Here is a 112603-nt window from a genome sequence, read left to right as displayed (position 1 = left end):
ATCAGTCGATGCTCCTGTGTACAAGGAGAGTTTGGAGGGGCTATGATGCTGTAATTAACATTTTTGGCCACCAGTGCTCAGTGAGAGGGGCCTGGAAAGGCTGTCCTGCCAGAGCCCCTCTGCAGATGCAAGGGTTTGTATCAAACCAAAGTGCTAGCAGGGGAGATGCCAGGGCAGGCAGATGACATTCACCTTGAGGCAGAGCAACTGAGCTGCTCACTGTGCATTCATTTCTCCCTTCAAGCTGCCTCAAGCACAGCAAACAGGAGTGTGCCTGGGTACCCAGCCTGGGCTCAGGCTGGGCAAGGCAGCACAGATGCTGAATGTGTGTGTAGGACCCTCTTTGGTGAAGGAGAAGCTTCTAAAGACAAAGATGGTGTACCATGGAGGCACAGCTCCAGACTTGGCCTTCTCTGTGTTTCTGTCTGTCTCAGCAGAAGCTTTGGTCAGCTCAGCTGGGCTTAGTGGGAGTTGTGTCCTTTGGAAGCTCCGTGAGTCACCATGGCTGGCACCCTCCTGGGCAGCACATGGCAGGTGAAGCAATATTTCATATCTTTGTCATCTGAGCAGAAGTTGCCTCATCCTTGGTAAGCCAGCAAAGGCCAAACTGGCTGTGATGGTTTGGATAAGTAACTTCCAAGCAGCAGTGTGTGAAGGCTGCAGGGATGCTGCTCTGTTCTGGCTGGCCTGTAGAGCCCTGGGACGTGGGAGTATGGCCTCCAGGTGCCAGGGGTTCATTGATGGCACTAACACCCCTCAGAGCAGAGCAGATCCTCACTCCACCTCCCCACACTCTGCCTGGCAGCAGCTGCCACAGCTTGGGGCTCAGGAGGGCTGCATCTCATCCCTTGAATTCCTTGGATACCTTTCAGCAGGTCCTGGCTTCCTTGGCTTTGGGCAGCTCTTGGGTTGACTCAGGCTTTTCCTGCTGTGCCCAGCTCATGGTAAGCATTCTTGTCTGGAGGGGAATGTGTTGTCACTTGGGTCTGGGCTCTGTGGATGGGAGCAGGCAGAACGCTGTGGGAGGCATGACTCAGGTGCATGTGACAGCAGAAGTGTCAGAGAACAGAAGGGATGGAGGCGAGCTGTGAGGATGGCTCCTCCTCTGGGCCCTGGGCTCACTGCCAGGCAGTGGCAGAGGGCAAGGTCAGTGAAGTTAGGGAGAGGAGCCCATTGCAGGCACATTGCCTCATGTTTAGGCTGGGAGCACTGGAACAAGGTCAGAGAAGCTGGAATGGCAGGAGCAGTTGGCAGCTTGGGCCTGGCTCTGTACACAGGCAGTGGCTCACATCTGCAGGTGTTTTCTTACAGCCCATGGTGACATGGCCTTTGGCAGTCCCTGGTCAAGGATGTCCCTCTGGGGCAGGAATAGACAAAGCATTGATAACCTGTGTCTTGGCTCCCTGCAGTGCCACATGGTGCTAGCCATTCTCCTGCTCTCCTTTCATGCCCTGAGCTGTGAGGGCTCTGTATCCAGGGGTTTTATGTGCTGGCCTTGGGCACCTGAGGGAAGAGGTCCATCCTCTTACCCAGACTTCTGCTCTAGGGTGAGCTGTCTCCAGGAGGGGCAGTGTGTGGGGTTAGTGTAGCACTCAAGTGCTTAGCCATGGGGACACCCATGCCTGAGCTCCCTGCTCTGCACGGGGTGGGTGCTCTGGCATACACCCTGTCCACAGAGGGCCTTTGGGGGACCCCTCTGCCATATACAGGGGGACCAGAAGTCCTGCTGGGACTGAAGCTTTGCCTTTCTGAACCCCAGGCATGGGGCCAGTGAATCAGCCAGCAGCAGGACAGCCCAGCAGGCAGCTCTAGCTGGGTCCGGCCACCTCAGCCTCATGGGCATGAGTGGCTTCCTCCCACCCACATGGTGATGCCCTTTGGCACTTCCCTCTCCAGCAAAGCCCTTCCCGTGCTCCTGGTGTCACAGGCACAGTGATCATGAGGAGGGACAGCGAGGGAAGGGCATTCCTGCAGGAAATGCTGTTCCTCCATGGGCACAGATATTCTCTGTGCAGTTTGGGAGCTGGGTCCGGCTTCTGCTCTCGTCTCTTTTCCCAAACCCAAGGACAACACTCCTGGGGTGCAGAGCTGCAGAGTTGGCAGGGATACAGGGGAGAAGGGGGAGCATAAAGCTGAGCTGGTGGGGTAGAAGCTGGTGGTATGAAGGTGTCCTCTCCAACACCTCTTGGGCCCCTAGAAGCCCACAGGATCTTCAGGGACGTGTGGGCACTGACCATGGCAGAGTGATCTGCTGTTGGTATCCCAGGACAAAGAGAGCATGTTGGAACAGGTTCCACAGAATCACAGAGCTGGAAGGAACCCTCAAGGATCATCAAAGCACAACTCCTGGCCCTGCACAGGACACCCCAAGAATCATAGCAAGTGCCTGAGAGCATTGTCCAAACACTTCTGAAACTCTGGCAGGCATGACCACTTCCATGGAGAGCCTGTTCCAATCCCCAACCACTCTCTGGGTGAAGAACCTTCTCCTAATATCCAACCCAAGCCTTGCTGGACACAGCTTCTTGCTGTTCCCTCAGGTTCTATTGCTGATCACCAGAGAGAAGAGATTGGTGCTTCCCCTTGTGAGGAAGCTGTAGACTGCTATGAGGTCTCCCCTCAGTCTCCTTCTCCAGGCTGATCAAGCACAGTGACCTCCCTGCTCCTCACATGGCTTCACCTCCAGGCCCTTCCCCATCCTCCTTTGGACACGAACAGGACCCTGGGGTGGTGCTGGGCAGGGTTGGTGACGCTGGCACTGGTGCCATCCCCGGATGTGCTGCCCAGGGCACTTCAGTGGCAGGTGCTGCTGGTATGTGGTGACTGCTGGAGAAACCTGTCCCAGCACACCCCACTCGATCAATCACCTTCCCTGAATGCTGCTGGTCAGGCTGATGCTCCCTGCCTGAGGAGCTGAGGTCAATTCATTCCCCAGGGACCTGTCAATAGTGTCAGTTGTCAGAGAGAGGTCATGTTTTTATCAGGCCTTGCTAATCCCTATTTTCTCTCCACCTTTTTCCCCTGCCCGTGCATCCGTCAGCGAGGTGTTCATCAGGGATTTGATTGCTGCAGGACAAAGGGCAGCTTTCCCAATGTTCATCAGAGCACTGCTGTGTGAGCCGTGGCTCCAGCCATGGTGGCCTGGGCACCTCAGAAGTGCTGCTTGGAGCAGGACAGGCTGTCCTGGACCTGGCCCATGCTCACTTTGCCAGCAGTGCTGAATGTTGACCTCCAGCAGCCTCTGCATGGGCTGGCTGGGGTGTGCAGGCTCTGCCCAGGTCTCCCTGCACAGTCCCCTGAGCTCTCAGGTCCATGGTTCAGCTCAGGAGAGAGCAGAGCAGGGTATTAACAAGGAGGACATCCCAAGGTGGGTACCAGCACAGCTGGGAGCCATGTGGGTCAGCCAGGCTGGTTTCCCTGGAGCCAAAAGAACTGAAGCCAACCAGTCCTTGGAGCCTCACTTTTGTCCAAGTTGGAGGTTTCCCCAGAAACTTCTAACAGGGTTTTCTGTCTGAGAGACAGAAACAGAAGGTTTTGCTTCCTTCCTTTGTCCCTGAGCACTTTTTTGACTACCACAAGCCCCTGCTTCCCCTTGAGGGCTCTTCTTGTCCCCTGCCCTGTCTTGGCAGGGCTGCTCTGAGGCCAGCAAGGAGACAGAGCAACGTGGAGGGGTTCCAGGGGAGGGGGAAGCTGTGTGGGCAGGGCAGGGTGCTCCAGTCAGGGCTGTGTGGAGAGATTGCTGTCCTTCTGCAGCAGCATGGTAAATCAGGCCTTGTTGGTGACTCAGGGGCTGCTTGTTGTGACTGTGTCAGGTCCCAGTGCCAGCAGGTGCAATGTGCAGATGGTGCTGGTGCAGTCACCGTGCCAAGGGCAGCGAGGGCACACACGTGCAGTGCCTGGGCATGGCACCTGCCAGCTGTGAATCCTCTGCACCCCCTTCCTGTCACAGCCTCCTGCTGAAGGGTGGGATGTGAAGACAGAGAGGGGCAGGAGGACATGCTGATCCTTCCCATAGTGATGGAGCAGCTTGGCAGCGTGTGGGTGTGCTGGGAGTGTGCTGTGAGCAGGGCACTGGTGTTAGCTGAGTGGCCTCAAAAGCCAGGGACTGCCTTGCACAGCCCCACGCGGCAGAGAGGGCACGTGCCTGATGGAATGGGATGTGTGTGCTCAAGGAGATTTGTATTTTGAAACACAGCAGGGTAGAACCTTGCCTTGATCATAGGGGCCAGGGTTAATTATAGTGTGAAGTGGAGATGGGTACAATCAGCTGGCATCTCAGGGAGGCTGGATGGAACAGCTGCATCCCTGAAGGTGCTAGGTATGAGTTAGGGTTGGAGGCATGGACACACCCTTATTTTTACCCACTGGATTTCTTTGTCATCTTCTGTGCTGTTCAAACCAGGACTAATAGCCAGAGCTGTTTTCCTGGCTGTGCCATGCATGGGGTTTCCATGGTACTCTGTAGGTGCCAGTGCTAGCATGGGACAGAATCCCTTGATGTGTAGGAAAGCCCAGGTGAATCCCAAAAGTCTTTGACACCAATGGGAAAATGTCAGGCCCCAGCATCTGCCACCATTTGGTGAATAGGAACAGAAATCCAGGAATTTCAGCACAATATTATTATAAGGCAGAACTTGTATGAAGTCCCACTTTGCTCACACTGCAGTAATCTGTCCTGAGCTTTGTAATTAGTGCCTGTGCAGTTCAGCTTAGTGCAAGCTTTCCTAAACCCAGCCTTAAGCTACTCTTATAAGCTCTTATAAGCTCTTATGGATGGAACAGAGCTGCCCAGGAAGCCTGGGGCTCTTCCCAGCCAGCTAACCCACCTGACACAGTACAACTCACCTGGCCTGCTCCTGGTTTCAAAAACCGTGCTCGGAAAGTTCTGTTATAACTGGTTTTAGGACATATTTTTAAATACCTTTTTTGTTCTGGCTTGGACAGGGCCTCCTCCTACAGGTGCTCTGCCAGAGGAATGCTGAAGGGTCAGGCTTGGGGCAGTTGTGGCTCCTGCTCCCGTGGACAGCCCCGGAATGGTTTCCGGAGCGTGTGCCTGCTCACCCAGGTATCATTTGACTCACAGATATAAACAAAAATCTCACTGCTGAGGTCAGCAGGGCAACCTCTCAAATTGCTGTGCAGCTCTGGGTCACGTCACGAGTTTTCCTGCCAGGTTAATTTGTTCCATGGGCTGGATTTCCTCCTTCAGCGGATGGATGTAGGAGGGAGCTTCCCTCAGCCTGGGCACCTGGGCCAACCTGTGTGGTGGAGCTGCTGCAGAGGCGCTGCCACTGATTGCTGCGGCTCCTGCCCAGCTGTGTGGCCTCCTGCCACCCCAACCACAAGCTGTGCCAGGCAAGTGGCAGTGCTGAGCACACCTCTCACTCACACCCTCACCCATCCCCTTGGCAGCTGCAGAAGCATTGCCTTCAGGAGCCCTGGCTGCTGCTGGCAGCAGGCATGGCACTGTGGAGCCCAGGAATGTGGGGACAGGTTCCACCAGCCTCTCTCTGTCTGTGACCTCTGTAGGCACAGTGCCTCGCAGAATCCAGCGTGGGACTACAAACACCACCTGCCTCCTGAGGCTTTGGTCTCTCTCAGCAGGATGTGCTGCTGGCACCCAAGGCCATGGCACCAAAAGCCACATGAGCTGAGGCCACAGATTCTGGGAAGAGCTCCAGCACATACCAGGAGCATGCAAAGATCAACCTCAGCCTGTAGCTCACCTTGCTCACCTCTGGGCCAAATAAGAAGGAAGATGATGTGTCCCATCCTTGTGATGCTAGGGATCTTTCAGGTTTTGACCCTAAGTTTTCTGGCACGTGTCCTTTCAGACTGGCAGGAGTGCCTGGCAGGCTGGAGGCTTGGTTTGCCCTGCAGGGGAAAATGGGGTGACAGGGACCTCATGCAGCTCAACACAGTGAAGGGCAGAGTCCTGCTGAGGGCAGGAACAGCCCCCATACCAGTATGTGCTGGGCCACCCAGCTGGAGGGGAGCTTGGCAGAGAAAGCCATGAGGGTGCTGGCAGGGAACAGGCTGGGTAGGAGCCAGGAACACACCTTGGCAGGGAAGAAGGTGGATGGTGTCCTGGGTGCATTAGCTGAGGGCTGATAGCAGGCACAGGGAGGATCTTTCCCCTCAGCGCTGCATGAGCCACACCTGGAGTGCTGCACGCAGTGTGGGGCTGGCCGGCAGCAGGAGAAACCCTGGAGAGCTTCCAGTGGGGGTCACTGCCATGGAAAAGACACTGGAGCATCTCTCCTGCGAGGCAAGGCCGGGCGCGCTGGGGCTTGTGCCGCCTGGAGGAGGCTCGGCGGGTCGCGGGCAGGCCAGCACGGCTCTCTGGCCCCAGCAGGAAGCGTTTTCATCGCCAGGAGCTGTGAGGAGCCGCAGCCCCGAGCGCCCGGGTGTCCGGGCCGGGCGGTGCCGCGCGGGGGAGCTGCGCCCCCGCCAGCGGGACGGGCGGGAAGGACCGGCCGAGCTCGGGCACCCCGGGGCTCCAGCTCCGGCACCCCGGGGATTCAACTCTGGGCATCCTGGGGTTCCAGCTCCGGTATCCCGGGGATCCAGCTCCGGCATGCCGCGGGAGCCCGCCCGCCCCCGGGAGCCGCCCCCAGGGCGCCCGGCAGCCTCAGGTGTCCCCAAAGGCAGGATGTGCCGCCTGTGCCGTCCATCTGTCCCGCCGATCTCAGCACTCTCTGGCATCACAAGGAACGGCCCCTGCATCCCGGAGCCACCGCCACACCCCTGGCCTGGCCTGACCCACGGTGTCCCCCTGCTGCAGGGCCCCCTCGCAGGGGCCCAGACAAGCACAGAGAGGCGAGGCACCAAGGACATGCTTTGCTTTCAGGGGGCAGGTTTTTGCACTCACAGCTCCAGGCACAGACATACTCATTGCCTGTTCTGAGACTTAAATTCCCTTTTACCCAGACCTGGTGGTGTTTGTTCTTGTTGCACTTTGAAGAGCACTGTCTACCTGCATCCTTGGGCAGCCCTGGCTTTGCTTGAGCCCAATAACAGAATGGAGTGAGCTATGAGGATACTGGGGCCTCCTGCTTTCATCAAAGTTTGGGCCAGTTTCCATCAGCAAGACAGAAAAGCCAGAACCACACCTTCTTGCTCTGCTGTCCTCTGCAATCTGTGGATTTGTCTTGTTTTTTTTTCTTGAAGGAAGAATATTCAGACTCTAGAGATGACTGCTCTGAACCCAAAGTGCCTGTCAGTTTCTCTCCTTGCCCCCAAAGGACAGGATTAAATCCATCTTTAACCCAAACTAAATACCACCATAAGAAATGCTTTCTTCCCCTTAGAAAGAAAAGAAATCAGCAAGGTATGTCAGTAATGTGAAATCTTTCCTTTTGGTTTTGAAATACCGTGGTTGATTTGTTTTCCTTATGTTTTTCCAGCCTTTGAAAGCAATCATTATGAAAGGCCTCCACAGTTTTAGGTGCTGTTTGCTGTAGCAGCTCTCTGGGCTGGTGTCACTGCCAGCCCTGGCAGTGCCATGACTGCACGGGGGTCTGGTGCTCTGGGCCAGCTGGGCACGGGCTGGGGAAGCGCTGGCCTGGCAGCCCCAGGAGAGCCTGTGCTGACAGATGGGGTAGCTGTCCTCAGGGAAGTTGAGCCATGGAAACAGAGGCGAAGGAGCCTGTGCTCAAGGGACCTATTATGCCTGAGAGAGGCTGGTCGGGGGAGGCTTTTAGAGATGCCTTTGCCTCCCACTGCTCTCCAGTTGCCAAAGGTTGATTGTCCTTCTCCTCCCAGCCTCCCTGGTTGCTTCCCCTCCTGCTCTGTTCTGCTCAGCCCTGCTACAGAGACCCACACGGCCCTGCCCCCTTCTCCGCAGGCTTCCCTTCCCAGGGAGGCCAGAGGAAAGGGAGGCACAGCGCCATCCCACACGAATCCTGAGGTCAGCATCGTCTGCCATCCCCTTGCCACAGCCGCTTCCTCTCTCACACGAGATGTTTTCTTTGTGTCTGGCAGCTCCATTCCTGCGGAGCTACCATGGGAGAGAGGGGTGGAATGGAGGAGCTGGAGTCCCCCTAGGGAGGGTGCCTGGTCCCAGGGCTGCAGACACCAGATTTGGGGTGATTTTGAGTCACGTGTGCATTTGGGACTGAGGGCGCTTGGCTTGTGCATAGCCTTGCTTCAGCAAGAGCTTACACGGCCTCTTGTGCCACTTGCTGTGCGTGTGACTTCTGCCCGTGACCTGTGGGCATGTTTGGAGGAAATGTGAGTCTGTGCCATGCCTGGGCCATGGTGCTGGCCTGCGTTGGTGCCTTTGTAAGGGCACCTCGGGTTCCCTTCTGTGTCGGCGAGGCCCAGCCATTGTCACGGCAGTGCAGAGATGCTGTGCCCGTGCGCTCCCCGGGAACAGCGTGTCCAGAACATTTCCGTTTGGCAGGAGGTGCACAAGGATACAGGACTGCCAGAGCACAGCCGCTTCCTGAGGGCGTCAGCCTGAATTCCAGTGAGCGCACAGAGGTCCGCACTCATGGCTGGAAGCCTTTCTTGGAACATGTTGCTTGTGTGACCCCAGTGTGGGCAGTGCGACTGAGAGCCGTGGTGTGCCGTGCCGTGCCATCGGGACAATTTCCCTGCCATCCAAAGGATGGAGGGTGAGAGCCAGGCTGTTCCTGGAGCTGGAAAAGGAGCCAGACAGGCCGTAAGGATGGCTCTCCGTCCGCCCCAGCTCCCTGGCACACGGCAGGGATGGGATGCTCAGGCTCGCCGGGTGCCGACCGGCAGCGCAGGCCCTTTGAGAAGGCGGGTGGCGGCTCCCCGAGCAGCCCCGCGTGCCGGGGCTCCCCGCAGCCTGCTCCGGGCGGGCGATGCCCGAGTGCCCCCGCGGAGCCCGAGCAGAGGCTGGGGCTGCGGGGAGCCCCCGCCGCAGGTGGGAAGCGCCGCCAGGGGCTCGGGCGCGCCCGGGGCTCGTCCCGCCGCCGAAGGGGAAAGGACCGGGAGAGGAACGGAGGGAGGAGCGGAGGGTGGGAGGTCGGACCGGGAGGGAGGGAAGGAGGAGGAGCGGGGCGGGAGTCCGGGCCGGCCCCGCCCGCCCCGCCGCTCCGCACCTGAGCGAGCAGCGGCGGCTCCGCGCCGGCCCCGGCCCCGGCCCCGGCCCCTGCGACGCCCGCCCATGGCTCGGCCGCTGCCGCTGCTGCTCTGCCTGGCCGCGCTGGGCGCCGGCTGCCGGGCAGGGACCCAGCCCGCCGGCACGGCCGGGCCCTCCGCCGAGCCGCTGCAGGACGAGGCGGACAACCAGGAGAACATCCTCTCGCAGGTACCGCGGGGACTGCGGCACCGCGGCGCGGGGCTGGGCACGGCCGGGCGGGGCTGTGCGCGCCCTGCGGGGCGCTGGCTGGTGCTGCGTGCTGTGGGTGCTCGGCAGAGCTGGGTGCTCCTGAGTGTGGACTTCTCGGCAGTGCTGGGTAATACTGTGCACACTCTGAGTGATGCTGGGTGTGCGCTGTCGGTGGAGCTGAGTGATGCTGCGCACATCCTGGGTGATGCTGGGTGTACATTCTCGGTGGAGCTCAGTGATGCTGTGCACTGGAGGAAGTTCATCACGGAGGGCACAGTGAAATCACTGAAGCCCATCAGGGAGCACTTCACAGACTCCATCCTATCATTTCTCCGGGGGGACTCAGAAAAAGGGAAACTCATTGAGAGAAGAATTGGTGGGGCCTCTTTGTGCGCCGAGGGGAGGGATCCGGGCTCTTTCCCTGCCAGTGGGATGCGGTGGAGGTTTCTGTTAGATTTGGCTGATCAGGCAGTGTGTTATTATCTGCCCTCGGAAATGGCTAACGCAGAGACTATTGCAAATGTACCGCCAAAGTTATTTTTGTGCTTGGGCTTCCAGAAGCGCTGTCTGCAAATCTCTGTAAAGGAAATTCCTGGCATTGTATAGGGCTAATCAGAAGTACTGCTTCACCACCAGGTTACGCTGCTTATAGGGTGGCTTTCAGTCACTCTTCCAATGTACCCTTGCCGTGTTGGCCTGTGTAAAACAGTCTTGCTCTAGGTAGCAGGTGGCTTATTGGGTCTTTTGCACACAGAGCATTAAAAGAAAGCAGAAAAATTAAAAACTCTTGTATTTCAAATTTTTTTCAAAGTGGCATTCTGCACACAGTACAATAAAAAATACAAAAAAAACCCTCCCAAACAAACAAACAAACAAACAAAAACAACTGAAAGAAGCCAGTTTTTATTCCCCTTGTCGGTAGCGATTAGCTCTGTGCTCTCTAGAAAGCTCCTTGGCTTGGCAGATTCTGGAAGAGCTGGCCAGTTTCCTTGAGATTCAGGGTATCCAGAGTGTCCTTGTTTGGACCTTGAGCTCTAGGCCGTGCTTGTCCCTGGGTGTGCAGAGGACAGGAAGTTTCTCACTGCTGGTGACCTGTGCTCAGCTGCTAGGTGACTACGACAAGGTGAAGGCGGTGTCCGAAGGCTCCGACTGCCGCTGCAAATGCCTGGTCAGACCCCTGGGCCGTGGCGCCTGCCAAAGGATTAACGAGGGCGCCTTCAGAGCCGAGGATTTTTACACGGTGGAAACCATCACGTCAGGACCCAGCTGCAAGTGTGCGTGCGTGGCCCCCCCCTCAGCTCTCAACCCTTGCGAGGGCGACTTCAGGCTGAAGAAGCTGCGGGAGGCAGAAAGCAGCGACCTGAAGGTAGGAGAGCAGCTTCAGCTCCTGACTCTTTGGGGACAAGGTCATCTTATGAAGACTTTTTTTTTGCTGAGCTTTTTCTGAAAAAAACCTCTATTTCCTAACATTTTTCTTAAACCTTCTCCTAGTTATATTTATATCTGCATGCTTGATATAGAAAGCAAGCTCAGCTTAAGGGATTGAGTCGAGCAGCTGCAGTGGATGATTCACTTGATTCATCCTGTGCTGCCTGGGGTCCACTGTGGCTTTCTGTGCTGAGAGCCCAGTAGGGACTGGGCTGCTCCCTGCCCTCTGTCCAGCTCCAAATGTCCCTGGAGGACAGCTCTGCTCTCCTCAGCAGCTGCCAGATCTTTTTTCTGTTGCAGACAGGGACTCCCAGGGACCCACGCAAAAAAGCTCATTTGGCTTCCATGGGCCGAAAGCTGCTGATGCGTCATCGTGAGGGTGTGATGCACAGCTGGGTGATGGCAGGATGGATTTGTTGTTTTAAATGCTGACACTTCTCTACTATTTAGTATTTTATCTCTCTAGTAATATATACTTCTTTTCCAAAAGTGACAGTGTTTGTTTTAAGTACTCCTGTAGTACTTTTACTGGATTCTTCCTTTTGCTGTTGTAGCAGCTGGCAGCAGACCCTGCTGGTTTTCCAGTTTGCTTCCTGTGCCACTGGCTTGGTCCAGTCCCGATGAGTCCCTGGAGTGGCAGGTTGAGTGCTGGTGGCACTGGTGCCCCTAAATCCCTCTCGGGTAGGAAGGGGGGTGGTGTGCAAGGTGCCGTGGGGCAGCTGCTATTGAGGCCACCACGATGGGCTTGTTCTAATTAATTTGGAGCTTGAGGATGTGTTTCATCTTGCCCAACTGCAGACAGTTAGCAGCTTCTTGTCCAAGCTCCCCTGCAGCTAGGGAAGATAAACAGGCACAGGCAAACAATCCATCATTCCAAGGAAGGATGACTCCCAGTCTGGAGTTGTTTGATGGTCCCTCTCTGGGGAAAAGCCAGGAGGTCCCACATGGCCTTAGATGGGAGTCTGAGCTCTCTGCGGTTAGGGAGGGGACACCCCCGAGGCGACAGAGCCACCCCTGTGGTCCCTTGCGGGGAAGCAGGCAGAGCTCCAGCTCCCTCCTCATCCTCCTCCAGGAGGAGCAGAACTCCTGGCTCTCCCTTGGCTCCGGCAGCTCTTCCCACCGGGTGCTGCTCGCAGCCAGCTGTGGTGTGAAAGGCTGTCTGTCTGTCTGTCCTCTAGGAACTGGCCCCGGCTCCCCTGCTCCTTTCGCAAGGGCTGGCGGCCAGCAGCTGCACAAAGTTTATCCAAACACACACACATGGGGGTGTTCTGTGCTGCCAGCGTCCAGCCCAGGAGCTGGGCAACAGGATTGCCTTCCCTCCAAGCACAGAGCCCCTCCTGGGGTTGGGATCACTGGGAACAGCCCCTTCTTGTAGGACAGGCTGGGAAGAAGGAGAGGACACAGCTCCAGTTGTTAATCTACTCATGAGGAGCAGCTCCCACAACTCATCAGTGAGTGAACCCCACAGCTCTAGCAGCCCCAAAGGGTTTTACTCTCTTTGCTGGTCCAACAAGCGTTGCTCTTTCCCGGCCCAGCAGCAGGAAGGGCACAGGGTCATTTGTATGTTTTGTTTTACCAGACTTTCTTATGATCTGACACAAGAGCCTTGGGTACTCCATGTGTGGGAGAGCTGTGGGAAGGTCCCTCCCTTGGGTGGGCTGGAGGATGAGTCCCTGAGGGAATGATGAGAAAGAGAGAGAAATCCAGGCAGCAGGAACACAGCCCAGGGCAACCAAACTCAGTTGAATGCCTGCACTGGGCTTTCCAGCTGAAGGTTTCAGTCCCATCTGTGCCTTTAGTAAGGTCCAATGAGAATTCATGGACCATCAGACCAGTGGGAGCCAAAGTCCACAGTGGGTGAAGGGAGGGAAGCAGAGAGTTGATAGGAACATCAGTGTGGTCTTTGGGGGAAGGTCAGTGTTGGCAGGGAGGAGCTTTATCTCAGATCTATGTCTGTGAAATGGCAGCATGCTGCCTGCAGGCACAGCGTGAGTTTTGGGGGTCTTGGTGCAGAGTCAGTGCAAGGAGGCTGTGCTCAGGATCATTTGCAAGGAGGTTAATGCAGTCTGCAACCTTTGTGCATTGATGGAAATTCTCCAGCCTGGAGGGAAAGTGGTTGTCTCCAGTGGCTGTCTGGCAGGCAGTGTGCATTGTATCGGTCGTCTCCATCCAGCTCTCAGTGGAAAGTGGATGCACAGCCATAAAACAGCTCTTGTCTTTTAATGCTGTCATTTTATCTGGCCCAAAAAATCTTTCCTTTGCTGTCAGCTCCACAGGGAGGTTGCAGAGGCTGGGGTGGAAACTCCAAGTGCTGCCAGCAGTGCTGCCTGTGATTCTCCCATGTTTATGAAGCTCTGCTGACCAGTTTGTAGCTGCTGGGAGAAAATGTCACTGCCCTGTAGTTAATTCCTATGCACTGAAAATCCTGCTCAGCCATTGGGGTTGTAGAATCCACAGCACCACGCTGGACATGTGGGGACACATGGGGACATGTGGGACCAGGAGGAGGTGGCCCAGGAACCCTTCCCACCAGCCATAGCGTGCTCAGCACTGTCCTCTGTGGCGCAGCACCAGAAACTGGACAAAATGCAGAACACGGGCTCTGCTGTCCAGATCCCCAGGGGTGACCAAGGGCTGATGCTGGGCAGGACACAGGCACAGGGGTGACTTAAATAAAGGGTGTCTGTGAAATGGGTGACTGCAAGAGAGAGCAGCATCCCTGTGATAAAATTTTTCTTCAGAATGGCAACTGTTGCCAGGCTGGCACTGAATTTCTATTTCTTCACTCTTGCAATTTGAGAGTATTTTAAAACTTTTTAACAAGTTTCTTCTTGTTCCAGGAAAAAGAGCACAGGATGGCATGAACTCAAGAGTCTGATCTCAAACTGAGCTGCCTTTTCCTTGTTGCCTCTTTTGCTGGCAGTCACATCACTGGTGGACTACTTAAGCCTTTGGGCTTGTGGGAGAGCCTGCCTAGAACTGGCAAAGAGAGCAGCAATTTACCTTGCTCTGCTACTAATCCCCAGCACCCAAAATGTGCTCCTGAAGCCCTGAGGCTCTGTGGAGATGGCGAGTGTCACTCTGCATGCCATGTTCTGACCGGGCAGCAGTGCAGCAGGGCTGTGTAAGGGAAACCTTGCCTTTTAATCCAAATTCTTGCACTCAGGTGGAGTGCACTTGACTTTTTGGCTGAAGAAGCTACACGGGGTATGTTACAGCAAGTGCTGCTGCCTGACTGTTCTCCCCTTGCCTTGCAGCTCTCCTCCATTGTTGAGATGCTGGAAAGTGCTTTTTATGGCTTAGACCTTCTGAAGCTGCACTCAGTCACGACCAAGCTGGTGGGTCGGGTGGAGAAGCTCGAGGAGGTGAGTCCTGCTCTCCTTCAATGGCCTTGCCCTCAGTGGGACTGACCTCCAGCCAAGTTCCTGCTACCTTTGGTGCATTCAGAGCCACGCTGCCTGGGAAGAAATGCTAATTAACTATTTGGCTGAAACTAAACCAGACCAGACTTGGATGTCTGAACCAGACCTGATCACAGGCAGTGCTCAGTGCATCCCCACCCCACCAGCCTTGCCTGACCCTCTCCAGCTCCCACAGTCCCTCAGGGTTTAGACTGGGAGCGGGATCCCAGCTGTGGCCTCAGCAGGAGCAGCATCTCCTTTGGGTCAGAAGGCCTTGCTGTTAAGTTTTTCCTCTTCTCAGTTTTACTTGCATGCTGGTGTGATGGTTGCTCTCAACCAGGAGCTTTTGTGCTGTTTGATGTGGGGGTGAGAGGTTCAAGGCTGGTGCTGGGGTACACTCAGCAGGACTGTGGGGAGCCAAGGAGCTCACATTCCTGAAGGACCAAGTTACGTCTTGGCCTGTGTTAAAACAGAGCAGAACCCTCAACCTTCCATTTAATTTTAGAGCAGACTTCCAGTGAAATAATTTTCACTTCCATACAGTTTAATATTTCTTTGGCTAGCACAGCGTAGGGTTTGCAGTTTAAGCTGTGCTCGGCTGTGTAGGAACAGGTTGCCAGATTAAATAGTGGAGTTTTCTCCCGTGGTCCGTATCTGGGACGGTAATTCCACATTCTTGTCGGAGTGGAGCAGTCCTGTTTGTCTCCAGCCAGGAGCTGAGAGGCAATGATTTATAAAGCCAAAATTCCACTTGCAAAGTGTTTCGGGAAGGCACGGCGTGCTCCGTCCTGGGGTCAGGAAGGAGACTGCTGAGGGGGGCACACTTGCCTGGGGGGCTTTGAGTTTCCAAGCATGGAAATTGACCCAAAAGGGGTTTTGAGGTCTGAAAATAACAAAGCACCAATGTTCCCCTTCGCAATCCCACCCTCTTCCTGTGGTTTAGTGCGTTCTTCAGTCATTACTTGGGTTTGCCAAGGGATTGTTTCAGGTGGTGTTATCACTGAACTCTGCTCCAGTATCAAAGTGGCCCTGCCTACCAGCTGGTTTCTGCAGGGGGTTCAGAGCCAGCAGTGCTGGTGGCACACTGGGCACGTGGGGTGACCTCTGCAGCCTGGTCACTCCGCTCACAGCCTGTCACAGGGAGGCAGATGGGCAGAAAGCTCCGTAGAGCTGAAGGAGTTTGGCCTGGGATGGAGTTGTAGAGGTGTAGGAGCAGGGAATTCACAGGGGTCTCAAATTTCCCAGAAGTGAGGCTGCAGGATCATGTAAAAGCAGCTGAAGCTGCCTGCAGGCACTTGGACAGGATGGAGAAAGGCAGGAGAGGCCTTGGTTAGAAGGAGATTGCCCAGTGCTTGGGGCAGAGCTGAGCTGATGCAGACAGCAGGTGTGAAATGCCTCCTGCTGCTGGCTTAGCACGGGAATTCCTGTTGGGAGGATGTGGAGGAGGATCACACCCTGCACTGGCCTGGGCTCTGACAGCAGGACAGCTGAGATGCTGAACTGGAGCCTGGCATGGCTTCAGAGCATCGCCCTCCCAGGCGGGTGTGCTTTTGGCAGCTGCTGTCCTGCACAGCAGCTGAGCAGCCTCAGCAGCATCACAGGCCAGCTTTGGTGCTGCCTCTCTGCGCAGGGGGAGGCAGATTTCAACCTTGAGCAGGTCACAAGCCAAACATGACACAGGAGAAGCGATAAGGGCACAAGGCCTTGGAATCAGTCATCCTCTCCAAAGCAGGATGGTGTCGAGAGCTGCTCCTGCACTGCTCCTGGGAGAGCATCATGAGATGCCCTGCTCCTCTGCTTACTGCAGCAAAATGCTTGCTGGAGAGTCCCTGTGTCATTGGACTCAGCCTAAAATATCCTGGTAAATCGGTGACTCATGATTCTTGGGTAAAGACTGGGAATTCAGATACCCGTGGAAGGGGCTGGGGGTTAACCCTCTGGTTTTGCAGAGCTTGGAAGGTTTCATGAGTTCTGTGCAGTACAACAAGGTATTTTAGACCAATGGTGTTGGTAGAGGGAAGGAACTTCCAATTCTTGGTCCATGGAGTGCCTTCTCTAGTGAGGCAGCTCCTCTGCTTTGTTTGCAGCTCACAGCTGTCGCATCAGCTGGCAATTTTGAGGTCACAGATGGAGGTCACGGTGGGTTTAGGAGAAATTAATGATGGAACAGATTGAAAATGAAGGATCAGGGTAACCACCCCCAGTGTCTGTGCTAAAGTGCTTTGACTGATGTGCCACCTATCCAAAGCAGTTGCTGTTTGAGGTGTAGAAGCCCAAGGAGTGATGAGCAGAGACTGCAACAATCCCTTGGGTATGGGGTGTGTCTGTGGCTGGGGGACTGAGAAGAGTGAAGGGCTTTGCCTGCTGGGTGAGTTGCAACCAGCCCCAGCTCTGTCCCTGTCACAGGACAGCTCTCTGAGGGTCACTGGCTCTTGTCCTGTTCCTAGATTCTCAGATTCTATGGGAGCAGAGGGTATTGGGGAGCAGCAGTCCCTGAGTGCAGGCACTGTGTGGCCAGGCCAGGAAAGTGGGATTAATAAATGCAAGATGAACTTGCTGCCACAGGTAAAGGGCACCAGGCTGACTTAAGGTGTTTCAGCTTGTCTTTTCCTCTTCCTTTTGTGAGCTGGTGAATGTGGCTGAGGGTGGGGGTTGAAGAGCCTCAAGGCCACTCTCCCACTCCATGGGAACCTGCAGCAAAGAGTGGATCTGGGATATGTACACCAGGGAGGGGGTTCCTGGATCCCACTGGGGTCATGGGCATCTTCTTAGCAGCTGAAGTGCCTAGCCTCATGGAGAATCCCCAGCTCTGAGCCCAGGATGGCAGCACAGAGCTGCAGAGCTGTGGTTTGGGGGCCACAGAACACCCCTTGTCATTCAAGTGTCCTCTCCTGCTTTCCTAGGGCATGTCCAGGAACTTGACGCAGGAAGGCCAGCGGGCAGGAGCCAGCGGGGAGGAGGGTCTGCAGGATCCCCCTGGCAGGGAAAACTGCTCCAGGCTCCTCACCAACAGCCTGGCCGACATTGAGAGCTCTCTGCAGCGGGACGCGGAGGCTGCCTACGCTCACTCGGAGGTACAGCTCGGTGTCACTGCTGCTGCCCGCGTAGCCCTGGGGTGGCTGCTGCCCCGGGGCGATTTTCTCCTCACTGGAGTGACCCCGTTCATGTGCCTCTGACTCCAAGCCGTGTGCCTCGGCACAGCCCAGCTGCTGCTGGGATGGGATGTAGGTGGAAGCATGGGGAGCTTGCTCCCTCGGCCTCCCCCCTTCCCACGGGGTTGTTGGTTTTCGAGGTCAGCGGTGGCTGAGCTGCTTGGAAAACGTGATGTCATTGTGGGGCCGGCTGGGAAGCGCTGGGAAACAGAGCCTTTGATTAGCAGGGCTTGGGGCTCGGTGGAGGGACAGCCTGTCGCCTGCCTCCCCTCCCTCCCAGCCAGGCAATTACCCCTCCACCACCAGCCCCTGTGCCTGGCGGGCTCTGGGCAGGGGCTTGGGCATCCCCTGGTTCTGGCACCCAGCACCAGACTGTGGGGTCCCCATAAGTCTGCCCAGCATGGGGACATCCTTTGCCTGGGGCAGCAGTTTCGGTGCAGCCCCAGAGAGATATGAGCGGGGTGTTTGGGGAAAAGGTCTGACCAGGGTGTTCTGAAGTTCTTGCTGCTTCAGTGGGACTATCTAGGATGGCCCATGCTCCTCTGATCCCTGCTGGGCAGCTCCTGGAGTGTCCTGCCCTCACCCCAGTGTCCCTCTGCAGGACAATAGGAGGTGTCTGGCAGGGAGGAACAGTTAGTGCATAATTTCCAGCTCAAGCAGGGGTGCTCAGCTCCTGAGGATGGCAAGAGCCTGTACTTGCCCTCCATCCCTGCTCTGCAGATCCTGTGTGGGGATGGGCTCCCCAAGCCCCTGGGGACAGTGCTGGGCTCCCACATGTGCACTGTGTGTCAGCAGGGAGGGAAATGGCACCAACTGTGCTGTGCCAGCACTCCCTGCCCCAAGGAGAGCCGTGCCCAGGCAGGGGTGTCCGGCTGTGCTCCCAGCCCCACTCCCCTGCTCCCCACACCATGAGCTGAGCAGCTGCTGCCTGCTGGAGAGGAGCCAGCCCCAGCCAGGCAGGGGAGCAGAGCATGGGGCTTTTATTACCCTGAGTGACCTCATTTCCCAATATTCCCCTTTTCTCACTGCTAATTGCAGCAGGGCCCATCTTGTCAGCCAAATGGGCACTGCTTCAACCCTCAGGCTGGCTTTTCGATTTTCTTTAATGAGATGAAATTCTTCAGACCTGAGCTGCGGCAGCTGGTCCCTGCCCTGGGGGGATTCCTGGTCCCTGCCTCGGGAGGTTCCTGCTCCTGCTGGGAAGGTGCCTTCAGCCTCTGTGCCCTGTGAAAGCTCAGTGTACATTGCACACTCTGCAGATCAGCTGCTGGAACCAGCCCCTGGCATTCCAGGGAGTGACCCTACTTCTCCTGCCTGTCCTGCACCCCACAGCGTGTCTTATGGAGCCCTGAGTCCCAGAACTGCAGGGTGGCACCAAGGATATGCAGGAGCAGTGCTGGTCTGAAGGGCTTCCTATGGCAAAATGGACTGAGGGAGGCCCTGAGGAAGGAGGGAGCTCAAATCCTTCTGCCCAGAATGGGGCTGTGCAGCCTGACCTGCCCTTTCACCAAAACATGGCATTTCTAGCCTATCTGCTAACAACCTCCTGTGTCTCTTCCAGGGAAAATATGAAGAAAGATTCCTGAAGGATGAAACCATCTCCCAGCAGATCAACTCTGTGGAATCCCTCCCGGAGCTGCACCTCTCTCTGGAGGAGAAGAAGCCTGAGCAGCTCTTGCAGAGGAAGCTGCGGGTGAGGAGCCGGCCTCCTTCCAAGCCCACCATTGTCCGAGGGGTCACCTACTACAAAGCCCAGTCCAGCGAGTCAGAGAATGACATCGAGGAGCAACGTGAGTTGGGTATGCAGCCATGGTGGGATGGTGGCTGCATCCTGCAGCAAAGCCAGTGCCTCATCCCCTGGGAATGTGGGGGCAAAGTGTGTGGGGAGCAGCAGGGGGATGTGAGACAGCTGGTACCTCACTGCTGTGCAGTCTTTGAGCTGTGCATGCGGGGCAGTGTAGCATTGTTATTCCATGGAAAATCTCTGATAGCCAAGGAAATAGCTCACTTCTTTGGTTCAAAACATCCAGCATCAACACCTTTCCAGAAGTAAATGGAGGTTTATTCAATATGCTTGCTTTTCAAACACGCCTGCCTGATGGCATCCCAGGAGGATTGTGCAGTGTTTGCTGTGGTGGAAGGCAGTTCAGGGCTCATGGCCCAAGCTGGGAGCAGGGGATGAACCCTCATGGACCGGTGGGGCAGGCAGCACGGGCAGGGCAGAAGGGCAGGTGCCCTCGCTGTGCAGACTGGCTCAGCAAGGACATCCAGCCCTGCCCTGCAGGGGTTTGTGAGCTCCTGGAGATGAGGAGGATCAAAGGGTGCCCGTGCTGGCTGGGGAATCCCAGTGATCCCTGTGCCCTGGCTGAGGCTCCTGCTTTGGATCCTGGGTTAGGTGAGTGGGATCTGGTTTGGAATGCAGCTGGGTCTCCATCCTGCCCATTCTCTGGGAGGTGGCAGGGCAGAATTGATTTCTGTCACCTCCCGCTCTGCTTGGCCCGAGGTGGTGGATGTCACTGTGATGGGGCTTCACTCACCTCCTGACATGGGCACTGTCAGCCTCCAGAGGGGACACGGAGAGGGAACACAGGTGGATTTAGTACCAGCCAGCCTGCAGCAGTGCCCAGGGAGCCAGTTGGAGGGGCCTGGCCCCCCTGGCTGCAGGGCTGACACCTGTGCCTGTGTTTGGCAGCGGACGAGCTCTTCAGCGGGGACAACACGGTGGATCTGCTGATAGAGGACCAGCTCCTGAGGCCCAGCAGCAGGGCAGGCGAGCCCATGAGAAAGCCCTCCCCAGTGGGGTGGCCGCCCACCCCTGGCATAGCTCCCACCACTCTGCCAGCTGCGGGCACTGCTGTGACATCCACGGTGCCGCTGTCCCCTGCCACGCCAGACGCCACCACCATGAGCTGGCTGATCCCTGCCCCAGAGTCCATGACTGCCCTGACAGGGCTGGCGGAGGAGGGGACCCCACAGCTCCCGGGCATGGCCAGCACAGTGATGGCCACAGCCACAGAGAACTTGCTCGTGGCCACCCCCACTGGAGGCTGGAGTGACATGGAGCCCAGCCCAGGAGCTTGGGTCGAGGCAAACACCCCTGCAACACTGGTCAGCCCAGCCATCCCTGCCACACCAAAGGAAGGCCTGGAGGAGGAGGACATCAGGAACATCATTGGTGAGTTCCTGCAGGTGCTGTGCCCATCCAGCTTTGTGAGGGGGGGCTGGCTTGTGCCAACAGCCCGTCCTAATAAGCACAGCACACCTGGATTCAGTCACAGATGGGAGGTGTCATGGACATGGCAGCTGGACAGCACTTCACTGGGGTGCCAGGTTTAATTATTAACTCTGGAACCTACTGTAGTTTCCTCCCACCTTTAGGGGCTGGATTGGGCAGAACAAAAAGCGACGGGACCTCAGATAGTCAGCAGCCTCAGCTGGAGCAGGGACATGGCTGAGGCTGTGGGGAGATGTTTGTGGGATCTGGCCAGTCCTGCTGGGCCTCACAAAGCTGCACCAGAGCCAAGGTGGCAGGGGGTTCCTGCTGGGTGAGCAAGGGGCTTGCGGGGGGGTGATGCCTTCAGGGAGAGCATGGCCACCCTGCCTCTGGCCTCACAAGCCTTTCCTTGCCCATGCAGGGCGCTGCAAGGACACGCTGTCCACCATCTCAGGGCCCACCACCCAGAACACCTACGGGCGCAATGAGGGAGCCTGGATGAAGGACCCCCTGGCCCAGGAGGAGCGGATCTATGTCACCAATTACTACTATGGAAACACACTGGTGGAGTTCAGGAACCTTGACAATTTCAAGCAAGGTGGGTTTGCACCATCTCTGATACCATGCTAGCCACCACTGAGCTGATCCAAGCAGCATCCCTGTTCCTGGGGATGCTGCATCGTGGAGGGATGATCTGCCTAGGGACCTTCCACTCTTGGGTGCTGACACCCGGTGTGCAGGGTACAGAGCATGGGACAGCTCAGGCTGTGGCTGGTGGCCAGGGAGGGAGTGTAGGCAGAGCTGTGGGCAGAGGTGCTGCTGGCATGGCCACTCACCCCACAGCAAAGGGAGGTCTCAGCAGCCAGGTGTGTCTGCCCTGCAGGTCGCTGGAGCAACTCCTACAAGCTCCCATACAGCTGGATTGGGACAGGGCACGTTGTCTACAACGGTTCCTTCTACTACAACCGGGCCTTCACACGCAACATCATCAAGTACGACCTGAAGCAGCGCTACGTGGCCGCCTGGGCCATGCTGCACGACGTGGCCTACGAGGAGTCCACCCCGTGGCGGTGGCGAGGCCACTCTGACGTGGACTTTGCCGTGGACGAGAACGGCCTGTGGGTCATCTACCCAGCCATCAGCTACGAGGGCTTCAACCAGGAGGTGATCGTGCTGAGCAAGCTGAACGCGGCCGACCTCAGCACCCAGAAGGAGACCACGTGGCGGACGGGGCTGCGCAAGAACTTCTATGGGAACTGCTTTGTCATCTGTGGGGTCCTGTATGCAGTCGACAGCTACAACAAGAGGAACGCCAACATCTCCTATGCCTTTGACACGCACACCAACACGCAGATCATCCCCAGGCTGCTCTTTGAGAACGAGTACGCCTACACCACGCAGATAGACTATAACCCCAAGGACCGCCTGCTCTATGCCTGGGACAATGGCCACCAAGTCACCTACCACGTCATCTTTGCCTACTGAGACCCCCCCACCACAGTGGGGCACTGCAAGCCAGGGGCCACCAGCACCTTTTATTATTATTTTTATTGTTATTATTGTTATTTTGTACAAATTGAAGAGTAAATGATGGGTTTTGTTTCAAGCTGGTTTTTTATGGTGGATTGTAGATCAATCCCCAGGCCAGAAGCACTCCCTTTGTCTTTGCTGTATCCTTGCTTCTGATTTTCCTTCCCAGGGGAAGGAGGTCCTCCTTTGGAAGGGCAGGCCTGGCTCTCCTACCCAGGGAAGAGGAGGTGGCCCAGACACCGTCCTCCTGAGGATGTTTTTAGCTGGAGATGATCAGCAATACACCCTGAACCAGTGCAAAGCTGCATGCACCAGGTCCCAGCAGGATGCTGCTGCCTGCCAGTCCTGGTGGAGGACCTGCATGTCCCATGGGAATGTCCCATCTCTCAGGACCATCTTCCCAGCTGACGGCCAGCAGGCCCCTTGGAGATCCTGCTGTACAACGGGGCTGCGAGCACAGCTCCAGCAGCCCCTGGTGCTGGTACTTATGTCGAGGACTGTCCCCTCCAGCCGGGGCTCTGCTCTCTGCAGGCCGCTCTGGGGGGCTGGACGCACCCCGAGCCCTCACTCATGCCTGGAGGGAGCTGGCGGCAGGAGGGGGATGCTGTAAATATGTGTAGATGGCTTTTGTTTGTTCATCTTGTAACCCAAATAGTTCCCCTTGGCATTTGCTGGTGTGGTGAACGCTCTGCTCAGCTGGGCACTGGGCTGCCTGGGCAGGGGCTGGCAGGGCCCTCACTGTGCCACTCAACCTCCTACATTCCCTCTCATGCCCATGCCAGTCCTGGACCAGGACTACCAGGATCCCCTCAGAGAGACACAGCCCTTGCCCTCCTGCCCATCAGCATCTTGTATTTACCTGCTGTCAGTAATAAAGGATCCAGTACCTTTGCAGCTGTTCGGGGCTTTCTTTGACTCTGGTTCACCCTCTGGGTGCATGACAATGCACAGGGGTGTTTTGGGTGGGTTTTGGTTGGTTTGGGGAGAGCCAGTTTACACACCAGATGGGGACAAACTCCAGAGGGCTTTAGGCTGCTTGGGACTGGTACTGGGGCAGGGTGCCATGCCACTTCCAGCCCTCATGGGCTCCTCTGGCAGGGTCTGGGTGAGCAGCTTGTGTAGGGTACCTGCTCTCCAGCAGCAGGAGGAGGAGAAGGTAGATGTGCCATGGGCACTGCCAACACAGTGCCAAGCAGAGCCACACTGCACAGCCCAAGAGATGGCAGACCAGGGCAGGCGTTCCAGTAGTTTGCCTAAGGAAAACGGTATTAACAAGTACAATAATGAAGTTATTAGTAATAAATAAAAGAAGGATTTTACTGCCTTCAGTACTAGGGACAGAGAGGACAGAATTACACAGCATGAGAGATGCTCTCCACCACCAGAGCCCAGGGCTGCTGACTGAGGACGTGGTGCTGCAGCAGTCCCGAGCCCCCACCCCCACCAGCAGCCCTTCCCAAGGTTGTGCCAAGCTCAGCCACCACCCCAGTCCCCTCCCCAGCTCCCTGGCAGCAAATGCCCCCAGAGCAGCCAGCAGCCCCTACCCATGGCTGCGGGGGAGCCGTGTGCCTCTGGCTGGGGCACCGCTGGGGTTTTTATTTCTGACTATTGTGAGCTGGCCCACAGTCAGGTGGGGCCAGGCCAGGAAAATGAACTGGTGTGAGCAGCGCAGCCAAGCCCAGCTCCCTCCCAGCAGCGCGAACGCTGCGAGGATGGGGCCTGCGCTGCCGGGGACGTGGCAAAGGGCACAGCTTCCCCAAGGTGCTGCAAGGCACATACTTCACAGGGGTGTATTGCCCCTCATCCTCCTCCTCACTGCCCCTGGAGCTGTCTTGCTGCGGGATCAACCTGTATTTCCTAACAGCCACACACATACATTATTAATAATAATAATAATAATTAATAATTCATAATCCCATGTGAGCCAGTTAGCGCTCAAACCATGAAGGAAAGGCAGCTGGCTGTCAAACTGAAGCTCATCATCCTCTTCGCAAACTGCACAAGGGAGAAAAAAATAATGTAACAACATGCTGAAGTCATTATGCAAGGCTGATGCTCTGCTGGCAGCTCATCCCAGCTGAGCTCCAGTGTGCTGGAGCTCCTGGGCCCAGCTCTGGCCTGGGGCTCGGCTGACAGACTAGGAACAGTGAACAGAGCTCCACTCTGCAATGGCAGCAGTTGGCTGTGGCCAGTGTTTGGGGCCAATGGAAGCCTCCCCCGCTGCCCAGCGAGTGGCTGGCTGTGCTGGTGAGGCAGACAGGGCTGTGTGGTGCTGAGTGTGTGTGACACATGTGTGGCTTCAGGAGAAGGTGCTGTGGCTCCGTCCCATGGAACTGAAGCATCCCCAGCAAGGCTAGTGCTGCTCCAAGGGCAGTTGTTAGCAGTGAAAAGTATTAAATAGCACACACAAAAAACCCACGCAAACAAAAACCAGGAAAAAAAAACCCCCAAAACTCCAAAAACCCAAACTTTACAAATGCATCTGCTGCATGAAATCACTTCCTTTGGGGCAAGCCTTCAGCCGTGCAGCCACGTGGGCTGGGGAAGGCAGCACCAGGATCCTGGAGAGCCAGGCCGGTGCAGGGTGGGCAGTGCCTCATCGGGCAGCCCAGCCCCAGGGCAGTGGGGTTGTTCTGCTTGTAGTGCTTTAGTGGTGAGTGAGGGGCCCCAGCACCCTCTTGAGGGGCTGGGCTGGGCTGCTCCACCACACTGCTGCATCCCAGGGCTTCCTGCTGAGGGAGGCTGCATAGGCAGGATTTGGGAGGGAACGATGAGGAGCGGGGCTGTCTGGTCAGGCCCAGCACCTGAAGCTGGGAGCTGGACTTCTCCTGCTGCCCAAGCACCCTGCAGGGAGAGCGGCCTCATCCCAAGTGTGGGTGTCTGCTCTCTTGTCTCTGGCTCATCAGCCGACCTCTGGCAGCCTAACAGGGACAGAAATGAAAACCAACCCACAATTCTGGACAGCGCATAAGTAGCAGGGATGGCCCATGTCCCCCACGTCGTGTGGGGCTCCCAGGACTGTCCCTGGCGAGGAGCCAGCTGAGCTGCGTTATCCCTGGGCAGGATGCGGCCATTGGGTGAGGTCAGGCACAGGAATGGGCTAAAGGGGGCTGTCCCTGCTGTGCCCACATGCCAGGAGCCCCAGGACCTGCCAGGGAAGGGGCTCAGGCTGGTGGCAGGACCTGCTGCATGCCGGTGCTCCCCTGTGCGCTGTCACAAGAGCTACTGCAGGGATTTGACAATGGCCCTCAGGGCATGGGGCGTCTCTGGGACGGAGGGGGAGGAGCTGTAGAAGGTGTCAGTGTGATTTCTGCGCTGCTCTCGGAGGTAGGGAGGGACAGATGAACTTTTGATGTGGAGGATCCTGGTGTCCATCACTTCGCAGTCAATCTGCATCATCACCTCGTAGTCCTGCCCATTGATCACATTCTCTGCAAAAGTAAGGTTAAAAAAAAAACAGGTCAGAGTTAGCCCTGCAAGCTAGGGATCCAACAGCACTAAAAGCAGAGCTTTCTGGACCCCTTTTTGTCTGGAGCAGGAGCTGCAGAGGGGGAACTCCCTTTCTGCAGCTGCACACATGGAGCTCCCTCTCACACAGCAGAGCCCCAGACTGCTTGTGACACCTCAAAGAGCCCAGACCACACTTAGCATGTGCAGTCACACCTAGAAATTAATGTCTTTTATTTCCCCTTCTTCCTCTGCACATCATTACTGATGGAGTTTGCACTGTGTAACATTCATTACAGAACTGTTGTACTTGAGCCACTAAAGTATGGGAGTAATTGAAAATAGGTTTATTTAAGAAAGCTGAATGTTTCACTTTCTGTAACCCTCTTGACACTGGGGACCTTGAGAAATTTCTTCACCAGTTTATTAACAAAAAACCCTAAAATGTGATCTCTCAAAAGAATTAACTGTGCCTCATTCCCATGCTGACCTGGCTGATGTACTTGACTGATGTGGTGACACTGGGCAATACCACTCCCCTGACAGAGCCCTGGGCACAGGAAGACCTTGAGCAGCACACAGGACCCCAGTGTGGCCCCCAGCCTGGGACATCTGCTGCCACAGGAGCTGCTGGGCTTACAGGCTGTGCACATGGCTAGCATCTGCTGCCTGGATTTAAAGGTGGGAGATTATTCCCTGCACAGACAGTGTGCCCAGGAATGCAAGAGCTGAGATTGGATTTCCAGGCAAGACCAATCCTTTCAGAGCCAGAAGACTGCCATTTGGCTGGGTTTCCTTTCTGTGCTCAGGAGGATGGAAGATCACCTAATGGAAAGCGTATGGACTGGAGGAATGCAATATACATTACTAATTTTTTACTGTTTTCCTGAATTAACTCTGACTCTGGATGACAGCTGAGGACCGTGGCCGGACCCTGTTGTACCCCACACCACCTGCAGAAGCCATTAGATCAACCATGTCTGGTACAGTAATGAAAGGCAGGAGCAAGCCCTTGCTAAGGGGGCTGAGAGCCTGCAAGGGAAATCAAAGCTTGCACCTGCAAGGAATGAAATGGAAAAAGCTCTGTATGTGCCACCAAGAGACTGAGGCCAGGAGCAGCTGTGCAAGTCTCTGTGCCACTGACCCAAATCCCTGACAAGCACCTCACCCTTCCTGGATGCTGCACTGCTGATAAAGCCCTGCTATGACATGCAGGTGCCATGTCCCCAGCTGGGACCCTTTCAGAGGCCATTCCTCCAGGTCACCCCTTCTCTCTGCCTTTGGAGGTGCTCTTGGCTCCCACCCACAGGCTCAGGACCAGTCAGCAGAGGGAGCTGGGCTGCTGGTGCCACTCAGGAGAGGGGGCTGGGAAGGGGAGCAGAGGGGCACAAGGGGAAGCTGAAGGGCACAGAGCCTGGAGCCAGCAAATGGGCACAGATGGGCTCCCTGTGACACAGCAAGCTGGAAACAACTCCTCACCTCTCATGCTGTAGTTGGATGGAACCCCAGCTATGGGAGAAACAGTGCTCCAAAGCCACAAGTGGGTGAGGTGGGATGGGATGGTGGCCAGGGCCACAGGAAAACATCTTGATAGTGCAGTGAGCTTCCCTGACTATTGGCAGCCAGCATAGAGGGCTATCATTAAGTTCTGGGCATTGCACAAGACAGAGGAGAACAGCAATCCCAAGGGCTGCCCAGGCAAGGCAGGGAGCTGTGCTGTGTGGGTGGCACTGGGGAACCAGCCCAGGCCATTCTGACCAGCTGGGATCCCGATCCAGCTGTGCTGACACAGCTCCCTCCCAACAAAATGTGCCAGGATTAAGTAAGCCAGAGCTATGCTACCCCATGGCAGGAGGAGCTGTGTCTTCTGAGTCCACCACAGCGGCGAGAGCTGGGATGAATCACTCCCATGATGAGCTTCTCTGGCCAGGAGGCACACAGGGGATGCACACACCCCCCCACAGACATTCACAAAATACCCAAATCCTGCCCTCGGCCTGTGAGTTAGCCCAGGAGTTAAAGGCAGGTTTGAAATCAACATCTGATTCTTTCCCTTTTTGGGGTGAAGGCATTGAACTGCTGCAGAAAACCTCTGCAAAGGCTTTCATCTCACAGGGGTGAGGGCAGCAGTGGGAATGGCTCGATGCCCACTACAGGCATTTCCAGCAGCCTTTCTCATTACCCTTAGCTCCAAACAGACACAGAAGAGGAGGTGGGATGTTCCTCAGACACCACAGTAACTGCTTGGTGCTGCTGCCAGGCACCTGGACCAGCTTCATTCTAAGGAGGGGTCTGAAAGCAGTGGCAGCCCCAGAACACCCAGCCCACCCCAGCTCAGGGAGGGGCTGATGCTCTCTGAATGCCCATGTGATGGTCCCAGCAGAACAACAGGCGAACGTGACCTGAGTACAGCTGGCACAAGCCCCTGTTTGGGAAAACTAGCTCACTGTCATTGCAAAAAATGATTCCACACAGCTCAGTCCTGAGCTCAACGCCATTAAACTGCTTCATGATCTGGATGAGGAATAAACAGCATACTTAGAAGATTTCTGGAAGATGCTAAACTGGAGAGATTCCAATGACCTTGGAGTGGCTAGATTGGACGAGACTGCAATTCTGATAAAAGAGAGAAGCTGTCCAAAATTTTCAGAATGCATTTCAACCACAGCCAGAGCTGGAAAATGGGTAAAAATGGGGCCAGGCAGAAGTACTACAGAAAAACCTTGAGGACTGCAGAGGATCACTGTGGATAAGCCAGCAGAATGACAGGATTAGAAACAACAGCTCGACTGCAAGAGAAACAACTTTGACCAAGTTTCTAATGATAATGAAATGCAAGCCCTGAATGAAAGTACCCTGGGGACATGAGAGGATCTTCATGATGAAGAGTTTTTAAGGAAAGGCTAGAGGAGCAGCTGCCTATCAAGCCCTTGGGTACCAGAGCTCCACAGACACTTGCATTCACTCCTGGTCCTCTGGCCCTGCCCCTCTGTAAGCTGCAAGTTCCCACTCCTGACCAGAGCTGTGGTCAGCCCCTTCCTCAAACACCGCACCTCGAGTTGTGGGTTCTCCACTGGACTCCATCGTCTGATCTGATTCCCAGAACAAGCTAACGATTTTGCCTGGTGATTCCTGTGTCAGATCATTCAAAAACAGCCTTGTCATGCTTTCTCTCCTTCCCCTCCCATGCAGTACCAACATCTGGAGGCACCAGAGGGGCAGAGGGTGGGTTTCCAGAGGGGCCGTGCCCAGCACTGAGCTCAGCAGGTGCCTGTGGCTGATTCCTGGAGGGGTCAGCATGTGTAACCAGAGCTCAGACCAGCCTACACTGCCCTGCTGAGCACACAGCCACCAGCCCTCCCAGCAAGGCACAGGTAGCAGGGTGTCTGTGAAGCAGAAGTGGCAGCCCCAGGCTGCTGCCTGCTGCTCAGGTGCTGGCTGGAAGGTCAGCACTGCCAGTGTGCGTTACGCAGGGCTGCCCAAGGGCAACGCTGACACACAGTGATCTTCACTGTCCTGAATTACTAATGACTGATATTTTGTGGGATTATGTAAATGAAAACAGATCTCCTGTAAAGGAGAGATAGATTAATAATAGATTAATAGAGAGATAGATCAATAAATAGATTTACTGCTCCTCTTTGAAGTTCAGAACATACAGTTTTTCACACAGTGCAGACTCAGGCTAAACAAGCTATCCTTGCTGGGCCAAGAGCGTGTGCTGCAGTTAATTATTTGTTAACAGCTTTAAAAGCCATGCTTCAGATGACTGACTATTTCAAATTAATAGCAAAGGTAATTGTGCCAAGCGTTGCAGCTCTGACTGCACTTTCCCAAAGAGCCTTACTGGCTCTTGCAGGCTGTACCAAACTCCCAGCATGAGCTTGGTCTAGGGAACAGAAACCTAAATCCCAGTGCTGCTCTCTCTCTAAAAATAATCATGTTGCAAGATCCAACAGATGAAAGCTGAAGTCTGCAGTCCAAACCAAAACCAAATAGGGCTGAGGGCATTAACTACTGCTAAAAAATATTGAGGATGATAGAAGATTGTCTTCATATTTGAAGCACTATATTTTTAAAACTGTATTACTGAAAAGGCCATAAAACCAAAATCCTCCTTCTTCCCTCAGTAGCACTGACATCCATCAGTCAGTTGGCTGTTCAAATGTCTGTGAGATTGAGCACCTACTTCTATGGGAGATACTCTCTCAGAGAAAGGAAGAAGACAGGCAGAGGGCTTAAAAGGCAGGCAATGAAACTTTTGTTCTGCAGTTAGTAAGAACAAATGGTGATGTCTGCTCTTTCCACAGACTTCAACTTCACACATATTATCAGGCTGTTTGGCCCTATGGACACATCTGTCTGAAAGAAGATGTAATTCTAGATAATTTATCCTTTCCTACTTACATCTTCCCCAAAAAGCTTTGCTGCAGCAAATGTTCACTGTGAAAACTGGTGTCTGCAGAGAAACTGAAACAGAGCTCCCCTGAAAGGCCACCTGAGCTTGCTGGACTGTTTCAAACACCATGGAAAGGTTTTACAGCTTTCTGAAGGTGCACTCATGCCATATGTACATTTATAGAGCCTTATTCTACCAGAACTATAAATTTTACTTTGCTCTAGGCAATATCACAGTGTATTACCAAAAAAATACTCAGTGGGACCAATACTCTATCATTCAGTGAGGTCCTCAGTCCTCAGACCCTCGTCTAAGGCCCCAGCTGCCTTTGAAGCAGATAACCCATGTGCCAGTACCTACTGGCTGCTTTCTGAGTAGGTGACTTTAAATGGTCAGAACCTGCCTGGCTCTGTATCTGCTGTGCTCACTGAACACACATTTAAGGTGCTGTCAGCCACACAGATCTGGACTACATGTCCTTACTCCTGCTAAGGTACATGGAGGGCAATCACTTACCCCGTCCTTATTTAACTACCTGTCTTTGTCAATAAGGAGAGAGAATCATGCCCTCCTTGTGTGGGGGGTGGGGAGCAGAAGGTGACTTTGCTATCCATGGAACCAGTTTAACTGATGTCAAAATAGGAGCCAGTGAATCACCCCTGTGTAAGGTGATCCAAACCCACCCAACTCTATTAAAGCCATGTTCGCTGAACAGCTACTCACACTCTGTACTTTCCACAATTCCTTCTAAAGAGGGAATTACCAGTCTGTGTCAGCATTAATCTACACTTGGAGCCTCTTCTACAGCCCATCTCTCACAGCAGCAGAAACCAGGGCAGCTTTCAAAGAGCCACTAACATGCTCCAGCACCTGGGAGCTTTGTGCGAGCTGCACCAAGCTGACAATGATAAAGTTTAGCTTTAGGAATGATTTAGCATCTAATTATCCAAATAGTTTTTATTGTAACCTGCCCAATCCAGAGCTTATGTTTAGGGTAGCAGGGCTCAGAAAGTATGAGCCTCAGGAGTTGAAGGCACCAGCTGCACTCTGCTGCACTGCCTGCTGAAGGGCTGCAGCTGTCCCCACACATAACTCACAGGGCTCTCTCTACATTGTCACTGCAGCAATCTTCCATCTCATCTCCGTTGAGAAGCCCTGACTGTCCTACCAGCACATCTGGACAATGTTTCCATCTGAAGGGTTGGTATACACTACCAAATAAGTATATAAATGAAGCAGTATTACAGACTAAAAATACGTTCACTGCAACCACGCAGCAGGATTGCTAAAACATTTACAGATTGGATTGTTGGACAGGATTGAGGCAAGGGAGAAAGTTATAGTGTGACCCAAATAACTTCCCTTTTTAAAAGCCAATTTCCACTTGGAACTACTCCCAAACAGAGCAGTTGCAGTGGTCTCACCTCTGTGAACTCAGCTGTCCTCAGTCCTGGGCACAGACTAAGTGAGATCCTGGCATTTCAGTCTCCAGGTCTCTTACCTCCTCTCCAACTGTGAGCCAGGCATCTCTAGGAGTACAGAAACACTGGATCCACACCATCAAACTCACCCTGACAAGCCATGAGCTGACAGCAGGAGACAGGGTCTCTCTCTTCATGCCCAATCCATTGGAGCAGTGGTGTCAGGGGTCATCCAAGGGAGATATGCACAGGCACGAGAGGTAAGCAAGAAAACCAGAGGAAACAAGCTCTCAGTGGCCTCTGAAGTAAATAACGGAGCCACCAGTGAGTCTGGCACTGCTGTGGGTGAGGAGCATCACCTGCCCTTAGCTTATACCACTGTGTGGTTTCTGGAAGAGGCCAGCAGCACCTGTGAGCAATGTGGTCAGTGGCCAATCTGGGCCAGCTGGTGCTTTCTAGTACCTGCTCTAGACTGGGAAGTCTCAGGGAGAGGGAAGGAAAGTTGGCTCTTCCCACGGACCGTGTCCCACTGGAGTGCCCACCTCCCTTTTCAATCTTTCATACTGCATCACTTTCTCTAAGAGAAAGAACATGAGCTACTGAGGAGATGGCCCAGTGGGGACTCAGTGTGATTGCTATCGTTTTGGAGAGGGAGCCAATGGTCACCTCAGGAAGAGAAGATCAGATTCATCAGTGTTGACCCTCGCAGGCACTTGATTTAAAATTCCCTCAGATGGAGTATTTCTCAGAAAAAGAGAGACATTTTTGACAGCTCTGGCTGTGTATATGTGTGTTGTTGGCAGGGTAGCATTGCTGCAGGATGACCCTATTTAAAATCTAACCATCTGTGACAATGCTAATGACAAAAAGCAAAAACCCAAAGAGAAAACAAAGACATGGGTAAGGAGTTCTGCTGCACAGGAAACTCTAGGGAGTGAAGAAAGAGGCTAGAGGAAGAGCAATGCTCTTAGTCAGAACTATCCCATGCCCACTTGGGAGGCACTAAAAGGATAAACAAACTTCCCACACTGCCTGCAAATCCAGACCTATCCACTTTACAAGACATTAAACTGCACACAGGAGAGTAGCCTAGAAAGGCATTCCAGTAAAGGCTTCTTTCAAGAACTAGGGCTGGAGGGCTTGTCCCAGGACCAGGGCACTGTTCCCTCTGAGTGCAGCAGGGACTGAGAGCCATGGCATCTCCCCAGCACAGACCTGTGTATGAAACTACTGGTAACAACCCCTTCACTGCAAAATGAGACCATCTGTTTCCACCTTTTAGAGGGACACTAATCTGTGAGTGAGCCTTCCCTCTTGTCCCACAAAAGCTTGCTTCCTTTCAGCAGTCTCAAAGAATCATATTTTCCCAAGGTTTCTGAACACTCTGTATGTTGCTGTGCTGAAGGGAGCACCCTTATCCTCACTCACTCTCCCTCTGGGGCCTCCAATGGAGCACTAAGGTAGGGCTTTCCTCTGCAGGAGCTGTGCTTTCTTCCCAATCTGTTGCATGTACCAGGACACACTCAACTCTCACAGATTCTGTCAAGTGGTGCAAAACTGAGACTTTGGTTGAAGTAATTTTTTAAAAGTTTGCCTTATTTGTCACCTGCCTGATATTTATACAGCCTCAGTGGTTAATACCAGCACAAGAACACTTTACTCCTTCCTTCAGCAGTGCTGATTTCCACTTTAAGTACTCCTTAACACCTTGGTCCTCCACAGGCACTAGAGACTTCCTGGCAAGCCTCCTCTCAAAAATATTTTTACTATTTCTTTTACACCTCAGGCATGATGTTGCTCAGTATCTTTTTCTGGCTTAACTTCTTATGGTTTGACATTTAGTCTGCCAGAAATTATCCTCTTTTTTTTTCCTATTCTCTCATTTGGCTACAATGTCCATTGTTTAAAAGATACCTTCTTACTTCTATGGATTGACTTTAATGCGTTACTTAAGCCCATCGTATTTTTTTAGTCTTCTTTTGAAGATTTTTGCAATGAGCTTTTAATCTTTAATCAATCTTCATTTGTCAGCATTTTAACCCCACTAGTTTTTCCTTTAATGTTTTTCCATTTTATTTAGCCCCTACCTTTGAACTGTGGCATTTCAAGTTGCAGGCACTTATTGATAAAATTAATTTAACTACTGGACTAAATTTTTATTTTCAAGAGGTAACATCATGTTTGCATTGACATAGACCTTGCGTATCACCCAGTATCACTTGTATCCTGGTGTTAAAGTGTGTCACTGATTTAAGACTGCAGGCCAGTGAGAGCCTGTATTCCCTTACAGTTGAAATGTCTTTATAGCTTGGACGGTATCCAAAGAGTGAGCCGAATTTTCCACCTGTCTAACTTGAGTACATAAAGTTACCTCATTTATTTAGATACTGCAATCAGCTCTTGCTTGTAGAAGAGTATTTTTAACACCATCTTCTGTCTGTGTGGGGCGAGCACTCTCCTGCCCATGAGCTTCTGTGACTCAGTGCATGTGTCAGGCACCGATGAAAGCACTGCAGAGCCTGAGTGAACGCAGCGTGCTCATAAAGAGACATGGCCCTTGCAAACATTTCTGTCTCCCAGCTACAGCAACAGGAGATTTACAGCTTTCATGTGCAAGTCCTGCTCTGATACAGGGGTGCCTCCTTTCCCATGGAGAGGGGCAGCTGGGGCTGGCAGTCATTTCTTCATCTACATTCACCCAGAAGGTGTTTGTGCTAGGCGTGGATATAGCACAGCCTGCTCCTCTGGAGCTGCTACAGACTCAGGCAGGATGGAGGGAGATGATTTACTTTATGAAGTAGGGAATGAGCAAAAATGTCCTTCAGGAACTCAGGATGTGTTTTTCAAATAGTTTCCAAGGCCAGAAGACGCCCAGGAAGAACATCAGGAAACACCAGGGGTGAGGTGGGCTGTATCAAGAGGTGAGGGAAGTGCAGCCTGGAGGACAGACCCAGGATCTGAGGAGCAGGGAAAAGCCTCCCAGCCCTGCTGGCAGGAGTCTCCTTAGAGACTAACCCAAACATTCCAACAGGCTCTCTCAGACTGTTTTCACCAGTCTCTAGGTTTACTCCAGTGATGTTCTCAAGACAGAACTCATAAATGTGAACCTCCTCTACCAGTTCTGTTGCAGCTTTTCATGTTTTTACAGGGTGAGCTCATTATGGGTAATTATGCTTCAGATCACTGCAGAAATAGAGAGTTACCAGAGTTGGCCTACGTATCACAAACATAAAACTGTTTGCCACCTATAATTTCACACCAAGAGGAATTATATAATCTTGAATTTACAACATTTGAAGATACATTAAGGCAGATTGGCTGGGCTGGAGGCTAGAATTACAACATCCGGCACATAGCATAACATAGCCATGATGGCAACAGTAACCTCACAGATTGGGGTGAAAGTTCCCTCTTTGCTTTGCAGCATAGCTCTCAGCACAGTGGTCTCTGTGAGCCTTGGAAGAGCACACGCCCACAGCAGCACCAGCATGCAGAGCTAACAAACATCCAGGAGACACACACATGCTCATTTCAAACCAACTCTGCAACCCCACACTGGCATCCGTGCTGCCAGCCTATGGCACAGGCTTCTTTTTAATTATACTTTGTGTATTTTACAGAAGTGTATCATTCCTATGGAAAAAAAAATCTGCTGTAACAACTCAACACTGGCATTGGAAATACTAAATACGAAGTCCAATTAATTTATGACTAATTCTCTGCCCCCTTGGCAGACGGTGTGTTCCCAGCACAAAGCCATCTGCAGCAGTACCCTGTCTGCACAGAGAGCACCAGGCACGCTGGGGCTTGGCCTGCTCTAGCAAAACCCATGAGATACTCTTTTCTGTATTAATTAAGGGGCAAAAGGCACTGAAGATCCTCTGAAATAACCTTCCTGTTCTTTTGAATGCATAAAAATAGATTACTCATTTAGTAATTTAGGTAAACAACTTGTTATGAAAATTCATTAGGGAATAAGCCTTCATGATTTCATTTCTTGTTCGTTTCCTGTCTAAATAAATAAACATGAACTCAAGTGACACAGATTCCATTACTTTTGCGCACAGATTCTTGAATGATTTCTTTCTTACTTTTTAAAATAATTTAATCTCCTCCCTTCTGTCAAAGACAACGTATTAACAAACATGGCTGGGGAGAGCAAAGCCTTTCAAAGGTAACAGTTGAAAACTTTTATTTAGGATTTAATCTAGGCAATGATCAATTCTGATTCAAAGAAATGTAGGAAAGTTTGAGGAATATTTTGTTTTGACAAACTGCACTTCTACGTGACTTTGAGAACAGAAACACGAATAGCAGCATCTTACAAGATTATTAAAATCTGTTGTTAAAATTTCTTGTTAAACAATGTTCTGCCATCATTCCAATCCTGACCTCTGCAGCACAGCTTTACAAGAGCACGGGAGCAGAGGTACATCTCTGACATTGGAAAATCCTCCTAATTACAGGAGAACCACAGTAATGGTGCTGGCCCATGGCTGCACACAGGACACTGCAGGCTCTCCCTCTGTCCCAGCCGAGGCTCAGGAATCAGCTGCTGCAGTGAGGTCTAATCACACCTCTGACTCTTCCTTCCTCTGACTTCACCAAATGACTTCTATTCCTCAACTGGCAGCTCAAGAAGCAAAAGAATGGCAGTTACAAAATGACTGGAATGATAGCATTGGAGACATTCTTAGATGTATTTCCCTACATCCTGTTTAGAGAACTTGATGGACTCCCAGGTGACTTTCCTGAAAAACCTTAGCAGTCACCCTTCTTTCATCTCACATCTAGGTTCTAATCCCACATACACAACTTCCAGAGTCTTCTGGTCACACACTACATCTTGTAAGGCTGTGCTGAGTTCTCAGCACCTTCTGTTAAATGCAGATAAAAAGCAGAAACACTGAGGGAAATATCTCTATATCTCATGCTTGTGCAGCCAAGAGATGTGTCCCCTATACCTGGGAGAGTGGCACGAGCTTCCCAGCCTGGTGCCAAGGACAGCAGCTGTGAGAGGGAGCCATGGGCACCATGACTTGGCTTTTAGGCACAGGGAGAACAATGAGGGACAACAGCTATGGATAGCAGGGACCATCACCCTCCTGGAAACTGCTCTGGAGCTATCCAAAGCAAGAAAGAGGCTTCCCAAAATGTCAAGCAGTAACCTTCAGGGAAGGCAGCTGCTGTTCGGTCAGATACATGCTATTTTAGACCTTCCTCAATGACTGACTGCGAATTCTGTTTCTTGCTCTGAAAAAAGGAAACACATCTTTTGTTTGCTTGACCCTGAAAGGCAGAGGAAGTTGAAGACTTTATTTATTCAACCCTAAGACATGGGAACTTACAGACCATTGTCACTTCCCAAAGAGCTTTTGTTTTTATTTTCCTCCTCAGCCTGTGTGGGTTCTGTTTGCCTTGCAGATTTTTCATAGACAGTTTGCTACCAGCCTGGGACATCTGTGACTTGCTTGCACATGGTTGGCAGTTGAAAGGAGGTTTTTTGTAGCTGCAATGCAAATAATTATGCTGCCTGATGGCAGAAATCGCTCCAGTTTTGATCAAAAAGCCTTACCACTAGATTTATTTTCCACCTTTTTAATTAGAACGTATATTATTTCAGAGCACTTTTGAAGTCTGTTACCTCAGTATGATGATGGATGGCAAGAAGGAAAGCTGATGGAACTGCTCATGAATCAGAAATTGGCTAACACAACAGAGCACATGGACTTTGCTGAAGTCAGCATTCCATTCCATTTCTGCCTTTGGGAGATTATTTTGCTGTTGGATTTCATGACAAAAAGCAACCCTTAGGAGAAGAGGGCTCCTTAAGAAGGTTAAGGAGGGTCAGGTTATCGAGGGTCACACAAACAGCTATCTCAAAGGCAGACTGAAGACAAGCCCCACTGGGCTTCATCAGACTAAGGACCTATCCAGAATATTTATAAAAAATTCAAAACTCTCTCTGTCATGGCTGCTAATTCCAAGAAAATGAGCCTTAGATTTCACCAGGGGCTTTCTCATCAGGTTTCTCACTTTTGTTTTCGCCTAGAGTGCAGACACCAACCCCCAGTTTAAAGAAAGTGAATGATGGAAAAACTTTCACATATAGGGAACTGTTTTGCACAGGGATCCTAAGAAGAAAAAAGGCCTTTTTAGTCTCTGTGTTGCTGCTAAGGAGAGGACACACCTGTACAGACACTTAGAGCTGCTCCTACCTAGAGCAAGTGCAAGCTGTGAGAGTCCCTCACCTAATCCCAGGGAGAGAACTGCATTCCTGAAAGGGGCTTCTTGGGCCAAACATCAAAGTGGCTCTCTGGCACTGCCTGTCCTCACTCCTGTGTGCTGCACAGAGCAGCAGTCCTGCTGGGCTGTGCTGGGCTGCAGAGCTGCAGGCATGCTCCAGACACAGAAGGCTTGTGCTCAGGGTGGGCAGAGTGGCTCAGCTACACTGTTCTCTATAGGTTACTTGGATCCAAAGATCCACGTTGCAACATGCTGCAGTTAAATAAATAGAGGGCTAATGGCAGATGGTTTCACTTAAACTTCAAGAAAGGCACCGCCTATATGTCAATTTGGAATTGGTGTAATGAGCCAACAACATTCTGAATTAAAATAAAAGCAAATTTAGGAATGAAACCTACTGGAGACTTAACTGGTCTCAAGTGCATAGTTAGATTTCTAAAATAATAGCTGCAATCCAGCATAACAAACATGACTTGCTTGAAAACAAAAGCCTGAGTTTAACTGTAGATTGCAGTTAGTTTTCATTCCCATGAGAAACTGCAAGATATTTCTTCTTGGAGTAACTTCTCAGGAAGGCACACCAATGGTGCCTCCAAAACCACACAGAGTGGGACTAGGACTCCCCAGTTCTGCATATTTCCTTCCAGGTTTACCAATGCTGAGGCCCTTAGGTACCATCAGGCAGATTTTCTGTGAGTACTGCATGTGGTCACTGGGCAGAGGCAGGTCAGAATTGGGCATGGCTGGCTGCAGGGGCCAAGGGCAGAGCTGTACCATGGGACAGCAGCCAGCAGGGACATGGCACAAGGGCAAAGGACTGCTAGAGCATCTGGGGAGGCAGAAAAGGAAGAGTGCCAGCAAGCACTGACTGTGAACTGGGGGATGGCCTAGCAAGCTTGGAAAGGGGCTATGACCAGGGAGGAAGAAGGAAAAGGGAGCAGGAGGCGGAGGATTACCATGTAACAATGTATAACAAGTTCCTGTACTTAGAAAAAATTAAACTTACACATATTTAACATATCTTAACACACTAAACATATTTAAATTGGCAAATATGTTTCTGTGCACCCGGACAGTGAGGATCTGGTTCTATCCTAATGCTCTCTGAGGGGCGTGGGTGATTCAGGCTGTGAGAAGAAGCACATGGCACGTTACAAGGTAATGGCTGTTTTTACTCTTTTCCAGCATAGAGCAACTGAATACTTGAAAGCAAGTTTTCACCTGGAAAATTAATAACATACTGCTATTGCCTTGTACAAAATCGACAAGATCTCCTTTTAAACTTTGATCTTACTGACTGCACACACGTGCACGTTCACATCAATTACAAGATTGTCTCTTGACATTTTGTCACTACCTCACAGCACAAGGACTGCCACCTTCCTCCCAGAAAACTCTTCAAGCTGTAACCTTGACTCTGCTTTGTACACTTATGGAAACTGCCAGATTAGTCTTGCAGAGCCATGTAGGACAGCAGTGGACAACTCATTCCACTCTGTACTCATTGTCCATACCTGTTCTCTGTCCCTGCAGCCAGTGTGGGAATGGCTCAAGCCAGCTAAAGGCAGTCTCTAGTGGGCCTCAGAAGGCACCAGAACAATCTAAGTGTGACCAGAAAAGGGTGACTGTCTGCTGGGAAAAGACTGTCCAAGTAGTTCAAAGGGTTGGTTCTCAACTGCCCTGTCAGGTATTTCATCTTTGGAAACAGTGTCATGGGTAAACTTTAGTACACAATGCAAATGATCACAAGCAAGTGATGAAGTTCTGAAAAAACTTCAAAACAAAGACCCCTTCATTTTATTCCTGTCATCTCCTCTGCCAGGGTTGCGGCAGTGAAAAAGAAGGGCAAGAAAGTGGCAGTAGAAAAGGTTTCCCCTCTTGCACAGAGATCTGGCTGAGGCACCAGGTAACAGGGGACAAGTTCTTACACTGCAAGTTTTGCCAATTTCTCCAAAGGAGACTCGTCCTTTTCCAGCAGCCAACTCTCTGCAGGTGCACAAAGAATTAAGGTGGGCTTAAAAGAACAGCAGACAGCTGGGAGGAAAGCTCTGCTGTCAGCTAAGTCCCAGATGCTTGTGCAGATCAACTCCAGTCCCCACAGAGGCAGAAAAGGGTGGAGAAGCAATTTTCTCAAAGGACAGAAATGGGTTCTTCTCCAGACAGAACATTTTAGGGAATCATTTCCTATGGTTATCAATAGTCAAACTGAAAATCAAGCCAAGTTACCTACTGGCTCTTGTTTGTCTTGTAACTTTTTTCCCAACACCTGGCTGGGTGTCACAGAGGAACCCATGTTTGATGCTGTTGTTTACTTAATGCTATTCTTGTGTCTCATCTGTTTCGACATCTCTGCCCAAATCCCTGGACATTTTTTTTATTTCCTGGATTATACTGATGTTCCAAAGAAAAAATCCCAAAGAACTGATGAAAATATAATTTCACAATGTTTCATTATTTATGGATAAGATTTGTCACTGGATTCTGATGCGTATTTTCCAAATTATATTTACTCCAGCAAATGAAAAGTTATTTCAAGTAAAAACAGGACTCAGTAAAATGTTACGAAGAAATAATTTGTAATTTAGAAATAGTGTTTGTACTTCAGTGATAAAGTGCCCACTCGCATGCGGGCAGGTCAGCCAGAAAAGGATTTTTGTAACAGACATAAAAAGGGAGTTTCAGGCAGATAAATGCCAAAAATAATTTTGATACATCTAATAAAAATTCCCCTAGGATAGCTGTACAGATTATCACACTCGGCTGTACTGCATGGGAAAGTGCAATTATTAAAATGCTGAAAGCCTGAACTGATTCTTTTTTTCTTAGTTTATGGAAATTCGCATCAGCAGATAATGTTTTCAGCATGCTGGGATTTAACAATAACATTTGGGCTTATGATTCACATGTACTGTAAAAGACAGATGTTTTAAAAAAGCATTATGTGCACAGTTGTTCAAAAAGTAAAGTTTACACTGCTCCAGGTTTCTCAATGCCTTTGATGAATGTGGCAGTGACCCTGTGTCCCAAGGCATGTCCCACCCTGGCAATTCCTCACCATCTGAATTCATGATATATTTGAGTAGGTCATGTCCTGTCTCTCGTGTGGGACTGAAATGCTGACCCAGAACATTTCTGTGCACTAATAAGCCCGTGCCCCAGCGCAAAGCTGTTTTCTCTGCTGTCCTGCAGCACCGTAACATGATGATTATTAATCCTGACCAGGCAGTGCTGAGAGGTCCTACTCACACTGAGTGTTGTATAACAGCGTGGTAAACAGCTGAGGAGGGCCAGGGAAGGCAGTCAGCATCCTAATAAACCAGCAAGGCCAAGGAATTTGCCCTGCTAAGCAAGCGTGGGAGGAACCCAAACGAGGAGATGAGGACAGTCTCCATGGGCTCTGTGAGCCATCAAGTTAGAGAGGTTAAATCCCATTCATGTAACCCTTAATCAGCTGGGTACAAATCACCAGGACTGGATGGCACCCTCCCCGTCCTTGAAGGAGCCACAATGCACAACTGCTGGCCAAGTCCCCACCTCTCCTCAAAGTCTGGGTGACCAAGCATGGGAGATTTGCCAGTACTCCAGCTCCAGCAGGGACCCTGGCAACTAAACCCCAGTAATGATCAGTTTGACTTCTTTTGCAAAGCTGTAATGACAGACATTTGGCCTAAGTTTGCTTTTCATGTATGAGTCAGTCACATCTCTTTGAAACTGTTCTCTTATCGTTCCCTTACTTCTTTTGCACTTACCATTGATGTTTACAGCTGGCAGCACTATAGACATCTTTGGTCTCCTGGTCTTGTTATGTGTGGTGGCTGGCAGTAGCAGGTGGTCCTGGAAAACAGCAGAAAAGATGTGTTAAATCTACTCTCAAAGCAGAGAGCTGGGAAAATGACTTTCCATTCTCTCTTACTGGCATTCCACACTGTACTGTTTACAACAGCTCAGAAAATTCATATTGTTGAGGGAGTCTTCCAAAAGTCACAGCAATTGCTCATGCTGTGTAACCAAGAAGAAATCCCTACTGCATGCAGCAAATATGAAAAAGCCTTGATCATGTTGAAAGAGATGCAAACTACTATTAAGCCCTCATTCAACAGAGTGCTTATGTATATGATTAAAGTAATTTAACTTGACTTCAATGATATTTAAACATATGTTTAAGGACCTTGCTGAATTGAAGCTTTTACTTGCACAGCTGTTTACTTTCTATATAAGTCATCTTGCTCTGTGAAGCTCTACACCACATGCCTTGTGCAGCAGGACTGCACTGCTCAGAGCTGGACTGGGGTGTGAAACACAAGCTCTGCTGACAACACCTTCCAGGGAAGTTGGATGGTGAAGCTGTGCTTTAGTATCTGATCTTTCCTGGGCGCTGCTGTAAGGCAGCAGAAACTGCCCTGGCTCTGACAGTGGAAGCTGCCTCTGCAGGAAACAGACCTGCCCTGGATACAGACCTGGCCTGCAGGGAGAAACACAGCCTTTCTCCAGGGCTCTTGTGCTGTTGCTGAACTCAAGCTGCTCAACTTGCAGCCTGGAAAAATATGGTTCTTCCCTTATCAATCCCTTAAAAGCTGTGGTCCAGGCATCTCCCATATTATTAAGCCAGTTCGATGCTCTCCTTTCATGCTTTCCCATACAAACATCTCATACTTTTGGGCAAGGTTATCTTTTTGGCAAACTGAATTAGACTTCCTTCAGGATACATTAATTTATTAATGTCAGGGTAACTGTAATTTTGCCATTTTAAAATATAAACACTACAGTGTTATATGCAAGATTTTCGGAACTGAGTTACACACAAAGTTAGGTGTCAAATATGTCAAGATATTCTGTAGATACATTGCAGAAATATCACTATCTTTCTCTTTTTTTCCCATCAAAAATTTCCCTCCCCCAAAACACTAAATGACTGACCATGAGAAGAAAACATTACTTAAATAAATGTCTGCAAAAAACATCTTGGTAACCAAAACTATAAAACCACTCTGGTATAATTCTCAGATCACGTATGTAATTCCCATTTCACTTTTGAACCACTTAAGATTAAGAAAACATTCACTAAGACAATGAACCTTACATAAAAACTCTTCTTGAAATCCAATGTTCCCAAAGGAACAGGCCTAAGATAAGATGTCCATTAAATTACATTTTGTAACAATGCCCTTGCCACAATTTGATGACTATTTTTAGCAGACTTAAAAAAATGCTTATACTGTTTGATTTTTTCATTTTTCAATGCTTCTGAGAGTCCATCACTACCTACCAAACCACAAGTACTGCACAGATGATCACCTGAGAGTCATTACAAATAGCAACTGCTTTTTGCTAACCTATCTGAAGACTGGTGCATTAATCTATGCTGCCTTATAATGGCACCTTTATTTACTGTGTGTATAAATTGTATTGAGAGCTACCACAAGGATTTTACAGTTGCATTCAAACCTGTTTTGGAGTTGCTGCATAACCTCCCAGTGATTCAACAGCAACTCTGGAGAAAACAGACAAACAAAAAGCTCTAAACCCAGACTGCCAACAGGAGCTAATGTGCAAGATGCACCCATTGTCTGGAAGCTGCCCATCTACAAAGAGACATTTTATAAATCTGGAATTGGTGAAATGTATCCATCTCTCAAATCATCTTTATCTTTCATAGGCATTTTGCACCAGTGCAAACTTGCAAGTTACCTAACTACCCTCATTCTTCACTGAAGTCAAAGGGTATGCTGTAGAATATCAAATATTCTGACCTTAGTTAGCCACCCACAGCATTCTAAAGCCCAGAAGTCTTCAAGCAGTCCAAACCTTTTATTTGAAAGCAAAACAAAATTAATTCTATGCCACAGAAATGAGTGTACAGATTAGTGATTTGGAAGATATCAGACATTTAGAAGCACTGTTTGAATGCATTTCTAAAATATCATGTGCCATTCTGAAGGATGCTGAATTGCATCCCAGAAGGGGCTGTCACACTCATCCCTAATATTAAACAGTAGACAAAAAACCCCCAAAACAAACCTAAATTAAAATATTGTTTGTGATGTTAACACATGGTATAAAACTGAAAATTAATAAAAGCAAAATTTGCAAGTCAGCATCTGGCTCAGGAGCATGAGTGTCAACCAGAGGCAGAATAAATCAGAACTATTACCCAACAACAGACGGCTTTGGCTTGGAGCAGGAGCTGCACTTAGACGACAGTTTAAACAGACTAAGCAGACCTGAGACTGCTGGCAGAATGACTGGAAAAATATCAGCCTGGAAAGAATATTTCAAATGAGATCCTTGCTTCAGCATTCTCATTTTTCTTTTGATCATCTCTGCAGTTCTGTGATACAGATGGACAGATAGATACAGATACAGATACTAAAAATCCAGCCACGAACACATTACCTTAATTCAGTTAAGTCTCAACAACACATGGGACTGCAATAAGGATTCTGAGGTTTCTTGTGTATCAGATCAGTGTTATCAGGGCTCCAGCAGGGATAAAGCTTTTGAGCTTCATGTATCTCTAACCCTACAGCCAAATGGCAATGGAAATCCTGTCCCACTGTGCTAGAACATTCCAAAAATACTGCTGCTCCTGCAGCTTCAGCCTCAGTCTATGATATGTGGTTTGGTACCCAAAGTCGCTCCTACCTAGATGCATGAAAATATGGAGACGTTTTAGGTTTCATTTTCTTTTTTTGTTAAAAAATTGGTTTTAACTCTCATAGTTTTAAGGATGTAAACAAACCATCATCACTGCATACCATGAAGATTCATTAAACAGAGGAAAAAAATGCTAGGCATGGGTTTTTTTGATTTAATTTTGTTTCTTAAACTACCATCACCTCTAATCCGGACTCTTGGCTTTTAAATTAACAGAACTGGCAACAGTGCTTGTTTTGGCTTTTGCAATGCATATCCCATCAGCCACAGCACCTCCCAGGGAGCAGTCCTGCACCTCCTCCATTCCTGCTTCATTGTGAGACAGAAACACACAGGAATTAACCCTTGCAGTATGCCCACGACAGAGGAAAATATTCCAGGGACTGTTTGGAGAAGTGGGGCAGCCATTTCAGGGAAGCTCACGTGACACAGGACACAAAGGAGAGGACTTCCAGCCCCACAAGGCGCTGCACTCTCAGCATGAGCTGTCCTTCCTCCTGTCCCAGGGGTTTCTCTCTGTCAAATCAATTCCCCTAGATTTTTCTTACCTTCTTAGTGGTTGTGCTTAGGTATGGATAAGTATTTTTCAAAAGGCTTTTCTGAGGTCTTAATTAAGGACTCTTGATTGAGATGTGCTTTGTTAGAGCACATTTAGCACATCTGCCTGTGTGAACACTGCTGGTCATGCTGCTGCCGAGGCTCGGGCCCCTCTGGGGGGCTTGTGGACCATGTACCCTGCAAAGTACAGATGTGATCCATATGGGAGCCAAGGCTCCAGGACGCAGCCTCCGCCCCACTTCCCACAAAGACTTTGTCAAGATGTCCCAGTGAGCCCTGCTCTTCATTAAGAGCTTCATCTCTGACAAACCTTTTGCAAAAACAAAGTGACATTTGTTGCTTTACAGCAATAAAAGCTCAGAGGAGACTGGATTAAAATACCAAAGGAAAACTTTAATGTGCTTTCTGGTAATTTGCCTTGATTTACCATGGCCTTGGAGACCTGCTCTGTGCTAGAATGTTGCAACAAAGGCAGTTGACAGAGTAGAGGGGGCAAGAGGAGCCAGGCCTGCCAAAGGGCACTCTGTCACTCTGTCCAGCAGCTTCCCAAGGCTTCTTACAGCGAACAAACACTGGAGCTGGACATTTTTCATCTCCATTTATGACTAAGAAATCTCCCAGGGAATTGTGTGCCTCAACCTCTTCCAGCTTGAATCTTCCTGCTGTGATTCCAGGACCACATTACAGCTGCTGCCGACCCAGGCTGAGCTGATGCCTCAGGTTTTAGCTTTTATATTTTTCATATTCTGTGCTGCTTTAGTGTGTAGTTCTGAGCTTCCTCTCTTCACAGAGTAGCTAGACAAAACAATTCCTTCCCTAGCTTGGGACCAAGGAGAACCACCCAAATCTCAGGCCCAAGAGCACAAACAACATAGACTGAAGAGAGAAAAACAAGAAGGAGGGGACTGCTAACCGTAAAGCTGGAATTGGACAATGAACTGCAAGATGCAAATGGAGCAGAACTGATCAAAGTGAGAGACCCCATGACTGTTTGTGCATTTTGTGACCATTTTCGTTCATCTTGGGTGCAGCCCTGGCTGGGCTCTTGTGCTGCCCAAGGTGGATCCATTGAGGCCTTTAATAAATCCCTGCTTTATTGTTTAACTCTGTCCAGCCTCTGTTCCGGCTCAGCCTTCACAAGGCATCAGAGGAGCTCTCCACATCCCATGGAGGGGCTGTTTTTCTTTAATGGCACAACTTTTGGCAGTTTTCAACACCTCCTGACAGCTTAAAACCATATCTGTTCACTATCTGACCACACCTAGTGAGTGACAGAAAACAAGTGCTTTTCTGATCATACCAAAATTGTGCATCAAATCCATGCACTGTCTTTTGACCCTATTTTTTCTGAACATCTCAGAGATTATGAGTCTGACATGACACTGGACCCTCTTTACAGGTATGCTTTTGACAGTACAAAGAATGTGCAACAAAAATATGCTCTCCCAGGCCCAATACTGCACGCCACTTCAGAGACTGATTCATAGTACCAACACTCCAAGGAGCTAGACTTCTTAAACCCCTGGGTTGGCAGAGCCCCTGAGCCAGCTTTTTTTTCCCCACAAACTACAGATTTGACACTTCTTTAAAATTTCAGGATCATTTTTTCCAGCTTTTTGCTGTTACCAGAGATGTGATGTGTCTGTCCTGTTCTCCTACACAGGCCAATGACCTGGCCCTGAGCAGCATCCCAGCCTTTGGCACACAATTCCTGGCCAAGAAATGGTACCTGAGAACTCCATTCTCAGAAATGCAGGGCTGGATGTCAGCAGCTCTCCAAACATGGAAGGAGGCTTCCCCAGGGAAGAGAACTCACCAATGTGCACTCAGAGCCAAGAGGCTCATCCTCATCTACCCCAGCAGCTCCCAACAGTGCAAAGCACAGAGCAGGATGTAAATGGGAGTCAGGCCTTGGCATTTCTGGTTTCCTCATGCATTTCAAAAAGGACATGTATGAAAGTTTAGAAACTTGTAGAGGAAATGGCTGTATATTTTCATTATTGATTCATTTGGGAGATGGCAACCATCCAGTGCCCTGAGGTTACACCATGCTGGATGCAGCACTGGTCCATCTGAATATGCCAGAAGTTCCTGAAACACTGTCTTCACCGTCAGTGGATGTTAAACTGGGCAGAAATGCAGAGGGGAAAGTGCCTAAGGAAACATTTCTGACCCTGAAATCTGAAAAGCATAGGGATGTTTTTGAGAATAGAAAAGAAAAAAAAAAAAAAAAAGAAAGAGAGGAAACCAATTAAAACCTCTGCACAAACTGTGACTCATAGCCACCACTCTAGCTCATCATACCATAATTTAGTAAAGCTGGCTTGTTTTTAAAGTTGATCTGTTGAGTTTTTTTTCTTAGAAATCCAAGGAGATTTACTTACCTCATCATGGATCCTTACAGGGAATCCATGACATGAAGAGTATGGAAGCAGGTGAAAAATGGGATAATGACTGCAAGGAACCCACAGAAACCCCACAATAAAATTTCACAAGGTATCAGCCTCTCTGCAGCAACTCTTGGCAGCACATCCCGAGAGCAGCTTTACCACTTTGAGTTTAACAATGCCATTTAATTTAATTTGAAGTTGTACCAGTTCTACCTATGTTAACCTTGATGTTAGCCAGCACACATTAACACAGTTTGAGTTTGCAGCACATTTAAAGAAGAGAGTTTGTAATTGAGAATTCAACCCCTAATCATAGCATCTAACTACTTTTCTAGGTTTTAATGGATGGGGAGAAGATTGTCCCAGAACAAGAAAGCTCCAAAAAGTAGTGGGAATAGAGATTGTTTTTCTGCTTTCATTTTTGCCAGAATTGTTCCTTTTCACCCCAGTGCCATTTCAATCCCTGTATTTCTGTGCACAGGTGGTTTTTACAGCCTATTCTTTGCACACAGTGATGGAATGAAGTGATGAGATATGATTTTTAATTTAAGTGTTTTACCAGAAATAGCTCAATCCCACAGTCAATAAAATCTCCTCTAGTGTAAGATTACACCTTTCTGCCATTCCCAGACAAATTTTCATAAATAAAACCTAACTGCACTTTGGAACAACTTGTAGTCACTGTCCTGGCAGAAGAAGGAGTTGCTATCCAGTTTAGCTCCCACATGAGAGACCTTTTAATGCAGAAGTCTTTAGTGCCTTTTATTGTAAATTGTGCTACTGCCAGATGTGATATGGGCTGGACTCCAAAAGCAAGCTACCTGGAAAGCACCTCACTGTGAGTCAGAGGGCCTTGTGAAAATCCCAGAGACCTCAGAGGAATGGAAAATTCACCCAGTCACAGCTTCCTTCAGAGGAGTTTCCCCCTCCATCCAAAGGCAGCACTGCTGCTTGTCCACAAGCAGGGCTCAGCTTTGGAGAGTTTTCTCTGTGTAAAGGAGAACCAGTAGCAAAGGATCTCTCCTGGATTAAGAACCTGAAAGGTTATGGAGACTACTAAGGATAACAGAGACCTGCTGGGTTCACAAACATGCAAAGCACTGTGAAGGTGCACAAAAGGCAGCTGTAAAGCAGGTGTATAGAGGTGAAAAATACTGACATACTGTTCAGTTTTTCTATTTTCATGGTTTATAATCCCTTTGTTCAACATACAAGGCCAAAGAGGAGGAATTATGTCTTAAGATAACACTGAAATGTGCTGGTAATCAGGTATCTATAGACTCTACCCTGTGGGCCTCTGGGAAGGCACCATGTCTCCCTCCTCCAGGAAGCAGAACATGAGCATGCTTCCAAAGACAAGCTCATCAACCTGTCCTACTGAAACACCTATCTTCACCCTGTTAAAGTGACACCAGAGCAGCAAAATTACCAGCTCTCTCAAGCTTCTGTTCCTCTGCAAATCCCTCATTCTGGAATTACCCGAGATGAACCTGCCTCATTTCTATCTAAGCTATTTCAGTATCAATTTTGACTTGCAAGACATCCAAAAAAAGAAGCACAACATACCATCATCCTTGCCCTGTGAATAGGGAATGCCTCAGGAAACCATAGTTTGCAGAAGCTTGAATGGAGCACACAAGTATCAGTCCAATTGCAAGGGAGAATGAGGTGAAGGAACCCCATTTGGACTTTATTTCTCTGATAAATGTGTTTTTCCTTGTAGTTTTGTCCTTTTTGATTTGAATAGGAAGGAAAAAGGCCGTGTTACCACGGAGGGCACAGGACAGAGACTGGACAGAAATCCTGCCAATTAAACTTGCCTGCAGAACTGCTCTGCAGGGCCAAAAGTAAAGAACAATGCATGCATTTGCTGTGATGTAATTTTGGTTTGGCAGCAGATTAAAAAAAAAAAAAATCCTAAACGCAAAGTAAGAGGATGTGAGGGACAGAATTCTATGTCTAAGTGAACAGTTTTGGTTAAAATTGTATAGGAAGGTTCTAAAGTATTCTTGAAAATGCTTTGGTAATTTCTGGGTGTGTTATTTGTGGAAATTATCTGCATTTCAAAACAAAGTGGAAAAGGTATGACTTCTGTGCCTCAGAGAAGGAAAAAGAATCCCAGCTTGTACTGGTGGGAAAGTTTCTCCATTATGTTTGATAAGGATCAGGTTTTCTTCTAAAGGCTCTCTCAATCTAACCAGCATCATAAAATTACAAATGTTTGCTTCTAATTATCTGAAAATTATGTTTCTCTGCCATTTTCTGTCCTTCCCAGAGGCTACAGAAGCACAGAAATGCAGTTCATCTGTAAATCCCAGCTGTGTCTCTCAACTGTCTTTGCAGATTTTACAAACTTGTAAGACCCAAAAGGAATTAATTGTTTTATTACTATTATCCATAAAAAGAAATACTCCTCCTTCTATAATTCACTGCAGCAGAGCTCTGCTTTTGCATAGCATCTGCAGGCTGTTAGTTTTGCAACTGCAATCTGTAATTGCAAAAACATGTAATTTAGATAGGGCATGTGAATCCAGTCCAGTAAAACCAAAAAGGATTTAGTCCAGATTCTCTGCTTCTCTCACAAAACACTAACTGAAAGTTTCTATACTTGTCAGCATGACCTCAGGTCTTCTACAGAAGACAAATCCTGGATTCCCAGAATTGCTGCTCTGCTGGAGACTGCCCCAAAAAGCACACACAACCCCAACCATAGAGGAGAATGCTCCTATCAGCAAACACGGCTTTTCTGCTATTCTGCCTTTTGCAGCCCAGCCACACAAGCACAGAGGTAGCCAGTGCACAAAGCCAGTGCAGTTCCATGAGTACACTCTTTAGAGGGGAGTGGGATCTCCTCAGATCCCATTCCCATGAAACAGAAGCTGCATGGCTAAAGAGAAATTGATGCCAGGCTTTCTCCAAATGCTGGCTCAACGTAACACTGCAGTTCCAAATCCATTTGCTAATACAGCTGTCCTCTGCTTTCTCTTCCAGCTGACTTCAAAGGACAGTGAAGTACTAGAACACTTTGATCTCACTTTGTGATGAGATCATCCTGAGAGCTCTTCAGAGCCCACTTGACAATGCCACAGCCTACTCACTGTCAGCAACAGCCTTCTTCCACACAGGAGGCTGGACCGGAGTGCTCCTCTAAGCAGCATTTCCAGCATCCATAAGGACCTGGGCTCAAATTTTCAAGTCTGTCAAGAACATACTTCTACCTTGCCTTTTCCCTGACTTGCTGACCTCTCATGAAAAGACTGTGTGAGAAAGATGTTGATAGCAATCAGGGTTATAAAGCTATCAAAGACAGCAATCAGGGTTAAAGACACACGAGAAACATTCAGGAATAGCTACACAAGCTCAGGAAAGGTCACACAGCCTGTGACTGAATGCTCTTCTGGCAGAACAATTTCATTTCAAGGCAGGAGAAAGGATGCTTTCCTAAAGTGCAAAAATGCCCACACATGCAGGCAGCTGGGGATTCAAAAGAACTTTAAAATCCTAATCAGAAACAACTGCTAAGTAGAGTCAAGACTTCATTTTTTTTTAAATCAAGGCAATTAATTTGATCACAGTGTGTTCAGTCCTACAACACATATGGCACAAGAGCCAGCCCTAATCTGAAATTACTGTCTTCTTGCCTTTCTGCAGCACCAGAAAGAATTTAAACCTCCCATTCAAGCTCCACACTATGCAAGACAGCTGCAAGCCAAGAAGTAGAGCACTTGCAGTTGTCAATGCAGCAGACTGGGCATCTCAGACAGCTCAGCTAAGGAAGCTGAGACAGTCAGAATTTGGACACAAGATGCAGGATTCAATCTGAAGGGCAACTTTTATTAAGTAGATCCAAGCATGTTCCCATGCAAAGAAAAATGTTATATATATTACTGGTGTACAGGTGAATATACATTTAAAGCTTCAAGTAAAAATACTACTAGACTGCAAAACTTCATTTTACAGAAGCTGTTAATTATTCTAAAAAGTGTGCACAATAGACACATTTGGCACAACAGGACCCAACTGTTCATTAGCCCAAAATCTGAGCACACACAGATGCATTCTTGAGCTGAACACCTGGGATTTACCTTAAAATATGTTTTACTGTCTTCAGAGAGAACATACATTTCCTTTGCAGTCAGGATATCAGGTACTGGATTCGGATCTGGTTTGAGGGAACAAAATGATGACTGCAGCTTACATCTCACAGTCATTGTGACTTTCTCCCTTTCCTGATCCATCCACTGATCTGTGATTGTTGTCAACTTGCTGGAAATATATTCACTGGGAGGGGTAAACAAACAAATTGAAAGCAAGCTAATGCCAAGAGAGAATAAATTAAGTCTAAATTAAACTCAGATCAAACCCACTGGGAGCCAAACTCAGGGTGCTCCTCTCTCCTCTCCCTGCTGGGACAGCCCCAGCTTGCTGCTGCTTGCCCTTGAGTGCCTGTCCTGGTTTCAACTAGGAGAGACTTATTTTTCTTCTTAGCAGCTGGCACAGTGGCTGTTTTGAATTCATGTTGATAACACACCAATTTTTTGGCTGTTGCTGAGAGTTTACCCCAAATCAAGGACTTCTGGCTCTGGCATGCTCTGCCAGTGAGCAGGTGCACTGCTGGGAGCCTCGACAGCTGACCCAAACTGGACAAAGGCACATTCCACACCACACAATGTTGTGTGCAGTACACAAACTGGGGAGAACTGGCCAGGATTGCTTCTTGGGACTGGCTGGGCATCAGTCAGCAGGTGGTGAGCAACTATACTGTGCATCATTTGCTTCTCTCCTCTCTCTCCTTTCCATTATAGTTGTTACCACTTTTATAATAATAATTATTTTATTTTAATTATTAAACTGTTTTTATTTTACAAGGTGTACATTTTTTTTCTCCAATTCTCCTCCCCACTGGTGGGGAGACAGGGCATGAACAAGTGGCTGCATGGTTCTTATTTACTGGATGGGGTTAACCCATGTTACTGCCCAAGAGCAGACAGTGGCAGCTTGATTCACATTTGCAGCCAGAGAGATGCTGCTTCTGAGAGCACAGCAGATGTACAGGAAATTAGCAACACATCTTTCCTAATTGTGGAAGTTGCATCAATTACACAGAAATACATCAGAGGACTGGAAAGTCTGGGTTAGAAGTGTTTGCTGTCCCTCAAATTCTTGGAAAAAGCAACTGACCGTGAGCTAAGTTTCTGGGGATCTCCTCCTCCCCCCATCCTTTAGCCTCATATGCTCAGGGTACCTGAATCTCTCTCTAAACCTCTATGAAGTTAACTCCAATGAGATGGAGGTAATCACCTCCCAAGCAGTAGCAAGAAATTATGTTTTAGGTCACCATGCTGATGGTCACAGGCAGAAAGCTGTTTTATAAACAGAGGCAGTACTTTTACTAAACTGCCTTTGACCTCGTTTAAAAATACAGATCTCATTTGCATTGCCAGTACCTGCTGGGTAAAGCAGCTTTGAAAGCACCTTTCTATGGAACCTGAAGAACTGGGTCCTCTGATTTCACTGCTGAAAGCAGTTTCTCCTTCCTTGCAAATCATGCCAAAGCTGAATTAAAGAATACCTTTTAATAAATATAATCACCCACAATGCAAATGCCACTGCCAAGCCCCCAAGAACAGAGCAACACAGGACATAAGGAAAGAAACACATGGAGAAAACACAGAAATAAACACTCTTCTCAGTCACCAGTCAGTTGCATTTTTGCCTGAACCCCCCAGCTTTACTCAGAGCTCTGCAATGACTTGATCTCAAAGCTGGGTCTCTGCACATCCTGGCAGCAGGGACAGGCAGAGTTCCTGGGCTGCCATGGTTGCACAGTGGTCTGGCACACTCAGGCCATGGCTGGGGCTCCAGAGCCAAACTGCCTTCTGTTTCCCTCAAAATGCTGGTGCACAGACAACATGGTTTGAATATCAGGATGCAGTGGGCTGAATCCAAATTCGATGGCAGCATTTTAAGCTGTGCAATGTGTATTACATTACAGCTGCTTGTTGGAAAGATGTTTCTCATTCTGCAGATCCCAGGCCATCTGTATGGCTAAGGATTCATCAACTATTAATAGCTTCTTCTAATTAAAGAGATATTCAATATAATAATGTTAAAGAAGTTATTGCCTCTGTTAGTAATAATCTCAGTTAAGAGAGTATGAAGATGAAGCTCCCTTTATTTTTTTTTTGCCTATTGGTTTGTATTTAGCCCAGCCCAATGAGCTTCCTTCTTTTCACATTTGTAGCTAAGTTTCACTTCTAGGTTTCACTTCTAAATCTCAATTCTGAGTCCAGATTTTTTGCCAAACATCTGCTCTGTTTGAATTTCTAGTCTTGCTGAGGAACGCATAAATCAGTTTTTAGAAACAGAGATCATTTAATAAGTGAAACAGTACTATAAAAAATCAGCATTTTCCCCTAAAAAGAACCCCTCAAACCAAAACAAGAAAACAATATGATGGAAAATGGTCTTAAAAGCATATATAAGGTACAGGACTAACTCTTACTTGGAAGCAAAAAGGATGCCTGACATTGAGGATTCTTCATTAATCACCCTGGAGCTACCTGAAATGCCCTTCAGAATGGCTGGGCATAGCCTAAGCAATCTGATCCCCATGACCACCTAAAACAGGAGGGTCCCTTCTCCTTCCCTGCCAGCCTCTGGCAATGGTCAGATTCTCCTGAAAGTGCTCTCAGCTCCTCAGGCTGTTTTCCCACCAAGATAATAAAATAAAATGGGCCAAAGAGCGACCTGAGTACTCACAGCCAAGGAACTGTCATGGACAACAGGAACCCTCCTTTCTGGTGCTGATAAACCATGTGAATGATTCACTGGTCTGTACCCTTAGAAAGTCCTGGGATCTGCTCGTGTAGCTAGGGAAGAAAATCAATCATCCAGTTTTGAACAGTGTGAGAGTACTACAGTGCTGTACAAGCCATCACACAAGCCACCTGCACTTGTCCATTGTACAGCTGGTAGAAAACAGCAGTTTCCACAAAAAAGCTTTCTTGTGTGACAATAGTTTGCTTGGATCCTGCTCTGAAGCCTGAGAATGGATAAAAAGAGGTGTGAACTGGTGCGTGAGCACCACACTCCTTGTCCATCTCCTGACACCATCTGAGTAACTGCCTGTCTGCCACAGCAGTTGAATTAGCAAGATCACAGGCACCAGATTAGATAAAAGACAGGGAAAGGTCAGCTTTGGGAGGATAAAAATGTGGGGATGCTTGCTTGCATGCCACTCAGAAGACATCAGGCTATTGCTTTCAGGCTGGGCCTGTCTCTCTTCCTTTACTTCTCTTCTATCACTACTTGCTCTCCACCACATTTAGAACATAAGAGCTTGAGCAAATAAAAGTCTTTCATCTCCCCACTCAGGGTGAGATTAATTTTTTCCAGGTTTAGCTCTCTCACAGAGTTGTCTGGGCTCCTTTTAAAACTTACAGAAGGAAAGGCACCTCTGGAAAGAAATCCAGTCCATGCAATGGTAAGTGTTTGGGATAGGTGGGGAAAATTGAGAAGAGCATTTCTGCCTCCATTTAGCAGAAAAGGAGCCTTGAGTGGTGCTTGAGAATTTGTGGTGCCTGGTAGTCCATAAAGTAGCAACAGCAATCTGTGACATTTTTTAAGAAAGAAAGCCAGATGCAAAGAAATTAAAAAAGAAAAACAGAAGTATGAGAGGAACGCTGCAAATTAAGCCAACTTAAGCCTTTATCAGTCCACCTCTCACTTAACATGTGCTAGCAGCATCTAGAACTACAGTAAAGGCTTTTGCCTTCAATAGTTCTAATTAGGTACATTTTGCTAGTGGAAGAAGAAGTCTTGAGTTTATTTCCACATTTTCTACAAACATCCTGCAAAGTGTGATGCAACCATATCAGAGAACCACAGAAACTCTGTTTTCATAAATGTGGGTTTTAAAAATGAAAGTGCTCCATTCACAACATTTCACCAAGCCACTGGAGTTTTCAGCTTTTTTATTTCAAAATACAGGGGACTTTCAGAAGTCAAAGAAACCTCTACCAGAATTCTAATCACAGAACAAAGATGTGAGGAATGATGCCTGAAAGGTTTTAGATGAGTATATATCAGTGTCCTCTTAGGCACCGAGGGTACAAATATTATGGCAAAATAATTGATTTCACTATATCGATAGCATCAATTGCATAGGCACTTTTAAAATCACCTAAATTATGCTTCCATATGAACCCTACCCTCTTTTCTTATTACTGTACTGGTTTTAATTCGACACAAAACAACTGAACATCTTGGACTCATAATGACTTCTGCAAATTATCAGAGGTACTGAGCACCCTGAAGGCACCAATCCAAATATTCTCTTTTAGCTGGAGGGGAACTCAGCTTGCCATTAACCCATTTAATATGTGTAGTCACTGCTCTCTTCATTAACTAAACTCATCAACAAAAATACCTTATCATGCTCTTAATGTGCAGGTCTACAGCAGAGCAAGAGCCTGAGGCTACTTCCCCCTGCTGGATGTTCTCCATTTCACTTCCATTCCCTCCTGCCCTCTGAACCTCTCGTGGCTCTGCAGAGCTGTGCCTGACCCACACAAAGCAGTGTGAATTCCAGGCAGTCCCCAGGCTGCAGATCATTCCCTCTGTCCCTCTGATCCCACACAGATCTTTTTGTAAGCACACCTAGAGCATACACAGCTCTGTAACAACTGCACATGCCATTACTGGGAGGGAAACCCAGACCAGGAGCACAGTAACACATCCTCTGATGGGCCAGATTCAACACTATAACTTCCTACATGTCCAGGCAGCTGCACCAAGGCTTTGTCAGGGCATTTTCAATCAGAAAAAGCACTGCAAGCAGCTAGAGGTGATTTGTAACAGAACTGGACAGAAGATGCCACAGCTGAGGTACAGGGTTCTGGTTTTTGTCTTTCAGTGCACACTAGTCTTGTTCTAAGATGCCTGTTTCCTAGGAGAATTAAGGTGCTGGAAGTGACTTTTATAAACAAACAGGTAAATTCTCAAGTCAACCATCAAGATTTGGAGAGAATAAGTCATAAGGGTATCAATCTTGATTCATGTGAAGAGGTTCTACTCTGCTGGACAGTGCTGGTTAGAACTGCCAGGAGAGCAAAGGAGGGATGGAGTGCTGTATGGAATTAAATGATCATTATTTGAGAACTTATAGGAGGTCAGGTTCTTCTCTCTGGCCTATCCTGCACTCTTTACAGGCACATGTGTACATGACAATGAGATTAAGGGACAGACATGCTTTTTACATGCATTTCTTACATCCCTTTGACAAGTGCCATGCTGTGGGCAATATCCTCCTCCTGGACTGCCATAACAAGCCAACACCAACCAACCCTACCCTGAAATGGAAATACCCTGTCACAACATTGCCATTTACCCAGCTGGCTTCACATCCTTTTTTCAGCATTGGCGTGGCCTTAAACTAAAGTTTCCTTCTAGTTGTGGAAATGTAGTTCTTTACACTTTCTTTCATTCTCCTAGAGCTGCAATTACCTGATTTTGTGAAAAATTTTACACCAAGCAAATGGCTGCATCTGTTGCTTTTCTCCAAATGACAGCATGTTGATGTCTACCTTCATTTTCGTACATGTTTCCCTATGTTGGCACTTTGGAAATTGAGTGGGAAAAAGGAAGAAGGAAGGGAAACTTCATGCCTGGATTCTATGCAGCACCTCTGCTGCCTGCTGGAGAGTTAAGGCTTACAGCTGGTTAGCAAATGCCAAACATATGGACCAGCAAAAGGAAAGAGAAACCCAGAGTGTTATTTCCTTGATGTTAAGGAGATGCCCTTCTGGAGATGGTGGTCCCAGATCACCTAAGACAGCAGATTGGTTTTCTTTCAGTTGCCTTTTCCAGGAGTCACCTGCCCACTGATTGCCTACTGAGTTCCTGATGAAAAACTGCAGATCTGAATGCTCAGGACTGTTCTTAGAGAGGAGAAGAGCTCCATGCTGATTTCCTAGAAAGGAGATTAAACAAGGGCTTCCCAGATGCTAACAAGTGACTCAACCTAAGAATCTCCAAGCTGAGGAACAGCTTGGAAATGTGCACTTCTAGAGTCTCAGAGGAGAGCACTGTTTAACACACAGGAGTCTGGCAGGACTCAGATCCTGAGAGGAAGGCCTGTGCACCTTCCCACCCTCTTTGAGACAGCTGACACTTCCAACCTTGTTTTGGATAGTCACGAAACCAAGGAACGATAACAACCACTTGTGCAATACTTGGTGGACCTTTGCCAAGCAGCTCCAAGGGCAGTGGCCCATGGCATTTAGCAGGCAGGCCACTCCTCCACAGCATCCTCATGCTGCAACACACTGCTCGAGCTGTGCACATGCACCCCTGCACAGCTTTGCCTTCTCTCCATGAAAAACACTTTCAAGTGCCAGAATTATTCACAGGCACATTTTAACGTTTGCAATCAAAACACAAAGAGGATTTCCTGAACAGTGGTTTCCAGTGTGAAGGATCTCTTAGCTTAGCCCATGGCATTCTGAATTCCTAATCACTAACTCAAAGCTTGACAGTCTCTATTAAATGTGCTGGCAAAATTGGAGTTCATCCAACTGCAGGGTGAAGAGCAAAGCCGTGCCAGGCATGAGGCAAAACGATCTCTTCTCACACCCATCACCATTCCAGTAGATAGACCACAAACAACTAGGAGACCCAGAAGCTGAAAACAAGTTTTATGTTCCACTTTCAAGCAATTTCAAAGTCAGTTTAAATATAAGAATGTAGAGTGAATTCTATCACACTTCTTGTCCTAGGAGTGTCAGCTATTTAAAAATAAAACCTGGAAGCTAGTAGAGTTCTATTCGGTCCAGTGGGAGGTGATGATAATCTGTGCACACTCATAACAGCACCTGGGCTCTTACTTCATAAAATAAGCTTTGTGTGCTGTCCAGCTAAAAATCTGGCAAAGGGATTAATTCTAACTGGAAGCAAATAACTTCATCTGACCAGAATTAACTCTAAATGTGTGCCTAAGATTTTAAATAATGCTTTCATATGTAATACTGTAATGATTAATATTCACTAAAAGGTAGGACACTAATGAAACCAAACCCATCTCTATTATGCGTGCCCTACTTTTATACAGACCCTAGAGTGTCAGATATAAAACCAGAAAGTGAACAGAAAATTATCACTAGTCCGAAGCTGTGGAAGTGCGAAGTTCAAGTAAGAAGGCAAGCAGGGGTACTTTCAAGTGCTCTCTGCATGTACTGTCATTCAAGGCAAAAAAAGTATCATGAAGGTCATTTTTTCAAGCAGTTCATTCTTATCAGATTCAAGTCAGTGTCTAACTGGCTACTGAAGTTCCAGAGATGAAGGTATCATTTATGTCTCTGTACAGTTAGGGCTCAGTCAGCATCGATCCCACAATTAGATACTGCTACAGATCATAAGCAAGAGCCCACCATTCCCTTCCGGGAACTGTTCAGAACAATCTGAGTAAAATTTTCTTCAATGAACATCATGCTATCACAAAAGAAAGATGTACTATTATGTGGCATAAGTAAAGTATTATTAATGCATTATTGAACTTGGGTTATTTCCTGAAGGAAGGGAACTGTTTCAGAGCTCCATATTTTCACCACCTGCTCTGATTGAGCACAAATTAATTATCTGTGGATAAACTTGTGCTCCTGCTCACTTTGTGGGTGGCAATTGTCTGTTCTGTACTCTTATTAGTGCTGTTCTGTACTCTCATTAAGTGAGATACTGCTGTCATTCCTTTACTGAGACAATTCCCACTATATAATCACATCTTCCTCCCATGCTTCCCAATTATACTTCTCTAGCCTATGGCCACACCAATTTCATAAGCAGTGGGACTTTTACAGAGGTTTTCCAAACCCAACAATCTTCCTTTCCTTCTTGCCCACAGCTCTTTGTCTCTCAAGCATGCAGCACATTTTAAATATGTGTATGCTATTACTGGTCACGTCTCCCTGCAACCACTTTGGGTTCTGGAGACATTTCTTGCAGCATGTTTTATTTCCACTATAATTATCTGCATTGTATGTTGTCCTTCCAAATACTAGTTTAAAAATAACAAAGTATTAGTTAGTTTTGGGATGTGTAAAGAAATTCAGTGATGGCATTAATATGATTCATGAAATTCCAGCAACCATAGAGAAGACAAACGAATCAAGACTATACACACCAAATCCAACAGGAGCTTTTGCTTCATGCCAGACATATTGAAGTTGACTTTCCTGCCTCTGCTTATACATCTGTCCTCAAGACCGCATCAATTCTTGACTTTATTTGGAGGACAGTGGGGTTCAAAGGGACCCAAGGAGATAAAAATCAGAGTGACTAAGACTTTGCTTCCAAAATGCCTTGGGATAGATTCCCAAGTAGGAGCAGCTCCCCAAGCAGGAGCTAAGAACAGAACAAAGGAAACAAAACCCCGCTTGCTGGGACAGGCATCACTTCCCTTCTCAGAAACACCATTCTGCAATGCTGTTCTGGTCTCTCCTGTTTGCACCTGGTTGAGCCAGGAGGCTGCAGGAGATGCTGCACTGCAGCTGCCACTCGTGGCTGCTCCTCTCTGGCTTCCACCCCCACACATCTGGGATGTCTCACTGCCTGCTCCTCCTCTTCCCCCTCCGCTCAGGCTGCTTGTTCTCCACAGTACACACACATCTCTTTGCTGCTTTGTCCCCCAAAGGATGTCCTCAGTGGCAAATGATGACATTTGATGAGTCAGGTTTTTTGGAAAATAGGAGAAGGTGTTGACAGAAACACTTTTAAAAAACTGCTGGCCTTTAGCTGCAAACCTAAATTAACTTCTTTTGAGTGTCCTTTTACCTAACTTGCATACACAAGTATTTTGAGAATCCCAGGACAGAGGTGAGGCCATTTGTGTTCTATAGACCAACAAAAAAAATCAGACTTCATTTTAGATTATTAGATTTCTCTCTGGAGGTTTTTAGACTAAGCTCTAAGATGCTACCAAAAGCAACATCTTCCCCAGCTGAGTAACAGAAAAAGCACAGAGAAACCTTCTCCCATCACCTCTCCATCCCTTTGAAAGTCACCTCTACCTCCTCCCCACCAACCTGAAATATTCCATATGGAAAGGAAGACAGTTCAAGAAACAGCAGAAACAAAAACAATGAGGCAAGCTTCATTGGACACTGGGGATTTGGAAGGAGAAAATTCCCTGACACAGAAAGAATCCAAAGTCTGGCCAGAAAAGATGGAATTTGTAACAAAGAATACAACAGGCCAGACTTAATTTTCACTATCGACACTTAGATGGAAACAGGAGGTTTTCATAATGGATTTTCAAATCTGAAAGTCAAATACAGCTGTAGTTTGACAGAGGCTGACTCACTGAGCTTCAGGGCATGCTGAAGCACAATCACACATTCTGTTTGCTTCTAAATTCTCCCAGAGAGGCATGAATCGGCCTCACAGAGAAGACAGGCTAAAGGGTGAGCTCTGCTTTGAAAAGGACAGACCACTTTATCATGGATACTATGCCCTAAACCTCAGTTCTTTTACCACATATTATTCTCAGCATATTTATAAAATATAAGACAAGATCTAAAAATCCTACAATCCTGGGATAAAGTAACCTTTTTCCTCTGAACAGCTACTAAGGTCAGGCTCCACAGGAAAAAGGACAGTTTGTAAAATCTTTCAAAAATCTGCATATTAACAGACCGCAGTTGCAAATCCACAGGACTCAAACAGAATAGCTGCTCTATCTCTAGATAGATAGGGCAGCAGGACTATGTGGGTCTAATCAAGTCATCTGAATGAAGCACCAAATTACACATCCCAGTCTGCAGAAATCCACAAAAAAGTCAACAGCAGAAAACACTATGTTCAGTAAAAACCACCCATTGTCAAGTGCAACAAAGTAGGAGGAAAATATATGTTAGGACTGAATTTCTGGCTGTGAAACATCATCTGAAGCCAACTTCTTCTAAAGCAGTTTTCCCTGCCGGATGTTGATGGCATCAGGAGTGCAGTGAATTGGAACCTGCCTCATTCAAATTATTGTTGCCAGCAGTGTGTGCAGCACAGCAAACTGCTGCTGCACAAGCATGTCAAAGCCAGCCTTTATCATCTTTTGCTTCCTGAAAGTAACAGATCATCCCAAATACAATTATATCATCTCAAATACAATTAGCACAGGACTGGCTTATTACCAACAGAAGCACATTTCAACTTAGACATTTTTATTCCTAGCAAATAAAGAAAGAACAAACGTTCTGATTGAAATTTGGCTTAATAATTTCAGCAAAAACTTGTTTGCAGAACTCAAAAAGCTGTTAAATGCTTACTGCAGATGTTGGCTTACAGGACCAGAAATTTACTTTCATAATAAGAGGTTTCCCTGAAGCTCTATGGTTTATGGCACTGAAGCAGAAATTTATAAAGCCAATTCCTGGTTTTACAGAAGCTGGTAAAGGCTTTGCCATTGATTCCCATAGGGCCAGCATCACTCTTTCTCTAAGAAACAGAAACCATTTAATATCTACTTTTTACTACATTCTATTGTAAGATACTCTATATGCACTGGAATAAATGCAAGTGGCAAACTTTGATATTAGAAGACATTTCTGCTTTGAAATAGAGAAGTAGTGAGAGGAAATGCCAGAAGTCCTCTGAACTTCCCAAGCGAATTAAACTCTAAACTTTGTTTCCCTTAAGAACAGTAATTACATTCTTACCCTAAAAAATGTCACCGTCCTCAAATAAGCCTGCAGAGATGTCATCACTGAGTGAACCTTCCAGGATGGAGAAATCTACTCCCAAGTTGTTTAATCACTCCAAGTTTTGGGGACTCTGATCCTAACCACACAAGGGTGGAATGATCTGAAGCAGCATTTAGAGACCAAAGTAAATTGGATGGGATTTGATTTCTCCAATGATTTAGTTAATTACTTTTCACATTAAGCTAGCTATTCAGGTAATTCTAGAAACAATTGCAAGGCCTGAATACTCTGTGGCAAACTAGATGAGAGCTCTGACAGAGAGTTGTGTGACACCAGGCTCACACAGAGGAGCCAGGTGTCTCTTCCCTGCTGACAAAGCACCTCAGATCCACCAGCTGGGCTTTTGTACCCACACTCCACTGGGCTTTTAGGACACATCATGCAGACTTGTATCACAGACATTACAGAGCAGAAATCAAGGGGGTTGGCAGAGCAGCAGACTCTTGTTTAAAATGACATTACAGATTCCCCTGATAATAGCAACAAATTCATTTCTTTAGACCCAGAGCAAAAGCCCTGCTTCTTCTATGGACTCAGCTGATCCAAATGCTACTTTATTTTCCTCTCTCCTCCTTAAAAAGGAAAAAAAAACCCACGTAAACTTTAACTGTAAATATGCGGACCTGCAAGCCTTCCGAGACAAAGGAGAGAAAATAAAATTGATGAGATCATGGGAATCTCAGTCTTACAGGTAGCAAGCATCACCAGAAGAACATGCAGTGTGCAACAGCTTTGCTTCCCAGTCCTGCATTTCCAGACGTCTTGGCTGAGTCCTACCATGTAAGAGGCAGGGGTAGCCCTAGCAAATCCCATTTTCTAGAAAATCCAAGGAACTCAGGGCATGGCTTCTGCAGTGCAAGTGAGAACACACAAAAAATGTTCCATTTTATCACAGGCATCCAGGAGAAATGCTGGGGTTTGTGAGGCTGCAGAGCAGGAAATGGGGAAAGAGGATCCAGGGACATCAAGTGGAAAGGAACTCCTGACAACCACAGTCCACCTTCCACTTGGAGCACTACAACCAGAACCACCCACTCCCTGCAACTTTTAACTACAGCATTCTTGTTCTGTTTTTTATGTTACAGGGCTGTAACAGCTTATTAAGTATGTGGGAGTGTCTGCATGGCAAACAGCGAGAGAGGAGAACAAAACATTTCATCTCCAGGCCTTGGCTCCTCACTTGGACAAGCACAAGCAACACAAGTGAACTTTGGGATAGCACTGTGGGGGGAATCAGTCCTCTCACAGCTCCTAATCAGTAGGGAAAAGGGAGCTGCGGTCCAGAGAAAATGAAGTCAGCAATCCCCAGGAGGAGGTGAAAGGGCACCTTCCCAGGCTGGGGCCCTGCTGATGGCACCCCTCTGGCTGTGCAGGAGTCCTTTCTTCTGCACTCACAAAAGAATCTAAGCAAATCATTGAAAAGTGCCTCAGGGCAGAGCTTGCTGCTAGATCAGGTTTGCCCTGTTTAAACAATAAATGAGGTAATGCATGAAACTGCCTTCTATTTGAGGACACTTCATTCATAAAACAGAAATACCAAAAGCTTTGCAACCAAATAAACCAAATAGATGGTTTTAAAAGGCCCCTGCACCCCTCCCAGCAAGAGAGCAGAGCAAGCTGTAGGGATTCTGTGGCACAAGACACACTGTTTCCAAGGACAGCTCTGCGACTTGAAATGAGAGCTGACAACTTCCAGGTCATTAACCCAACAGTGTAAACAGGACCTATGGACATGTACATGCATTCAGGTGGGCTGAAGCAATGGCCCCAAGTGCAGAACTCTACAAACACTGCTCTGATTTTTGTTCAGAGTTTCCAGGAAAACTTTTATTCTCTGCTCCCTTCTCCTCATCCTCAGGATATGTGGAGCCTGGTGCTGGCTATATTTGTGTTGCTAGCTGAAAGAACAGCAGAACATGCCAAGCATTTAATAACAAAATTCCAGCCTTGTGACACAACCAAGTAATCCCAAGACTGGAAGCTAACCTCATATTTCTACTCAGCATAAAACCTTAATGCTAAGAAGAGCACCGCTATTTTTATTTTGCCTGAACCTTTTCTACAGACGTGCATCTCACAAATCAAGAAACTTGCTATGTACCGGGTGGAACAGGGCTGTATTACCTATGTACCTATGGCATCTATAGATTGGTAGTTATGACAACACAGGAGCTGCTCAAACTAGCTGTGCTGATCTGCGTGTTCTTACACAGAACTGGTTTTAGCTGGGTGAGCTGTTGTCATGGCCACTACTGGTGCCCACTACTTCAGGGCCCCTCTCGGGTCACTCCTATGAAGAGGAAACAAATGGAGCTTTGCAGGGTCCTGGGAGGATCACAGCTGGGTGTGAACATGCACAGAACATGCACATTTTCATCTAACACCCCAACTGCAAAATGGCAGGGCAGGAGGCTCAGCAAGGCCCAGGGTCAGCCAAACGTGCATAACAGACATATCTAATGACTCCTTGAGATCTCTGCAAAAGGGAGGAAAGAAGTTCCTCCAACTCCAGGTTGGTGTTTCAACCACTGTCTGCCTTGATCATTTCCATCACCAGATCCCAACCAGCTTCTCACTGCTGCAGCTGTCCTGGCTTTGACACTAGTCAGGCTTGCAGTGCAGAAAGTGCCATCAGACACCTGAAATTCCATTTTATAACAGCTTTTACCATCAGTAACTGTGCTGCAGATGTGAGGCTGTGCCTGACAAAGCTGCAGCACAAGCCTCTGCTGTATCTCAGCACAGACAGCAGGCCCGCTCATCTGTGCCAACTTACAAGTCACAAAACAGCAGAAAAATTGTGGCCCTGCACATGCAGTCTGTACAGCTGCAATATGTGATACATAAAACTGCAAATGCAAGACTTTTAGGGGAAGACAGAAACTGTATTGTGCTAACAGTAATAATTTATGCAGAGGGTATATTTGTTCCTATACTCAGAAGCAGAGAAGGTTTGTACCCCTATTAAGTAGCTCTAATGTGTGTTGAACCACAAAGTTCATGCAATTTTGGGCTGTCTTGCCCTGGCACTATAATGTTTCCTGCAAAACTCTTCCATTCCCAATATGATGGGCATGTTTTACAAAGACCATGATCTGGCCATGTTACTTGTAAAGGACACAGAGAAGCATAATTTCAGAAGAAACAAATTTACCTTCAATCTTGACTAAGTCATCTTTGGTATCTCTGCTAGAAGCAATCTTAGGGACCTGAGTAAAAGGCCAGTACCAGCCCCTGCTACACTTACTCTGCGGAATGACACCACATAGAAGGTATCTTCCCTTCGGTGAATTGCTTCAAAGAAGTCTTGATAGCTCCTTGGAGAGGCATAATACACTTGCAGCTCATTCCCTGAGTTCCTGCTGAAATAAAGAAGGGCAAAGGTAATTATTTTAGACAAGACAGTCAATTTCAGTGAGACTTTGGAGACCTACTTTTTAAAGGAACTCCAGCTCTTCCTCCACTGAGAGAAGCTTGAGGAACACAGAACACAGGTGAAGACAATGAAACTACTCAGTACTTTTTGAAAGTTCAAGGTGTTTCAAAGGTCTTACTGTGGCAAAGTTTCCAGATTTGTTTTTGTTCATGCTTCTGAGGCCAGCAAAAACCTGTTTGCTAGCTCAACAGGAAAAAAAGGTTTCAACCTAAAGTGTCTGAAAAATTGTGATGACTTCTGAAAATAAATTTAAGGATAAAATGTCATTCTGAAACAAAGTACCAAACTATTTAGTAATGAAATAATTTTCTTTTACTGCTAAGAATCCAAACCACTGAAATTGAAAGAAGTACAAAGTTAAGCATAAACAAAGCTTTTAATTTACTGTCAAATGACAAATTCACCTTCTTTCTCACCCACATTTCTTTTTTTCTGCTGTGTCCTCTTGTCAACTCAAAGATTTTTCCCTTGGTCTACTCCAAGGTTTGTTCTTGATTTCAATTTAGACAGAGGAACAAAAATAAGATATTCACATAATTCTAGCTTATCTTTTCCACGGTTCTCATCTTACACATGAGACATGAGGAAAAGATGCTCCAAACCATTCTAAGCCAAAACACTGGCAATTCCTACAGTCATGGTACTTATCCACTGTTTATCTTGGAAAGGTGAGAAATTCCTAGCATATACTGCTATCATTAATACTTCCCCAATCCCATTCCAAAAGAACTTATTTAATCACACTGGAAAGCTGTACTCAGGGAAACCATTAGCTGGGCCTTCAACCTGTCATTTTAATTTCCTCCACTTTAATAGCACACTGTGTGTTTGCAGCAAGGACACTGACCGGGCATCCCTCCCCTACCAAGTTGTCTTCTGCTGACCCAGGTTTTGAACTGGGAGGGCTAATTTAGATTATCTTAGTACGTTTATAAAATATAACAAGGCGCAAATCTATCACCAAGAGATTTTCTCAAGCAGCGGTAATAACAGGCTGTCACCATCTTCTCTTCCACTGCTAACCGAGTCCTGTTACAAGCAGAAGACTGCAGCTGACAGGACAGTTGCCCTTTCATAGGACTGGGGGTGTAAGTCCTGGGGGATCAGGAGCAGGCAGCTCTACTCTACACATCCCTTTCTGCAGAACTATGCATGAGAGGAAACAACCCCTGTCCTTCACACACAGGAAACAAAGACTGGAGCTAATTTGAGCTTGATTACTCATTCACAAAAATACGCAGGCACAGCAAGTCCCTCCTGAGATGGAGCATAGAGCTGGGCTGTGATGAAAGACATCACATCTGAGATGGAGCATGGAGCTGGGCTGTGATGAAAGGCACCAGCACTGGAGCTGGGCTGTGATGGAAGGCACAGCACTGCACATACAACACATCCTGAGACTTGACACAGGGTACACAGAGTTGTGTGCTTGCCCACATTCCATGTGACACAACAAGACCTGAAAAACAGCCACAGGAAAAAACTGCCCCAAAGCACTTAGAAACCACAGGGTCTTTCCAAAGCTCTCCTGGTTGTGTAAAACATCGAATATGAGTGATACCGGGGCTTATTGTAGGTACACAGTTTGTGGTAATTGGGAATGCGGCTGTGGCCAAGCCTCATCCCTAATGGGCTACAACTGTGAAAAGCAAGTGAACAGTATTGAAAGCAATGAGACATGGAGTGCCCAGCTGTACTGACCAATCACAGAAGGGAACAGAGGGGACACAGGTACAATGCATGAACAATTAGAGGTATCAAAGGTTGGGCTAAAGAACAAGAGGGGCAGATGTTTGCAGCTTTCTGAAGGGATATGATGTCATTCTGTACGGGCAGACACCTGAAGCCTTCTGATGTGGTATGGTGTTACTCTGTAAGGGCTGAAGCTTTCTGAAATTGTATGATGATACTCTGTGTATCATGGCCATCTCATCTGCAACATATGTGTATGCTGTGACATATTGCAAGGCAGGACATCACATCTGCCAATAACTGCAATGGACTGCTCCACCAAAGGGAGGGAGTAACTCCAGAACCAAAACCAGGTGCAAAACTATCATTTTTTAAGTAACACTTTGGCATACTACAAGAAAGCACCATCTTAAATTGCGTATCCCAAACAATGATGCTGAACCTGGCCATTTACTGGGAGATAAAGAGAACTTTTGTTTTAAAACTCTGAAGGACACTGCTTGTTATGCATCACAGAGCATTGGGATGTTGCACACAGGCTTGTTTTGGGAAGAAATGAAGCAGGACACAGTGCTTTATGCATCAAGAACCACAATCCTAACAGTGCAAAACTTAGGAAAATAACTGGAGAGTCTCATTTTGATACCTGAAGCCTTAAGAAGCACTCTTACATAAGCCCTCAACAAAATCACCTCTGAAAAAAGCTACATGGACTATAAAGAGATGAGGGGTGTTGATGATTTTCTTTTAAATCATCTTAAATTTATCTCCTCCACTGCTTTGACTTCACTGAAATTCTTTTCAACCCTCAGCTTCCTGATAGAGATTACAATGGAGAAGGAGACTCTTCTAACAGAGGCATTCAGTAAACCTGAAGTTAAGCCTTTGAGTAGGACATTGGACTAGAGATCTCCAGAGGTCCTTTATAACCTAAACTTCCCTTGATTCTATGATTTCATGGAGCACCTAATAGCTGGTGACTCCAAGAGGAACTGGAAATCTGTTATATGTTCTTGGCAGTTCCAGGACAGTCTCAGCATGCAGCTGCCATGACTCACCAGTCCTGTTCACATAAACATCCTTAATCTGAAAAAACCCCAAAAAATCTCACTTCCTTTGGAGTACAACAGATGCATGATGTTTCACGCTGTTTCCAATAATCCAGATAATTCTTTTTCAACAGTAATGCAAGCATGTATATTAAACTGCCTTATGGCTTGAGACTTGTTCATCAGTGCTCAGTTGAAGCAGCTATCCTTCATCTGCCTGTAGAACTCAAAAAGCTTTTTTTTTTTCTTGTAAGTCAAGATGTATCAAAATTTGACAGCCTGTTTTCCGTAACATTTGCCTGCAGCTTGCTCTTTTCCCCCAGGCTGATGCTGATTTCAAAGCAGCAGTGCAAACAGGAAGGCCACAGCTGTCTTACTTCCCACAGCACCATTTCAGGTGGTGTTCTCACCAAAAAGTCCCCTCCATACTCCATTCTGCTCTTACACTCCTCTTTGGCACTTCAAAGCAGACAGACTTCTAAACAGTTTCACACAGAGATCAGGAGAGAGAAATTTTGTTTCCTAAATCTTTTCTGTCCAGTACTTCCCAGGGAAGAGGGACAGGATAGTTATGAGGAGGGGTGCGCAGGGGACATCAGGAAACTATCCATTAACATGCTCCAATAATCACTAGAGAAAAGTCAGCAGATGGAGACAAAGAATGCAAATGAGATACAATGGTACTTTAAGTTCATCATAATAATTTGGTGCTAGCTCTACCCTTGAAGATAATGAGAGAAACCTTTCCCTTATCAGACTCATGGCTCTTTGAAACCTTCTTATAAACTAACGATGTTCTCAGAGTCCAAAGTCAGTTCCCCCTGTTTTTCCCTAAATATTCAAATCTGTTTAGAAAGGGATTCTGGAGAGCAAAGCAAAGATTTTCTTAGAATTCATAGCTAGAAAAGCCCTGGAAGAGTACAGCTGTGATACAGGGGTCCCTTCAACTCTAATATAAATAATTAGAAGCTGTTATTTGCTAAGGGACAGAACTAGACCAAGAAAAGTAGATGTATTTGGCTTAAGAACCCCGAGAAGATGAAAATGGTCATTCTTTATCAACTGTTGGTGAAAAGCTAGGTTACTAAGTAGAAAGCAGTAACAAAGAAGCTGTTCTGCCTTACCTGAGACGGGTGTCTGTGTAAGGCATGGCCATTAGCTGGGAATCTGCTTTGTCACTGAGGGAGCTCTGAAAAAGGGGAAAAAAGAAAAGATGACACAAAGTGAAACCAATAAGCAATTCTGTGGTTTGCCACTACATTAAATACAACACACAGAATGGGGGGCAGAGGTTAATCAGTACCCTGCAACAGAAACGTGCATTTTTCCACTGAAACATGAGAAACTGAAATGGTCATCAATCAAGTTGGAACAACAAAACCAGCAAGATTTTAATACAGCCAAATTTGAAGCCAACATTCAGAGACAAGAAAGGTAGCTTGGCACCATAGACAACATTTCTAAACATTCATCCATTCTGCTCTGGACACAGGTGAGAAGGATCTCAAGTTTAATACACAACACTTCTTCTCTAGAATACTGCAGTCTTTCCCACATTGTAATGCTCAATTCTTTTAAAGCTATTACTGTGTGGGGGCCAGAGAATAAGCAAAGGGAAAGCCCACCACACCCCCCTGGAGGGCCAACCCGAGCTACAACCCTTTTGGTAATGGAGAGCAAGAAAATTAACCCCAGAGACCTTTGCGACTGCAGGCTGATTTCTTCTACCCCACTGGCCCTTCCCCCTTGCTCCACCCCTGTGCCCTCATCCCACTGGTCCTGGTGTTGTGTCCTAGCCCTCGAGATCCCTAGGTAAACTCCTGCTTTCCTGGCCTAAGTGGCTCTTTGTCTCTGGGCTCCTTTGAGGAAGAAGTTCAATAAAGGCTCTCCCTGGAAGCACACACAAAGACCCCGTCTCTCCTTCTGCGTCGCCCGGGTCCCGACAGAGCTGAAATCAGCCGGTGTGAGCACAGACACGCTGTGCTCCCGAGGTGCCTTTTTCAAGACGCTTCTTTGGGAAGGTCACGGCACTCTGGACAACCGCCTGCCGCAACATTGCTACATCTAATCAATTTAAATATTTTGAAAATTCATTGTCTTAATTTCAGCCTTGATATAAGTATGCCATCTAGATAAAAGAGATTTTAAAAAATGAGAAATATGAGTACATGTCTCATAATTCTGTAGTCGTACAAAAAAAATAATCCCTCTAGCAATAATTTAAACAATAGAAATATTTCAACAAAATGAATCAGCTGTCACCCTTAACAGTGAGTCAGATGAATGTGCTGTAGAGGTTGTATTTCTCTCCACTAAGCAATTGCTTATCCTTACAGAGAAGCCATAAAAAGGATAACAATTTATTTAATTTTAGAAAATGCTGAACATATTTTGATGGCTGCAAAAACCAATTCAAAACCCTGAATCCAAGAGCAGGAATGGAAGAACAAATCTGACAATGTAATAATCAACCAAACACAGCAATTTAAAATGGGATGTGTTGGCTGCCCTAATTACAGGCACGATGGCCACTTTTGTCTATGATGCCAAGTGCAAGCAAGTGAGGGAGAGCGTTCCATGGAATGATTTTTTGTTCACATACCTGTGGGACTCGTGCTCGCTGCTGCTGGCTGTTGCTCAGCCGCCGGGACCGCGTGCGCTCCACCTCGTGCCTGTGAACCCATCCTCGCAGCTCATGGGTCAGCCTAGGAAAGCACAGCATCAGCACAGACTGCAAACAACACTAGCACAATGGTTTAGTGTTATACAACAGTTTAGCTGCCATATAGATGATGCCTTAGGATTTTAGCTTGTATATTTTTCATATATTTGTAATCCTGCAGTTCTTTAGCGTATAGCTCTAAACTCCATATACAGTGTTAGCTACTGTCTTTACATTTTGGTCAGACACAACAATTCCTCTCTAGGCCTGGGAATCAAAGACACCTCCCTGCCTTAGGCCCTGAGAAACATAAACAAAAGTGAGTTGGGGGGGGGGGGGTGCAAACTTGGGTTAAATTACTTCATTACCTGAACCTGTAATTGGAAGATTAACCACCAATATGCAAATGGACCAAACATACAAAAGTATGAAAACCCATGACCTGTCATCCATTTTTGGGTGTAGGCTCTGGGTGGGCTTCGACTGCCCAAGGTGTACCTATTGAAGGCCTTTAATAAATACCCTGCTTTTACTCTGTTAGTCTTGTCTAGCCTCTGTTCTAGGTAGCCACTACAAGACATCATAGACACTGAAGATTACTATTATTTCACCTTATAATAACTTATTTTTAATACCACAGGAAGAAAATACAATTTTAAGATTTATCTATAAATATTAGATTCACGGGTGTTCCCACATAAAATAGATGTGGGAACACCCATTCTTTTATACTTCCTTTTGCCCAACAAACAGTCATTTTGAAATTACTGGAAGGACCACTTAAATTTAAAATCAAAAGTTGATTAATTCAAGACAAATTATTGATTAAGGATAAATTTTGGCAAATAAATCTGAGAGAAAGAATGGACAAAGAGAATGGATATAAGGTTAGTGACTCATATCTACAGAAAAAGTGGAGCTAAGTGTTTTCGAACAGTGAAAAAAGAACATCTGCAATGTCAGGTTCAGACTGCTTCTATCAGAAGCTGAAGAATAGAAGACCATCTTTTATATAACTCAGCTGGGAAAGGCTTTTAGCTGGACTTGATTTCTACATCATTAACACTTCTACATATGAAGTGATCTCTTTAAGTCATGAAAACCCCCCAGACAATCAGAAAATTGTTATTTGGTTATTGCAAATGACCAGTGTGAAAATAGAGTGGTGAAAATCATTACTAAAAATCATGGAAAGATTACAAAGATCCAAGTAGATCTGTCCTTATGACAGCAGGCATTGTGTGACAGTGTTCACAGGGGTCTTAGGATGAGGGAAGAGACAAGGATCTGACTCTATGTTTTAAAAGGCTTGATTTATGACTTTATTATATATATTATATTAAAACTATACTAAAAGAATAGAAGATAGGATTTCATCAGAAGGCTAGCTAAGAATAGAAAAAGAAAGAATGATAACAAAGGCTTGTGGCTAGGACAGAGTCCGAGCCAGCTGACTGTGATTGGCCATTAATTAGAAACAACCACATGAGACCAACCACAGATCCATCTGTTGCATTCCACAGTAGCAGATAATCATTGTTTACATTTTTTTCCTGAGGCCTCTCAGCTTCTCAGGAGAAAAAATCCTAAGGAAAGGATTTTTCATAAAATGTGTCTGTGACAGGCATCGGACAGTGCAGACACTTAGGAGACACTGGTCACGTACTGGATAAACACCATGAATGGACAACAGTATCATCCACAGCTGTCCAGCAGCACTTGGCCAACACAGAGTTGATGTATCAACCCCTAATAAACTGTAAATGCTCTCAACAGGTTGTTTTCTCACCTCAGCGACTCTGTCCTGTTGATCAGAGGCCGGCAGGGGGGTGGTGGTGGTGAAATATATAACAGTGGTTCTTCTGAGACTATCATTAGTGCTTTGTTATCAGATACAGAACGGTCATACCTGGGAAAAATCAACAAAAGCACAGCAAGAAATCCCTTAAAAAACTTTTTCATGACTCTTTGACCAGAGAATGAGCACTATCACCAGCAGATCCATGAACGTTACAGCTGCTCCTGTGAGACCTCTGAAACAGGTGAGTAACAATTCCTATCAAACATCCAATGTTCTTAGTCAATCCCTCAAAGGAGGCTGACAGCTCTCAGTGCAGGGCAGACAGATGAGCGTTAGCAGATGTTGGATCTCTTCCCAAGAAGGCCAGATATTGATAGAATATGTAGTCTGTAAAATATTCCTCATAGTATGCAAACTATGTGATGTCTGCAGACACAACTTACTTTTTCATTCCAGCGCTCTGCAAGACTTGCTACAGAAATACTAAATTTATTATCCACTAAAACCATGCAGATAAAAAGACCATAACCTGTGTAACAACTGAGCAGCCACAAACTATATTATAACTGAATGGAGAAGATTTACATCTCTGTCTCCAGAAACTAGCTTAGTTTTGATAAGAACTGAAAAGGAGCATGTATTTCTCAGTACAAAAATCCATAACACTCTCAGCAATTGCTGAGGGGTTAACTATTTATCACCAAATATCTAATGTAATTTTCTCTCTTGACTGGTTATCAATGTAACAGCTTTAGTCCTCTTGATTTTGACAGACTTGTAGCTCCTGAACCTCAACTTCTTTCTGAAAATTCAGGTATAAGAGCTTATGAAAGCCTTATTCATAATCCCCTCCCTTTCCCAGCTTTCTCTCCAACTTCATGTCAGCTTCTCTCTACTGCATCTAGGACTGATAAAGAATATGCAGCAAAGAGCTCACAGCTTGCCAAACCCAGGGTGAAGCAGAGAAAGAAAAGGAGGTACAGGCACAAGCACATCCTCCTAAGAGAACCACTCCACTCTTCTGTCCCACAGGTCATGGTCTGAAACGCAGCACGTAGGATACAAAGCCCTCACCATGGCTACAGCCTTAAAATGCTCCTGATTTATTGCTTTCTTCTTGCATGGCAAAATACATTAGGGCTTTCTGCACATCTGTGCCTGGCTTTGTTCAACCAGCCAAAACACTCTGCTGGAAAGGGACAGTCTAATAGGATAGATCTTGTAACGGGAAAACATGAGCTGTATTAGCCAGACTTCAATCTGGAGGCAATTATATGTTCACTTACACACTGCATGCTGGAGATCTAGGAAGCCTGAAAGGCAGTATTGAATTAAATAATGGATAAGCACAGGGATGACTCAGATGGACTTTTTAAAATGAAAAAGAGACTGCTAAGTGCATAGTGTGTTCTTACTCGTAAACTTCCCCACTCTTCTCTGGAGCAACTAAGAAAACAAGTACTCCAGCATGAAAAGTAAGAAGAGATAGATAACATGACAGCTATCACAACTATGCAACCTGAACTATAGATCAGAGGAAAAAAGCAAACAGCTGAATTGAAGAAGGTCCTGAAAGTCTTGGTGACAAGCACTTGTGGATAAGCTCTCTTCCCTAACACTGTGCAGCACAGCCACGTGTACACTTTTGAAGCTCTACACATTGGGTACTCTGGGAGATAACACATCATATTCATTTGAAAAGCAAACTGAGAAGCTTTCAAAACACTGTGCTTAGAACTCAGGTACCCTGTAAAAGCAGCAAGAGCACCGGCCAAAAAGGTGAGCAAGGCAGTGAGGGCTAAAAGCACCAGTGCCCTCTGCCACCCAAAATATGTAAAAGGTTTTCATCTCACCTGTTACTCTTCTCAGAAACGATGCCCTCAGGTATCTTCTGAGCTGTGCTGGACTCCTGGTGAGCTGAGAACTCCAGAAGATTTCTGGTCCGGTGGTTAGAACTCACAGTAGAATCCACTCCATTGGGATCCTTTTCAAATACACTGGAAAACATAATAAACATAGCAAAATGTATCACACACGTAAGAGGTCTGCAAGGCACTTTTCTGTAAGGCATTAAACACTCAGGTGGAGAAGTTTCTGGCTGCTGTTACATTACATGGATAAGGTTCATGTTGTATCTACTGTAAAAAACTGAGGTGTCATTATATATCATTGTTCAAAGCAGTAGTAGTCAGAAAAGCATTTCTGTTCTCTTTTTCAGTTTTAATTGATTGAAGGATTCAGATGCTCCAGTTTTCACATTCCCTCACACAAACTTCACCTGCTGAAACTAAGAACACTCTTCTTGTAACCCAGGTCTACAGGGATAAGAAAATTATCTCCAGTCAAGTCAAAGCACGCCAAAACTTCAACTTTCATCAGCCTCAAAGTACAATACACATAGTTTATATGAATACAACATGTAAGGAAAACGTAGCTATCAAATTCCGTGCAGCTGCAAGCCTGGAATGTTATGCCAGACATCTACCAGGACTGTACACAAACTTAAATATGTTCAACTCTACTTGGATTTAGAACAACTGGCAGGGCCAACAGCCCCATGGGCAATAGGCCATGGTGCCACACACCCTGATCTGGTGTGTGCTGGCATGGACTGAAGGATCCTGGCCTGGAGGCTGCTCAGCCAGCCAGGAGTGTCTGTGCTGTCCTCCATGCAGAGAGGGAGCAGCACTGCATATGTGAACAGGCAACCCCACCACTGCTGCACCAGACCTGCATCTTCAGAAGGGTGAGCTACAATTGAGAACTCTCAAAAGCACAGAAGCAATACTTCAATTTCTCCTCTCCAGCGGCTGGCTTTCCTCTTTCATAACACAGTTGCTTCCTGAAATATGCATGTTTACAAACCCAAATCCTAACCTTCTTGGCTGCCAACAGCAGAGGATCACCAGCAGCAACAGAGTGAAAACAAAATGCAATGCAGCACACTGACGAGATCTCTGCCATTCATGCTGATAGCAGTTCACAGAGTGTATTTTAACTCATGCCCCACCCCTCCTGTCCAGCAGACGAGTATTTCCTGGTTTTACATGGCATCACTTTGCAACAGGCAACAAATACAAATAGAGACAGACAAAACGTAGCAAGAAGGGCAGATTAAATACTCCACAATTAAGCAGAAGGCAGACAAAATTGCCGAGAAATTCCTTCTCTTTTGCCAACACTTTTGCACTCCTATTAGCAGTGACCCTGTGAGCAACTGTGTCATGTTCTGAAACAGAGGAGTCAGGACAATCCTAGACTCAGGCTGATGTTGCTTTGATTGCCTCTTCTCCTCCAGGTTTCTAGGCAGCAGCATGGAATGAGGGCAGCAGAAATGCTACAGGCTCTGCTTTCACTTGTGCCAATGGGCAGAATACTTACAGTTTCCTTACTGCCTGTGTACAGTGGTATCCAAGTGTCTCATTGCTTCTACTGCACAGAAAGCTGGATGGTTTATTCATTACATCCTATCGGGCAACACCAGGCCTATCCAATTTTACAGAATCAATCCCCACTACCTACTAGGTTTTATGAGATCACATCTCTTCTTTGCCAACGAAAGCATCAGCACAACTGGCAGCATATCAAGCCCAAGAACCAGAGATCAAAACTAAGGCTGATGTTTAAACAGATGCATCACATTCCTGCTGGAAGCTACTCACCTCTGAAATGTCCTTACTGTACTTAATCTGGAGTCATGACAGCTAAAAGTACATGGTACTTTATTCATTAGACCAAGAATATCCCTCAGAAGATCTGAAAGTTGTTAACTCTCCTGCAAATCCCTTCTCCACAGCCTGAGATGTATCAGCCATCCAGTGCGCTGCTGGACCTCCTGGATCTGGTGTTTTAGCCTATCCTAATTCTCTTGTTTCCTATTCAAAATGACACACCAGAACCAGAGAAACTGTCCATGTAATTAATTAGTTAAAGCTGAGAAAAAAAATCTAAGCAGAAGAACTGCAACAAACTGCCTTTTATCCATGATGCTCTTCCTTCCTATTTGTCTCATTCTGCAAAAGCAATTCTTGTTATTTCAGGTTCCAGCTTGGTGAGGTGAAGTGTCACATAGAATTCATTCCTACTGCAGTTCACCCTGAACTCTGAACAGAGACAAATCCAAACCAAGGATAAAGACACACACTGCACCACAAGCACAGCTAATCGTCCTTTCTGTGATTTAGTTGTTTTAGCTACACACCCATTCTAAACCACACAGACCACATTTATTACATCAGCTCTAGAAGACAGGAAATGTTTATTTTCCCTCTTCTCAAGCATAAAACATCTGTATCTTTTCATCAACTGAGCATGGGATGTTTCAACCTGAAAGAAGATACCTTCAAAAGCAAAAGGCAAAGAAGGAGGTGAACAGAGTATGCTTTGCCATCCTTATACGTATAAACCATGGTGCCCACTTCTCACAATGTGAACACAAACTTGAGAACAAGATATGATATCAGGGTATTTTTTCCAATGCCCTTTCCTTTATCAGGATCGTTTATTTTTCTTTTGAAGCAGAGCTAGCAGCAATTTCTGCTATATAGGCCACTTTTGCACTCCCTCTTTCCCATTCTTTTCTAGGGACATTGCAAATGACTGTTCCTTCTCAATGTCTCAGATATGTCTGAAAAAAAAATAAATGTAAAAATCCCCTTTGTTGCTCCTCTGGTTTGTGGCAATGACCTGAAACCAAAATAACTTTAGTTCTGGATAAGGAAAAGCCCCACAAATTGAAATTCTGCCCCACTTTCACCTTCTAATTACTTGGGGAGTTTTGCTAGTTTTCTTAGTTTTTTCCCCATCTGAACAGATGATGTTGTTCCGTTGTATCATTTCTTCCTCTTCCCTTCTCCCCAGAGGGAACACTAGTGAAGTTTGTCTATAAATAGGGCTCCATCTTCAGGAAACAAATAGGAGAGGACGTGTAGGTAATGGTCCATGTCCTCCAGTTTCTCCAAGTCCTTTCCTTGCCATGTGGCTACCTGAGGGCCTGAGACAGGGTACCAGAAATATTCCTCCTTCTTCATCTCAAATTAATATGGGGGAAAAACATGACTTAGGAGCAAGGAATCCCTTCAAGCAGCTGGGATGATGATGGACCTGTCTTGCAGAGCTGCATCTGGAAACATCTGCTGACCTCAGGCATGCTGAGCTTCACAAGTGCCAAGCAGAACAGCAACAATACAAGCAGCAACAGGAAGGGTCTACAGAACAGATCCCAGCACTATGACACTGAAGAGGAAGTAAATATTGGGCATTTAAAAGCATCAGGCAGAAGAGGCCAGAAAATGTGAAAAAGAAAGGTAGAAGATCCTATTCAGAGGGAAGAAAGCTTCAGAAAAACAGTATTTTCAACTAAGATACCAACAGATAGTTTAAGAACTGGTTTGATATGACAGATGGCAAAAGCCTTGTCAGCTTTTTCATCCTGTTGAGCTACAAAATGAGAAGTTGGAAAAGGAAGAGCACTTTGGCATACCTGCCCTGTGCAAGTCCTGCTAATTGCAGGAACAGAGTTACTGCCCCACATTACAAGTCAAAAAAGACTGAAGCCGAGAATTGGCTTTACTGGGCAAGACAGTCTTTTAGAAGTTGGAATCTTTCCTTGGAATCTTTCTTGTTTAGCTCACTCACACACCTGGGGTGCCTAGCAAGGCTTTAGAGCCTGCATTTGGACACCCCAGATACTGTGAGCATGAAAGGGTTTTCACAGGCCACAAACACCCTGTCCAAGCTGGCTGAGCTCTTGGCTTGTTCAGATGCAAAACCAGATCCAAGGGAAAAAAGAAAGAACCACTAAATACTTCATGCAGATGTTTGTTCCGATGTGTAGATAAATTTGATTATAAGAGGGAAAGAAAAGCAGCACTCCTGCCACGGTTTCTCCAGGCATTCAACGGCACCTGATATTTTAGCTGTATTTTTACTACTTTGGTTTGAATGTCAGTTTGATAAATGTGAAAGCAAGTCTTGCCAGGAGCCCAAACTAAATTTCATTTGTGCTTCTGGCTGAACAAATCCTGTGCATTTCAAGTTTTGAATACTGACATTTAAGTTGTACAGTAATTTGTAGACGAAAGCCAATAGTGGTATCTGTAACAAAGAGTTTTCTGGGGACAGAACTCTGAGTATGAGCTGGGAAGTTTCCAACAAGCTAAAGTTGACATTGCAAGGAGACACCAACCAAAGACCTTGTCCTCTTCCTAACTGATTCCAAACAATGCTGCCATAGTGCCAGACACTCTCTGGAAAGTATTTCTCGTTTCTACTCCCGATGAGTGCACCATCTGCTGACAGCAAGGCTCTGCCTTCTCCTGAGGGCTGCTCCACAGCTGCCCTCCTCTGAGTGCTGGGCTGGAGAGAGCAGCCTGTCGCAGACATCTTTTCATTAAAAATCCTTTCTTAGGATTTTTCTTCCTGAGAAGCTGAGAGGCTTCAGGAACAAAATATAAACAATGGTTATCTGCTGCTGTGGAATGCAACAGGTGCATCTGGGATTGGCCCATCTTGGATGTTTACAATTAATGGCCAATCACAGCCCAGTTAACTTGAACTCTGTCTGAGACACAAACCTTTATTATTCATTCCTTTCTATTCTTAGCTTAGCTAGCCTTCTGAGATGAAACTTTTCCTTCTATTCTTTTTAGTATAGTTATAATGCAATATATATATAATAAAATCATAAATCAAGCCTTCTGAACATAGAGTCAACATTCTCGTCTCTTCCCTCACCTGAAAACCCCTGTGAACACTGTCACAGCAGCCCACCCTTCTTCCTCTGCAGTGGAAAAGGAGGAAAGCAACCCAAAAAGGAGTTTTTGTATATTTTTGCTGTGTTTTGCATGCTTTAAATAGCAATTAATTTAAATAGCAAAATTTTAATAAAGCCTCTGGAAAGGAAAGGAAGAAAACAGATACTGACACTCAGAGCACTTTTTTTTTGCTTAGAAAACTCCCTACCATTATCTGGCCTTTATTGCCAAAGCTTGTGGCTGTGATCAGCAGAGGACAGAGGAAGGAATCCCTTCCTGCTCCCAGACTTGTAGTTTGTAAGAAAACCAAAGATATGCAATTTTGTTCCAGCATCAACCTATCAAGAGAGGTATTGAAAGGTCTGGAACCTAGACACATGTCCAATTCACTCAGCCTGTCCTTTTTCTCTTGATTTCTCCCTCTTCAAGGAGAAACTACAACACAAGACCAAAGGTGTGCTGCAGAAGCAGTTTTATATCTTTGGGCCATCTCCAACACAAATGTACACTCAGCTCAGCACTGAAACATTTTCTTTCAGTGTCACAAACATCATATAAAGTTTCCTGTACTACAAGCGTTAAGAGCCTCAAATGTCTTCTGATGCTTCTGCTGTTTCTGCTAAAACACGCAGAGGGCTTCATCTCTCCTTGACATCCAGAAGCTAAGGGCCTGCCTCACATAGCACTGTTTTATGCCTCATGCACTCAACTCACAGTTTTTTCTTCACATTTCACCAGTTCCTCTCTACTAGTGAGTAAGAAATTAATAGGCATTTGACTGTCATCATTTGTATGTGGGTTTACTATACATCACATTTAAGCCTATCAGCCTCCTGAAGACATATGAGAGGCTACTGAGGCTTGTAAAAAGCAGAAAACCAATCCTTTTCTATCTTTCATCAAGTGCAAAAAAAGCCCAGGAGTGTATGAACTGAGGAAAAGAAACTGACCCTGAAGTACAGCCCATGATCTGCAGCTTTCTGCTCTCAGAACACCTCTTAGAGAGGCTTTGAGCAGTCACCATGAGTTTGGAAGTTCCATTCTACCTGCAAGCCATCCGTGGTTCCAACCAACCTGCCTCACTTTGCTCTGGAATGGAGGCAGGAAGGAGCACACACAGAGTCCAGAAGAAATGTTAAGGAAACAAACTAATGTAAGGCCAAAAGAATGCTGCTTGAGCTGTTGGTCACTGCCATTCATGTTGGGCAGGTGCCAGACTTCAGCCTACTCAGCACATGCTACTCAGGGGGACATTTGGGATGTTTTTGAACACACCATGTCACTGCCTGAGGTCACCTGCCAGGGCAGCACAGAGGATACTTCAGACCACGCCAGGACCTTGGGCTGGCAGCTGTGGGTGGGATCTGCACTGACAGACCCCAGCACAAACACACAGCTCCCACACCTCTGCAGCAAAACAACACTTGCTGCATGTGATGGTGTGGGAACAAGATCAGCTCCTTTGCCCACACAGAAAATGCTCCCTGCTGGCATTATTCCTCTAACTTTCCAATATCCCATCACTGAGGTATCCCTACGCTCCTGCTGACCATAAAACAGGTCTCTTTCTTTAATCAAAGAGTCCAGCATAAAGTCTCAAACAACAGCAAACTTGCATAACACCACTGCTGAATGCACCTCAGAATAATCCTGGTCTCGCACATGCCAGCTCAAGATTGCTCAGGTAAGGGCACTAGACCACAGTGACACCAATACAGGTGTGCCCAATGGATGGTGCTGTCAGCAGCCCAAATCCTTCATGCTCCAAAAGCTTAGCAGATCCCAGTAGTGCTGACTAGCATGCTGCACACTGGGTGGGATGCTAATCTGGGTACTGCTATCAAAGACTTGTATTTTCATTACTTTATGCTCACAAACAGAAGGTCATGGTAGCTTGCAAACTGAACAATCCTTGGGCAATTTCCTCATTTTTAGTAAAAGATGATTATTCTTAGCACTTCTGCATTTTTTTTTCCTGTTTGTGCTACCAATTTAAGAAATTAGACACACCCCTAAGTCCTCCAGGAATCAAAAGTCACTGCTTCTTCATTTCAAATGACAAATCACTTCTCAGCCAGCCAGGCCGGTGTCTTTATTTGCAACTGCTCAGTGGATCTAAATTTTTAATAGATTATTCAGTTTCCAGGACAGTCCTGGAAAGTAGAGGAAAATCCATGAGGACACCCTGGAGAGGAGCTGCAATGAAATCTCTGCTAAAGGCCAGCCATTCTACCGCAGCTGCTTGAGGTCAGTGAGACACAAGAGGTTTTGAAGCAGCAGCAGCAGCAGCTGTACTGAGCTACATCAATCACCACCTCAGTCATCCTCCACCACAAATACTGCTTTCTGCATATCTTCAAGTCTGTTTTCCAGTTTGAAAGGGATTCCAGCCATACAGAGGTGGCCAACTTGTAAGAAAACACAAAATTTATAATAATACTAAAAAAAACAGTATCACACCACCCTCTCAAACCTCCTGTTCCCATCTCTTTGCAAATCTGCCTTTCCTCCCTCCAACTTCATATTTTTGTTTTCTGTCCACTACATAGCTAAAGTGGTAGTTAGGACACATTCTGGCTGGCTGACATCTTAATAAATGCTCTAAGATTGCTGCTAGGTGACAACCACCAAGTAAGCTTATGCAGACTGATTATGGGGAAAGAAATAACTAGCTTAACACTTTTTATAGCCAAAAAGATAATGCTACAGCCACCAGCTTACATGCTTTGGTGCTATGGTCCCAAGAAGAGATGCAGAAAATTTATCTTTTGCATTTTCTGTGATTGCTCTTCTTTCCCTGCTTTTTACATGCGACTTGGGTTATTTTCCTGCAAATATTTTACTATCACATGTAGGACTTGCATTAAAAAACCAAAACAAACATACAAGACAATTTATATTGAAATGAGAACAGGGAAGACAATCAAAATAAAAATATTCCCAAAATAAATATATGGATTGTTTAGACTAGAACATGTGCTTGGTTGCCATTTGTTTCAGCCTTGTTTGTGCTTGTTTAACACATTTTCAGATCTGTTTACTCTAAGGCATAGTCCAACACAAACGTGGAAATCAAAGGAGGAGAAAAAGGCATATAGGAACTGAAATAATTTGAAAATGACCAGATTTGATGTTGTAAGTGCTAAAAAACCAGCACAGCTAATTAGATGTTTGTCAATGGCAGCAGCCAGCCATGTCTCAGGGATGCCATGCCAGCTGGGAGTGGGACCAACACCAGCTCCACAGAAAGCACATATGGAGGCAGGAGAGCCTGGCTTGCAGGGACACCCAGCTCCAGATGCCCTGGTTCCAGCTCCCAGCCCTGCTGTGTGCCAAAGCCTGTGTGCTCACTGCCTTTAGGCCAATGCTGCTGGTTGCCAGCTCCTACCTTGCACCTCACAGAATGCAAGGCTGGGGCAAGGGGGTGATCTCAGTAATGAACTGAACCAAAATGTACCCTTTTCCCTCCACACACCTCACCAATCACTCTTATATAATAATAAAAGGAGGTCTTTATATGTGTTGAATCCAAATAACTCCCTAAGATTACAGAATAGTTCACTGACACACAGACGGGAAATTCCTGGGCGCCTCTCTTCTAGTATAAAACACACAGATAAAAGAGAAACACTAACAGAATTTCTGCTAAATTAGTTCTGCTTTTAATAACTGAAAGCTTCAGTTTTCAATATAAAGCAGCAACAAACCCAAGAGTTTAGTAACACAGAGCTACCTAATGCAGAGTGACCGCTAGCTCCCCACAAGCCCCTTTCACGTCTTCAAATTGCACTGGCATTCAATTTCTATATAATTAGACTTGCATTCTTTTCTTAGAGATACCATGGTGCTGTGTCAAAGACTGAAGGATGTTCTGAAAGGCTTGTCAGTAATTAAGCAGATTGGGCAGCACTCTCCCTCCAGTATTTTCAAACAGATTTCTTGTGTCAACAGGCCAACTTCCCTACCAGACTTTCACCCCCACCCCCAAATTCACAAGTTCAGCATTACAGATTATCCCCACGCTATCTGTCAGCATGAAAACCTGTGTCAGCAGAATAATTTTATCTGCTAAACTCGCTTGCCAAGTGCTGCCACATCCTGGACTGCTTTCCATAATCTTAAAACAGCAGAACTGCAGTCTCAGAGTCCTCCATGAAACATTACAAACATTTCACCACACACACAGGCAACAAGACTTAAGACTGATTAAAAAAATTATGTATTAGTCGTTATTAGTGCAACACACATCCACTAATGCAGAGAAAACACAGATACACACAGAATGTGCAATCTGAGATCAGCCACCCATCCAGATGGGACTGCTCTGTGGGATGCTGAGCGCCCAAACACTGCACCTTCACTGATCCACTGCAGGCCATGGAGGCTTTGCAGGACTGCCTGTTCTTCAGCCTCACATCCCCAACCCTAAACAATCCAACTGTTTCTCTTCTTTCTCTGATTTGACAGAAAGAGGTAACCTATACATCTGCCCTTTTGTTTTACCCCTAGTCTTCAAAAAATCCTACCACTTTCCACAAGAACTTGAGAAGCATCTTACAATAAAGCCAGCTAAGGGAATTTAAAAGTCTGCTACAGATTTTAGGGGGTGAATTTCCCATGATTCTGCTTTTTTGGATGTCACACTCTCTTTGCAATGGTTCATTGGTTTTAAGTAACAAAATATTCACTGCTAGTGTGTTTGGATCAAAACATCCTGAGCCTAAATGCTGGCACACCTCCATTCAGTTGTGCAAGTGAAATGATTTCTTACATAGAAAAATTGGCAACATGAGGTTTCAGAACATATTTACCTCCAGCTAACCACTGCATGGAAATTAGGGATTCCACAGTTAGCTAAGTGGGGGGGAATAGTGTTTTTGCTGAACTATAAGCTAGCATGGATATTATCACAAAAAAAGTTACTTGTTTCTGTAAGAAATTGCAGGGACTGAAAAAAAGGACATGTATTGGAAGCTTCAGTTGTTAAGGACTAAGCAGAACAGCAATCCTGTCATGTTCAAGGAGCTGCCATTCAGTGACACCTTTATAAAAGGAAGAAAATGTGTATGGGAGGAGTGAAATCTAAAGAAATTGTCTGTATAGCTCATATTCCGGGTCTTCTAAAGAGTATTGCACAATCAAACATTCACACCACCTTGATACAGCCTAGGATTTTAATTGCAGTGTGAGCATTTCTTCTGCTAGGGAGGAAAAAAAAAACCAAAAAACCAGGAGGAGTAATTCCTTGCAAATTTGCAATTACATTTCTCTTCATTGCCTAAATCCAGTGTTGATGCAAACCACCTGGTTCAGGCACAGCAGTTACACTGGTATGCTCAGCTACTCTACAGGCCAGGAACAGTCAGACAGCCAAGGATTTTCTTCTTGCTTTATCTACTTTATTAAACATTAAACCTGTCAGGAAGTTAAACCCTGTCACATTCCTATAGTTACTGAGTGCTGCAAAGACATGAACACAACATGACCTTCCAGACCACTCTGACAGCAGTGCCTTGCCATTGAGCTCAACACCTTGCTTATTTTTGGGGGTAGGGAAGACACCACAAAACTTCAGAGCACTGTGGTAAAAGACTCCCCACCCACCTCTCTGTTCCCAAGCCTTTCATCACAAACAAGAATTTCATGCATTCCATCATCTCACTGCAATGCAGACACAAGTACATTTCCCCCAGCTTCAGAAAGATGACTGGTTCTAGTAATTCTCAACCAGTGTCTATCTCAAGTGAGTAGTAATGCTTCAAATGTAGATGGGATGTACAAATCAATCCCTTAGTATCTGGAAGATGACTTTTCTGCCTGATAGTCAAAAATCACAATACAAACCTAAATACACTAAGAAATGGTCTCCCTTAACAGCATCCATATCAAAGCAAAATTATCAGCTGTATTTCACTTCCTGATAATAAACAATATTTGCAGTAAGTGCAAATACTTCAGAAGTAATTTCAGCTTTACCGATTTTTCTAATACTACAAATACAAACATCACTTTCTGAAAATTTATCACAGTCAGAAACAAAATCTTCCTCTGTATTTATCCCATTCCTTTAGTTTGACTGGGATTTTGAGGACAAATGCAGACACTGCTGACTGGGATCCTACTGAAATATTATGCCTTTTTGAAAAAGTAAACAGCTCAATCTAAAAGGTCTTTATGTTCCAAAGCAAGTTAAATAGACAGGTATGTGCAAGAAGTATTTCTTTTTATTCTTTCTTCCACAGATTTCTTTATAAAGTGTCTGGCAAGTGATGTAGCTTTTCCCTGCTGTTCTCTGGCTTCTACACTCTACTGATAACAGTTCAAACAAGAGAAGTTTCTGATTACCACTTCAACTAATTAAGGAGAGGGAACAACTTCTTCACCAGACCTGGGAGACAAGGGCTTACTCTGTAATGAGGGAGCTAGACACATCTTAAGAGTCAGGACTGCAAGGCATGGAATATACAGCAGGGTTTCCTGAGTATTTTGAGTACTAAAGCAGCTTCAAGTCATAGCTACTGAAATTAGCACAGGTATGAGCAAGAGATAAGCTCTCCAAGTCTGACTTTTTTTCCTAAAAGGATTCTAAACACAGTTCTTAATCTCTGCAGGCATAAATGGAGCAGACAAACTGCTGAATGCTGGCACTGAATAAAAAAATGCCAAACCAAGAGAAATGAGATGTAAAAGATCCAGCCCTTATTGCCAGAAGGATTCCAAAAGAGGAACCATTATACAGATGCATCTTCCCCTAAGCAGGAGGAGAAGAAACGACAGATTTCAGATTTCAAGCTCAAGGCTTTAAAATACAACACTGGATATTATTAATGATTCAAACAAAAATCTCAGGACAGTAAACTTGCCAGGCAAAGAGGAATTTCTAAGCAGCTTACCTCAATGGACCATAATTCAACATTATAAAGGCCAGTATCACCATCACACAGAGTGTCCTTCTCTTCGGAGATGACACTTTGAGCTTCTGGTTCTAGACAGAGAAAACGGAAGACACTGAGTAGAAGAGAGGTGCACATATGCAGGGGTATGTCAGAAGCCAAGTACATACACCAAATTATACTTGATTTTTAGATTTATTCTTGCCTAATTATGTGTGAATACATTCCTGAACTACTTAAAAACAAAACTTTGGTTTGAACATGATGATCAGCTTCTATCCAGTGAAATATTCAGAAGCATCATGAAGTAAAGAATGAAAAGTCTACCAGATAATGTGTCAGTTATCCTGAGCTAGAGTTGGTGAAAATCATGGGCTAGAAACCCTCAAAGGTCTTATAGTCAGTATTTCCCCAACTCTGTTGTAGTGCCTTCCACCTGAACAACTGTTGTCATATGAAATCAGACTTTCATCACAATCTCCTACCTCTAGTACCACTTCATCCAGCTGCCTCTTCAGTGTGCTGTTTTCTTTCTTGAGTTTCTCATTCTCCAGCAGGGCTGCCTCCAGCCTGGCCTCCAGTCCCAACATGTATTCCTTCTTTTTCTTGCGTGACTGAAAGGCTGACTCACGGTTTTTAATCATGCGCTGCTGCCGCCTCAAGACATTGACCTGAACACACAATACACAGGCTGTTAACAATCCACAAGTTAAAACTGTCTCCATTCCACACAGAATTTCTGCTTCTCTGCTTTGTCAGAGGTCTGCACAAATAGCTTCCCATACTCTGCTTCAAATGAGCTGGAATGGTCAGCAGAGAGGCACCTCAGGATCATGGTATACCTAAGGAAAAAAACAGATCCTGAACTGTCTCTGTTTTCTTCTGTATTCTCAACATTCTATATGCAGGGGTCATCAAACATATACTCAAGTTTGATTTGATCAATCACATCACAAGACAGAAAAGAACTTATCTTCAGGTCTGCAGGCAGCAAGAATTTGCAAGTCTTTTACCTTGACTTCTCCCTGCACCATTTTACAGGCTACAATCATCTGCTACATCAGGCTACAGTCATCTGCTTTCCTAACAGAAAATTTCTAGGGTTTTTCAGTCTGTTCTGTATGGAAGTCATTTCCATACTGATTACACCTGCTTCTGTACCTTTTCCACCTATGCTACACAGTTTTTGGGATTTTGAATAGTGTTGCTGATCTCAGATTGCATATTCCGTGTGTATCAAGTTTAAATGCATTCTCTGGGTGCATCTACACTAACATCTGAATTCAGATCAGGAGTGTGGCTTGGGTTCACATTTCCTGACTGTCTCACTAAAAGTGCTTCGCTTTACATCACAGAACAGTCTCTGAGAGCACACGAACTGGATTCCTTTGGGATGAAGCTCAACCAGCAAACATGCTCCAGGAGAGCACATAATTCATTCTAACCACTAGCAGGCATTCAGTCTGCAAGACCAGACTGGGACAGCTCAAAGCAACCCCTCCCCATCCTCCAACAATCCCGATGACTGATTTTTTTCCCAAGCAGGAACACTCCATCATCTTTGACCACTTAGTCATTTTGTGGTTTGCACTGAGTGGGACGACCCAGACCAAAACCATCTTGCTGCCGACAAGGATAACAATGATGAATACTGCAGAACTATACAAAACTACTTAAAATCCTAAGTTTAAACACTAGATTGTTTGATTTCCTTTCCCTCACAGATTAGCAACAGTGTTTTCATTAAGAAGAGAAGACTTCCATCATATTTTTAAGCTGCAACGGGATGTGCCTCCATGACGATTACACTGACAGATAACTGAATGATCCATCTTACATAGACCTGAATATCCTTCAATATCTACCAGCAAAGGCTCTGGTGTAATCTGTATCTCCCAGAGCAGGAACATTAAAGAAAAAAGATGAGAACTATTCCAGAAGTATTATTCTAGGGAAATAGTATAATCTGTCACAGAACAGTAACATTAACTAACTCAGATTTTGAGTCCAGCTATGTAAAAAAACCTTAACCACAGCTTTTCAATTCTCTCCTTGTATCTACCTGCACACAGACAATATGCTGTTCTAGGGCACTGGCATCTTCAACAAAAAGCAGCCACAAGCTGTTTGAAGAACCATTCTTCTTGATGCTGCAGTTTGGTGACAAAGATGAAGAAAATGTGTTACAGTGCATTAATGTTCTGGGTTGCCTCCATGTTGGTCTAATTGCTTTTTATAAAGATCATTTATCATATATCTAGCCTGCTTTCACCAATCAAAGTCTGTGAAAGTGAAGCTGTTTGTACTTACTCCAGTTTCTCTCTTTAGCAGGGAGTGGAGAAAGAAAAGATTTTAACATATTTTCATTAACACTAAGCTTTGTCTTGAATTTTTTAAGTACAACATTTAACATAAAAAAGCTTCTACAGACATATAAAAACTGGACCAAAATAAAAGATTCAGGCTAGCCAAGAACTGCAGTGTACAGAACACACCAGTCAGGGGCCAGGATCACTTAAACTGTTCAGAGATAAAAAAACAAGGCATGAGTTCATGCAGCAGCTTTGGCTCAAGTTGTGTGCTATTCCAAACAAGGAGTTACATTCTCCTTTCAAAAAAGACGTTCTGCATTATGAACTCAGAAAAGACCAAATTGTTTACATCCATTCTTGTTTGCAGACCTGCTCAGGATTATTCATTACTGGACAGCTTTTAATTACATGTCTGGAACCTTTGGCAAATCTACATGCTTCCCTGAAGAAAATAAGGTGTTAGAGCACCAGTGCAGTGGCTCTAAACTAAAAGTACATCCTAACATACATCTGTCACTGTTTCAGACACTGCCATCTACATTTTATGTGTCACTTATCCAGATTGCTCTACTTTGAGTTGTCCAAATGCTGTGAGGAACAGCAACTCTCCCCAGCCTGATTCCAGGTACTCTGTGCAGTAGCTGCATTTCAGTATATGCCTCACCAACTACATTTTGACTAATTTTTAACCCCTGCTTAAATGAAATCCAGTATTTGTGTCCCTAAGTTATTTTGTTTTAATATACAATCCTTAAACAGCTTAAGGTCTTTCTTGGTCAGCCCTCCAGGTCTTGCCTGGCTTTTCTCAGGGAATATGCCACAACTGCACACCCAATCCCAACTAAATGTAATGCAGGAAATGGAAAGAGCTGTGTGAGTGAAGTGCTACAGGAATGCTGAACCTGGAAGCAGTACGGCAATCAGCATCACACAGCTGGCCTAGCACCAAGGTAAATATGCCCCCTGCCCGAGCATTTTGACACTCAGGAGGGAAAGGAACTAATTTATAATGTCAGTCGGCTTCAGCGACATTGCTTTGCACATTTGCAAGATTAAAGGTAGCAAACAGCTCTGCTAACTTCTTTTACAGCCTCCAACTTTTAAAACTGTATCGTATTATGTTCCACTCAAGATAGCAACTCCGGGTTCTAAGGAAACACAGACCATAGAGGGAGAACTTGGCCTTAAAAACAATCAGTAATTAGCGATGCAACTTCTGCTTTCTAGCTTTGAAAACCACACCACCACTAGCAGAGACACACACAAGAACGCTGTAAATATGGAGAACTGGCAGGTTCAGTGCAAACCCTTCCTTCAAAGAGCACTAACCAGATTCAGACTGTCCTCTATCTTCAGAGGTTTTACAGAGTCACGCACTTTACAAATAAACACCGCTACCTCAATTTACTTCCAAAGAAAACTCAGTTATGAGCAAAATTTAACCTCCCTTCCAACACAAGCTGTACTTCTAGAAGCAAGAATGTCTCTCATACTCCCGAGAGTTTTTGTACATGTGCTGGGAAAGTTAACAAAGAGCTGAAAGTACAAACCATTCAATGTAGCATTAGCTGGCTTCTTACCTCAGCTTATGAAAGTTACTATGTTTGAAGATGCATCTTTGATTGCAGGAATACAAGACATATGCAAGGTTTTTTTGTTCTAATGGAAGTTCTGGGTTTTGTCTCTAACTCAACAGAACACAACTTGCTTAATGAGTTTATGTCACACAAATATTACACAATGTACAGCACAGAAATGAGGATTCTTCAAACAGAAATCCACACTTATGTTGAAGTAATTTTGCATAATTAATCTTTTCTAGATTTTCTGTATTCTGGCACTTCCTTCATGGCTGGTGGGCTGCACGTGTGCCACCAGGACACACGGGGCCTAACACCTACAGCTAGCCATCAGCTCATCCCAGTGTAATCCACTGGCCGTCTGAATGTTAAGCTAACAGTTTATCCCTCCTAAACCCAAAAGAAAGTCCTGCAGTGTTTCTTTTTATCTTGCAACATTTGCTTAGATTAGGAAACAATAACACGTGTTGCAGAGCTCAAATGACAGTTCCCTCTGTGCAGCCCTGAGCGCCACATATGGTGTCCAAGGCAATCGGGAGATATTTTAACCCTGCTGGCCCAAGCTGAATCCCAAAACATTTGTTTCTCCTCAAAGCACTTTTTCACAGTATGTGCCAAAGAACATCTGCAACTGTTTTTTCATGTTGTAACAAACACAGGTAAGATGCGCAGCATTTTACAAGTCTTAAAACTATTTCCCTAAAATGGCTTTGGGTGGAAATACCAACACAACCACCCTTGCAAACCAACACCTGTTTGGTACCCCAGCTACACATTTGACTCCTGATGTCATGGATATGGATATGTATATGGAATATGATGACAATAAGGGGGTTTTGTCAATTAAACCTTATATTCAGACAATGGCAAGGTGCCATGCTAGCCCTGCTTACAGGGAGTCACAAATCTAGTGACTGCAGGTCATTGATTTGTGGTCTCTTGACTTAACTTTGCATGATGGGCAATTATCATTAAAAAATGCAGCATACTTAACTGCTCTGCCTACTACAGACCTTTGTTTCTTGCACTTTGAATATCAAGTTTCCACTGTACTCTGGCTGCTAAACTATTGGTAGCACAATATTTTCATTACAAAATGCAGCCCACACACAAAAATGATTAGTGAGGAAAAGTTACCATCAGGCCTGAGTGGCAATCCCAGACACCAGGAAATACAGCAACATCCCTCCAAAGAAGCTGAAGGAACAGGCTTCCCACTGCTTTTGGGAAACAGTGATCTGCACTGCTAATAAGCAAGTGCCGTATACATCAAAATTCCACGTGTTTTCACCAGTGTTTTCTGCCTTACACTGAGATGTGATAGGACCCTCAGCTCACAACTGTTCTTGGAATACCCCACTGGGGAATGATAGAGTTTTGAAGTCACCAACAAGAAGCTTTGGTCCGTTCCACAAGCATGTCTTCTTTGGACAACAAAATGCAATCAAAGCAGTTCCAAGTTACTAGGAGCTAAATCAAGTTAACACCCAGCTTGCTAGCTGGTTAAGATGTCAGAGCTGAAAGGGACAAAAAGCCCACACACATCTCAAAAACTACAGTTTACATCTACTGCTTACTGTGAGCTACTACGGAAAAACTTACTTATTCACACTGCAATTGTTGAGAATTTAACCCTCTTCTACTCATTCAATAGATGATCAAAAGGGAGCCTGAAGAGATTAGGATCATATGGAACTCAGTAACTGAAGTTTCTAAAAGTTATTAGTAAAATCTGGAGAGATAAATGGGTATGGAAAGAGAATGAGGCATTGAAATTTCCAATTCACCTGCTTCCAAAGAAACGCTTTTGCTATATGGATTAGAAAAGTGATTTAGCACTAACCAAAAATCAGATCTATCAAATTTTCCTGTATGTAAGAGAGGTCCAGCCACTTAGAACTTGCACTTGAGAAGACAAGTTACAGAAAATATCAATCAGCACTGTCTTCTGCCACTACACTTGCACACTTGGTCTGCAGCTCCAGGCAGGTCAGCAGATATTTAGCTGCTCCTCCCTGTTCTGTGCCAAGCTGCTGAATTCCCTGCTTACAGTTGGAAATCCTACTGAGAGTTTTCCTGAGACTGAAGGGACCATTAGGTCCCACATGCAGCTAACTACAAGAGGTGTACAAGCCTTGGTTAGCAGCTATCAGAGTCAGAACTTACATCCAGCCCCATGGCCAGGGAGCTGCTTGGGAGCAAGGGCTTTGTCACCGGGATTTTGCCGCTGCTGGAGCCGCTCCCAGCAGCTGGAGATAGAGCCTTCACTGTGTGGTTCTGAAGTGCTGGGGCCCCTCCAGTGACTGCAATGACTGGCTGGGAGGCAGGAAGCACCCCAGAAGCCTGGAGCTGTACCACAGCAGGCTGGGGTAGCACCACAGATGGACCTGGAACACAAGAACAGCAGCGCTCAGCATGGATGAAATGGATTTATACATCACCAGTTTGCAGGGGCATACTGCTATCCTCTCCTGCCCTGCACAGATGATCTCAAATCCATTAGTATATTGCACAGAACAGGAATGGAAGGAAGTTGTTCCAAAGTTTACAAGACTCTTAATCCATCTTGCAAACCAAAACTACAGACATTAAAGAAATCCAATAAACCAAGCTCTGTCTCAAAAGCTCTTCAAAGTTAATAAAATTCAACACTTGTTATATATATTACTCAGTATTGCTAATACTTGAAGCACTCTGAACAACCTTTTCACAGAATTTAGCCAACTTTCCTCAATCCTTCTTCTCCCTTTTGTCCATAAGTACTTTATTGCTGCATTCAATGGAAAACTTACAACACAGAAGTGACTCAAGCCACACAGATCAATTCAAACTAGCAGAGAGATGAAGATGAACAAAAAAGAGCAATGAAAGTTACGCTTTCAAAACTTATGCTGAAGCTTCAATTCACACTAAGACCATTTTTTTAGAAAAATGTCTTATGCAAGAAAGTTTATACACAAGCTGAATTGAGCTTAAAGAAAAGCCGGCAGAAAAAATGAGGTAATTTTGACAGTTTGAAATGGAATTAAAAACAGTCACTTCCAAGAAATTTCAGTCCAACAACTACATTTAACTCAAGCAGGTGCTTGAGTAATATTTTGCTGTCTGAAAACACGTTAATGTCTCTCTAATCCTTTGTAACAGGATGACCTCGCCAACTTTCGGAAAGAGCACATTCCAGCTGAGCATTCCAACCAAAATGCTCGACAATGGATTACAGCACTTACCCAGCCTTCTGGAAAGTGAAAAGTGAAGTAATTTACCTAGTGCCAAGATCTTATGTATGGGGTTAAACTAGACCTTTTTTTTTTTTGCAGGCACAATCTCAAAGACATCCTAACTTAGTACAACCCTGTTTAAGAATCTTAAATGATGAATTTGAGATGATTTCAATTTTTTTTTTTTATGTATAAAAGAGATGATTCTCTAAGACCATGCTTTCTCCTTTAAGCGTTTATAAAAGGGGCTGTGAAAATAAAATTTCTCATGCTTCTTTTAAGATAATGGCATATTTCAAACTGGCATTTCCAACTTGTCATATGCAGGGGATTTAGACAGATGAAAAAAGATCCTTATGGTTTTTATTATGGAAGCTCCACAAGAGAAATTTTAAACATGCCATCAGTTAAAGGAAAGCATGGACATACTTTGTCAAAAGTATTTCCTCTATACTGTCTCACAGAAACTACTGTCCTTGACTTTTTTTTCAGGGAAAAGGAGAAGCTGATCTTCAGAGTATTAGACTTACATCCAAAGAAATCCATATCCCCCAGCATTCCTTATTCCAGATGGTATTTTATCAGTTGGAACATCAGAAGGAATAAGAATTAGGTCACGTTGACAATGCTGACCTGTGTTTTAAGCAGTCTAGCAATCTTAGGCATGTTACAACAAATGCCAGCATCTCCAGATTTGGCTGAACCCCTGACGGAAGAGAAATCAGTAATGGAGACAAATTTTTCCCAATTGCAATAATTTCTAGATACATGCCCATAAGAATTTGTCTCCTTTTCCTCCTTCCGTGCCTCAGCACCCGTGCAATCAACTGCAAGAGACTGTGGCCATCAGCTGGTGAAACGAGCAACTGCAGCCGGCAAGTGCTGCAAGGCAAGCAGGGTCCCTCCTGCCCTGCCTGGAGAGGCAGATCCAGAAATGAAAGCCATGGATCCAGAAATGAAAGCTCGAGCTACTTCAAAAACCAATATCAGGGTAACTGAAGCAAAGAAGAATTATCACGGGGCAGGAAGTCACTTTCCTCTTGTTAACATCATCAACTTTTCTAACCTCTGACACAGCTCTCAATTTTTAGCAGATTTCACAACATTCTATTTAATGTCGTTTTAGTGAGCTAAAAAGCCATAAACCCATGCTCCCTCCATCCTGTGGAAGAGTTTCATGTGGGTAAAAAATACTTATATCACTTCCCCCAAGCTTTCCAGCTTCCTTCAAGTCATCCTAACTGATTCTACTGGATCTTCCTTCAGTTATGACAAGAACAGCACTGTAATCACCTTATGCACCACCTGACATTGCAAGCAGAGCAGAGCAAAGCATCCCTACAGATCCTTCCAAATCAGCAGTTTTATCTCCTCAGCTGCCAGTGTTCAGCACAGCCTCTGTCTTCCAATCCAAATAATGGAATTATATAATCCAGTCTTCCATTTTACACAGTGCTGTTTCTCACAGGACAGGATGAGAGGAGTGAGGCCATCTTCTCAGCCTAAAGCATTTCCAGCAATGCATGTAGGACCCTTTTTTCTCCTATTCCTCCTCTTTCATACACCAAACCTAACTTCATTCTACCAGCCAACACAAACAGACAATGCTACCACCAAGACCTGGCTCAGTCAAGACAATTCACCTACCTTTAGGAGGTGCTGGCTGGATGTTAACAACAGGCTGATTCTTTGGCAGTGGCACAAGCGTGGGAAGAGTCTGAATAATGATGGTTTTAGCTGGGATGCCAATGTTAGCCTGAGCTTCAGGCACAGCAGGCAAAAGGGGTTTGGGTTGTATCAAAGGCCTGGACACTGTCTGACCACACTTCTTCAGGCTCCTTGCAGAATTATTTGCTAGAAAAGGAAAAAGAGTCAGAACTGGACCAAGAGGCATAAAATACATATTTCAAGCTATAATGAAGTAGCTTTTAATGTGGGGTTTTTTATCCATCTATAATATTTGTTGAAAATAAACACACCTGATCAAATACCTAAGTCATAAATGATAGGACTCTAGTGTCTGTTAGTTAATTGTATTAATTTGCATGCAAGACAACACACATATTATCAATAGCATGAAAGTAACTCTTTCTCTCATACCAGATCGAGAAGAGATGCTCACAGCAGGCTTCTTCCCTCCATCTCCTTCAGGGGATGCAGGGCTTCCGCAGCTCTTGCTGTAGAGAGAGATGGGAGACATCTGGGAGCTACAGCTGAAGTCCACATCATCCTGCAGACAGAAAGCATGGGAGGTTAACACTTCAGAAACTCAGAGCAGTATCTACCAGCACTTCAGAGTATATCTGCTTCTCATCACATCTGTGTTGCTGCTGCAGCCAACAGGACAAAAGTTTTACTCTGCAATTTGATTCTGGCTAATGCCAAGTACCACTAAAAAAAACCAACAAGTACTTCTCCCCATCAGCAGAGTAATGGGAGGCAGAGGCCAACCCTGCTAGACCCAGAAGCCTTTAGAAGGCATTTTGTTTGGCAACAAGGCTACTGAACATAGATGAGGAAAGAGAGCCGAACATGTTCTTATTTGAATGGGTCACAGACAAGAGATAAGAAAACACCACTGACAGGTTTTTGCAAGGGTTGGGAAAATAAGCTGTTTCCTCTTATGCCATGAATTTGGTCAGAGGAGTTAATCCCAGGGCTTTTGGTTTGTCAGAGCTGTTGCTGTCTGTGTTACATGGGGGGTTTTGCATACAGGCACATTCTGCACTGGAGAGTCCACAGCTGGTGGTGAAGGGACCGAACAGCTGGAAGTGGCTGGTGATAAAGGTTCTGTCTTCACGTTTGCATCTGCAAGAGGCAGGTAAAGGCATTTCACTGCACAAGTCTGTAGCAATGGGAAAAGTAAAGAACACACTGTCCTACACCAGATATTTAATTCCCAAAGCAAGGCACAGCAGAAAATGTAAGGAGATTAAAGGTATTAAATAACTTGGCTCGTAGGACAGCCCTTGCCAGCTGTACCCACCTCCTACAGAAACACAGCCTATCTCCCATCACAGAGCAAAGGCTGCAGGGCATCAAACAGTTCCACATGAGTTTTAAGAGCTCACCCTTGTGGGGCAGGAGGGGAAGAGCAACATCTGCAAAATATAGGAGGTTAATTACCTGCATAAGCATGGCCTGTAATATTCCAAAGGTCCGAGTCCCAAGACATCAAATCCAAATCAAAATGAAAGTTATAAAGATCATTTTCCTGAAATGACAGTTCAGAAAAAGAGACAAGACAAAAAGAAAGATGCATTGACACCATCAGCCATTATGTTCACATTCCTACAGCTCCAGAAAACAAAACAAACAGCATAACTATCAATCACTTCAGGTGCCTTAAGGTATGCAGAGAATAAAGTCCTTAAGGAGAAATTCTCAACTGAAACACACAAAACAAGGCTTCTTTTAAACTTACACCAGTAGGAAGGGGCAGGTCAGTTTAAGATCACTAATTAATCACTAATTATCGTACTCTTCTTTGTAATTTGTATAGCAAAAGTTCTAAGTTCATTGAACCATCTCACAAAAAACACAAGTCTTAGGAACCTGGTGCCATCCTCTCCTTCATCTGTCTTGAAAAATTTATTTCATAATGCTTTTCCATCATTACATCTCAAAGCACTTTACAAACCAAAGCAGCACCAGAGGCAGTTTACCAGCAGGAAAACACACACAAGACTGATCTGCCCAAGACCTGATTAATGGTATGTGTTAGGTCTCCCTATAATTGAATACACCAATGTCAACATCTAAAGACAAGGACACCAGTTTCCTTTTCCAACAAAAATCAGAACAAACAGGCTAAAATCACTCCATACATATTATTTATCATATGCCCTTTAAAACAACAATTGGAATTTTTCTCCATTTATTATGCTTGTACATTTGTAAGTCTCAGTTTCCTATGCAAATGTGGCCCTTTATAAGCACTTGCATGAAAAATACAGACATGACCTACCCAGCTTATACAAATATACAACAAAGATTTTCCTGAAAACCATGCTGCAATTATACCTTCCCTTGTACTCTCAACTTGCTCTGTGAAGGGAGGCTCAAAAAGCCTGCAAACTGCATAGATAATGGTATTTGCAAGTTAGAATGAAAAGAAAGCTCATCAGAGCACATTAAAAGGAAGAATGCCCAAAAAACCGCAATGTGAGCTGGGCATTAAGAGCCCTCACTCAGGCAAGTAATGCTGACCTGCTGATGGGGAATACCTTTCCCTGTGCAATCAGTCTGTTCCCACATTTTCTCCAGTGACTGGTTCTACACGTGTAGGAATGCTCTTAGAATCTGGGGTTTACACGAGATGATAACCCAGGCTTGTGCTGGAGGTGGACTGGGACACAGTGAGCAGAGACATGGAGACATGGCAGGGGAAGAACACGGAGAGGAGAATCCAGCAGGTGAATGCCCCGGGAGAGAAAAAGCAGTATGGACAAGTGGGCAGTGAAAACGACAGGGATTAATGCAGAAGGTTGCAAGCAAAGGGGTTTTTTTGAGAAAATCCTATATTTAAGATAAAAACAAGAAGTAGTCTAATAGGCAAAGGGATAAAGAATAACCCGGGTGGGTGTAGGTGTAACATACCCACCGTTCTCCCAGGTAGCCCCGAGCCAGCGCCCCCCCCCCCCAGCACTGCCCGGCAGGGTTCACCTTCACCGGGGCAGTGACACCGCCACTCCTCCTCGCCGGCACCTCGCACCCTTACCCTAACCCCCTGCCTGGCACCCTCCGCTCCGCTCCGCAGCCGTGCCCGCAGTGCTTCAGCCATCGCTATCTCCAGCGCTGACGCGGGGCGCAGGCCGGGCGGCCACGCTCCCCTGCCAGGCTGCTCCGAGGCCCCCCGAGCCGGGTACCGGGGCTCTCACCGCCGGCAGAGCGCGGACTCGGCCCCCGCCATCCCCGGTACTCACGTCGGGCTCGTCCTTCGGGGCCGCGGCGCCCAGCAGCTCGCTCAGCTCCTCGCCCAGCACAGCCTCTGCGGAGAGAAAAGGGCTCAGCGCCGGCCCGGCCCCGCCGGGGAGCTCCGCGCCGGCCCGGCCCGGCGCCGGCCCCGCGAAGCCACGCTCACCCCAATCCAGGCCGCCCCCCGGGGCGGGCAGCAGCCCCGCCGGCTCCCACTCGGCCTCGGCCGCCGCCATCGCTTCCCGTTCCTCCCGAAACACACGTCTGCTTCCGGCAGGGCCGGGCCGGGCCCGCCCGCCACGGCGGCCGCCGGCGGACACTCGGCGGGCTGGCGGAGGCAGCACGGGGTCGCACGGCCGCTCTGCGTGCTCCGAGCTCCGCAGAGAATCACAGCCTCAGCTCGGTTGGGAAAGACCTCTGAGATCAGCGAAACCAGTCCATGACCCGACACCCCCTTGTCACCCAGACCATGGCACTGGGGGCCCTGTCCAGTCCTTAAACACTTCCGGGGGCGGTGACTCCACCACCTCCCAGGGCAGCCCATTCCAGCGTCCAGCCACCCTTTCTGTGTAGAAATTCCTATGAATGTCCAACCTGAACCTCCCCTGGCGCAGCTGTGTCTTCTTGTCCTCTCAAAAATAACGTGGGAGAAGAGGCCAAACCCCACCTGGTTACAATCTCCTTTCAGGCAGTGATAAGCTTACCCCTGAGCCTCCTTTTCTCCAGGCCAAACAACCCCAGCTCCTTCAGCCACTCTTCATCAGACTTGTGCTCCAAACCCTTCATCAGCCTCATAACCTTCTCTGGACATGCTCCAGCACTTCAACATCCTTCCTAAACTGAGGGGCCCTGAACCAGGCACAGCACCCCAGAAGTGGCCTCACCAGTGCCAAGTCCAGGGGAAGAATCACTTCCCTAGCTGTGTTGGCCACATTATTTAATGAAAACTTCTCCCCATGCCAGGCACACAGGAGGCATTAGTTAGACAAAGGTATTTATTCAGACCCCACTGACACAAGCTCATTGGTAGAAGCGTGAGTGGAGCAGTTATTGGGGAATGTCCAAATTCCTGGTGAGAGAATGTCCAAGGTCTGGGTGGCAGGCTGCCCTCAGCACATGGCTCTTGGCCCCTGGTGGGTCTCCAGCTGCCTGCACTGGAGGCAGCTCCCCTTCTCAGGAAAATGCGGCACACACAGCATGGTGGCAGTGTCCAGGGGCAGCTCTGGTCCAGGCTACAACCACATACAACCACAGGCATGGAGTCCCTCTGTGCTCCCACAGCAGCTCCTGCTGGTCCTGCAGCCCTGGGGGACACAGTAGGTTTCAGTCTCAGGCGGGCTGGAAGCACAGGAGACATGAAGCTGGTGTTACCCACTCCAGTCCCAAGGGGTGTCCCCACCCAATAGCACCCCAGCCAGGAAGATGGCCACCCAGGTGAGTTTTGAACAGGGTGCTAAAAGGGTCTTGCCTGGCCCCACCTCACAGATTGGCATCATACGCTGAGTTGGTGAAGGTGCCCGGCGCTCCCAGGTCACTGGAAGGCAAACACAAGGATGTCACCTTGGGGAATGCAGGAGTGTGTGAAGGCCAGGAGTTAGCACAGCCCTGTCAGTCCCAGAGATGCTCCCGTAAAAAAACAGCCTCACACAGGCAGATCTGGTTGTCAGGAGGGTGAACATAGGGCTGTGACAGTCACAGGGCAGAGCCACCCTCCTGCAGAGCATAGCTCTCACCTGGTGGGTTTCAGGAGCTTCCTCTTCTCCTCTGATAACAGTGTTGAAATGTCCATGGGCATAAAGCACATAGAAAAGAAATAACCAGATCTGTTTAGTGAAGGTCACAAGAAGCTGCAGCAGCAGCATCTGAAATTGAGCAGAGTTGAACAGGCATGAGGTGGGGCTGCCTTAACAAGCATTTGCTGCCTTCTTCAGACTGATGATGTTTATCTGGCTCTGCCCTCCAAACCTGGCTGCTGACATTTTTAGCTGGACCAACTGCCAAGGACCCAAGCAACTCAGCAAATAAAACATGTGAATGGAGGCAGTCACACTGTTAAACACTTCTGATCACCCCAGCCTCCCCTGGGACTGTCACCACCTTGCCTGAGAGCCCCTGGCCAAAGCTAGGGTGGGCTGCAGGAAGCATTTCTGTACCTCTGTCACTGAGCCTCTTGGCAAGGAGGGCAATGAGTCCCCCAGAGAGCACAAGACCAGCTACTGCCAGGGCTGAGCCACTGCTGTAAGCCAGGACTTGCTTTAGGAAGGCACCATCCTCTGAAACAAAGCCACAGAGCCACATGTTAGAAAGTTGTCGGCACTTCGCAGCCCCTGGGGAGTCTCTCTCCACCACAATCAAGATGTCCTTGGAGGAAAGCTGGAACCTCCACATGCTAGAGGAGCTGGGGTACCTGCACAGACAGGGGGATCCCTGGTCCAGTTCCCCGTGGCCTCACAGTGGAGCATCTCTGCTCCCATCCGAACAAACCCCTCCTCACAGGAAAAGATGCACGTGGAGTTGTAGGTGAAGTTCCCATGCACATGAGAGCAGGTCAGCTGGCCTCTGCTGGGGGGGGACAGCACTGGGCAGCTGATGGCTGCAGATAAAGCATAGCAGGAGCATCAGGAGGACAGGACTGATGGCAATGAGATGGGGTTATGTGGACTGGCAAGCCAGGGGATAAACTGACATAGGCCAGGGTGCTGGGGAGAGTACTCTGCTACAACAGATATATGTGAGATCACAGGATTTACCTTTGCAATGTGTGGGGTCCCCAGTCCAGGTCCCCAGGGCTGTGCACTCACGGCTCTCCGGCCCCTTCAGCACAAACCCCTTCTGGCAGGAGAAGGTACACGTGGAGCCAAAGGTGAAGTCCCCATGGATATGGAAGCAGGCAGCCTGGCCCATCTTGGGGGTGGTCAGTGCTGAGCATTTGATGGCTGCAAGGGTGAAGAGGCACAGCTCAGAAAGGAGCCTGGGAGACTACACTGCTGGGACCAAGGGGCTGGGGACACATCATAGTGTCACCCCACGGCCAGTGACACCCTGAGCTGTGGCAGCAGCTCTACCTTCACAGAGTGGGGCATCTCCTGTCCAGGTCCCCGTGGCTGTGCACTTGCGACTGTCTGACCCCATCAGCACAAACCCTGTCTGGCAGGAGAAGGCACACGTGGAGCCAAAGGTGAAGTCCCCATGGAGGTGGGAGCAGTTCAACTCTCCCTTTTCTGGAGCTCTGAGCACCGGGCAGGTGACAGCTGCAAGGACAGAGAAACATTTTCAAGCTGAAATGTGGGTACTACAAGGCTAGACTGTTGAAAGAACAGGACCAAGAGGGTCCTAGATCCCTTGCTCAACACAAGGCCTGTGACACCTTGAGCAGCAGCAATACCTTCACAGTGTGGTGTGTTCCCAGTCCAGGTCCCCAAGGCTGTGCACTCTCGGCTCTGCACCCCCACCAAGGCAAATCCTGTCTGGCAGGAGAAGGCACACATGGATCCATAGGAGAAGTTGCCATGGAGGTGGGAGCAGTGCATCTCTCCCTGGTCTGGAGCACTGAGCACTGGGCAGGCAATTGCTGCAGGGCAAAAAAGCACTCTTCAGGCAGTAGCTTGGGGACTATGAGGCTGAATTCTTGTGATGAGAGAACTAAAAAGAGAATATCCCAGGGTCTGCCCAAGGCCAGTGACACCTTGAGCAGCAGCTCTACCTTCACATCTTGTTGCATCCCCTGTCCAGATCCCCATGGCTGTGCACTCACGGCTCTCTGGCCCCATCAGCACAAACCCCTCTGGCAGGAGAAGGCACATGAGGAGCCAAAGGTGAAGTTCCCATGGATGTGGGAGCAGTTCAGCTCTCCCTTTTCTGGAGCTCTGAGCACCGGACAGGTAACGGCTGTAGGGGTGGAGAAGCAGTTTGAGCAGGAGTCTGAGGACTACAAGTCTAAACTGTTCATCCTGAGAAGCTTCAGGGGAACCCTAGTGTCACCCCACGGCCAGTGACACCCTGAGCTCTAGCAGCAGCTCTACCTTCACAGTGTGGGGTGCCCCCAGTCCAGATCCCCGTGGCTGTACACTCACGGCTCCCCGCCTCCTTCAGCACAAACCCCTTCTGGCAGGAGAAGGCACACGTGGAGCTAAAGGTGAAGTTGCCATGGAGGTGGGAGCAGTGCATCTCTCCTTTTTCTGGAGCACTGAGCAGTGGACAGGCAATTGCTGCAAGGACATAGAAACAGTTCAAGGAGGAATCTGGGAACTACAAGGCTAAACTGTTTGGTCTGGGAGACTGGGGAAACCCTAGTGTCATCCCATGGCCAGTGACACCCTGAGCTCCTGCAGCAGCTCTACCTTCACATCTTGTTGCATCCCCTGTCCAGATCCCTGTGGCTGTGCACTCACGGCTCTCCGGCCCCTCAGCACAAACCCTGTCTGGCAGGAGAAGGCACACGTGGAGCCAAAGGTGAAGTCCCCATGGACGGTGGGAGCAGTTCAGCTCTCCCTTTTCTGGAGCTCTGAGCACTGGACAGGTAACAGCTGCAGGGGTGGAGAAGCACTTTGAGCGAGAGTCTGAGGACTACAAGGCTAAACTGTTGGAATGAAAGGACCAGGACACTGGAGAACATTCCAGGGTGAACCAGAGGCCTGTGAGTAGCAGCAATACCTTCACAGTGTGGTGTGTTCCCAGTCCAGGTCCCCAAGGCTGTGCACTCTCGGCTCTGCACCCCCACCAAGGCAAATCCTGTCTGGCAGGAGAAGGCACACATGGATCCATAGGAGAAGTTGCCATGGAGGTGGGAGCAGTGCATCTCTCCTTGGTCTGGAGCACTGAGCACTGGGCAGGCAAAGGCTGCAGAGTGAAGAGGTACACATCAAGCAGCAGCTTGGGAACTGGGAGACTAAAATTCTGGGACCAAGGGGCTGGGGAACACCACAGTGTCACCCCAAGGCTAGTGACAGCTGGCACTCCAGCCGCAGCTCTACCTTCACATCTTGTTGCATCCCCTGTCCAGATCCCCATGGCTGTGCACTCACGGCTCTCCGGCCCCTTCAGCACAAACCCCTTCTGGCAGGAGAAGGCACACGTGGAGCCAAGGGTGAAGTCCCCATGGAGGTGGGAGCAGTTCAGCTCTCCATTTTCTGGAGCTCTGAGCACCGGGCAGGTGATGGCTGCAATGGAGAGCAGAGCTCAGAGATGGGATAGATGAGGTTAAATCTAATAATTCAGGCTGAATCCAAATCAAATCTTACCCACACTCACCTCTTTGAAACTGTAGTTGGTGCAATGATTTTTCTGCCCTACAAGTGATTTCCTCAGGGGGACACAGTTGCTGCTCTGCCAGAGCCCTGTTTATCCCTTTCACTACCCTGGGCCAAAGCCTCTGGGAGGAAGGACCACAGCTGCTGCAGTCCCATTCATCTCCCTCCCTCTACTGGAGCAGAGACCAGCCTCTGTCCTTCTCACAGTGACAGGAGGATGGCTTTGGGACTGTAAAGCACTGCCATGGCTAAAGAGGTTGTATACCAGCCTCCCCTGCCTGTTCCCAGGGTGTGTTTTGCTGCATGCCAGGGTGATACCCAAAGTTTTCTGGGGTGAGTGGCTCTGCTGCCTGTGGGAGCCCCAAAGGTCGGTGCCAGCAGGGCATATACCACCACCCAGCCCAGCTGAGACAGACTGCGTTCACTGCATCTTCTGCTTTCAAACTGACACCAAGCACTTTCCTGGGTAGACTTTTCCTTTTGTAGCTATTTTACAGGCAATTCTGGTTTCCCAGTCCCCAGAGGTGCCTGTTGGTGAACATGCTGTGCAGGTGGGAGCAGCTGACCCAGCCCCTTTGGGGGCCAGCCAGCAATGGGCACACAATGGCTGCTGGCGAGCATGGGGCAGAGTTTGAGGCAGGACAGACAGTCCTTGCTGCACCACCAGCCTTGCTCTGCTCGTTTCTGGAGTAAGCCCAGCTGGCAATGCTTGCTAACATCATTTTGTTACCAGCACAGGCAACCAACTGACTCATCTGATTGTTTGCAATAAAACAAAAAATCAATCATATTACAGCCAGCAGGAAAAAAACAAGCTGGGAAAGCAAGCCCCTAGGAGCCTAAAAGGCCTGGAGCACACAGGCTCAGCCCAGCTTGTTGGTGGGGATTTTTGCAAAATTGGGAGCCATCTCCTGCCCTTGACCCTGCTGGGGATACTGGTTACAGAACAGTCACATCACATCTCCATGCCTGTTCCCCTTAGCTGCGGACAGTTTTGCTTTTTCTCAGCTACCTAAGGTCCTGGGTTGGACCACAGGCCCAATCAGCACAGACAGCAGCAGCAGAACTAACTTCAAGGCAGGTTTCTTTTAAAAAGAATATATATACAAAGATGTTTCCCAGTCCCATTCCTTCCCAGTCCCAGTTGTGTCCCACGTCTGCTTGACTCACCCCATCCTTGTGCAAGGCTGTAGGTGTACCACACAGCAGCACAAGAAAGGTGGAGCAAGACTCTTGCACCCCCAAAAAAGCCTGGCAGTTCTCTGGGATGCCTGGTGCCTGGCTGCAAACCCTCAAGCCACTGACAGGAAGACTTTCTCTGCCCCTGCAGAATAACATATCACAGCTTTCTCTCCTTTGTGGTTTCCTGCCACACTCTGTCCCACCCAGCTTAAATCTAACCTCATTTCATGAGTCCTTATCCCTGTTCAAGGTGGCCTACCCCTGCCAGGATATACCCTTCCCCTGGCTGTGGGACAGCAGCCCCTCTTTTCTCTTTCCCAAGATGCCAAATGCCTTCCCAAGGCAGATCAGGTGGGCTAGGGGAGAGGGACACTGCCACAGAGTTGACAGAGGAGCCAGGACATCATCCTGACCCCACACTTGGTGCACACAGGGTGCTGATATCTGAGTGGGATTCAGGGCAGCAAACATGGGCACTGGGACAGCCAGGCAGAACAGGGCCTCAGCTCACAGCTGCTCTGCCCATTGCAGCCTCCTCAGGGAATCCCACCCCATGATGCAGCACCAGGAGATGCTTCCACAATCAGTAAGGGCGCAGCAACAGTTGTCTGAAGAGCATTGGGCACATGGGGCTGGCTCCCCCAAAGCATCAATGCTGCATACCTGAGACCCCCAACCCCCGCCAGGCCCTACCTGTGCAGGTGGGGATGTTTGCTGACCACTCCTGGGAAGGCAGGCACCGCAGCATGCCCACCCCTCGCCGCTCAAATCCCTCGTGGCACCCAAACTCACAGGTGGAGTTGTAGCTGAAGTCTCCGTAGGGATGGCTGCAGTTCATGGGCACTCCCTTGGGCTCCAGCTTGGCACACTGCACAACTGGGAGAGACACGGTGCCACAGCCCATCAGGAGCACCAGAACCCTGCTTTGTCACCAGGGTTTGGACTCTCCAGCAGGGAAGGAGGGGTGGGGATGGATGTCTCACCATCCGTGCACTCAGGGCCGTGGAAGCCGGGGTAGCACTCGCAGCGATAGCTCCCAATGGTCTCCACGCACTCGCCACGCTGGCTGCACAGGAAGGGCTGGCAGGAGGCTGCACACACAGGGGATGGTCATCACGAGCTGCTGACCACCCTGCCAAGGTTCCCAGCCCACCCAATCCAGCTCCAGTCCGCAGTCCCCCTGCTCACCCTGGTAGCACAGCGCCTTCTTCTTCCGGTTGCAGGGCTCGTCATTCCACTTGCCGGCCTGCTGTGGCCGCTGGATGTAGATCTCCACGCAGTCCTGGTTGGAGCGGCGGTTGTTGGGCTCCCCTAGTGCCCAGTTCTCTGCCTCCTTGGACAGCGCCTTCCCGGTGCCCACCCAGGTCCAGATGCCGCCCAGCTTGCGTAAGCCAATCCAGTAGTAGCGCCCGTGGAAGGGCAGGCTCTTGTTGAGGTACTCGATCTCCTGCTGGTTCTGGATTGCCACCAGGTCGGTAAAGAAGGTCTGGCAGAAATTCCTGGCCTGCTCCCACGTGTAGTCCCCTTGGTCACTGTAGTGGTAGGTCCAGGCACCCACCTCCATCCACAGCACCATGCCTGGGAAAGAGGATGAGGTCTGGGATTGGTGCAGAAAGGATGGGAGCTGGGTCAGGGGTGGGATCCCTTGGGACATGAGGGTGGGCTAAGCCTGACATCATGGCCAAGAGACGCCAGGGACAGGCTGGGTGAAAGGATTGGATGAAGGGGTGACTGTGGATGAGAATGGGACTCCATGGGTACATAAAGACGTGGCAGAAGGAGATGAGGACAGAGGGGGATGGCACAGGGATGAGGAAATTGGAGGTGACAGGGTGAAGGCTGAAATGGGGCAGCACGGGATGAGGCAGGCAGAGCACAGGAGGCAGAGGAGCCCCAAGCAGTGATGCCAGCCCTCCTCCAACATAAGGATTGAAAGCTCAGCCCCATGGCCCTGTTCCCCTGCCCACAAAAGCTTCCCAAAGAGGAAAGTCCCACTTCAAGATGGTTCCATAAAGACAGTTCCTTCCTTGAGTGCAGATGTGTATACTTCAGTTTTCTTGCTTTACCCTGCTACATGAGACCCAGATTGGAGCAAGGCAGAGGAGCAAATATGCCCTCACCCTCAAAAGCATTTGGACCCCAACCTGCTCATCTGAGACAGAGATGGTCTAGAGTCTTGTAAAACTCAGTGTTGCAAAACAAGATCTTTCAAAAACAAGCTCATATTATGGTCATACCCAGCAGGCAGGGCAAAGCCAGAAAGTAACTGGAACCCACACCCAGAAATGAAGGGCACTTTGCTGAAACCCTGCTCTTATTTACAGCATTTCACACCGCAACTTTATGCAATCAAAGGGTTTTAGCCACAGAAAGAAGCTTCCTCCATTCTCCCCAGGAGCAGCTATCTCCACAACTGCAGAAAGTGATGTGGGGATATCATATCTCCATATGTGCAGAAAGGGAGATGAGGATCAAAGTTTGCTCCAAACAACCAGCCTAGCTTATGCTGTATCTCAGGAAAGCATTTTATCACGCTGCAGTTGTGCAAAGATCCAGGCATTGCAGATGAGATGCAAATACACATCTTCTAAAGTCTAATTAGGGCTGTACTTTGGTCCATTGTTATACATTTTTGTAGGTAATTTCCCATAATTTGTCTGGTTTTTCTTGTGAAAGAGCAAACTATCCTCTTTGTTCAACAGAACTGAAGCTGGGGAAAATGTGGTTCCCTCTTTACCTTTTGGGAATTTGGGCCTGCAGGACAGGAACTCAAGGCACCTTCTGGAAGCCTGCCCCATCCTCAGCTCCCACCAACCTCCTCCTGGCCCCTGCTACTCCCCAGCATGGCTCAAGGCAGCTGCCTGCTACCCTCACACAGCCCATCCCCAAACTGAGAAGGACCAAAGTTTGACATCTGCTCCAGGTCTGTCCTCCACATGCTCTCCTACCTCTTTCCTCCAGCTCCACCAGTTACACCCTCTCTATGGCACAGCTTATCTCTCCGGTGTTATGCTACTTCTCCCTGCCCCATCTGGTACCCAAATGAGTGCTGTTTTCCTGTGGTTTGACCTCTTGCTCCCGTGGCAGCCCTGATACCTCTTCCTAGGGTGGTGCTCAGCACCCTCCGCAGTTGAGGTGCCTTTGCCTTTTTGTTTTCTCTCAGAGCCAAATCTCAGCCTCCTCCTGACACTGCACTTGCCTCATTTCTGTTCCTTAGCTCAGTCACTAAGGTTCTTAGGAAAATAATTCAGCTCACAGAGGATTTCCAGGGACAGAGCAGGCACCAGTAGGTTTTGCTCTGTGCAATGCCAGCATGTGAAGGAAATACCCTACAGGCAGCAAAACCAAGTTAGTTTCTGTACACCTGATGTCAATTAGCAGCTCTAATTCTGTGTGGTGCTGCCCCAGCTGTGCTATGAACCCTTACACCCATGGGTCCTGTGACTCCATCCATGCCCAACTCCCCAGCATGAGCATGGGTGTAGGCGGTGGGTAGAGCTGCCCTGCCTTTCCCCAGTTCACAGTACAGTTCACAGTACCAGCTGCCATGCTGCATTTGGGGAACCAAACATCCTGCGGGGACCTCAGCCATGGCCTGGCCCTTCCTGGGGGAGCACAGTCTGCCTGGAGGCTGGCACAGGCAGGGCCAGCCCCCTCCCAGCCCAGAGGGATCCAGCCCTGGGGATGGGCTGATGAGCCCCCAAAATAGCAATGCTACATTTCTCCAGTTTCTCAGACCTGCAGACTCCTTGGCAGCAGGGTCACACTTGGACTTACTGAGTGGGTGGTGGGTGGCTTACCCCATGTGATGGCAGCGATGCCCAGGGAGGTGCCAGGAGAGCCCAGAGTCCGTGTCCTCCTGGCAGATCGCAGTCCCACAGCAGTGCCCTGACAGAGAGGGAGACATGAGCATGCACATCCCAAGGGGTTCACACGTGCACCCACACCACTGCCAGGCAGTCCTGGCTCACACAAGGGCAGTCACTCGTGGCAGTGGCACGCAGGCACACACGGTGTCCTGTGCTCTGGAGCCCCTTCCTGCCCAGCCAGGGCTGGCATCTACCTCTGCAGTCACTGTGCCCTGTGTGCCTGGCAGTGTCCCGTGAGCCTGGGGTCGCTCAGGCAGGGTGTCCCCAGGGCAGCCTGCGTGTGTCCCGCAGCCCCCAGCTGTGGTTCCTGTCAGTGCCTGCCCACAGCCCTGCCCTCCGCTAATCCCCTTGTGTAGGCAGACCCTCAGTCATGCCCAAGGAAAGGAGCAGTTCTTACCATGTTGGTGCCGCAGCTGCACCGTGCCCAGCCCGCAGCAGCTGTCCCTCGGTGGGCAGTGCTGCTCACGCTTCCTCCGAGCCTGCAACTCCCTGCCCCTAGCCTCTTCCCCTCCCATCCCAGCCCCGCTGCCAGCCCACATCCTGCCCCACACCCCTGCCCTCCCCTTCCCTCTCTAGCCCCAAGAAACCCTTCTCTGAGCCCGGGGCTGGAGACAAACAGTGGGGTCAGCACTGGCCACAGTCCTCATGGACCTAGCTTGGCAGCAGCCCCATGGCATGGGAGCTGGCTGCATCCCCGCTGCCATGGGGACATGACAGCCACAGGAATGACCCACAACAAGCCAGGATTGCCCAAGCACCCCAGAAGAAGGAGAAGGGCCCCCTGAAAAGTGTTCAGCCCCAGTCCATGATGCCCAGAGCACCGAGACCTCTCTGACCTACCGTGTCCATGTGGCAGCACCTACACTGGTGGAGGAGAGAGGAGGCTGAGGTGTGATGAGGTCCCTTGTGGGCTGAGTAGGACAGTGGTTCACCACCTCCCAGCTCCATGCCAGACACTCTCCGTGCATGCAGGTGTTTTGCTCTGGCTGTGAATCTTCACATACCATTTATAAACACTTACTTACACAATGCATTTTTCTGTCTTTGCCTTTAAGTCTTTATGAGAAAGGTCCAGGAATATGCCAGAGGAACTTCCTCCTGATTTATTAACATCCTTTAGGAACTTCCACCAGTGTTTCAGGAACATGTCTAATTGTGTCCACCGCCCCTTGGATCATTATAATAATTATAAATAGTTTCTTACCCTGTCCTGTTTGTAAGTAGAATTGCCTTGGCCAGGTTTTCTGCAGAAATTACTCTGCTCACTTCCAGCTAAAGCCAAACAAGAGCCATGCAGGTCACATGTATTTTCCAGTTCCAAAGAAATTGATGCTGCTCCACCAGGACATTCTAGACAAAAGGAGGAACCCATTCCACAAGAGCCATAACCCACTACAATTACTTTACTGTTGGCCAATATAAATGAACCTTGTTTCCTGTCTCTGGATATCTTCCTTGAAAAATGTTTTAATGCAGTTGTTTCTTTCTATGGAATTGCTGAGTCTGTATACCCAGTAATTCAGGAACACTTGATTTCTAGCAGCTCCTCTGCCAAGAGTGGTCAGTTATGGGAAGGGAAGGAGCAGCCAGGCAGACAGAGAGGCTGAGGGGCAGCTGCTGGGGAGGAGACCAGCACCAAGTGCTGAGGGTCACCTGGGCAGGGTGGGAGCTGCCTCTCCTACTGGTGAGAGACTGCTGGGACTCAGAGGGGTGCTCATGGGTACACAGCCCCAGGGCAGAGCAGGCTGTGCCCCTGCCAGTTTCACTTCTGCTGGAACCCAACATGGTAGGGCAGAGCAGTAGAAAAAAATACTCCCACCCTTATTTTTGTAACTACAAATAGTTGTTGGTATTGCTTTAAAAATGGAATCAAGGTGTCTGAGATGCAGAGGCTGTTGCTGCTGCGAAGACAGAAAATGACCAAGTTCGAGCTCTGTGTGGAGGCAGGTGCCCCATGCCTGGGTTCAGAGAGGTGGTCCTACATGGCAGAATGGATACTTGGCAGGATGGGGGCTTGCTTTGCAGGTAGTGGAAAAAGTACACATGGTAGAGGGGAGAGAAGACCCGAATCAGCTCTGCTGGGAGCTGGTTAATCACCAGGAGCCCTTTCACATCTCAGGTTATTTCCAAGTTTGGCTTCCCTGGAAGGGATTCAGGATGCTGCAGATCCATGCTCCTGCTGGATTCCTGCTGCTCTGCTCACCAAGGAAGGGGCTGAGCAGTATGGGGATTTCCCAGGTGTCAGGATGGTGCATCCTGTCCCCCCAGCCATCCCTCTGAGGACACGAGCAAGCTGCCAGCTAGGGCTTTGCTCAGCATGGGCTCAAGGGAGCAGGTACAAAGACCCTTTCCTCTGTCACCTCTGCCCTGTCCCTCTAGACCCAGGCACTGGAATGGAGAAGCGCCTCCTTTGCTGTGCCCCAGAGCTGAGCAGCCCTCGGGGCGATGCTCTCAGTGCCCTAGAGCCGTGCCGCAGGCTCTGCTCCTGGGGAAGGGGCACGGCCGCGCGTTGTTTACAGCAGAGGCTCCCGCCCCAGGCTGGCACAGCCTGTTCCCCGCCTTGTGCAACGTGTCCGCAAACCGCAGAGGAACCGAGTCACCCGACACTGCCCGGCCGGCTCGGCTGCTGCCCGCGATACAGCGGGCACCTTCCTGGGAGCCCCGCTCGCCCCGGGGAGGGCTCAACAGCCCACTGGAGGTAGCCGATCCCGCCCGTCAGGGCTGTGGGGTGCTACCGGCGAGGACACACACGCCTGGGTGCAGCCCCGCTGCTGCCATCCCTCCGTTCTTCCCGGGGGACACGGGCGGCTCTCCCTGAGACTTTAGAGGCATCTCCTGATCGCGGGCAGGACATCACTTCCACCACAGGTCCCCAGGAAGAGTTTGACCCAAAGGGTGTCCCTGAGCTGCAGAGTGCCTTTGGGCAAGTCTGCCAGCGCACAGCTCCGGCAGCCGGACCTCCTCCTCCACCCTTTTATCAGTTGCTGCCCCGCCTCAAGCAGCACCTGATAAAATCTTTCTCACAATTTGAAAGCGTTTGGACACCGGGAGACGCATTAAGGGTGCTACCCTGGCTTGGAGGGACTGAGATGATTGCAAGGATTAGCCAGGACCAGAAGTCCAGGGGCAGGTACCCCGTAGCCCGCACCCACAGGGACCTTGAGGCGCTGGGACAGCCCTGGCTGTGGAATGTAGGGGTAGTTTTGGGCAAATCGCTCCTGCCCACCCTATCCAGACCCTCTCAGAGATGTTTGTTTGACCTCAGCTGTAGGACAGTTCTCTGCCTCCTGCCTTTCACTTTGAAGCTGGTGCTGGAGACCCTTTTCACTGGGCATCACTGTCACACGGGTTCCCCTGCCCATGCTCCCTGGCACCTGGCACCAGCCACATGTGCACGGCACAGAGAAGGGTTTGCCAAACAGGATGCCTGGGGCATAGATAACACCGACATTATCTTGCTGCTTGAGTGACAGGGAGTAAACAAGTGACTCTGCCCACCCGGGGAATCCCAGGCGGCACCTCTGCCCTGCCAGCGAGCTGGGGCACAGGGTGGGTACAGACTGCTGGGGTGCAGCTGCAGGGATGTGCCACATCCAGGGGCAGCCCTGAGTGACAGCCAAACCACTCAGCCTACAGCTCCTAGGAACTGTGATTGACCTGCTTCTGCCCTGCCTGGCTCTCCATGGCACTGTGCATCCCTGGAACAAGCTGAGACAAGCCACCGACTCACCTGACCCTGCCCCAGTAGAACCCATCCTCCTGGCAGGACAGTGGTACCAGCCACACAGGCTTGGTGTGGGGGCAGCCCAGGCACAGGAGACACTGGTAGCCAATGAACTAGGCCACCCTCACCTTGGACACCACCAGTGCTTTTGTAGCATGTCTGGTTTAATGCAGAGATTTCAACCTTCTCCCATCTCACATAGCAATCCCAGAGACAGATTCCTCTGCCTGTCACCTCTGTCACCTGCTGTGTACTATTGCATCACCTGCTGTGTACTATTGCCAGCTCCCCTCCCTGGGCAGCAGATGAACTCAGCACTGAGAGCCGTGTCGCTAGCCAGGGCTAGGCCCTGCACAGCAAAAGACTTCCTCTC

The 112603-nt window shown here is 47.7% G+C and overlaps 3 protein-coding genes across 5 annotated transcripts; 1 reads left to right on the top strand and 2 right to left on the bottom strand.

The window, feature by feature from the left end:
* The first annotated feature begins 9090 nt into the window (after positions 1-9090).
* On the top strand, positions 9091-22920 carry OLFML2B (olfactomedin like 2B). 2 transcript variants are annotated; one of them, XM_054515719.1, is made up of 8 exons: positions 9091-9280; positions 10404-10667; positions 13987-14094; positions 17034-17204; positions 18844-19081; positions 19975-20457; positions 20918-21094; positions 21380-22920. In XM_054515719.1, exons 1-8 carry the CDS (start codon positions 9137-9139, stop codon positions 21979-21981), a joined length of 2187 nt encoding a protein of 728 aa, XP_054371694.1. In that variant the 5' UTR covers positions 9091-9136; the 3' UTR covers positions 21982-22920. The 2 variants fall into 2 exon arrangements, with proteins under 2 accessions (XP_054371694.1, XP_036243471.1); XM_036387578.2 differs by having other exon boundaries at positions 9092-9280; positions 18844-19072.
* On the bottom strand, positions 22030-98593 carry ATF6 (activating transcription factor 6). 2 transcript variants are annotated; one of them, XM_036387580.2, is made up of 16 exons: positions 98373-98593; positions 98215-98279; positions 96416-96503; positions 96003-96097; positions 95390-95519; positions 94937-95143; positions 92238-92458; positions 86665-86850; positions 86180-86271; positions 74385-74528; positions 72520-72639; positions 70671-70773; positions 69193-69257; positions 65139-65250; positions 41289-41373; positions 22030-25457 (listed from the first exon to the last, which is right to left on the bottom strand). In XM_036387580.2, the coding sequence occupies exons 1-16, from the start codon at positions 98440-98442 to the stop codon at positions 25249-25251; spliced, it is 1992 nt and encodes a 663-aa protein (XP_036243473.1). In that variant the 5' UTR covers positions 98443-98593; the 3' UTR covers positions 22030-25248. The 2 variants fall into 2 exon arrangements, with proteins under 2 accessions (XP_036243473.1, XP_036243472.1); XM_036387579.2 differs by having other exon boundaries at positions 65139-65253; positions 98373-98591.
* Positions 98594-99187: 594 nt separating this feature from the next.
* On the bottom strand, positions 99188-110000 carry SELP (selectin P). The gene is given in 23 exon segments (XM_054515832.1): positions 99188-99740; positions 99940-99970; positions 100360-100479; positions 100614-100799; positions 100957-101142; positions 101272-101457; positions 101592-101777; positions 101910-101990; positions 101993-102094; positions 102229-102414; positions 102547-102612; positions 102615-102675; positions 102677-102732; positions 102860-103045; positions 103180-103365; positions 105331-105513; positions 105621-105728; positions 105826-106215; positions 108438-108525; positions 109347-109378; positions 109381-109452; positions 109455-109500; positions 109711-110000. Coding segments are annotated over 23 exon segments (2961 nt in total). The 5' UTR covers positions 109879-110000; the 3' UTR covers positions 99188-99685.
* Positions 110001-112603: the final 2603 nt, after the last annotated feature.

The sequence above is a fragment of the Molothrus ater genome, chromosome 9 (assembly GCF_012460135.2).
Source record: "Molothrus ater isolate BHLD 08-10-18 breed brown headed cowbird chromosome 9, BPBGC_Mater_1.1, whole genome shotgun sequence".
Taxonomy (NCBI): Eukaryota; Metazoa; Chordata; class Aves; order Passeriformes; family Icteridae; genus Molothrus; species Molothrus ater.
Note: the sequence above shows the minus strand (reverse complement) of the source record. Positions and strands in the feature narration are given on the sequence as shown.

Excerpts from the sequence above, each read along its gene's own strand:
- OLFML2B (XM_054515719.1), top strand. The coding sequence starts at position 9,137 with ATGGCTCGGCCGCTGCCGCTGCTGCTCTGCCTGGCCGCGCTGGGCGCC. Across the intron at positions 14,095-17,033 it reads GGGTGGAGAAGCTCGAGGAG|GGCATGTCCAGGAACTTGAC; the intron begins GTGAGTCCTGCT and ends CTGCTTTCCTAG. Across the intron at positions 17,205-18,843 it reads CTGCCTACGCTCACTCGGAG|GGAAAATATGAAGAAAGATT; the intron begins GTACAGCTCGGT and ends TGTCTCTTCCAG.
- ATF6 (XM_036387579.2), bottom strand. The coding sequence starts at position 98,442 with ATGGCGGCGGCCGAGGCCGAGTGGGAGCCGGCGGGGCTGCTGCCCGCC. Across the intron at positions 96,504-98,214 it reads CCCCGAAGGACGAGCCCGAC|GAAAATGATCTTTATAACTT; the intron begins GTGAGTACCGGG and ends CTGTCATTTCAG. Across the intron at positions 86,272-86,664 it reads TGGATGAAGTGGTACTAGAG|AACCAGAAGCTCAAAGTGTC; the intron begins GTAGGAGATTGT and ends TTCTCTGTCTAG.